This window comes from Amphiura filiformis, chromosome 3, assembly GCF_039555335.1.
Source record: "Amphiura filiformis chromosome 3, Afil_fr2py, whole genome shotgun sequence".
Lineage (NCBI taxonomy): Eukaryota > Metazoa > Echinodermata > Ophiuroidea > Amphilepidida > Amphiuridae > Amphiura > Amphiura filiformis.
Genome location: NC_092630.1, coordinates 22,912,367 through 23,056,545, shown reverse-complemented (window position 1 = coordinate 23,056,545; position 144,179 = coordinate 22,912,367). Strand labels below are relative to the sequence as shown.

General features: G+C 37.3%; 5 protein-coding genes across 5 annotated transcripts in view; 3 read left to right on the top strand and 2 right to left on the bottom strand.

Moving 5' to 3' along the window:
- LOC140148235 (uncharacterized) overlaps window positions 1–16,538 on the top strand; it is a 17,402-nt gene extending 864 nt beyond the window's left edge. Inside the window, exons 2-8 of the mRNA XM_072170106.1 lie at window positions 4,673–4,888; window positions 5,347–5,420; window positions 6,422–6,830; window positions 7,342–7,415; window positions 8,417–14,575; window positions 15,543–15,751; window positions 16,421–16,538. Of these exons, the coding sequence (XP_072026207.1) occupies window positions 4,696–4,888; window positions 5,347–5,420; window positions 6,422–6,830; window positions 7,342–7,415; window positions 8,417–14,575; window positions 15,543–15,751; window positions 16,421–16,526 (7,224 nt within the window). The 5' untranslated portion in view covers window positions 4,673–4,695 and the 3' untranslated portion in view covers window positions 16,527–16,538. The remainder of the gene's footprint in view (window positions 1–4,672; window positions 4,889–5,346; window positions 5,421–6,421; window positions 6,831–7,341; window positions 7,416–8,416; window positions 14,576–15,542; window positions 15,752–16,420) is intronic.
- Window positions 16,539–23,878: 7,340 nt separating this feature from the next.
- LOC140147122 (uncharacterized) lies at window positions 23,879–38,029 on the bottom strand. Its single transcript, XM_072168900.1, has 7 exons — window positions 37,837–38,029; window positions 36,577–36,647; window positions 35,754–36,180; window positions 33,655–33,728; window positions 28,201–32,340; window positions 25,872–26,074; window positions 23,879–24,072 (listed from the first exon to the last, which is right to left on the bottom strand). The coding sequence occupies exons 1-7, from the start codon at window positions 38,027–38,029 to the stop codon at window positions 23,964–23,966; spliced, it is 5,217 nt and encodes a 1,738-aa protein (XP_072025001.1). The 3' UTR covers window positions 23,879–23,963.
- Window positions 38,030–44,398: 6,369 nt separating this feature from the next.
- Window positions 44,399–64,374, top strand: LOC140147121 (protein mono-ADP-ribosyltransferase PARP14-like). The gene is made up of 22 exons (XM_072168899.1): window positions 44,399–45,017; window positions 45,447–45,708; window positions 46,384–46,670; window positions 46,986–47,234; window positions 48,072–48,308; window positions 49,378–51,045; window positions 51,366–51,833; window positions 52,508–52,716; window positions 53,003–53,248; window positions 53,845–54,066; window positions 54,581–54,707; window positions 55,456–55,644; window positions 55,846–55,917; window positions 56,566–56,739; window positions 57,442–57,644; window positions 57,757–57,951; window positions 59,372–59,452; window positions 60,047–60,199; window positions 60,553–60,760; window positions 61,490–61,632; window positions 62,078–62,249; window positions 62,926–64,374. The coding sequence occupies exons 1-22, from the start codon at window positions 44,399–44,401 to the stop codon at window positions 63,204–63,206; spliced, it is 6,465 nt and encodes a 2,154-aa protein (XP_072025000.1). The 3' UTR covers window positions 63,207–64,374.
- A 30,273-nt stretch (window positions 64,375–94,647) lies between these two features.
- Window positions 94,648–132,564, top strand: LOC140147656 (uncharacterized). The gene is made up of 4 exons (XM_072169427.1): window positions 94,648–94,807; window positions 122,459–122,555; window positions 124,167–124,261; window positions 132,341–132,564. The coding sequence occupies exons 2-4, from the start codon at window positions 122,479–122,481 to the stop codon at window positions 132,472–132,474; spliced, it is 306 nt and encodes a 101-aa protein (XP_072025528.1). The 5' UTR covers window positions 94,648–94,807; window positions 122,459–122,478; the 3' UTR covers window positions 132,475–132,564.
- A 6,235-nt stretch (window positions 132,565–138,799) lies between these two features.
- The window catches only part of LOC140147120 (uncharacterized), a 6,476-nt gene continuing 1,096 nt past the window's right edge, over window positions 138,800–144,179 (bottom strand). Inside the window, exons 3-9 of the mRNA XM_072168898.1 lie at window positions 143,477–143,632; window positions 143,175–143,258; window positions 141,535–141,713; window positions 141,298–141,407; window positions 140,539–140,701; window positions 139,912–140,048; window positions 138,800–139,295 (exon numbers count right to left, since the gene is read on the bottom strand). Of these exons, the coding sequence (XP_072024999.1) occupies window positions 138,800–139,295; window positions 139,912–140,048; window positions 140,539–140,701; window positions 141,298–141,407; window positions 141,535–141,713; window positions 143,175–143,258; window positions 143,477–143,632 (1,325 nt within the window). The remainder of the gene's footprint in view (window positions 139,296–139,911; window positions 140,049–140,538; window positions 140,702–141,297; window positions 141,408–141,534; window positions 141,714–143,174; window positions 143,259–143,476; window positions 143,633–144,179) is intronic.

The window sequence follows — 144,179 nt, the reverse complement described above, 5'->3', positions numbered from 1 at the left end:
TGGATTTTGGCGGCCATTTTGGAAAAAGCACTCACGGAAAAATTCTCAGGTTACGGGCTTTTTACCCAACAAATTCTTGTTCAGATAAATCATATGAGAACTTCTCGTTCTCCAAGTGGTACTTAGCTCAGTTTTAACCTGGTCTACCACCACCAACCCGTGAATCATCCTCGCTTGTATGACGTGTATAACCAGAAATGGAGGGTATCCAATGGACAACCTGAAATGATGTCATGTTTTTGGTTGTCTCTAAGATTTTTTTGGTTGCCCGCAATACTATAGGGTTTCTTTGAACTGCATTTATGAGATCATTTTAACATTTTGTTCTATTTTTTTTTGCATAAAATTGGCAATTATAAGATGAAATGTTCGAACTTTTTTTGCACTTTGTCCGCCGGACAAGCATTCTGTAATTTTAGGTCGTCCCCAATAAATGTTGAAAGTCCGGCTGCCAAACGCAATTTTGCCATAGAAGCTTTTTTTGGTGTCCATAATTTTGCTTTTGATGGATATTGCTTCCCCCGGGATTGCTTCTCAAGACTACCAACTTCAAAAGTAAGTTTACTGGACCTCTGTCAGCATTGAGCGTTTTGAGATATGGCAGATCAAAGTTCACACAGAGATCAAAATTAAAGTATATTTTTACATATCTGTGAAATACCCTTCTGGAGTTATAAGCAAAAAGGTCAAAGGTCGCGATTTGACCTACACAGGGGTCAAAGCCTGAAAATGCTCATATCTTCACCAAAATAGTCATGTTCATCATAGAAAAACCATGCAGAAAAAATAGTTGTATTGTGTATGGCGTATGTTGTTTCCTTACATGGGTAACCATGGCAACATAGCAAAAATGCCAGGTCTATATGTGATTCAATGGACATTGACCTTTGTGACCACGTTACCATGGTAACGAAACATCCTAGCTGGTTTTTTTTATAGAAGACGAACAATTTGAGTCAATTTTTATAAAAATCGGAGTATTTTTCAGGTTTCGACCCCTGCGGAGGTCAAATACTGACTTTTGACCATTTTGCTCATAACTCAAAGAAGGGAATGTCACAGATGGGCACAGTGTCATCGCCCCGATATCTTCATGGCAGAAATCGCCATGGTAGGTTGAATCCACCGCCACATATAGCCATTTTATATCGACCTGTTTAATTGTTTTGTGTCGCATCATGGGCCGAAGGACATCTGACTAAGGCTACTGACAATAGCCCCGATTAGCCCGGTTACTGTCCTCGCTGTGTGTTGGTCGAGTATGGTACACCATAGGTCATATGGTTTTAGACTACCTTCACGATTGGCATATACACTGCGCTATATAATTCGGCACATATAAATCAAACTTATTGTCAGTTTTGGACTCAAGACGCAAGCTAGTATCTCAAAGCGCAAACTAACGACTATCATATCTGTTAAAAATATATATTCAAGTGCAAGGAACCACATCTGGTTTCTTTATACGAAATCATTTACGGGAGGTATTGTGTATCGATCCCGTGTATTCATTTCAGTGTCTCTTGCTGTATAGTGTAATTATTAACCGGGCGATGTCGGTGTGTGGGTTATAAGTGTAATTTGGAGAACTTTTCAACAGCATTTGAGCAGTTTGAAATTTGACCTCTGTATGAACATTGACCTGCCATATACCCGGCCATATATCTCAAAATGCTCAATGCTGACAGATGTCCAGTAAACATATTTTTGAAGTTGGTGGTCTTGAGAAGCAATATCCACCAAACACAAAACTATGGACTCCAAAACAACGTCATACCCACTGACAGCCAGACTATCCAGGACAGTTAATAATGTCGAACGGTTGGTATTATCACATGAAATCAAGGCTTGATGATACAGACCACAGACTCACTTTTGATCATGGCTCTCTTTTTGTTATATCTGACTCAAGTTGAAAGCGCATTGGGCTATTCCAGTTCAAATCCACACTACCCCTGTGGAAGGCTTTGGAAATATCTTCCACAGGGGAGTATTTTTTTCAAATGGAATTGGAGTTAATAATTTTGAAACCCATACTCCCCCTGTATTATGGATTTACCTATATCTTCCACAACTGGGGTGAGTGTTTCAAATGGAAGTTACCTATTTGTTTATTCTATTCAAAACTTATACTCCCTATGTGGAAGACTAGCTAAATCTTCCACAGAGGTAGTGCTTGTTCGACATTCCGCTTGTCCGATACATACGCAATCAACACCAAAGACCAGATTACGTATACATGACTTTCAATGGAAAGATTGGGCTACAAAAACGATTCTCTTATAAACCATCTATGCACAGTTTCCACCTCGATACACCTGAGCACACAATTTCGCCCAAGCTAGCAGTGAATTGTCTCTACACAGTCTTTCATTACACTACACGGTTGGGTGCATAGCATCAAGGAGCTGTGTGAGATTCTAGTTGGAGAATAGGCCTCTGTGATTGGTTTTTCTCAAAACCTCAAGTGTTTCCTTTATCCAATCAGACATTGTTTTTATATCGAACGAAAGCTAACACTTCCCCCTAAAAATACTTTCTTTTTCATTAGGTCAACAGATAACGCAATTCAATGTTTATAGCAAGGCGAATGCGGTAAATCTGTTGAAAATAACCTATCAAAGTAGATTGTAAAAGTCAAAACCTCAAGTGTTCCTTACAATATTTTTCAAATTTTATGTCATTAAATGAAAGAGCACACTTATATTGTCCATATAGGCCTACTAGCGTTATTAGAATGAGCAATGGCCAATTGCAAATCTTGTGCAAAAAGTTCCTATTTTCGCCTGTTTTGTCATACGGTTGTAAATTCAATGAACTATGACTTTGCTAAAGACTGAGTGCTTATAAATTGATATGTTAGCGCTACTTAGGGCAGTAGGGCAGTTTACGGTGTCGGGCAAATGGAGTGTCGAGCTATCGGAGGGCGTCCGTTAACCATACTAGAATGTTCATCCAGACATTGTAACTTGTTTGAAAGCTTGGACGACACGCAATCAACACCAAAGACCATATTATTCAATAGGGTTAGCGCTACTTAGGGCGGTAGGGTTACCGGGTCGAACAAATGCAGTGTCGAGCTAACGGAGAGCGTCCGTTAAACGTACTAGAATGTTCATCCAGTCATTGTAATCTGTTTGGCAGTGTTTGAAATGAGCAATGAATACAAAGTCTAACAATATGATAACCTTTGGGGCCTATTTTTTGTTATTTTGACTCTGGGTTTGACTTAGTAAATCAATAAGCTATCAGTTAAAGGTTTATTTTTAGAAAATTGCATTTGACTACACAAGGTCCTGATAATATGATCACGTTTGTGCGGTTTTATTTTTTTTTAAATATCGGATGGTTACTACCATTCAAAATATTCTCCCTGTTCGATATGAAAGTCAAATGTGGTGGTTAAAGGGTCCTGGATGGTGCTTGCAAAGTTGCTGTACAGGCGCTTGGGTATTAGTTTGGTATCGGAAATTGGGCGGTTGGATCCCCATGTCAAGGGTGGGATAATGTGTAAACATGGAAGGAGGGAGGGGGGTTACGTAGAAGTAGAAAGGGGTCATTATATGAAGCATAATAAATAAGGTACCAGTTCATAAATCATGACCGTATATTTAAAGTGAGGGTCTAAATATCATGGTGACCATAGTGACTGCTAGGATGTTTTCCTTAACTTGAGATATCAATGACGGCAACTGATGCAGGATTAACCAAGTTATGAAACTAAAACCGATAGAATTCACATATTCAAAAGTTGCATACCTTCTGGTATTATACAAATGTGTATGCGTATCGTGCATGTCATGAGTGCACATGCCAATAACCTTATTTAGTCATGGTGAGTGCCGCGGACAATGACGGAAACTGAACATGATAAATTTTGAATTTGTACCTTTCATAGATTTTAGTTCCATAACTTGGTTATTTCTGCATCATTTGCCATCATTCATATCTCAAATTAAAGAAAACATCTTAGCGGACATTATGGTCACCTTGATTTTCGAAATCGACCTTCACTTTGGCTGTAAAGTCATGATTCAAGAACTGCTACTTTAATTTGTGCTAACTGTACGTACACTCCTAAAACATGCCCCTAGTATAATAAGCATAATTCTTAAACACTTGAGAATGTTCTTGAGATCTTATTGGTTCTTACCCGTGTGATATGACACGATATCACACACCTTAGCGCGTGTGTGTTGACGCGATACTCGTATGCGCTATTTGAACCAATCGGAATGTGCATAGCAACAACAGGACTGATCGATTTTAAGCCCTGGGTAATTCCTTGAAAAATGTAGGATTTAATTTGATAAAAATTTGGTATACTTATGATTAATATATTTATTTTCATTGAAATGTTTAAGAATGAGAATAAAGGTATTGTTTTTAGCCGCTGTCGTGCATCTATCGTCTCATATAACACGCGACATCATTATTTTTGGCGTAAAACAACTCGGCTTCGCCTCATTGTTTTACTTAAAATAATGATGTCGCCCGTGTTATATGAAACGATAGATGCACTCCAGCGGCTAAAAACAATACCTTTATTCTCTAAGTACACCCTACATGCCCTATAAAGTGCAAACCACGAAAGCCGGTTGAAGCTCCTAGCTGATTCCAGCTTTGCGGTGCAACAACCGCTCTAGTTTTGTTTTCTGTTCTTTTTTTGCAGGTCTATACTGAGTGCAGGAGAAAATGGCTTCAAGTATAGACAGAGCCATATTTGTTATAGATATACCATTCATAACAGAGGATGTTAGCCAACTGAAAGACAAGCTTGAATTGTATTTTGGAAAGGCCAAACATGGCGGAGGTGACATAGACACTGTTATTTGCCCTGTTGCAGGGAACTCAACGAAAGCAATAGTTGTTTTTGAATCAGCACAAGGTATGCACAAAAAAATGTATCATATCATTATAATAAAGATAATGAAGTTAATGTGATTGTTTATATTTTTAAAAACTTAAAAAAGAAAGAAAGAAAACACAAGCTTGATTTTAGCATTATTGTATAGCTATTTTGTTTACGTCGTACGTACGTGTCCTTTCATTGTCAGATATTTTAGGCAAGTTTTTGTCCCCATGGGATTCACTTCCCCCCGGACAGCGATTTGCTGGCTGTGCGTGTCTGCGAACGAAATTGTGTCATTGAGGTATTTTTGTCACTATATCATCTCCACCATGGCCGGCAAATAATTATTATCATAGCTTTATGATAATGATAATGGTATCTAATCACGCAAAAAGACAAATAACAATACATTTGACGCATTTCAATATTTTACTTACATTTGAAAAGTAAGCATAAATAATAATAATAATAGAAATGTTTTTATGTTTTTTCAGTTGCTCATGCAGTAGTACAATACGGAGCTCACACCTTTGAAGACGAAGATGTAGACGTGACCAAATTGCCCCCCGTGAGTATTAGTTCCACCTGAAATCAGCAAGCAGATTTTAAAGCCTTAACGTACAATCTTTTTTCAGAATATACTTTTTATTTTTTTCAAAACCGATTTTTGGCATATTTGTAATACTTACACATGTTCCAACTTACATCTATGAGCAAACGGGCTATTCCCACTTGGTCCAATCCCATTTGGTCCAATCCCACTTAGTCCAATCCCATTTGGTCCAAATCCCACTTTGTCCAGACCCAGTTAGTCCAATCTCACTTAGTCCATGTCCCACTTGGGCCATGTCCCACTTAGTCCATGTCCCACTTAGCCATGTCCCACTTAGGTCATTCCCACTAGGATTCGCCCTCTTTGTAGTAAAACGGGATGATTTTCTGTTGGTCCGACATTATAATCATAATTTTGCAGATTATGATAATATGTCGGAATGATCGCAAATCTTAGTCTCCTATGAAGCCAGTGTGGTTACGCTCTCTCCACACATGTAGAGGGAGCGTAACCAAACTGGCTGCGTAGGAGACTAACTCTGAGGCCACACTAGGCGTCCTAGGCGCGAGATATTTCGAGTGATAGAGGTGAAGTTTATGATGTTGTTTCTTTGCAAATTTCCAATGTTTTTCACGTCCAAATGTATTGGGAACTTTCATAATGATTGCATATTAACTATTTTATCATTTTGGAAGAAAAAAAGAAAAATCTAAAAATTTAAAAAGATCGTAAATTAAGACTCTACGACATAGTGTCGAATTATCCTAAATGCTTTTTGAATGGTATGGCTTTCCTACAATTGTTATTCATTCCAAAAATATAACTGGTGCTCTAGCTAACCTGGTATCGTTTGTAAATATTCTTTATATTCCTTAAAGTTAACAATATACCACTAAGGATAAAGTAACGTTTTATTAAACTAAAATATATGACGCAGAAATATGAGACGCAATAAAGAAAAACTACTAAGCAATATTTGACAATTTTACGGTTTGCACATTCTGACTCTTTTCCAGATATATTCGCTCGTTGAGGTAGACTTAGAGCAGTATTACTGGGATATTGTACCTCGGGAAAAGGCATCCGCCTTTATCAATTCCTTGGCAGAAGAACTTGACATCAAGAACGTTTCCCGCCACAAACTGAGAGGTAGTTACCATCAACTGGAAAGCATCAACAAAGACATACTAAAACTAGCTGGCATTGGAGTAACTCAAGGCGCATCTGCTGAACTAGAATCAACGGGAATTCTTGACAGAAGTGTGGAAGTGGCCAACATTCCTTTCCTGACGGACGATGTGGCGAAGCTGAAGGCACGACTTAAGGATGCTATCGAACAGGCTGGCAAAGTCAAAGTTGAGGGTGTTATCTCGCCTATCAAAGGGAATATGGCGCGAGCAATTGTTGTGTTTGAGTCGACTGAAGGTAAAAATCAAATCCTTTTTCAAACACCCAATTACACTAAATTATATGGTTACCTAATCAAATATCATTCCTAAGTCTCAACTATTAGCTCGTTGGCTGCAGTTTTAAAATTACCATTTTGTGTGTGTGTGGCAATGGGGACTTTGCCTTTAAAATTTAGGTTATATTGATCAAATTTCCCAATCATAGTGCATTGTAGGAATGCCTTTAAGCCTCCTCTGCTAATCGGGATTCATCGGCAAATTAAGTGTACTACACTTGACCCAAGAAACAAAAGGGTATAGATACTATGGTACCTCTCAAACGTACAACATTTGAAAATGAAAAGAAAGTTGGATACATTAAAAGTATATAGCACATCAGGTTTCGGTTCTTAATATTATTAAGTTATGTTTAAATTCCCTGACTTTGCAATCGAATTTACTGCAAATGAAATGGCTAAACATAGTCTGATAGTGAACTTGGTGAAGTTGATCTTAATATGTTTGGATTGTTGGCGTTTATTTTTTAGATCGCGATAACTACCACCAAGAAACTACTCACCAATTTGATGGAGAAGAATTGAAACTTCATATCCCACCAAAGGTACAGTAAATTACTATTCCCTTTTTGTCTCGCCTGAACTTTGTTCGCAAAGAAACTATGCAATCACTATATCTGCCCGTAGGTATGTGTGTATGTTTGTTTATGTTATCAATTTAAGTAAAGTTTCGTAAAATAGATTCGGAAGTACCATTACTAGGAAACTCAAACAATGATCATTGGGTGGGGAGGGACTTAGTTATAATACCCTGAAGGATGGCGAGGTCAAAGGTCATTTAGGGGTCAAATTTAAGGCAACTATGATTGGGATCAACGTTGGTGGATTTAAACCCAAAGAGGAGGAAACATGTTAAAAGCAAAGCAGAGATCACTTGGGGTCAAAGTTCATGTAGGGATCAAATTTCGAAATTGCTCCGATTAGACTCAATGTTGGTTAAATTGTCAATAATAAATTCAGGCGAGACTTCAGTAGCATAGCTGCTCTTGTTCAGTCATACGCGTGTAGGTGTATTTTGGCTTGTGCATGATTGAGGGTGGATGTGGTGTGTAGAGGTAGGTAGAAATAGGCCGGGGAAATAGGCAAACACTAACGACCTGGCATTCCAGCTGGAATGTAGATGTAAAGTTGAAAAATGGTATACCAGGCTGATTGTGCAGTCATCAGAAGTAGGCAAGACAATTTGACTATCGTTGGTGTTTGCCTATTGCTATTCATCTTCACACCTTCCAAAACATTTGAATTACTGACACAATGTAAAGGTGTTGACCGATAATTTTCATGTCGAAAAAGGGGGGCCCTGAAATTTTCGAGGGCAGTAAAGGGGGGCACCGAAAAATTTTCACGATAAAATTTTTTTGCATCAGGCCCCCCCCCCCCCTTACAAGTGTTTGTGAACGGTCCCTAAAGGTTCTTTTTATACGAAACATGTCAATGAATGTGTTTTTTGTATGATGGTGGCACATCGGGTTAGGAAACAGTTAACATCGAGTTAGGAAACAGTTAACATTCTAAGAGCTTTTGTATGTTTTCCTTGCCTTAATAGGTTTTTCAGATATCATCGATAAGCTTAGAGAAATTCTATACAGAACTGATTCCAAAAAGAAAAGTAGCATCAATTCATAAGCAACTCACAGGAAAATTTGGATCTGAAGTTTCATTTAACGGTACAGAAATCGAAGCACCATTCGATAATCTGTTAGACGTGGTTGGTGTTTGGATGGAGGCAGCAGGATTGCCACAACCAAAGAAATCTGCAGCAACGGATATAAGAGAGAAAGAAGATGAATCTGGACAACAAATCGAAGAGGAAGAGGAAAACAGGGCCCCCCAACGATCGTTATCTTCTGAACCCGAAGAAAGCTGGGTTAAAGTAAATGCAGATGGAACCGAAGATCAACCAGCCGATGATGAAGTTGGAAGACTAGCAGATGATATGCAAATGCTGGATATTTCAAGTAAACCCGAAGAAGTTAAGACAAAGAGGAAGGCTGAGGAAAGTGATGACTTACAACGCAGTGAAGACGAAAATGATGATGTTAAAGATGTAGAGTGCAACCGTCAAAAAGACTATCCATTAGCGCTTGAACCAAGTACCCCAGTGGACAAGCCGCCAAGAACGGATAACATTATGGGTGAAGGGGAAGAGGATTCGCAGTTGAAAGGCAAAGAGCATTTCCAGAAAAGAAAATTATCTGATACTGAAAATGATGATACAAAATATGGGCAACTTCCAGTAATGGTGCCACACGAAGTACTCGATGACAACGATGTTGTTGAAGTTGTGAATAGTGGTGGGAACGCTGACATAAAGAAGAATGGTGCCCATGAAGAAACGCGTCAAAGTGTTAACCACAGTGATTTACCCTCCGTCCAATCGGACAGAATTGGTTTCGATGCTTCAGGATACACCCCACCTCATCCGGATGCTACCACATCAACTCAAGAATCGGACCAACGAGACACAATTAATCAAGACAGCAAAACCGTTGATGCATATGACGACAACGATAAACCAAGTACTACTTCACAAGACGCTTTCTACAATGGAGCGGACGACAACGAAGAAAACTTGATGGGTGTTCTAGGCCCAAATGCAGACGAGTCTTCACGAGAAAGAATCGGTAATGAAAAGATCGGTGGTAGCGAAGAAAACTTGATGAGTTCTCCAAGCCAAAATGTAGAAACCAATAATAAAAATACCAGTGGCAACGAAGAAACCTTGATGGTAGATACAAACCAAAATGCAGTCGAGTCTTCAGGAATTGGAAGCGATAATAGAAAGACCGGTAGCACCGAAGAAAACTTGATGGGCATTTCAGGACAAAATGCAACAGACTCTTCGCAAGTACGAAGCGATGATAAAAAGCCCAGAAGTGTACGTGTACTTGCTCCTTCATTTAATGCGGTGGAATCAACGTCAGAACTTCCTGGTGGAAAAGATTTGGAAACGTCGGGGAAGACCTCACAGGCTAAAGGACCACGCAAGGATGAGTCCGAATCAAATGAAATTGAGAATGCTGAAACCCCAGGCCAACCTGAAGATAGAGAAATGCCAGGTTGTCATGACGATGCCACATTTTCAGTTGCACCCATAACAAATAAGGACACGGTAGAAGATTCTGATTCTTCTGTGCATAACAACAAAGCTGAGGAAATATTACCAGATGAAAAGTTCCAGTATAAGCCAAAAACTAGTGTGACAAATTTGATTAATTTCCAAACTAAACTTCAAAAATTACGTGGTAGTTCTGAGGCAACGGAGGAAGGTACAGAAGCTCCCATGTTAGACAACAGCGAATCACAAATAGCCACAAAAACTACCACAAGCCAAGGCTACGATGATGAGACTCCGAAGGACGAGAACTTGTCGGCTAACAAACAATTAAGGCCACAAGATAGACCACAAGGGAGTTTAACACCAGGCACTACCTCCGAAACCAACCCGGCATCCCACTCTTCTAAGTCAAGTGAAAGAGAGCCAGGCGCTTCTGTCCAATCAACAGGAAAAGATGCTGCCTCAGTAATAAGTCAAGACTATGATAGCACGCCTAATGAGAACGACGAAACACCTGAAGATGACGCTGATGTTCAGAAAAGTACTCACAAAGGCACCCAAGATAATGAGCAATTAGAACGACAGCAACAACGCTCACAAGGCGATGGAACACAAGCAAGAAGATATAAAGACGATGTTGCTAGCAAGTCTGTCAAAGATATAGAGAATCAAGAACCAGACATAGCAGCGAACAAAGTTTTAGCCACGAAACGAGGTGATCTACAACGTGAGCAATCTGTAAGAGGAAAAGAGAGCCATGAGAAAAACAGAGTTCCCGGCGCGGCCAAAGCTGAGCTGAGATCTAAAGATGATCATTCTGCCACAACTAAATTTCAACCAGGTGTTACGGTATTTGAAAAAGCTTCAACGACGTTGGATGAAAAGGAAATGCAAAAAGCTGAAAGCAGTAGCTCAAAAAGAAAACCTGATAAGGATGGTAGCACTTCAAAGCAAATAGATCACAAGCAGACAAAGCTTGGTTCGAAGAATACAAGTTCATCCAGTAAATATGAAACGTCGACTGAGCACCCACCAGGTGGATCACGTTTAGTCCGGCAGAATGACCTCCAGACACAGAGTGGTAGTAACAGTCTTACCGGCAGCAAATTATCCGCACCAGAGCCAAAAGAAGCACCGGATCTTTCAATTGAAGACTACGTATCTATCGACGCAATTACATACAAGTGTTTGCGTAAGACGTCTGATGACCAGCTGCAGAAAATCAGGACCAAATATAATGTGCTTACTGAAATTCAAACGCCAGATGTAAACAAACCAGCTGACCAAATAGCGGTTTTCAAACCGCAAAAGAAGGCGTCAAAAGAAGATCAAATGAATGCAAAAGAAGAATTCATAAAGCTTTACCAAGACTTATTTTTCGCCGTGAAACGTGTATCGTTGAAATGTGATGGCCTTCCACAAAATAAAGCAGCAGCAGCTCAACAAGAAACGGAACGCAGAGTGCAAAACGTGGTCATACAAAAGGATACCCAAGGGTTCCTATTTTGTGGAAAGGAAAATGATGTTCAAAAAGCAGTTTCCATTTTCAGAGAAGCAGCAGGTATTCAACCTAAACCTAGAAAACTTAAGCGGAAAACCTCGTCAGATTTCGACGCCGATGGTAGCGATGAGTATTATTTTTCTGCTAATCAAGAAACACGTGGACGAAGGGAAGGCAATGTACCTAGCAGCTTTCCATCCGCTTTCTGTTCAAAGGAGGGACTACAAATGATTATTTTACAAGATGATATAACAAAACAGAAGGTTGACATTATCGTGAATGCAGCCAATGGGCGTTTGGATCATGGCGGAGGTGTTGCAGGAGCCATTTCTCGGGCGGCGGGATATCAGCTTCAACAAGATTGTAACAATTTTATGTACAATCGTAAACCTTTGCAAATCGGACAATGTGTTGATACCAAAGGGTACAGATTACCATGTAGGTACATAATTCATGCAGTAGGACCTGTTTATCAAAGACAAAATAGTCCCGACCGTGCTAATGTGTTCTTTGACTCTCTGCTGACAACTTTCATGAACATTCTTGGACTGGCTGAAGCAAAAGGAGCCCAAACAATCGCCATTCCACTGATAAGTTCGGGTAACTTTGGCGGACCAAAGACAATCTGTGCAAATGCACTTGCCTCAGCGTTGTACAACTTCAGCAGCTCACCACAGAGAAGAAACCTGCAGCAAATATTCCTTGTGAATATAGATCAAGAAGCAACAACGACATTGCAGTCTAATTTTGGTGGGTTGTTTCTTTCGGCAGAAGACAAAGATGAGGCGCAAATTGAATCACAAAGCGTTTTGCAGCAGATCCCAAGCAAACCAGCAAAGTATACGACGAACGAAGGAATAGAAGTAGTTGTCGTACAGGGTGACATAACAAAGGGAAGTGTTGAAGTTATCGTGAATGCTGCAAATAGTAAGCTACTTCATGGAGGAGGAGTTGCTGGTGCAATAGCACATGCTGCAGGGAAACAAATTCAAGATGAGTGTGATCGCATCATATCCCAACGTGGACGTCCCTTAGATGTAGGTGAATGTGAAGTAACTGAAGGATACAATCTGAAGCGTAAAGTGATTCACGCAGTAGGGCCAATTTACGACAAACATCGTTCGGACAGGGAGTTCTTTGACAAGTTGAAGAAGACATTTATTGCAGCTATACAACACGCAAACCTACCCATCGAAGCCAAACAGGTCGCCCTTCCTCTCATCAGCTCCGGTATATTTGGTGGACCGAAACAACTTTGTGCTAGAGCACTTGCAGAAGCAGTGAAAGAATTTAGCAAGAATGAGAGAAATCTAGTCCTCAAACGAATTTACTTGGTTAATATCGACAGTGAGACAACTGACGCTGTTCGTCGAGCCTGTGGGACCTTCCTTGCTGGTGGCACCCCAACAGGAGACGATGCAACACGTGAGGACCACGAGAATTTGGTACCCGGTGTAGGAGCTGATAGCGCTAGTGGGTTTTGCCTCAGGTCTAATAAGGGCATTATGTTGTGTGTCTCGCGTGGTGATATTGTCAAACAACAAGTAGATGTCATTGTGAATCCGACTAGTCCAACTCTACGACACGACGGAGGAGTAGCAGCGGCGATCTCTGATGCAGCAGGAATCAAGCTACAAGTTAATTGCAACCACATATTCAAAGAAGTGCGAAAGAACCAACCCTTGGTCGTCGGCGAAACAGTCGTTACACAAAGCTTTAACCTTCAATGTAGCAACATCATCCACACCCTTGGACCAACCTTTGACAGAGAAAGGCCTAATGTGTTTTGCGAGACCTTGCAGCAAACCTACGGTGCTTGTTTGCAACTTGCCAACAGTACCATGAAAGTAAAGACTATTGCGTTTCCTCTGATAGCTTCTAGTACCGTCCCGAGAGAAACATGTGCTAAAGCCTTTGCTGATGCGATACATGAGCTAGACCAACCAGAAGTTGACATCAATTTGAAAAAGATCATCATGGTAACCAAGGACGACCATTCTTTCACAGCTGTGCAAAATATCCTGAGTGCGTATTTTTCGCCCCAGCCTACATCAAGTACAGGAGATGTTTCTACTCCCGTGGAATATTTCGAGGAGAGGTTTGCTGAATATGTATTTAAAACGGCAGAAAATATGGAGATCAGAGTTAGAACAGACGATGTAGCAAAGCAATCCACAGATGTTATATTCAACTACACTGATGAAAAAATGACAAATGCAGGAACAATTTCAAAACAACTATGTACCGTAGCAGGTCTTGATCTACAGAAAGAATGCAATGAAAGGCTAAAGAAAAGAAAAGTCTTCAGCAAGGGTAATTACTTGTCAACAAAAGGTTTCCAGTTGCCTTGTAAGCGCGTATTACATGTATCAATTCCAACTGAACATGGTGAATCAGATCAAGATTTCACTGCATGGTTAACAGGCGTCTACGTGGGCTGTTTCTTATTCGCTCATACAACACTGAAAGCAAAGACCATTACAGTTCCGTTGATCGATTCAGGTGGCTCTCCAGACATGTCGAATGTTTATGCAACAGCCCTTGCATCTGCCTTAAAGCAATTCAGCAAGCAGATACATTTAAGTAGAAGTTCTGTTACCATTTACGTGGTTAACATTGCACCTGCAACCACGGCAGTCGTCAGAAGAGTATTTTCAGATTCCTTTAATCTGGTAGACGATGCAAAACAAATGCAAGCACCGACTACTATCAGGAAGAGCAACGAACAAGGAAGAACCCCAGTAATAACCAATCAACCTGCAAGAAGTCAATTTCGGAGTCCTCATGATGAACCAAACAAACTGGACGCAGCATCCAACAACCAGGCGGTACCTACATATCCGAGAACATCGACTAAGGGTGGCACGTTGTTATCATTAACCAATACCATGAATAAGTGTGAAATATGCAACACTACGAAAGAAAAAGTACATAGTCTCGAAGGATGTCTGCATAAAGTCTGCTTATCATGCATACAAGCACATATAACACCGAACTCCACATGCCAGAAATGTGGATCATTGTATGGCTGGCTGACAGAACCAACCTGTGGTGGAACGATGAAGTACTACAAGACCAATAGATGGCGGATAGGAGGAAATGACTCCATCGTATTGGACTTCCACATCCCATCGGGTATCCAGAACGTAAGTTAAATGTTAAGTGTAGATATTTCCTTTGAAATTGAAAGTTTGAAATATTATGGTTTTCTGTTGGTAAAGTGAATTGGTTAATGCAATTTTCTACAATTTGTGCATAAATTAGGTGGATTAATACATGTAGAGTATAGTATAATAGAGCTCAACAATGAAGCAGTTATTAGGTGACTTAATACATACAGCAAAAGAATTAAGGTACCAAATATTTTCACCCATGTATCCTAAATACCGACAGATATGTCATAATTAGAACAAACAGGCAATAGCTGCATATTTTTAGCTCAGACTTAAGACCTTATTGTTGAAATCGATCAAGAAAATAATGTTACGGTGATCCAAAATCTCAATGAAGATGCAAATTCAAAAGTTGCAGATTGCGCCATTGGATGACATATTTGTCTTTTTGCAATGTTGTGTAGGGTATACAGGGATGAACAGAACTGGTACCTTATTATTATTTCTGTCTGTATGTAAAGCATTGTATATACTACATGTTGGAAAGCCTGAATGGAACTGATACCACGCTCTTTGTACGAGGAAACTGATGTTGTTTGGATTTATATTGTCATCACAAAATGATGAATTTATAGGAATCCCATTTATATATTGTAAAAACTCGACAGTTAGCATGTGCTTATTATCGAGCGCTTTTGAAAACATGACATTTGACCAAAGTTCGGCGCTTTACCAACTGATCTAATGGAGCTGAGACACACATTTGCAGGTTTACTTGTTCGTATATAACTATGTGTATCGATGATTTGCTCAAAACCCTTGACACTTTTGTGGATGGGGCTCTTCATGTTTGCATGTTTTAAAAGCGCTCGATAGTAAGCACATATGCTAACTATCGAGTTTTTACGGTACATCGATGAAAATAGATTGTTGTCATCAGAATAAAAAGAAAAACTGTAATAAAAGAACAGCAACCAAAAGATTTTTTTCTCCATAACAGAATACGCACCCTAACCCCGGAGGAAAATTTCTAGGAATGACGACAACTGCCTACTTGCCTGATACAGAAGAAGGACTTGAAGTACTTCCCCTGATTCGATGGGCGTTCCTGAATGATCATATGTTCCAAATATCAGCGACACCATCTGGAGAACGTGATCGTCTGGTGATAGGAGATATACCACTGAAGTACAGAACGCATGGAGGATTGTAAGTTTATACTGTCCTACATTTAAGTATTTGGTTTTTTTTTACTGGTTTTAATTTGATTTGCAAATTGTAGTTAATACTAGCGCCTAGAAACCTGCTTACGTTTATAGAACGTCTCAACATAATGTTGCCTTATTTACTGAAGAGAACGTTGATATGTTCGATCCTATAAACAAATACCTATGTTCATAATCATGATAATGGTTTCATGGAATAAATTCAGATGTATTTTAAGGGGTTAGCATGGTTATTAGCAGGGCTTGAAATAAGCAGGAGCAAGGGGCAAATTTATCCCTGCTAAAAGGCAAAATGCCCCTGGTTCTGAAACAGAACTGTGTGTATTTGTATAGACCAGGGACAATATTTACACAAAAACACCCAAAATTGCTCCTGGATCTGAAATCCTTATTTCAAGCCCTGGTTATTAGTACCCTAATCAATCAATAATCAAACCCTGATATTCATATACTGCTTAATTAAACAAACTAAACTATTCATGTCGATTATGCCTCATAATGTGGTTAATGAGACCAGGAAGACGGGCAGCGTTTCAGCAACTTGGCTATTTTTAAAATATCGTGCACCGTATTGAACTGGTAACTTTTGGTGTATTCTATATAAAATGGTTATTCATTTACTCCTATATATTTATATGTTCCTACTTTACAGCATCAACGCCGGATATCCAGACTCCAAATATCTCCCAATGGTTAAAAAGATAGTGAAGGAAAAACAGGAATCTTGTACGCAAGGTGACGGAAGTACAGAGGCTTGAACTAAGCTGACGTTCACTGCTTTTCTGGTTTGGTGATTAGTTTCAATAACAATGCATTTGATAACCGACTTCAAAGACCTGAAACTATACAATATATGTAATTCTTGATTCACTGAAAAAACACCTTACCGAAGCACTTTTCACTCTAATGTGGCAGCGACGTCAGAACGTTGAGACAGCTGTGCCGCGAGAGCATCTATGCGGCGTCTTTATGAGAGCACACCACAAAATCAGCGCGCCATTTGTGCAACCCTACTTGTTCCGGTAAAATACGAAAACCTCTTGAGGTATTGACTTATAAATCAGAGAGAGTAGCGAATTATAGCTTAGATAAAAGTGAAAAGCCTATATGCATGAATTTGAATCGCCAAAAAAGTCGCATTTTTATAATTATCGAGAAAAGAGGTCCGCGAATTTAAAAAGTGGGCAGAAACATGTTTGCAGTCTTTAGAGCATGTCAAAAGCAGCGAATGCACTGCTTACGGGCTCTTACCGGGAGAACGAAGTGGAAGACTATCCATACATTGGAACATACGTTAAACTTTCATCGATTTGTAATTGACTGGTTATGATGAAATATCTCAAAATACCGCGAAAAGGTTTCAAAACGATCAAAGAAGACAGGCATTTTTACAAGAATTTAATGGGGCAAGTATTTAGTGGCGTGCTCATTTTAAAATTACTTGTGTGCGCGCGCCACAGATCGATATAAACCTAGATACTAGTAGCTAAAGGACCACTCACAGGACGAGTTAGCTGGAGGAATGGAGGCTTTATGCAAATTATGAGATTCATCTTTATGTCTGTGACGTCATTTTTTGGCAAAATTATTTGTGCCGAAAAAATGACGAACATTTGCACTTTTCTTTCCATTACTGTTTATATTGCGAAGAACCATAGCCATTATGTTAGTCCAATATGTAAATATTTAAACCGACGACACTGTGTTTACAATAGCTAAATAAGCTGCATTTTCACTCGCAGGGGTGACAGTCACAGCCATTTCGCCTTTCACAAACGACTTGACCTTTTGAGGTCATTTAGTAGACTCTTTTACCAGTCGTTTTGTTTTCGCAACAACAGTTTGCCCTTTGAAACGTGAATTTCGACGTAATGTGGTAGTTTTATGGCATGTAAAACTGTAGTCATAAAGGTGAACACTGATGGCGCTATTGATCTTAAATCCTGTTTGCGTCCTTAGAAATTTTCAAAAAACTTTCAATCAAACAGCAGGCGAAACAGCCGACGTACGTGGTGGGTGCGAAACATTCTTGCAACCAGACGCCAAGCTTTTGATTCGGTGGTGTCTGCAAAACCGGAGTGATTATGACACGCGGCACTTAGACACTAGCTAACTCTAACTGCCTTGGTTCACGCCAATGTTTTGAACGAACGCTATTTGAAGCTGTGCCCCAATGAAATGCGCATTGACATCACTGGTACTGGATTGATGCTGTGATTTATCAAAAATATTTATATGTTGCAATGAAATCGGACAGCGCTAGATGGTAGATTGTATCAGCATTATCCTGTATAGTGTTTTATTATTTTGTTCGTTTCAAAAAGTCTACTTACAGATTTAAGCATATAATTTGGATGCAGGATTTTCAACTTTCTCCGTGCCATTAGGCCTATTTTAAGATAACCTGTACAGTAGAACTGATAAACCCGAATAAATATCGGTGTTTTTACTCAGATGTGTATTGAATACCAGTGTCACATACGAAGCATGTATATAGAAACTGGTGCAGAAAAAATGTCGCATTATTTAGTTTTGCTTTTGAGTTAAATACGTGATTTTTTTTTCATATTTCATGTTAATACAATTAGATGAACACGGTGTGATTTAAGTTGTTATCAGAGAAGCCTACACACATGAGATTGGATTTACTAGCAAAAAGCTTTTGGCGAACAAGAGACACCATAATCATGATATTACTTTATTAAATAAAGAATAAATGTGACCCGTTCTGACAAAATCAGGAACAAGTCGCATTTTTGACATTTCATGATTTGAATAAAAATGTAAGCACGGGACTTTTAAAATGATACCAAAATTATATATAGCATCAATACTTTTCAAGATATGGATAATTTTATAAATGATACCTTAATATCTTTAACTCAGGATTGAATAGGGATTATCATAGTTCAACTTATTATTGATTGAATAAACCTCCTTTTAAGGATTTGAAAGTCCACTTAGTCCCAAGGTCAAATACCATGAAATTTTGAATTCCAAAATTTGATATTTTTTTTTACTCAAAAGCATGCCTGGCGACTTGTTCCGGGTTTTGTTGGAGCTGGTCCCAAATGGTTTAATTTAAACGTGTATGTGAAAGCTTGTGAACTCCAAGCATGCCAAGTAGTTCGCAAGTAAATATCTCAAAAAAAGTAACTAACCCCCCTTAAATAATGACCATTATTATATTACAAATCTGTAAAATGCGTTGGAAGCTAAATTTATTTCTGCACATTTTGACACCTCATTTGTAGCAATTGACTAAATATTGACGTCACAGCGTGCATTTAAATCAATGTAAGCCAAGATTTGAAAGTTTGTTACTACTATTAATGTTAATCTGGACCTCACTACATTAAATTGACCGGTGTTTTATTGTTTTTTGGGCTATCGTATCAAATGAGGTGTCAAAATGCGCAGAAATAAATTCTACTTCCAACGCATTTTACAGATTTGTAATACAATAGCCCCTTTTTGAATAATGGCCGGGGGTTAGTTACTTTTAATATTTAAAGACTCTAAAGAAAGATTACTAATTGTGCGTGGGGTGGGAGCAGGGTTTCTTTAAGCATTTTGCTGTAGGGGTATTTATAATATTCAAAAGAAATTTACCCTTTCAATTGTGATTTTATCCTCTGAAAGGGTATAAAATATTGTCCAAAGGGTACTTTATTTTATTTAAAAATGTATGTCTTAATTTTGGCATTACCTTATATGTAAGCAATTTCACTGAATAAAGCTTATGAATCACATGATATCATTATCATAATAAAAGGGTAAATGTCTTTGTCTTTTTGACAACATTCATACAATTCAATGCTTATTATGTATAGACTCCCATTACCCCCAAATGAAAGTTGAAATTGTGAAATTATTGTCAAATCAAATAATGATTTATAATGCGATATTTGAACGCGTACGTTTTTATAAGTTTGTACGCGTTTATTAATATTTTGGATTTAAAAGGGCACACAAAGTGCGTGAAGGCTTAAATACGCGCGATTTTTGCGTTGATGAAAACCCTGAGTGGGGGTTATTTGTTTGAAAGTAGCCATCTACTAGTATTATGTGCCGCAGTTCGGCGATACCCCTCGTGTCCTTTTTTTGGTGGGCAGTAAACACGTGCATCCATGGGATATGTGTCGCATTTCGGATGCATATTCCTCAAAACTTAAAGCACTTAATTTGAACCAAATTTGGTGCTTTTTAAAAAGAAATACGTCGCAAGTTTTACTTGTTAATACGGGTAGAAAAAAATCAGAATTCCAGACTGTGTTGCACATCCCGTATTACTCCCAAAACGTGTAAATTGTGTACACAATTCTTTAGGGCCGTTTGTGGATGTGTTTTTTTCCTTTAGCATTTTCCGCAGGACTGATTGTTATATAATGTTAATACATAATATAGGCCTACATGGTTGTTTTAAATTAATGTTTATAAACAGAGTCAAGCTAGCTTTCAAGCTGACTGCAGTAACGTAAAAAATGTTCAATGCAAATCGAATGTGGACCTGCAGTAACTTGAACGAAATGTGTTTCAAAGGGGACCGTTCAATATTAGAATTGTCACTATTGATGAAATTTAAAAGAACTTCTAATATTGTCAAGCATTTCGTAAACTTTTATTAAATTTACTTGGCCGGACACTTTGCACTAGATCGCTATAGCCTTTGACACAACATGCATTATTTTGATCTTATAATATGTATTTGATCATGTATAAGAATACATCGTATACAAGCTGTAAGAATTATCATTATTATTAACTTCATTTTTTGTGAGAACAAAACAAAATAAATACAATTAACTAGAATGGAGTCAATTAGTGTTTTATTTCTATACTATTTCCAAATTACACCACCTTCATTAAACATTAAAAGCAGTATAGATCAATCAAATTATGAAATGACTGACCACTAATTACAACAGAATCCATTTCACGTGCTCCGGAAAATCTAATTAGTGGAACAGTGCCTAATTTGCATCAATCAAAAATGGCCGGTTATGCAGGGTTGAAATGTGAAAATCGGTCAAACCTGGTTAAAAACTAGACCAATGTATTTACCTGGTCATAAGGATTCAGAATTTTTAGACCTATCTCCGATGCACAGTTCTTGAGTTATAGGGGGAAGGTCGAATGTCAAAATTTGGGTTCTACAGGGAACAAAATTTGAAAAAAAATTCTTATTTTGATAAAAATGGTCTCAGATTGCTCCGCTTACAAAAACATGTCGGAGACATGTTAAACTACTATTATACTTTTCCTTATGAATTTTAACCAGAGTTGATCAACTTTGAAATTTCACACCTGCATGAGCGGCCATTCTGGATGTATGTGAATTAAACATTGTTTCATTACTTGGACTTTCTGGACTTTTGATGATATGTTCTTGACTGCTTTTCAGAAGTGAATATTGTTAGTAAATGGATTATTTTGCAATTAGTGGTGAGTTAAACCCTTATTTATCTTGATTTGACTGGGCTAGTACAGTATAGTTGTAACAAACTTCAATAAATTGGCAATGGAAAAAAAAATCGTTCGATCTTTCAATCGACCATCGTTGCTTGGCCGATCCTTATTATTTATGAGATAATCAATTTAGTAGTTGTGATGTATTGTGCTTGTATGTAATTATTGACTGATACAAATTTACCATTAATTGTGATTAATTAGTTGATAATTCATTAATTACAAGCATTGAAGCAGTATTGACGGCCGATCCCAAGATCGAACATATTTGGCTGTGGTATCAGTAATCAGTAATAGTACAGTAGGCATATATGGTCACATCAAATAAAGCTATAAGTTTGTCTCAGGAGACCGCACTTTAGCGTATTAGATTTTTCTCCATGTTTTGATCATTTTTGTTTACATCCAGAAAAAGGAATTAGCGGCCAAACAAAAGTAGCCCAGAAATACAATAAAAAAAAAGCACGTGGTGTTTTTCCATTTGCTAAAAAAGACAAAAAAAAATGTTATAGTTTCACTTCGGCAACAGGACAAATAATTGTGCAACTTCTACAGATGGCGTGTATTTTAACAAACAAAAGTAACAAGATAAATGTACACTCTTCATTCCATAAAAATGTAAAAAGTTATCTTACCAATTAATGTGGCCCGTTAATATCCAATTATAGTCCATAATCAAATATTGATTAAATGACTATACATTTAAACGTGGAAAAGGCACCTAACAGGTTATATACATAGTACAGATTTTAATGACATTTATTGTTATCAGAAGGTTTGAAAAATATTTTAAAAACGTTTCAAAAAATCAAATTAACTCGATATACTTAGAAACAAAATACTGTACTTAAAATCAAACATTTTATTGTTTTTGGAAAATATTTAACGAGTAATTTGTTACTAATCTCTTCCATGACTTGAGTCAAATACTTTGGTGGTGGTGGTTGGGGGTGGAAATGTTGGAACCTCCGACATCAAAATGTTTAGATCCCCCTAAAAAGGGTGAATTTTTTTGACCCCCCTTCAAATCCTAAAAAAGAAACCAAAAAAAAAAATCTTATTAACTCATTAGCTAAAAATGACCATTTGGAGTTATTACTCATTGGAGTTATAGTGTAAAGCAGTATGCAGACTTTTTATTAGACGTACAATATTGTATGTAACATATCTACGTTATTTAATCTATTGCCATTCTATTTCCAGTAATGTTTAAGTTCTAACGAATGTTTAATTATTATGTTTTTAATTATTTTTTTTATTATTTAGACCATGCACCAGATACAGCTTTTACAAGCATGAAAGTCTTGCCGTTTTAAAATATAAGGACGTTTTGTGCATAATTTTGACATTTTTACTAAAACGTCGATTTCTCAGAGTTCATTTTGACAATATTGTACGATTTTGTGACAAGATAACTCGAAAAATATGCAAGCAAAAAAAAAAAAAAAGAGCACATCAGAGTCTAGGGAAGGTTTTCTCATTTTTTTTAAATATTTGTTTTAAACAAAAATATACACCATTATGTGCATTTTTAGCTTAATAGAGTGACAAAATTGCCTTTTTTACATGTTTTTGGCAATATTTCGAAAAATAAGACGAATTTCAAAAAAATAAAAAAACCTTCCCTAAGTTCATGTCTCCTCTCCATGAAAAACTAACTGAAATGTTTTTACTCCGAACGGATTTTTTTAAAGTTGTCACAAAAAATTGGGATAAAAAGAGCATTTTGTGATTTTTAAAAACTCGAAATTTTGAACAAATCTGACGTCACCATGGGATTCCTTGACTCATTTCCTTTCCAAAAATGTATAGTTTTATATACTTTGGACATACAATTAAAAAAATAATCATGCTCGAAAAGGTCCGTGTTCTCTCCCATTACTCTGCCCTTAACAGCAAGCTCTGCAGGCCAATGGACACAGTTATTTATTATCAAATGGAACTTCTTATGTTCATTGATTAATTAGTGGAGCAGTTGCCAAACAGTTTGTACAATTTCAGTCTGGATGTATGGCTTTTAAATAGTCTTTGACCACTTCGTAATCCTCCTTTCAGTGTTAACTACAACAAATAATTTTGTCTTATTTGCACTACTTTTCAAGAACAGTAGTTTCACTTATAATTGATGAACTCTATTTGCAATGTTCTTATCATAAGTTTACAATAAAGCAGTATTCATAAGTACGTATGAAACTTTACCTCAGACACCAACATGTAATATAATACAGAGTTCTTGTCAACACAGTTCAGAGAAGACGTTTTCTCTTTGAGGAAATAGTTCCATGCATTAATCATGTTAGAAATAGCTTTGTTTACTATTGAAATCAATGTTATAGTACATTTATACATCAGTATCCAAGGTAGCTTTTTTTAACTTGCGTGTCACCCCATATGTATAATTGTCCATGCACGTGAAGAAATGTGCTGATTCAGAATCTGAACAAAAGCAGATTTAGAAACAGATTTTAAGCAATATCCTATATATAAAACATCTAAAACAACACATCCAAAGAAATTAATGAGGTGGCACGGTATCTTTATGACTATTTACAAAATATATTACGAAATCTATTCTTTCTCTTGAGTTGACAAAATGAGAAGAAGATCAAGAATAATAATATTGTTCTTCTTCTGGCTGGATCAAGTCGAGGAAAGGAATAATGATTGCGTCGCATGAAGTACACGCATCTTTTTGGACGTGGAATTTTCTCCTGCATTTGTTTACCTTATTTTGACTTAAAACTTTCATTAGATAAACTGCTTACTATTCCACATTTTCGTAATTCCTCCTTCACTCTCGTTAGGTAGCCAGGGTCAGGAAAGCCTTGATCAGCACTGAAACATTAAATTATTTAAAAAAAGCCTTGTCAAGTCAAATGAATAATAATGATTGTATCAGTATTATCATAGCGATGTTAACACAATGCTTAAACGTAGCAGATCCCGAGATAAGTTACTGATCCGGGGGAAATGATTTTCAGCATGTTCTCCTCAAAATTATTTCCACCAAGTTAATTTCAGTCAAATCCACAGGTGGTCAAATCTGAGCAATTTACAATTTGATCTCTAAATGACCTTTGACCGTGGTTGTTTTTGTGGCGCCCTCTACGGAGGCGCCACAATATATAGGCATGACTTTGTGAAACGCTTCTAATTTCACTCTTGCTAGATTGACTTCGCAATTGTTTTGCTAAAATTATGCCCAGCAGCCAGCTCATAAATAAAACCACAATTTGCTTGGATTTTATTTTATTATTGTTTTCTGATATGCACGGGATAAAATGGTGAGCGTATATTCTTTGTTTAAAATACAAAATTAGGATTTATAAAAACACCAAATAAATCCTGACCTTTGTATGCGTTCAACCAGTTTACCGTGTGCCTTAGAACCCGATAGACGGTGACATTTGACCATACACTAGGATCCACAACATGCTCATCTATCATGGGAACATTCCTTGAAAATTTGGGTACACAAACTCATACTCTGCAACTTGAGGTCAAATTTTGCACTATGATTATGTAATTGAGGTTATTGGACTATGCCATTGGGATGAGACTCTTGTGGTCCATAGTGATAAGATCAATTAACGAGGCCTCAATAAACTGATGGCTTTTGTTTGCTAATTACCATAGAATCTATATAGTGAAAGTTAGTTGCCATGGAGGTAGTACTAGCTACTACCTCCATGATTGGGTTAAGTAAATAACTAAAGCCTGTTATCTACCCAGCAATGTTTGCTTATCTCAATAATTGTAACAAATTGTAGTGTAATATAAAATGGTACAAGACCAATGAAGACAGAAAAGGCAAACAGACAGAAATTTAGAGTTTTAAATTAGAGAGTTGACAGGAAGTTGTAAGAGTTAAATTGTTATAGATATAATTGGTGTAAGCGCGAAAATGTTGAATGTCAGATCAAAGTCATCCGAGGTGAATTAAGTAATGTCAATCACAAATTGTTACAGGTCATTTGAGGTGGACTAAGTTTATATTTGGATTGTCAGAACACCTTCCCCAATCAAACACATTTCTCTTGCATTTGATCATCTTCTACTCTTCCCTAGAAAAATCATTATACCAAATCTACACACCATGGAATTCACCATATCACGTCCAAGTTCACATTGGGCGCCACATTCCTTTTTTTAAAGGCATTTTTATTAACATACCTCCCAAACTTTCATATCTATTCCCATCAAGTTTATTACTAGCAAGTCTCTCGAAGATCTGTCTAATCATGCAAACCGACTTCCTGTGGCTGCTTCATGTATATAATTTACAATGCTAAATTAGGTCTATATTTTTATGAATTTCAAATACCTGAAACAGAAATTAAGATCTGGTAACTATAGTTATGTCAAAATTTGTAGGGGACAAAGTCTCTAGCACAAGTTCATTCTTACACAAGAACTACTCCAAGGTCGAACTTGAAGTATTGGACGTGACAGCCAAGGAATAAATACAATTCTAGATCTGACTTACTAACTACTCCAAGGTCGAACTTGAACTTGAAGTATTGGACGTGTAGCCAAGGAATTTTAATTCCTTGTATTGTATAAAATACAATTATTCTAGATCTGCAATTTTAAAAGTCTTAGAAACCATAAAAACTTCAGCCATGTTGACTTACATGCCACCTCTAAGGCTGTTCTTGTGCGTAATCTGACCAGACCACATCACTTCCAACTTTGAGCTTTGTGAATAGTCTATCTTGAAGCTTTTTCCCGTGATGAAAGCGTTTCGCAGCATCCATACTACTTCTATCCCTTCCCCAGAGTTGGGTAGATAGGCTGTGAATGTGTTCCCTTTATACTGCATTTCACGTTTCTTCTCCTAAAAATTTAAAAAAGTACAAACAGTGTAGAGTCAGAAATATATATTTATACGTGACTTCATATATTAGTAAATCAAGGATACCAGTTTGCGACATCCATTCTTTAGAAAAGAGATGCCAGGGTAGGGTTGCATTTCATCTGTTTTTTAAACACATTAGTAATCACAACAAATTATTCAAAATTAGGTGATCTGTGTTCTTCAGACATTGAATTTAAAAAAACACTACCACGACGCTCTAAATATATACGTCCATGATATCTACAACCTGTGTGGCAATTTACCGGTAATTTACCGCCATCATATTTACCATGGTAAAATACGGTAAGATAAGTAAAATAGAAATAAGGAATTAATTTCTTAATGGTACTCCACAATAAATGCATTCAGTATTGCAATGTTTAATGCAACGTAAGAAAGAGAAGATGAAGATATTAATTATTTAAGAGACTGGCAATAAACCGATACAAGTACTGTCGCACCAATAATATCTATTACGATCAAAATACCGATCCCATGGTAACGTCAAACAATAGTGATATGGAGATTAGAGCCAAGCAAATATAGAGTGGTACAATACAACTACCATAATTAACAAGATATTATGTTGAATAGAAGATTCAATCAAAGAGGATACAACCAAAGAGCTTTTAAATAGAAATAGAGTCGCAATAGATTATATAATCTTTTGTTCGTTTGATGCCGATTAGAAGTTGCGACAGGCTATTCATAAAAGTGGTACCATTGTTTCGAATAAAGGGTTCCGCCATTAAATTGGTCACTGATCCGGCATCATATTAACGCTCTACACAACAGGCGAGTATCAATAAGTGACCACACTACAGTCATGTGTAAGGGCAGTCATGTGTAAAGTGGTACCATTGTACTCAATGTATCCCAAATGTGTGCTTGTGTGGGTCTGAAGACTATAAGGAGGCTTTAGCTGTCGATGCAATCATCTTTACCACCCACCTGACGATAGGTGTTTCATTTAAATAAATTGAATGCTCTTGGTGATCGATTACACATTAGAATGTATAAGGCTGCCATTTCCAGTCCATATATCTATATTACACTATAATGGTAATCGCTATACGTATACATGAAAGTATAAGTATAGGCCTATAAAGGTTGTTTTTAAGAAATTTCCATTTAATGTTATTTTAAGAAGGAGATTGGTATAGAAATAGTGGCGTACCCAAAGAGGGGAGGGGATTGGGGAGGGACAGATTCACCTCTGTGAGAAGTCTTGGGAGGGGGGGAAAGGGGAGGAGGGGATATGGAGAATGAGAGAGGGCTGGAGGAAGGGATAATAAAGGCAAGTAGATAAATAGAAATATAAGGAAAATGATGGGAATGAGAGAGGGAGGGTGAGAGGGGACAATGAGAGCGAGGGAGTGATAAAATGTAGGCCTAGGAAAAATAAGTACAGAGAAGGGGAAAGAAGTTAAAGGAATGATGAATACATTTAATTATTAGGCCTATATAATAACTAAACACATAACAGCACTGGGCAGCCATTCGACGATGTCAATGCCTTTATTCGTTACGTAATTAAAACGCCCAGTCAGATGTATTTCACACCTACCAAACACAACTCACCCAATTTCGCAAACTGGACGTTGAATGTACACTCTCATGAATATTGATTGGCAACATTTTCCAATATGTCAGCGCTCTAATCGGAAACAATAGAACAATAGACCCTGCAGAGCGTTGGGATACAACTAACTGTCAAATCCTTTTCAATTCTTTTTGAGAAAGACCACTGGGAACCTATTTAAATCATGATTTAGAAATTGGAGCTTGGCATCTTACCCATCCCAATTCGAATCGGGGTTTCAAACGACTGCGTATTGATATAAATTATAATTATGATGAGTTCAAACCGGTGACTTTATAAAAAGCTATTATAGTGTGATATTCAACTTATTTTACGTTATATAAATATGTATTAATGGGATTTCTTTACGTCTTGGTGTTTACACCAGACTATTCAAAATTTAGAAGGGAAACGTTAAAATATCATAGATACTGTCACATGAATGGCATTTTGGATCATCCTGTATCAAGGAGTAACACTTTCTGATTTTTTTAGTTATTGTTTTATTATTCAAGTTACTTACCATTAAAATGCCATCAGGAAAGTTGTAGTCGATGACAATCGCTCCATTTGTCGTTTCCCCAGAAAGTGCCAGGTTAGTCCGAACGTAATATGTCATCGTGCTCTTCCGAAGTCCAGACACAACACAGTACAGTACGCCGCAGGTAAAACATTTTGAGCTTGGAGCGACATACTCCATGATACATCTTTTGCAGAACGTGTGACAACAACTCTCTAGATGTTTAAGTCCTGTGACAACATAACACTTTCCACAAGTATGTTGTCCAGTTTCCATTTGACTCCGGGCTTGATCTAACTTCAATGGATTGTTTCCAGTTGAACCTTCGACAGTAGACGCTAACGCTTGCGTAGAAAGTGGACTGGATTGAGACTCTGAATTGGACCAAACTGAAGACACTGTGCTAGAAAACTTAGTTATCATAGGAGAAAGGTAAGTGTTATAAATGCCAGTCTGCTGAGTGTTTTCAACATCTTGTCTAGTGTGTGTGTCCTGTCTTGAGACTGTGATTGGTGAAGTATACTTTGGTATAGTACCTTGATTTGATGACGGATTTTGACGTTCTCCTGTTTTACTCGTATGTCTTGCACTCGTATCATTGTAATCTCGTCGTCTTTGCTCACCGGGCATTTGTCCATCTGGATTTGCGGCAGTGTCGTATTTTAGAGAAGCAGTTGCAGTGTCGGATTTGAGACCGGGCTTGCTGCGTAAGTTGCTTTCTGCACGACGAGTCTCGTCTTCAACAATACTTAAAGCACTTTCAATGGCTCTTACCGCGTCTGGATCAATGCTGACCAGGACTATGGTTTGCAGGTGAAGATATTCTTTCTTGTCACGGAATAGACTCATTGCAGTTGCGAGAGCATGGGCACATACTTCATTTGGACATCCACCTAATCCAGCTCCAATGAGGGGGAGAGCTATGGATTGAACACCTTCTTTACTACTCGCTAAGAATAAACATTTTTGATAAAGTTGTGATAGCGTTTCGTGGTACTTCTTCTTGTAGTCATTTCCGCCATAGTAAGGACTAGGCGTGTGCAGAATATACTTGCACTTGAGTCCAAACCCCTTCGTTTCAATAACGTCTCCCGAGGCAAGACGTGACCATTTCCGATGCTGCATGATAGATCCACATGCCTGTTGCAGTTCGTTTCCAGCAGCTCTAGATATAGCTTTCGAGATACCAAACGAATTTAGGAGACTTGAATCTGTTGGATTTACGATCACGTCTACATCTAATGGTGTTATGTCGCCTTCTTTAACGTACAGTTGAATCTCGTGTTTTGTTTTGAACTCTTGGTGAACTGATGGAGAGACAACTAGTTCGGAATTTAAGAGATCATGCACATCTACATTTATACGCTTGTTGAAAACGTCCACTAGTGCTTGAGTTGAAGGCTCGTCTAAATTGATCAGGTGTATTGTTTTGATTATATGACATGGATCATTGTCGAATTCTTCTATCGCATCCAACAGAGCCTTGGCACATATGGGTTTGGGACCGCCGTATATGCCAGAACTGATCAAAGGGATAGCAAGTGTCTTAGCTTCAACGGGGATATTAGCATGTCGGATAGCACACAGAAAGGTTTCCTTTAGTTTTTTGTAGAATTCGTTGTCAGAACTGCTCCTACCATAGATTGGTCCTGCAATGTGTAAAATTCTGCATGGAAGTTTATATCCGGAAGTGACAATGCACTCGCCATTACTCAGTGGTGGACGCGGTTTCATGATACGTCTACATTCGTCTTGCATGTCTTTCCCTGCTGCTCTAGATATCGCACCAGCGACGCCGCCTCCGTGTCGAAGATCTTTATTGGCAGCATTAACTATCGTGTCAACTTGTGCCTTTGTTATATCTCCAGATTCGATCTCGATATCTAATCCTTTTCTGGTCTTGTAACTTAATCTCGTTGCGGTTGCGGTTGTGGCTGGAATTGGACGTTCTTTTAGCTGTGGAGCTTGTCGGAATTTCTTCAAGCAGTTCTGCTTTAGGACGCGAGTTACATCTTCATCTTTGTTGACAAGAAAAACTTGCTTCAAATGTTCTCGGTGTTTCTGGCTGAATCGTGTCAGACTTGTTATTAGTGCTTCAGCACACACCTCCTTTGGACCCCCTAGGCCCCCTGAGCTGATCAGAGGAATTGCAACAGATTTTGCACAAAGTTGATTATCACTCCTCACAAGAGCGTTCAAAAATGTCCTCTCAAGAAGTCTGGGAAAGTTTCCTTTAGCATACTCCGGACCAACAGCATGAACGATACGTTTGCACCGCAAATCGAAGGAATTTGTATCTAGGCACTCTCCGACCTGAATGTACGTGCCTTTTAAAATATCATCGCATTCTCTTTGAAGACCAGGACCGGCTGCTGCAAAAATTGCCTTTGCCACACCTCCGTTATGCCTCAAATATGCATTGGCAGAATTTACAATAATATCGACCCTTTGTGTAGTTATATCACCTGTAATCACATGGATTTCTACTCCTTCTGTAGTAGCAAACCAAGATGGCGTTATGTTTGCTTCAAACCTTGGAGATGGAACAGTTTCAGGGCTTTCATCTGGTAATGAGTAGTTTGATGTTTGTCGGGAACGTTGTGTAAGTTGTTCTTTACTGTCAGAATCTGCTTTCTTCAGTTTTCTCTTGGAGACTAGTCCTGCGAGGCTTCTGAACTCTCGGACTATGTCATCTACAGTCTCCTCTACAGCACATATGATGATTTCCTCCGTGGGACTTGTCTTCATTATGATCACATCTGGAAACTTCTGTTTCGTATCTTTTATAGCCCTATCTAACGCTACTTTTGAGATTCCGCGGCACTTGACTGGGACACGTTTTAAGCTGAAAAAGGTTTGTTGGTACAAATTTATGAACGCTTCCTTTGCTTCATGCAAATCTTCAAGTTTACAACTTTTCTTCCATGCTTTTTTGCTTGGCTTAATGTGTGCCATTCGTTGGTTGGTATCGGAAGAGGCGTCATCTTGGAGCTCTATATCGATATTGTATTTCTTTTTGATAGTTTCTAAATGATCTGCTCTTACTGTACGTAAGTACTCAAACGTTATTTCGTCGACAGCCATGCTCTCATAGCAGGAGATTGTGTCGTTTAATTCCTGAGCCGCGGTCTCAACCGATGCCGTTTCCCCTAGAAGTATACAATCAGTGTCGTTTTTCCATGACATAACAATTTTAGGGAATTTCTTCTTAAACTTCGCTTGCATAGCGTCGTGTTTACGCGCGTCGACACCCTTACAGGAAACGGGAACTATCATCGTGCCTTTCTGAACTTCAGTTTGGAGGGCCAAAAATTCTTCTTGTGCCTTTGCTATATCTGATGTTTCTTTCTTGCTTTTCAATTCTACAACTATTTGGTCTGGTTCTTGCAACTTATGCGTATCGAACTTGATTTTGACATTGTTGTCTTTCTGAATACGCTCTAGCCTTTCTTTTAAGTTCAACTTCATGTACTGGTATATCATTTTGTCCACCGGTATGAACGAGGACGATACTCTGGTTTGCTGGTTTCCATCTGTTGTAGATGGGCACACGGAGGTTACAGGTGCTGTTTGACTTGCATGGTAATTTGAAGCACCATGTGGATGACTGAAGTAGTCTGTAACAACGGTAATCGATTGCTGTCCTTTTGAACCGGCGACTGTGCCATCGTTTGGCTCCATTTCAATGTCCATCGCCTCGTCCGTCTGTGCATCTTGTATGTCAACTTTCTGGGAGCGGGAGGCGTGTATATCTGACATGTTTAGATTATCATCTGTTTTCGCACTGGAGTTTGAACGACCGAAAGGTTTGGCGTCTTTGCCCGCTTGATCATTGCTGTTGGTAGGTACACTAGTTTCAGAAGTGACTTGCGTTTTGGAATCCTTCCTATTGATTGATGGTTTCTCCTTTTTGTCTTGTGATTGGTGGTCAGACATTTCCCCATCTTCGGGTAGCCCCAAGGCTGAATGGAAACGGAAAACAGCTTCCTGGATTTGCTGAACAGTTCCTATCAACTTTCTACCGTCAGAGGTAAAAGTGGCTCCAAAATCGGCTTTCATGGTAGACACGAGCGGTTTCAGCGTATTTCTTGGTATACATTTCATGTACATATTGTCAATCATCGCGACTGCTGTTTCAAATATCTGTAATAAATTTAAAATGATTTCATTATACATAATTACAACTAAATGTTAACTAGCAAGAAATTTTATACTCTTTTGAGAGAACATCATTTTCAAACAATCATATCAAAAATAATCCTAAAATCCCAAAGTCTACTTTTCACACAATCTTTACGAACTACTCATAAACATTATGATTAATTCTACTAAAATCCACAAGTTGTATCAAAATGATATGTAACCATCTGTTATAATAAGCCGTGCTTGAACTACTTCTTCCAACTACAACATTAGATCCTCCTTAAGGGATGGGGTATGAACGTTTGGACAGTATTTATTGTGGGACATTAGAGCACATCAGACATATCGAATTGCATTCTGAATACGAAGAATGTCCTTCTGATATCAAATAATTTCGATTTTTGAAATTCGCAATGTAATACACATTTTATGGCAAATGATTAAAATTGATATTTTTGATATTTAACAGTACTCGAAGTAAACTTTATAAATCTGATGATTTATATTCAAAGTGTATGTAGGTGGGATGAAAAGCCGACGATCAATTGAAAATTTTGACCTTTCGTATTGAAGATATGGATTTTTTTCCCAAAACACCAAAAAAATTAGGTCTTTTGGGAAAAAATCCATATCTTCAATATGAAAGGTCAAAATTTTCAATTGTCGTCTATTTTCCTCCCAGCTACATACACTTTAAGAATATATCATTAGATTTATAAAATTTACTTTGAGGACTGTTATATATCAAAAATGTTAAAAATATCAAATTTTAATAATTTGTAATAAAATTTGTACTATATCGTAAATTTCAAAAAATGAAAATTATTTGATATCAAAAAGACATTCTTCGTATTCAGAATACAATTCGATATGTCCCACAAAAAATACTGTCGAAACGCTCAAAACGCTCATTCCAGATCCCTTAAGTTGAATTACAAAAATTAATAATTTATGGATTATTTTATTGGATCTCATGATGCATTTTGACGTAGCTTTGTAGCAGTCAATTCAACGGTGTGTTCGGAGTTTTCAAAACAAACTAAACCGTCGGCCAACAATCATTTTTAATGTGGAATGAATATGTGTTAAATAAAGACCACATATTTATTTAATTCGAGATTCATGAAGGTAACCTACTCACGAAAAATCTTAACTATTAGGGAAAATACTACAATAAGGAATCTTTTGACATAATATGATTTCTTTCTTTAGTTAGAACTTCTCCATAAGTGTTTTTGTTTTCATTTCCGCCGAGCATCATCGATATCTGTATCTTGTTTCAAGATTATTCAATGTTTATTTGCTTTGACTCACCGGTGGTAGCTTCTCCACCTTCAGTATTTCATCGAAAAATTGCTGGTCTCCATGTGATAGGAATTTCTCTCGATCTAAAACAAAAAGGAACGATTAATTAATTATATTAGATCTAGGCCTACTATATATAGAAAGTGGTAAAATACCACATACCATTACACAATAAAAAATCCTTTAAAAAAGGAATGGGCGCCCAATGGGAGCTATGATGTGATATGTTGAAAATTACATATTAGTAAACAGTAATAAAATCAAAATCAAATCCAAGCAAGTAGTGTTTTTATTTCTAAGCTGGGCATACTTTTAAGCAAAACAGTTGCGAAGTAAATCTAGCAAGACCGAAATTAGAAGCTTTTTACAAAGTCATGCCAAATATAAGGGGCCCCGCCGTAGCGGGCGCCCCCAAAAGGCATCAGAGCAGGGAGATATACCGAATCAACAACTAGTTCTCCACTTTTTTTAAAAACAAGGCTAGTCCATCCATCTAAAATCCATCACATTAAGTTCACATCCCACTACAGTCTCCTATATCCACCCCATCCTACACCCCTCCCCAAATATCAAACACCCCACACTTTTTTGAGCATAATTATATTAGTATATAAACTTGAACTCAAAAGCGCTTCACTTCAAGCTCTGAGTAAAAGTTGAAACTTTCATCTGCACCAGGAGAACAAAATGGGATAGCAAAATTCGCATTTTTGAAAAGATACAAAAAAATAATTAATATCATTGAAAGCAGCATTATAATTAACATTTTAGTTAAGAGGCAAGTTCTACGCTTACTTTGGAAAGATATTTACTATTGTTAACAAAAAGTAGAAGGCCACGCGTTTTGAACTCGCCACCCAAAAATGGTGGTGTTGTTACGCTTTTCCAGTTATATCTCTGCTTAAACAAAAGGTATTGAAGAGTGTTTGGTGTCATTTTGTAGCTATATAAGTGCCCTAACAGACCTCCAAAGGAGAATTGTTTATCAGCTAAGATAGTGGAGTTAGCGTTGTTTGAGTTCAGAATGACCGAGGTGGTGGATGAGGCGGTGGCGGAAGAGGCGGTGGCGGTATGTGCAAAGTCTATGGGAAATAAAGATTTTGTGTGTGTGCGTTGAATCAACTGATCATATCTTTGCATCCATATGGGCTACAGACATGGTTAAGAGCTCTTTTGAAAGATTATTAATTCTGCTAATTGTTTTTAATCATTTTTAACTCTTTATGATTGGTCTATAAAATGCAAACTTTTATGTACAAAACTACCCGTTTTCATATTAAACACTGTAGTAAGCAATGCGGATGTCTTCAAAATCTAAAAGTTGCTGTAAATTTTAATTACTTATCCTATCATAGTCAAAGTTTACATTTTCTGAGAGGAAATTTGATGAGGAATCTAAATATGGACTAACTTTTTTTTTTATGGGTTAGGGGTAAAATGTTTCAGTTCAAAATATGTTGAATTGTAAAAAATTTTGAACATATTTTGGGACACCCTGTATTCCGAGATTACCAAACAGCTGTGATTTTTGTTCTTCCAGAGTCAGTAGGCTCCCCCTAACCTCTAACCAAATCAATGTTGTTTACTTTCAGTTTATAACTGCAAGTTAGTAATAAGCAATGCATTAAATGGCCCATTTTTTATTTGGATTTTTTTATTCTACCCTGTATAACTTCAAGGTCACCCTGTACAGTGAGTTGAAATGTGTATATTTAAATTGCTTTTGCCTTCAGCTTTCCAAAAGTGTATACTTTTGCTAGTTTAGGGTTGATAGTTGTGGAGATATTCTAATTTGAAACTTGATTGGTGTAAAAATTCATAATATTTGTGATGTAACGCTAAGGGTGGCGAGTTCAAAACACGTGGCCAGAAAACGTTTTATTTGGGTCATGCCCATGCCTCCTGAATAAATTTGTGTATAAAAATTGGCATTAGTACATCTAATAGTAACGATATACATATTATTTATCGTGTATACATAATAAACATGGTAAGTCAACAGTAAAAATGTTTATCATTGTTTATTATCAAAACCTCGAATACCCTAAATGCAAAATTCAGCATCTTCAATCCACCATGATAGTCCTAATATCTTTTCCAGAACTTACCTTTGACATTCTTGAAAACAGCTAGAGCTTTTTCCAAGCTCCCCTGAACCCCACATATCACTCGTTCAATTCCAGAGCCGATTTTTGATTCAACATGCGTCTTTATTGCTTCTTCAAGTTGTTCCTTTTCATCCGTCACATACGGGATATTCCCGATATACACACATCTTTCTGTGACCTCTGACATGTCTGATGTATTATTGGATACCGACCTTGCTTCTAAAAGCCCGACACCTTTCAGAACATAATTTCCAATTTCATTCATTTGGTCTGTTGTACAAGAAATCTCGTTGATTTTGTACTTTGAACCTTGAACCTTCGTATCTCCCAAAAGTTTTTGTACTTGTGCAACAAGTTTTTTCGATTTCTCTCTTGATAATATACTCCAGCAGAAGCCATCGAAGGTAGCTTTTAAATCGGCTATGACCTGTCGAAATTAAGTTCAAATAACCTTAATTAAATCCCTTTAAACCAAATAAGTATAACACTTGCCAAGTCAGTCTACTATTTAGCTACTTCCATCCATGTTAATTTTTTAGCATGTCCCCCAAAGACCATGAAGACTCCATTTTTGTTTTCAAACACACTGTCACCACCATGACCACGGGCCCTTATTTGTCAATTTGAACATTAATTGTCATTTGTTACAGATTTTGTTATTTATTTTGAAATAACAAAACCATTTCGAGTTGAGTGTTGAGCAGTTTTAAAAACTATTTTTGGAACACTTATAATGTACCATGTTACCATTTTGTTGATCTGTTTCACAAGAATTATTTCATTGGAAGGTAACTTTAAAATAAATAAGCAATAGCCTACTTACTGGAGGTAGTCGCTCTACTTCAACTTCTTGGTTCTCTATTACATGCTGCTTGCCAAGGACTGTATGCACAACTGAACAAAAAAGGAAAGTATAATTAATTATAATAATAATTATAATTATGGAAACTTTTGGGTCTTATATAACTGCTAAAAATATTGGTCTAAAGTATAAAAGTATACATATTTAGAATGGGAAATTTAGACTTGATGAATCCATGAGGTCAAATTTGGGCAAAATTGCTCATTTTTGGAGAAAATCACCCAAAACAACGCTCTTTGGCCCAATTTTTTTTTTCGGACCACGTAACAAAAATATTTCTTGGGTCAAAAATAATTTTTTATTATTTTTAAAAATTAGATAAAAATATCTAGGAATAAATTTTTTATTTTTGAATTTTGATCAACTTCACCAAAAATATTAGAAATTTGGGCGCAAATTAGGTTTTTAAAAATGATTTTGGGGCAAAATGTAGCATTTTTTATAACCATCGATTACCGGCTTTTCACATGGGAAGGGAGGGGGCAAATGTAGCTTTTAAAAGTCAAAACCTCAAGTGTTCCTAACAATATTTTTCAAATTTTATGTCATTAAGGGGGTACTACACCCCTGCCCAATTTTGTGCCTATTTTTGCATTTTTCTCAAAAATTATAACGCATTGGGGGCAAGTAAGATATGTGTATTATAGGGCAAGGACTACAACTACTCCACTGGAAATTTAATTTCAGCACATACAACAGTTGTGGAGTTACAGTCAAAAATGAGGGAAAACCAATATTTGATCAATAAATCAATAACTACGTGCCTTGAGTTGCTGAATTTTCAGTGCAGTAGTTGCAGTCCTTGCCCCTATAATATACATATCTTACTTACTCTTATCTATCCAATGCGCTATAATTTTTGAGAAAAATGCAAAAATAGACACAAAATTGGCCAGGGGTGTAGTACCCCCTTAAATGAAAGAGCACACTTATATTGGCCATATACTAGCTACATTAGAATGAGCAATGGCCAATTCTTTTAAAATTGCAAATCTTGTGCAAAATGTTTTCACCTGTTTTGTCATACGGTTGTAAATTCAATGAACTATGACTTTGCTAAAGAGTGCTTTAGCAAAGTCATAGTTCCCACCCGGAGGTGAGGCCCCACCCGGAGGTGGGGCCTCTACACACTGGGGTCCTTCCGGGGGAGTATACCCATATGGTCATCTGTGTTAAGTGCCTTCCCCGGGTTTCACATTAATTCAAAACCTTAATGCTTACCTTCATCTGACTCGAATACAACTAACGCCTCGCTTGAATCTCCACCAAGTGGGCAAACTATTAACTCTATATCACCACCTCCGTTTTTGCCCTTGCTAAAGTGGATGCTGAGTTTATCTTTCAAGTCATCTGTTACATTTGTAATGAACGGAATTCCCTTGACGAGTATAGTCCTCTCCAAAACGGATGCCATACTATATTACAGGACAGATTACGCAAGTTATTCAGGTTTATGTTGTTTTCTTCCACCAGGTCATCTGCAATATAACAATAATAACATAACTAGACCAAAACTGTGGTCATAAGCCACAAACCTAGCGAGGACGTGTTGGGGTTGTGGAGGTATCTGACCCTTGTAAAATGTTCCAAAATGTTCGCTTGGTCATGAGGTTGTCACCGAGTTTGAGCCTCGTACTCCTTACAGATTTCCTGAAAAGGCAATTCTAAGATTGGGCACATATGACCTTTGACCTGACCCCTGCAAAATTTTCCAAAACGTTCTCCTGGTCATGAGATTTTCTGTGACCTCTGATGCATTTGTTACCGACCTTGCTTCTAAAAGCCCGACACCTTCCAGAACATAATTTCTAATTTCATTCATTTGATCTGTTGTACAAGAAATCTCGTTGATTTTGTACTTTGAATCTTGAACGTTCGTATCTCCCAAAAAGTTTCTGTACTTGTTCAACACGTGTTTTTTGGCTTCTCTCCTAATATACTCCAGCAGAAGCCATCGAAGGTAGCTTTTATATCTGCTATGACATGTCGAAATTACGTTCAAATAACATTAATTAAACCCCCTTTAAAGCAAATAAGTATAACACTTTTCGAGTCAGTCTACTATTTAACCACTTCCATCTATGTTAATTTTTAGCACTGCTATCCCCCAAAGACCATGAAGACTCCATATCTTTTTCTCAAGCACATGCTCTGTCACCAAAGGCCCTTATTTTTTCAATTTGAACATTACCTATTCATTTCATGTTAAAGTACCTTCCCCGGGATCAAGAACACAAAATATTTTGATATATCCACTGTGCATGTAGAAACAATAGATGATCATCAGTCAGTCTACCAGTCAGCCAGTCTATCACTATTGAGAATTGATCTTTTCGGTAAAGCCCATAAGCCTTTGTTGTCACCGAGTTTGAGCACTACCTGACCTTTGACCTCGATTGACCTTTACTGTTTCATACTCCCCAAGTGTCAGTGATCATTTTCCGCAAGTTACAGCCCATTCGGAGCAACTTTAAATTTGTCCCGACCTTTAACCCCGGAAAACCCTTACGGTTTAATACTCCCTAAGTGTCTGGCATTATTATCCCCGATTCGGAGCAACTTTAAAATTGACCTGACCTTTGACCAGGATGACCAAGTTTTTAAACTTTAAATTTAATGCCCCTAGATGTCCTTTGACATCGGATGACCTCGATTTTATAGTGTTCATATATTCCACGCATATCAAGGATTCCACCCACCAAGTTTGAGGCCAATCGGACAAAGTTAAAATTTGAACCGGTTACTTTCCATGACCTTTGACCTCTGATGACCTTCAAACCTCCCCTTCAACAGCGCGCGCCGGTACTATTTATATCCGATATCGGATCGATATATCGTCGCGGTGAAACGAATAGCACCACCATACAAACTGATATTTCAGTATTAGATACAACAGTGCAGGCCTATATAATTTAAAATATAAAATGTACTTCATTTCATGTGATTTTTAAATATGTATGTTAAATGAGGACAAACATCATACCTAAAAACATAAGAAAATATCATGTCGTATAAATAATGGGTGGCTCCACACGACATCGACAGCGGGATCCGCATAGAAACGTTGTTATTTATATCGAGCGTTGCAGCGTTTACCTTTAGCGGCGCGCTATTTAATAATAATTGTAAGCGCAGACCTGTGTAAGCGCTAATTAGTGTTAATGCAAACTCTCGGCGCTGTAGGCTCTTCTCTGCTGTAACGTTAAGCCTCTCCGTACTTTATAGCCATACACACACACACTGCGCTATAAAAATAATAACATTCAGGTACGAACGAACGGCGAATACAAAAAATGATGTGGCACAAAGTGACAGGTATGAACGAAACATTATGCATACATCATAATTATTTATATGTCAGGTTTAGACTTACATGGTCAGTAATACTACATGTCTGTCTCACTGCGTTGCAACACTGTTCGTCGTCATATCCAAAGAACAATTCACAATAAACCAACCAGTACTTTGCCCCTCCGTATGCTTTGCCAGTACATGCGTGTAAAATTCAGAACTGAACAACTGTCTGCTAGAGGTCATGAGATTATCATAAACCTCACATCTGGCGACAAACAACAACAGCCCGCCAGCACGATAAGGGTACATTGTATTTCGCAATATTTCTCAGCACGGGGCATTCCCTATTCATGAAATGACCTTTGTGCACGCCACCAAGGACGACGGTGGTTGGTTAGATACGAGATTATTTTTTACCAGCGAATCAGATTTGCTGTTACTTTCCTTGCATGACCTGGGGAATTCCAGCTGATGATAAAAATAGATATACTGCTGCTGCCGCCGTATAGTAAGTATGTGCAAACTACAGACATTAGTCATCACTGGCGCATGAGGGAAATAACAAGCAGGTTTGTGTTCCAATATCTGTGGTTTTATACAATGAAATTTCGGTTTAGCAGTGCACTGCTGTAGGATCGGACGATTTTTGTTATCATGGTTGAACTTCGAAAAGCATGTCGAGTTTAGTACATTATCTCAGTGTAAGTACCGAATCATGGTAAATAGTAGCTACTGTATTTTATATTCAAAGGACTCGAGCTCTTCTGCAGGTACAAATTATGATACCATGATGTTCATTGGCATTCAGTGCATTGACACTGAAACTGCACACCCTATTCAATGATACGACTCTATGAGCGAAGGAGGGTCAAATGTGAAAACTATAAAACTAACATTGCTTGAATTTAATATATACATTGTATAAGGCAAATAACAATCCAAATTGATGCACAAATTCCTTGGGAATGTGTTGTAACGAGACGAGTCATGACTCTTGTGACGCGAGGTAAATGAGACGACTGACTCGAGTGATATTCAGCTGACTCGACCTGTTGACTTTGGTGACTCGTTTACGTCTACACAATACCGTGCGCATTAAAAAAAAATACCGCGTCAATTGGCATATGATAAACACGCATGTGATGGGTGCAGCTATAAATTATAGTGCAGGGCAATACATTCAAAAATTGTTTTCACCTGTCGCTATGGTAATTAATCCTGTGACACCACTTCTTCTACCAGGGCTTCTACAGCGAATTGTTAACCAAATAACAAATCATTCGAAATTAACTATAAAAGGGTCTTCCTGGCAGAATTTATTGTTAATATCTCAATTCATATTATTAAAGCTTATGAACGTCAAGAGGACATGGGAGTAACTATGGTAACGGTAGACAGAGCACCAGTGTTAATAGTGGTATAGGGAACCACTGTTTAAATTAGAAAGAATTTATAATAATAAAAATACGTTTAACTCTTTTAAATTCATCCCTTTTTTGATGTGTTCATGAATATCAATATACAGGTGAAAGATTAGACTATGCCATAGTCGAATTTTATTAAAATATGTTATTATTAGTCATGATGAACCCATTTCGTTGAACTCAAAATTATACTAATGTTTATTAAAATTATACTGATGTTTATTAAAATTAAAGTATTCAAGAGTAAAATGGTCATAAAGAGTTAAAAATATCAGATGATTAGTGACAATAAAAGTAATTGAATGCAACATTATCTTGCATAATTATAATGGCTCACTTTAATACTGAACAATTCTGATTTTGGAATCTACCAGTTTATTGATAGCGAACCCCGAAAATTTGACTTTGGACTTTGAATTTTAAGCAGAACTTTACCCCGGGACTTTGCTCTCTAAAAACACACTGTCAAGCATACTTGTTTATCAGTCCATTAACCACAAGTACTCAGCATGGTAAAGTAAAAGACGCGCTAGATGTTTGATGAGAGATTAACTTTCGCATCAACACAAAAGTGCCGCAAATACCACAGATAATTGTGTACGGTGTAGTTAATGGTAATGGCGCGGGCCCGGAAGATTTAAACCATAGCGAGATATGGGCGACCAATCTCAAGGCAGATCCATTTAAAGACGCATTACATCATGGCCAATTTTAGTTAGGCCAGAAATTGGCATAACTCTCCATAGAGTCCCGTGTTGCGATGCGTGTTTTTTTCTTTCCCAGTATTGGCCTATGTTGAATAAAGGAAATACAGAATATTTTGTCAAAATCAGGTAAACCACTTTCAAAATATTTTTTGTCTGAAAATAAATATTGTAGGAAGAAAAATCATAGTACTCCTATAAAAGGTAAAGGTCTAAGGATTCTTATTATACTAAGTATTTTGGACCAAATGGAAACTTTTGCTGCATGTGTTTGAATTTTGTATCACATTCATGCACTCGCTTTTTGCAGATTCAATTCATTTTGGAAAGCTTACTGTCATCAGATTCATAAAATTCTCTGAAAAGAGCGTATAAAATGAAAATTTTAACCGGAAGTTAAAAAAGTGAACCTGTATTAATGTTGGTCATATTGTGACAGTTGGGATTTCACGAATTGGGTAATAATCTGATAGGTAAATGCCCTACTGGGTGAACTTACGCGTGAAAAGGTAAATTATAATGTATTGCGTGATATACATTTGATGAGTATTACTCTTGTATATCACGCAATAATACATATAATCTACATTGTCTGTGATTTTAGGCTTTTTGGTTGAAAATCCTCTGGAAAACACAGACATTTAAGGAATGAACAATTTAGGGGTCTTTTAGAGCGGAAATATTCAAAATTAGGGATCTTTTAGCACTATTTGATCAAAATCAGGGGTCTTTCAAGTTTCGGAGGTGCGCGGCTCAGTATTAAAAAAATCAGCAATTAAAATTTATTGGAAAGCGTACATTATATGGCTTTAATGCACTTGAAAACAATATTGTCTTCAAAAGATTTATTATTAAATTAATAGCTTATCTATAATAGATATCTGACATGTCTGAAGTGAAAAAATTACAGAATGTTTTTACATAATATTGGTGGAAACAATCCTGGAAACAATCGCCATTATTTTCCATTTATAGATCATCCCAACATAACTATTCAAGGTCATGATATAAGTAAAAGACACAGTTTTATTTCTTAACCAAAGGGTGGCAACATGTTTGTGATCTTTCCCCATAGCATTGTTTTGATTTTGATTTTTCACGCATGTAAAGTCTCGTGACACCAAGTTTGAAAGGCCTTTATTTTACATTACATGTATGTTTGCGCAGACATCGTAAACAATTAGATCTGACACAGCGCTCATACCTGTTTTCAAAAACATTACCGAATCTTTGACACAACTAGTTTGTTATAGATTCACAATTGAAATATTATTTCAAATTATATGTGAACCGGGGCTGGCTGGCATTGGTCTTGTGTTTTTGAAATTGTGCCCAATTTGTAGCCGAGATCTGGGCATAGAATCTGATCACAAAACCGTACTGATGACGGGTACTATAAGTATTAGCTATCGAAATATTCAAAAATTGTAGTAATCATACAGGAACTAGCACGTTATAATTAGTCCTACCAAAACGGACACAACAATACAGACTCAAAAGATTTTGATCCTGTTCTCAACACTGCCAGGAATAATTGATCCCGAGATCTCATGCCCTAAATACATAGAACCTTATAAACATCTAAAATAAGAGCAACCAACCCATCTTAAATAATGACCATTATTCAAAAACGGGCGATTGTATTACAAATCTGTAGAATGCGTTGGAAGCAAGCAGAATTTATTTCTACACATTTTGACACCTCGTTTGTAGCAATTGACTAAATAATGACGTCACAGCGTACATTTAAATCAATGTAACCCAAGATTTGAAAGTTGCAGTATTGTATTGATTTTGTATTCAGTATAATGGAAGGGTATGTGCAACTGTCAAATCTGGACCTCACTACATTAAATTGACATGCGTAGAAATAAATTCTGCTTCCAACGCATCTTACAGATTTGTAATACAATAGCCCCTTTGAATAATGGCCATTATTTAAGGGGGGGGGGGAGGTAGTAGTTTTTTGAGATGTTTATATTAGGCCACGCTCTCCCTTTTCATGAATTTTACTCTCTTCTTGAACTTGAGATTCTAGATGTACGTAGATAATGATGTAGACATAATGTTGAGCCTCAATTGTTAACTGATTGTCAATTCGTTTCAAAATACACGGTTATGTACGAACAATAATTATGTTATATGTAAAATTCAATTTATTGTTTTCTTAATTTTGACGATGCAGGAAACAGAGGATTCACAGATGGTTACTTGTCCGGTGAATAACAATTGTAACACATTCCATTCTGATAGTCTCATATGAAATACCGTTTAAGTAAAAAGAGTGCGAGGAAAGTAAATCGCCAAGACACTCTGATCGTGCAAGGCTCAAGTTATAATCAAAACGATACCGGCAGGACCATGAATCGGGAAGTTGAATCTGAAAATCCACAGCGTGGACGTCGTGGACGTGGACGAAGTCGTAGAGGTCGCGGCAGACATGGTGGAGCCTTTGATCCACGTGAAAAGTACCATCATAACACTCGTGGAAAGCAAGGAGGTACTGACAAACAAATGCCTACTGACTCTAAGCGATGTAAACGTGATACAGATTATAAAAACGAAAGCGATCAAGAAGAGTTTTATGATGCTGACGAACACATTGACTTAAGTGCGAGGGAAAATAAACGCAGTCAGAACGACATGGACAGCACTGGAACACATAACATGCAAGATCATCCTGAAAAACGGTGTTTCCGTCGGCCACAAACAAATGATACGAGTCCGACAACACATACCAAACATAGTGAGTATGGACAAAGAACATCATATCATGAAACCAGCGTTATATCAGACTTGTCAGAAGAAAGTGAAAAAACATCAGGGATAATAGTAGTACAAGGTATTACTGAATCAATAGATGAAGATTTTCTTATGGTTTACTTCGAGAATGTAAAGAGATCTGGAGGAGGTGAAATAGAGAATGTAGAAATGAACCCGTCAAAGAACAGTGCTACGATAACATTCAAGAATCCATCAGGTAAGGTATAAGGCAATACACGATCTAATGTATATTTGCATTATAGTAAACATGTTGGTTATTCTGTCCAGCGAAACACGGCATTCCTTATGATGTAAACGGTCAACAGTTATTCATTTTATGGGACCATTTTTGTAATGATTCTAAACATAGATACCGGTCAAAATACATCATTGCATAATTTGTTATCTGCGTGGCTAATTATTCAGAATGAATTAAGTTTACACAGCGTGACAAACATCATACTAACTGGTTTTGATTCTGGTAATATTGGTCCAACCACAATATGACATTAACAAAATTCTGCCAGTTCAAAGTCATTTAAATATATTATCTTGTGGAAAGAATTCTGCCCCAAAACGATTGAAAACATGTATTATTACTTATTGCACGTGAAGTGGTTTTGTTTCATTTTTGTTTTCATGAAAGTGATTGACCGGGTGCTCAAAAGAAAACACTCTCTAGGTGGATGTACAATGACAGTCATGGAGGGCAAAATAAAGGAGCAGGAAGGGGCCAGCGCTGAAACGGAAGGACATGACTCTTCTGAAGTGGTCCTCGAGGTACACGGCTTTAAAGCAGGCACTACCGAGGATATGTTATCCATGTACTTCGAAAGCACCCGCAGATCAGGAGGAAGTCAAGTTGTCGAAGTGATTGTCAATGAAGCTAAAAACAAGGCGACTATTAAGTTTGTCGACGAATCAGGTACGATATAGGACCTACATGTAATTGTACGATTGTTAATGCGGTGGTTATCTGAAGCTGTGAACATAATGATAGCGTCGTTAGTCCAACACAACCTTTGACATTTCTTACCAAGGAGGAAATGTGATCCCGGCATTATTCAGCATCGAAGAGGTTACGTAATTCTCTTGGTTACCGGTTCACGCTATTTCGGTATGCCTTCGAGTGCCATATACTTTGTGTGATGATCGTTTCGATCGTGGTTCATTACTCAAGAGCGTGATCCCGTTGACATAGTAACATTAAGTAACTTCGATACTGAATTGGGAATCAGTAATCCAAGTATAAATAGTCTGTATTGAATTTTTAATTTAACTAAAGGGCGTCGATCGCTGCTCGCGCTCAGCGAATTGCCTAAGCACTTAACGTGGACGATTTATAGTGATCTATTATTTAGCACTTTCTGCAAAAATCACAACGGATTCCGGATTTCCTAACAGAAAATGTTTTTCTCAGCTTTAAAGTAAAAGAGCAGAGGTAATTAAATATCACCTTGATACAGGGATACACTTTTAAAAATCTACATACAATAATGACAGAATGAGTGAGGCTAGATACTTCTAAGTGTAAATTGGAACGAAAAATCTAAGTCCCTTAAATATTCTCACTCTTATTTTAGTAATCGACAGAGTTTTGACAAAACCCATAGGCTTGAAGGAGCAGTATTGGCCGTGTCAAAAAAGAAATTGGCCCCAGCAAGGAAGCAGGAAGTGGCCAGTACCGAAACGGAAGAACATATCTCTTCAGATGTGGTTCTGGATGTGTCGGGCTTTAAAGCAGGCACTACCGAGGATATGTTATCCATGTACTTCGAAAGCACCCGCAGATCAGGAGGAAGTCAAGTTGTCGAAGTGATGATCAATGAAGCTAAGAACAGAGCGACTATTAAGTTTGTCGACGAATCAGGTACTATAATAGTTGCACGATTGTAGATAATGTGGTATATGAACATAATGCGGCTAATGATAGCGTCGTAATAGTCCAACACCGCCCTTAACAGTTCTTGCTCAGGAGTGGATAATTATACCATGGAAGAAAGAGATCTCTTTCTCCCATGGTTATACAATACATATATCTTCCGGAATTCCAAACGGTTACATAAGCTCACCTGAGCTTTTGAAAAAAAAAGCAATAGAACTTAAATCGAGGAAGAATAGATACTTTTAGTTGTAGGAATAATCTTTAAGATAAGTCTTTAATTTATTGCCATTTCTATTTCAGTCATCGACAGAGTTTTGACAAAAAGCCATAAGCTTGAAGGATTAGCACTGACAGTTTCAAAGAAGATATTGCGCCCAGTACGACCAACAGACCTCCACAGGATCTTTCTCAGAGGACTCCCAGATGGCATTCAAGAAGAGATACTGATGCTTTTTCTTGAAAACAGAACAAATATACCGGACGAGCCTGAAATTGTGTATGGAGAGCGGCCTGGTACTGCGATGCTTTGCTATGAGGACGAACTCAAAGGTGAATGATATAAATAATTAAAATTACCAACCGACGTTGCACAAGATGTTATACAGTGTAAAACATTTGTATTTTGTCAATAAAAAGATTACAAAATTAAGGGTTGTAGCCGCATTTCACTCTAAATAACTAAGTTATTAATTAAGCGTGTATCATATTAGCGACAAACGTCACTTTTTTATTAATTTTTATTACGTGTTAGTTTTGGAAATAACATATTCCTTGTTATAAAGTCAGAAGTCATAATTATGTATTTTTAAAAAAACGTAATCATAACGGAAAGAAAAGGCTCGCCATATCCTTAGAAGTTCTTCAGTGGATCTTGTTTTCTACCAAAGGATTTCTATAATCGCAACATACGTATTTATCAATAAATGAACCTAAAAGTATTTAGCGGGTTCGCCGTCAGATAAGTTTAGGACTGTCAAGCTTGTTCACTGTTCACAAGGGCAGTCTTCAGTGAATTGCTCTTTTCAGAGCAATCAGTAGGCAAGGTGTGGCCTCCATGTATCATACTTAAGTACTTTGTCCTGAAGAAGTCATAGCTATTCCTGACAAAAGCTTGACAGTTCTAAACTTGTCCGACCGCGAACTCGGTAAAAACTTATTAATTGTTATAAACTGCCGTCGTAAACGCCTATCCAACAATTTAAATGTAACAAGTCAGTTTTTAATGGCTCACTCGATACTGCGTCTCTAAATTAATTGAACACAAAACCTTTATCGGTGCGTGCCAATTACACGTTAGCTCATGGAGTTATTGATTTCTTTACGAGTCTTGCATCGACGACCATTTCAACTGGCTGACACACGATTTCTTTGAATGTTGTTTTCCAGATCTTGACCGAATCATTCAACGATTTAGTGAAAAGAAACTAAATAATGTGGCAGTAAAAGCTGACACAGTCCAGGTAACCGATTGCATTCTAGTACAAGGACTAGAAACTAACATATCAGAAGACATGTTGGAGCTGTATTTTGAAAACGAACGTAAAAGTGGTGGTGGTCCTGTGACTGATGTTGAGTTTGATGAAGAAAGCAACATTGCGATTGTCTTCTTTGAGGATTATTCAAGTAAGATTGAGATTTGAAATTTGTTATTTTACATGTAGTATATAGGAATATGCTCTAAACAATGATACCGTATAATAGACGTAGACAGTGCCGGGTGATACTGTAGCCCTATACATCGCGAAGGTACTGTCACCCTACATTGATGACACGTGAGTACTTTGACATCCCATATCGAAATTGTTTTCCGATAGCAATTCGTGTAAATATCTTCTAAAAAGCAATTACCCCCTACAATAATGACTATTATTCCTAAACGTTTAATTGTATGCCACATTTGGGACATATGCCACATTCTGTGCATTATGACACCTCATTTGTTGCAGTGGTCCCAATATTGATATCGCATTTAAATGAAAGTAACCCAAGATTTGAAAGTTGCAGCAAAGTACTATAATTGAAGACCGAATTAAAAAGACTAGTTTGCGTCTGACGTCAGGGTAACGGCGCGACGTGATTGGTTGCTGACCTGCGCAGTACAGCATTTTTGGTCTGGTTGACAGGACGTCATACGCAAACTAGTCTTTTTAATTCAGTCTTCAATTATATTGCATTGTATGCAGTATCCATGGAAGGAAATGTTTTCGGCGCTCATTGGATTCTTCTTCTTGTTACGTGAATTTGGAGCAGAACATATTAAAACATTACAAGTTCAATGTTTTCTGTGACCAAGAAGGTCACATGAAGTGGAAGACAAAGGGTAACATCTGTTGTGAGCACCTCCCAATCATTAAATTTTAAATCTAACTGTACCACTGCAAGGGCAACTTGCAATTGTAGGTCATTTAGGACCTTGTTGGTCAGAAAAATATTGAAATCTTCATGTTTCAAATTGACATTACGTGAATAATGATCGCTGATGACAATTGTTATTGATTATCGCATGTTTTGATACCCTCCAAATGCAATAATTAAAAAAGAATAATGTAACAAGAGCTGAACAGATTTCCTTTAATAGATACTGAATACAAGGCAATAGGATTTTGTTGCAATTTTCAAATCTTGGGTTATTTTCATTAAAATGTACCCGGCAACTGTTTTAATTTTTGATTCTCATTTGTTTGCCAAATAGCTATTAGCAGAGTACTTTCCAGACATCACAAACTTGCGGGACATAGCCTTACCGTTACAGCTCACTATGAGTGTTTAGGAACATCCATCTCTACAGACGGCCCAGTTCCTGTAGTTCCAAATCCTATCATCCAAACAGTAGACCCTGTCATCATGGAATTCATCATGTCCAAGCACGCCTCTACTTTGGAAGGAGAAATGGGGAAGCACAACACAGAAGTCACATGGCCGGTCAATACCGACAAATCCAAAGTTACTTTGAAACCAGTAGCAACCGACAAGAATGACCCAGGCATATGGAAGAAATGGAAAGAAACAAGTAAAATGTGTTTACTTGGTTTTCTTCAGAGGTTTTCCAAAGATTCAGTTCAGGTTCCTGTATCAATATGGGGTGACCTGTCCGAAGCTTTCCCCACGATTGACGTCGGGAATGTTGATGTTGTACAGCAAGATGAGAGACGTACTGTTATCATTGTAGGAGGTTCATCTGATGTTGAAAAAGCCAAAGCAGACGTATTGAAAGCCGTAAGTGAACTGAAGATGAAAGCCGAGAGAGACGCTCAGACAATCGAAAGAAAACTAAAACTAGGACGGTTAAAGATGAAATTATGTTCAAAGTTTGGAATATGGACTGAACTACAGGAGATGTTTCCTGATGTCGATATCAGCGTTTTACCTGAGAGTAATGAGCTTGTCTTCAAGGGTATTCGTGGAGATATATCCGAAGCACAGGTCACTATGTACGGTGAATTTGAATCACTCGAAGAGGCCATTTTTAACACTAATCAGCACGTAGGTGAATTCGTAGATAGATTCTGTGATTTCATCAATGAAATGTTGTCCAAAACAGGTCTGAAGTCATTATGTGATGTTGAAGAAGGAAAAATAACTATTTACAGTAAGACGACCCCAAATGTACAAAATGCAATGGACTTCCTGAACGCAGAAGTAATATCAAATCAGATGCCGATTGATCAGGAACAAACAATGAAGGTTCTTCAGTCAAAGAAAGGAAGTGATCAAATAAACAGCATCAATGATGAACAGATTGTCATTATGCGTCTGGACCTGACAAACAGAGCGGTTAGAGTAACTGGCACAAAAGACACAATTGACGCTGCCGTTGCCGATCTAGGAAAATTCTTGGAGGAAAACGTTGTCATAGAAAAGATAATAAAAGTTTCAAAGCTACATACTGAATATATCAGACAATACCTCGGCAAGGAACTCTCGGATATACAGCGCCAGAATCCTGGTGTAAACATCGAGTCCAGTAAGGTCGGCTTCGTCGTTAGAGGAAACGACCAGTGGTCTAATGAAGTCGCTCTCAAAATCGAAAAACTGAAGTCTAAAATAGTCGAACGCAAGCACTCCGTTGAAAAACCTGGGATCCCCGATCTTTTACGCGCCCCAAAAGGACAACGGTTTTTGAAAAACATAGCCCACAATTGCGAGTGTGTGATATGCAGCGATTTTAATGATGAAGTGGATAGTGAGGTGGCTACCACCAGGAGCTCATCAGAAATCCTATGTCATGTGACTGTGAAAGGATGCCGGCTACTTGTCTGTAAGGGAGATCTGACAAAAGAAAATGTGGATGCCATTGTAAACGCTGCCAATCAAGACTTGGAACATGTTGGTGGATTAGCCAAGGCCATTGTCCAGGCTGGTAAGTGTCACATTATTAATTTCATACATCTAAATGTTGAATTATATGAACAGAACTTTTGTCATACAGGTGTTAACGTTGATTGCCTGCTGATGGAACCATCAATTTGATGAAACTGGCCCAAATAAAACCAGGGTCGTAGCCACCTTCTCCTAATGAAATAATGTCCCCTTTCAACTTCTATGCAAACTTGGGTGGTCATCCGCGTAGGGGACCAAGGTGGTCAAACAAAACTTAAACCTCACCACTAACTTCAATATATTGTGCTTCTCCTTGTATTATACAGTAGGTATATAATTGCCCAATGTATTCCATTAAAGGTGGAGAAACGATACAACAAGAATCGAGTCGCAAAAGGGCGCAACTCGGACGGAAAGTCAAAACTGGAGAAGTGATTTGCACAGGTGCTGGACGTCTTCCTTGTCAACATGTTCTCCATGTTCCTGGACCAATGTGGCCTAAATACCGACGTCATGACCCATCCACGGTTTCCAATGAAGAAAATCTCTTGTATGACGCTGTGACCAATTGCCTTAAAGAAGCTAACAAACTAAAGCTGACATCGATAGCGATTCCTGCCATTAGTTCAGGGGTTTACGGCTTTCCGTTAGACTTGTGTGCAAAGACCATTGTTCAAGCTGGTGTGGAATATACTGCTCAAAACCAATCTACGCTCCGAGAAATCAGATTCACCAATGTGACTGTTCAGCACAGCGTTGCTTTCCAAAAGGCACTTGTGGACACCCGTAGAACTGATGTAATAGAAGGGGCTCCCGCTGCCTTTAAAGGTAAGGAAGTATCAAGTGCAGTCCCTTCCCATTTTAAACGTTTGTGACAAGACCAAAGTAGCGACAATTACTATTATGGTATTACACGTATTTGGTGTTTTATGGAGAAATTTTACATAGCAATCCAATAATTTAGATGTAATTACATGCTGCGAACATGTAAACTTCGTGGTGTGGCTAATGTCATGAATGTACTTCGACCCCGGGGGCACTCAACACAAATGACCATACGGGTATGCTCCCCGGAAAGACCCCCTTTTGGGTTTCGCAGCTCGAAAGACCCCTATATTTGACCAAAATAAAGCTCCAAAAGACTCTTGATTTTGATCATTTCAGCTCTAAAAGACCCAAAAATTGCTCATTCTTCATATTTCTTGTTTTTTCAGGCGATTTTCAACCAAAAAGCCAAGAAAGACCCTCCTTGACATTTCGCAGCTCCAAAAGACCCCATTTTACTTGTTCACAGCCCGGTTCGCAGCTCCGAAAGACCCCTTTTACCGGTACGCCGTCAGCTCCCAAAGACCCACCACCTCAAAATTCCGGGGGAGCATACCAACCAGATTTTTTGATGTGCCCCCGGGACTTCGACATGGTTAAAACAAAACACTCGCATAAATCGTTAAGAAACATAATATAATACACATTTATACGTTCATGTACAAACCTGTCTCTAGGTGACATCACAGATGGGATTCCAAAGACTTCAGGTACGAGGGCTGCGCCTGGTCCAACTCCCGGGGGTGCTACTACTGGCGCCACTGGTGGTGGTGCAACGGCGGCGTCAACCTCTACGACCATATTTAGCAAAAAGGGTGCTGATACCATCGCAACTAAGGCAGGAATCACAATCGTCCTGAAAAGGGGAACCATAGCTTCTGAGAAGGTAAACTGTTGTGGATATACAATATGCTAAGAAAAGTTGACAGTGAATTAAATTCCACTCTGTTACTGTTATAATATTAGAGGCTTTTACATTGTAAAAGGAAATATTAAGTCATTCAGACTTGAATGTGTTTATTATTTTAGTTTCTTGGCTATATATCATGTTTATCCAGCTTTCGGTCAAATTGGTGACCAGCAAAATAACATTCAGTTTAAGCTACGCTCCTGACTAGTACATCTACTTCTAGGTAAAACTCGTAATCTCTTAAATATTTTAATATTTTCAGGCTGATGTGATCGTGAACACGGCAGCAGCAGACATGGTTTTGTCTAGAGGCAACGTTTCTATAGCTTTGCTACAAGCCGCTGGGGCAAACCTTCAGACAGAATGTGACGCACAAGTCACACAAGCAGATGGCACACGCAAAGATGTTGCACCTGGTGCATTTATAGAAACTGGACCTGGTAATCTCGCATGTAAGAAGGTCTTCCATATAAACTGCCCAAGATACGGTCAGAAGGATTCTCTGCAGGTATGAAGAAATCATCAAAATAGTTCTATACTCCTGTTTATATATTTATATGTTTATATATTTATTATAATATGTTCTCCAAACATACCATCTATTCTAACATGCAGAATACCGTATATAGAGAAATAAAACATCTAGCTAACTGTGCAGACTTGATGTTATGGAGCCGTAAGAGGAACTTGTTAAAAGACAATAAGTAGCAGCAAACTACAAAGAAGTCAAGAGACCATTACAAACAATCAAATAGCATTGAAACATAATGGAGACAACATCTGACGGGCGTAATTAACCAGGAGATTTTTGTCAAGTCAGTGCATTTTCATTCTCAATGACCAACCATTTGGTCCATTGGACCGGGTGGTATCAGACAAAAACAAAGCACTAGGTGACTAGTAAGTAGCAAGTCTGTCATTGAACTATTTGATGTCATATGCTCTGGAAGATATTAAATATGTTGCCCATGCCCATGGCCACCAAATAAAATTTGGGGCACCTGCCCCCGGTTCCGGAGCCACCGGGTGTACTTCATACCAGATGCACTTTTGAGTTACATGGTATAAATTATGTAATTATATTGTTTAAAACATGTTCTACAGATACTCCAAACTGCAGTCAAGAAGATCTTAAAAACAGCAGGAAAGTACGGCGTAGCATCGGTCGCATTGCCAGCAATAGGTACAGGCAATCTTGGATTTCCCCGTGACGTCACAGCACGTGCTATGTATGAAGCTGTTGCTGAGTTCAGTAGAGAAAATGCATCCAGTTCTGTAAAGGACATTCGCTTCTGGGTGTACGACAAAGATCAGCCTACTATCCAGGTATGGTAATCTGGTTATCTTTATCAGCAAACTGGTCCTACATTGCTGGATTTAGTTGTTGCAATACCTATAGAAAGCTTGCATTTCCGTGTTTCCACGTGCCGCTCTTTTTGATGGTAGGCCCAAACCATTTCCTATATACAACCGTCCCCTTTCTCAGTTATCAATGTTGCCATGTAGGGTACAAAAAGTCGCATGTGCAACATTTCATAGTTCAATATTGATCGGAGAATAGCGTGGGCTATAATTTGTTTATCCTACTCAAAGTGTCCCATCACCTGATCACTTTTGTCTAGGGCACAACTGCGCAGATCTACTCGAGCAGATCATTCTCGTATTGTTTTTAGTTTCTTTATTCCGATCGTCAGTCGTTTTTAATCTTTTAAAAACGACTGCACTGTGAGCACACTTAAATCTGCTGTAAACATGTTATATTTTTTATTATTTATTTATTTATTTATTTATTTATTTATTTTTTTTCATTTATTTATTTATTTAATTCTTTATTTGACAGGCATTTGAAACGGAAATAAAAAGATTGACAACAGCTACATCACCAGCTTCGTCAGATGCAACAAAAGAAAGAAGATCTAAGCGAAAAATGAAGAAAAGTCCGTCCTTGTTTTCTCTTTCTACGGATGGTGAGTCTGATTCTGTTCTAGAGTAATATATAATATGGATTATAGTCAATTGGTTTTGGTAGGCTAAGACACTACGGTATGCCAATATCGACAAAAATGACGTTGCCTCTGGTGAACAAAACCTTGAACTGGAGTGTAATGAAACAGGAAAATAACTGAGAGCACAGATAGCCTTTTCATTGCACAGGAACTCTCCAATTGAAACAAGAGTAGGGTAGTGCCATCTGGCTATAAATATTAAAGCCTTCTTAAGTGTTGACTAAGTATTGTTGGTCTAAGCAGCCACAAAGATTGAGTTTGATTGTGTTATTGAAAAATAACACCTTGATGTTTTGCAGAAGTTCAGTCTACAAATCATATACTTTGAAAACTTGATTGATTGATTTATATTGTTGTTAATGACTTATGCACGTTTTACAAAGGTGACGAGGTTCATCCCTATTTACAACATAACTCGATTTACAACATGACATACAAAAGTATATCTGTGATATTTGAATCCTTCTGCACCCTCGCTATGAAATGATCAATGCAATTTTTTCCAAAGCTTACTACCATTCGCAGTTAAAACAGTTAAAAATAGTTACTAACCTTAAAAATGCGGCGATAAAGACTTGTGGAATTGAACATGGGCAAACTCAATAATTGAATTGTTACACTTATGTAACTGCGATAAGAGTAGAATCTTTGTGATCGATGTTTGTGAGTACCTATTTTAAGACACATTTATTTTGGTCTTAACTTTAAGAACCTGAACCTGTATCTGCCGCCAGTGCAGCATCTGAGGATACTCCTTCTGCGGGTGTGTTTAGCGCATCTGGTGGCTCGTCACAAACCAAGTTTGGTTCCGTTACTGTACAATTACAACAAGGTGACTTAGTACAGGAAGCAACAGACGCAATAGTGAACACAGTGGGGAAAGATCTGTCTTTGAACGGTAATTTTTAAACTCACTTTGATATACGTTTGCAATTAATTCCGTTTCTTTTTTCCCCTTTATTTCTTTTAAATGTACTGTGTTTTTGTTAATAATAAACTTGTTATAGAGAAAATTTAGAGTTCGCATTCTTGCATTCTTATTATTATGTTCGTTGTTACACGAAGTTATTGATGACAAAACATTTGTTCCTCAATGCAGGAGTTGTTTCCAGAGCCTTGATTCGAGCTGGAGGTAGTATCATCGCAGAAGAGTGTAAAAAAATCAGAAATAGTGAGTACAATAAGATAAATCTCATTATCATGATTATTTATTAAAGACCCATTTGGTGATTCCAGTGAAAGTGTTAGAAAATTAAAATTCCTTATTCATTTCCTGTAAAGAATGAGTCATTCAAATTGTCACCAGGTTTTTTAAATAAAAAAACGAGGAAAACAGCAGTATTGATAAAGTTGCAGGCCCATTCAAATGCATGCAACTAATTTCTCTACTTCAGTATAGAGAAATTACAGATTCGTGTAAAATTTCTTGTTTTGTTTTTAATACCGGTCGTTCGGCTTGATCACTAGCAGGCTTTGTTAGTGCATCTATGACATTAACAAATATGTAAAAATTGAATTTGGATAATTTTTAAGATCTTCCGGAGGAGGAATCAACTGAATAGGTCTTTAAGTTGTGAGGGTAAACGTCTATTGCTATTCTCATAACAAAATGATAGAAACAAAATATCCTGAAAAATATTCTTGGAAAAAATATATTTTTCATGATTATATTGGGAGTGACGACCTGCAGGTGGAGTAAATTGATACTTAGTATTCAAAATGCTTACTGTTGCCTGCATAGAACCACACTTCTTAGAGCCAAACGGACTTGTATATTATATCTAAATTGCAAGTGTTTTGATCTTTGGTGTTTTTTCAGCTTCCAATCCTGTTCCACTTATAGCCATGACTCCTTCTGGCACACTTCGCAGTAAAAACATCATACACGTGACCCTAAGTGGTCCTGACAAAGTGAAGAACATGACAAAAGAAATACTTCGACTAGCAGAGAAATCGAAGATGCAATCAGTTGCAATTCCTGCACTTGGAACAGGTATGGGCGTTTAAATTTCTTTTATGTCATCGTATTAATACACAACCCTGCAAAAACAAGACGTTTACAGAACACGTCTAAATGTCGGGTTATATAAATGGCCAGTTAAAAATGTTTGAATAACATTCAAACACATTTTTGAAAACTTCCTGCAAAACATTAAACATAGTGTTATTTAAGTGAAGAACTGAAACTCTGGCGACCTGGAACTACAATAAAGGAGACAAAAAATCAGAACTGTTCGGATTCGAACGAGCGCATACCCACGATTTATGTCGATGAGTTCAAAACCACATGCCAGATCAGCTCATGGCGGATCTGCCGGCGAATGAATGATTTAATTCTATCGTAAATATCCCATAGCCAAGTAAATTAATTATAAAGAAAGTGCTGGCCTATCTGCTAAGTTCTAACCGGTCATCAGTCATTAAATGATGTCCTACTGGGGTCTTTTATTCTTTCTAAGCAGGGTACTTACTCCACGACACCTTCAGCAACTTAATCCTGCAATGGACACAACACGCACAGACTCCTGTAAGCTTTACCCCGGGAGGCTTACCAACCATTTAACACGAGCTCTATGCATTTACGAATCAAACAATGCATTTACGAACCTGTCTGAATAATTCCATTGTTTCCAAGAGACTTGTTTTACTCTCCCTTTAGATTTCATGATGTGATGTTTGGTAAACATTTTTCCAGGAAACCTTGGTGGGTCACCTGATCGAGTTGCACCAGACCTGATTGATGCCATTGCTGAATTTGCTACTAAAGACAAACCAAAGAATCTGCAACTCGTGAAATTAGTTATCTTTCAGCAAGACATGGTTCCGGTTTTTGAAGAAACTTTGAAAGCTATGGCTGGAAAGTCTTTCAAAAAGCCCGAAGGTCTATTCAAACGCGGAGTTAGTAAGTAAACTATTCATTGAATACGAAATATTTACTCGGTGCGTTATATTTATTTGGTTTGCTCACAAGTAAATGATACCATTGCTTTTTATCTCATATCCTTTACAGAAGCAGCATGGGGATATGCAGCTGGAGGAAGATCTGAAGTCCCAAAAAACTTCCGAGACAAAAAGAACCACCAATCCGTCTCCTGAGGAAAGGAAAGATTCCATTGTATTATTCATTGTTGCCGATAATAAACGCAAACTTGATGAAGCCGTGACAAAGATTGAAGAATACATTACAGAAGAATTCCACTCAGAGGTATCCATCTGTCAATTATCGGTAGCTTGTTCAATAAATCAATAAGACCAAGCAATTTATTATTTGGGCAATTCTCAACAAATAAATATCTCACCAATATATATGTCAAAGCAATATTGTAACATTTGCGGGAGAGGGTGACCTCAATGTGTTTCAAAATTCGGATTTGTACATGATTTTAATGTACAGCCTGTCTCAAAAAAATTGTGCAAGTGAAAAGCGCCCTCCATGCCGTTTGTTCTGTTCAATTTGCTTGTTTTAATCTCGAGATATGTTTAGTTAACCACGATAGGGTAAAATCACAATTGTGCCACTTTTACTAGGGAAGAGGGCTGCACAAGTAGGCCCTAGATCAATGATGATAGCTGATGTTGATGTGTCTAATGCACTTCCCCTTCGGGGCTCGTGCATGACGCATCAACCTCAGCGCGCATGCATTATTTTGTCTAATTTCTCTCCCAACAAATAATACGCGTTCATTAACCTATAAGTTTGCAATATTTGTTTGTCTTTTAACATGTCTTGAGTGACAAAGAAAACAGTATTAACCATGATAAAATCATTGACATGTACATGTTTTTACTTTTACAGCAGAATGTGAAATATCTATTTCTCTTTTAACCTGTTTTAAGTGGAAAAAGAGAATCATACATGTATCATGATGAAACAGTAAAAACTATTTTTATTGTTGCATAATTAATACGTTCTTTTGATTTCACGAAGGAACTCTTGATAAACTTGATGCTATCATTGATTTACATGTACAGTCCTCTTGATCTTCCCTAGTAAAAGCGGCACAATTGTGATTTTACCCTTTCGTTGTTAACTAAACATATCTCGAGATTAAAACAAGTAAATTGAACAGAACAAACGGCATTTGAAGCTAAGACTACGCCCTTGACGTTGATATAAGCATCATGTGATAACGGTATTTTCTAATTGCCATAGAGGGCGCTTTTCATTTGCACAATTTTTTTGAGACAGGCTGTACTTTAATAAACTAACATGCCCTGCAAAATTCAAGGCTTTAGATGCTCAATTTGTTAGAAAATATGAGATCTTTAATAAAACGACGTGTCCTGTTGTTTTATTTATACGATCGAAATATTACTAGTGTCGAACGCGCACTACACAGGATAATCATAACACATCAAAAAGACCGACCTCAGTCATTACCGACAGCGCTTGAATTAAAGTAGCGATTTTCTTCGTTTTGCCTCATTTCTTGGTCTCAATTTTTTGTAAAGTAATAAAAAAATTATGAAAAGAAAATATAAATCTATTTTCTGATGGAAATGTTAGAAAATTGCTTTAAGTGTGTTTAATGGAACAACACTAATGTGGCATTCCGTTATTGTCAAGTTTATTTCTTGATAAGGTTATTAATGCAACCTTTGCATTGTTCTTATGTAACAAACAGGAATTAGCACCTGATGATGAGGTCATGGCATTTACGGATAAAATTCTACAAGCCATAATACAACTGGGTCGAAATCACGGGGTGAGTGGTACTTTGTGATAATTCATCCATGATATAATTATACAGAATCAGTAAAGATAGGCGCCCGATTTACAGCTTCATTCCCTCCCCCACTTTACTCCATCGAAATGCAGATTGTGGTATCATGATAAAGCTTGGCCCAACTTAAGAATTTTGTATATACCACGCCCTCTTGATTATATTAGGAACGGTGCATACTTACGGAATGAATGCAGCAAAACAAAATCACGGGTCATATACATCCACCGTCATCAAGATGAGAATATTAGGATAACGAACATATACGACCTGTGATTTTGGGTTTTTCACAGGTCTCCCTGTGTTGATTTGATAAGCCACTGTCCACGTAATGTAGAATCCAAACCGCTGTATTAATTTTACTCATATTGTGGAATAAAAATGTTTTGGTGATGGGCCTCAAAATTGATGTAGAAAACATGTTATAATTGGAACAATATTGTAATTGTTTCCCACATTTGATATTGTTAATATATGGTTGCTCTTACTTTTTGCACCACCTGACGGGAGTGTTTTAACGATGGTATTTGTTTATTATGTTTATTATAGCATGATTTTGTATTTTTACATTAAAAGGTAAGAGTTGTTAGAAAACCAGGCAGCAAAGCAATAGTCTTGGAAGGAGCAAAAGTGCCGGTTATGAGCACAAAAGCGGATATACACACGCTCTTTGCTAAGATACAAGGAGAAGAGAAAAGGAAAACTGAGGACCTGTTATTGAGTAAAGAGGTAAGAATCAAGGAGGTTATATAAATATGGAGTAGTAATATATTACGTTTGTATGAATACAAACACCTAAGTCGCCTAATTGTACAACTATAGGTATCGATCGCACCACTTCATGACTATTGATTTGCAACTTTTTTCAATATGTCAGCGCTCAAAGTGGACACAATAGATAAATAAATGTTTCAGTCCGTTGGTATCATATTTTACGTCTCCCAAGCAAGCAAGCAAGCAAGCAAGTAAGCTAACAAATGGTTGAATTTATAACTTGAAATAGCAAGAATTGGAACATATTGTTAGAAGTTGACTAATACCATATGATACTATATGATTTGTTTTATATTGTCTGTTAAAAGGTACAATGGCGCTACAAGACCGAGACAGGAATTTATGATGATTATGATCAGGATATCAATAGTCTAATAGAAAGAGCTTACAGAGAAAAGAAACCCCATGTTGACCTGGATATGGAAGATGGAAAGATACGAATTGATATTACTAATATGATTGAGATAGGTCCTAGTGGAAGTACTATGACGCTACATCGTGCAGATCTCAAAGCAGGTGGGTGTTGGAGTCACTGTTACTATTTTTGTATTGAAGTACTACGATAGGTAGTATTTGATTTGATAGAGTATGTACAATGCACATGCTGGTTCCACATCCACCTAAATTGAATTCAGCTATAAACTGTATTTTTTAAAGGAGCAGAGTGATAACGTATATAGTTATTATTTTACAAGGCCAAGGGGGAAATACAGGTTTCCCATATCCGGCCATTGGTACAGAAATAAGGCTGCAAAAAAGAATGATAGCACAAGGGATCAGGGAGCACCTCCTAAGGAATGACTATCAACATTAAGGAAAAAATGGCGCGTGGGAGAAAGCAAAAGGCGAAAATAGAAACACTTGCTCCTAAGCAATCACTCTCTACATCCCTGGATATAACTAAAATTTTAACCTGACACCGCATTGTTAGAAGTATTGAAATTGAAGAGCTTGTTTCCAAACCATGTCTCATTTACTAGTGTGATACAATCACAATTCCACAACAATACTGCAGACTATTGTTCTCGTTTGGGAACCAAAGGTCTCACACAGTATTGTTACTGTGCATCCATCCACTGTTTGCTTTGTAATGGTGCCTCCAACTGAAAATACTATACCTATAGCATCACAATCCATTGCAATATCGCACAGGTAAATCAGAAACGTGTTTTTGTGGCCTTAACATGGTTTGGAACCAATCTCTTCATATACTGAAGTACATAATAAACTAATCTCTATCAACAGAAGGCAACCCCGGAGTTCTTCCCAGTAACTGGATACCTATGACTGACAATCTCAAAGTTGTACCTCTTGTGCAAATAGGTGCTGAATACAAACAGGTGGAACAAACCTTCAGAGCTGGCTACCAACCTGGCACAATAGTGAAGGTAATTATGTACTCACAACTGGATGTTTGGTGGTGGTGGTTTTTGTTGGGGGAGGGGTAACTGGGTGTGTGGGTGGACGCATTGGTGTTTGTTGATGGATAGTGGTTATTAGGGTTTTTGTCTTTACTAGCTTTAAGGTGGTACTACACCCCTTGATAAATTTGTGACTATTTTTGCATTTTTCTCAAAAATAATAACACACTGGTAACAAAAGTTATGTATAGTATAGGGGCAAGGAATCCAGTTACTACAATGGAATTTCAGTGACTCAAGACAAGCGGTACGTTATTTATGATAAGAAAAGAGGTACCGCTAGCGCTAGAATGCACCTCATTTCTTAACATATATAATGAACCACTTGTCTTGAATCACTGAAATTTCTGTGACGTATTTGGATTCCTTGCCCCTATAATATACCCATAAATATATTCCCATGTTCCTGCAGATCGAGAGAATTCAAAACAAAGAGCTCTACACTCAGTATACTGCCAGGAAGGAGAGTATGAAAACGAGACTTGGTAGGGACACAGAGAAGACTATGTACCATGGCACATCAAAAGACACAGTGGCTAAGATCAATATGAGGGGATTCAATCGAAGCTTTTGTGGCAAAAACGGTGAGAATCATTTTCTGGATAATGACTTTGTTTTTCATTATCAAAACACGAGAAAAGTTTGGAAACGACGATGATGAGTTTTTGTGATGCGCCAAATTTCTGTATGCTGAAGAAGACAACTCGTATAAATAAAGCTATAATCTAACAAATAAGTCACTAAAACAAAAGAGTTGCGGTGTATAACGTGTAAGAAATAAGTGTTGTAACATTTCATATGTATACTGGTATGTCGGTAAACTGCATTGAACATTTGTAGATGAAGTAAGTGGACATTAAGGGTTGACTAAGTATTTTTGGTCTAGGCAGCCAAAAAGCCAAAAAATTATCGAAATCAATATATTATTGAAAAATAACACCTTGATGTTTTACAAAAGTTCATTCTACAAATCATATACTTTGAAAACTTGCTTGATTTATTGGTGTTGATGAGTTATGTACGTTTTACAAAGGTGATGTTGTTTCAACCCTCTTTACAACATACCTAATGAACCACAATACCTACAAATGTATGTATATCTGTGATATTTGAATTCTTCTACACGCTCGCTATAAAATGATCAATGCAATTTTTTGCCAAAGCTCATTACCATTCGCAGGATGCTGTGAACTACCAAATCGCAGCAATTTAAAATAGTTAACCTTAATTTATTGATTTATAATGTTCATTATATTTCAGCTGTGGCTTTTGGACAAGGAACCTATTTCGCTCGAGATGCTAAATACTCGGCACAGGACAGATACTCAAACCGCGACGCCAATAATCAGAAGTATATGTACATGTGTAAAGTACTTGTTGGCGATTGTCAGGTGGGAGATAGTTCAATAATTGTTCCTCACCAGAAACCTAATTCTCTTGATGTCTATGATAGCACTGTGGACAACGTGAGGTATCCGTCTGTCGTTGTCATCTATCATGATGCACAAGCGTATCCAGAATACCTTATAACATTCACCTAGTGCCTCGGTCTTTCGTGAACTACCGCCACACTTGCATTACATTGATGTAAAAACAATAATAGTTTGCAAAACATTTAATATATATAGGTGGCCCTGATCAACCAAGCTTTTGTTGATTTTTAATTGAATTTTATTACTTATTTAACCTGGGTGAATAATTCAATACCAGCATTGGGTGAACAGAGAGCCAGACGTTACTTCGATCGGAACTGGCTGCAAGTTCTTTGTCATCCACTGCATCTGCCCAACAATTCATATGTGATATGATCTGGTCCATGGGGGCCAAAGGCGGCAAATTTGAAATTGAGATAAAGGCAAAAGTATGGAGTAAAAAACAATAAAATACATAAGAAAGTAGACCTCACAAAACGTCAGAACTTTAGAATAAAAGTATGCAAGATCTTTGGTGTTTTCAGTATATGATATCGTAATGTTTGTGTAAGGTAGGTAATAATGATTGTAACTTAATGATCAAAAATGCCTCCTTTGGCCCCCATGGAGCAGATCGTATCACATATGCAGTAATTAGAGGGTAATTTTTTCAAGAACATATCAAAATAAGATTTAAATCGAGTAATGTGGTTACACACCGTGTGATTGATTGTAATGGTCATTGTCCAAATTTGACGAATGCAGCCTCTCGTGTTATACAATAGCCATAATAATGAGCTGATCAACAGTCGTAGATATTTGTGATGTCCAATTGTCTAAGTTACCAAAATTCATGCGGTGGGCTACATTTTTAAGAATTGCATCAAACACAAACAATCTAGAGAACACTTTGCAAATAATTACATTACATCTTCAAATGTACGATCAATACGTGGTACGAAAAAAAAATTGTTGTCATTTTTAAGCCTCCTAAAATATCTTTATAACTACGTGTATTGTTGTATCTAATGTAATATAATTCTATGACATCCACATCTCTTAAGTAACCATGTTTAAAGGAGTATTTCGTGATCCTAGCATCCTCTTTTTATGACATTTTTCAGTACATATCCACGAAAAAAAGCATATTCCCAAAATTTCAGTTGATTCCGATTTCGCGTTTGCGAGTTATGCATGATTATGTGTATTACACTGCTCCATAGACAATACGTTGTAATTTCGTTCTGGTGCACCAGAACGAAATTCAAATTTCGCGATATCTTTGCTAAACGAATTAATCTGCAAGAAATATTTTGTACATAAACAGTATGTAGCCAGAGTATTCCAGCGATATAAAAATCTCAACCTCTTTTTTGATAAAAGTGGGGGGATGAGGCTGTGATCACGAAATGCCCCTTTAAGTTGTCATTGTATCATGTTTATATTATTTCTTTATTTACCATTTATTATAAACATGTGCATTGTAAGAGATGATTTGATATCAATCAGATTCAGAAAGCGTCATGAGGACCAAGCACATGGATCCAAATGTCTTAATTCTGTATAGAGATATGGATGTAAGATTCTGAAAACATAATATTATATTTAAGGAATATAATGTACGAGTTATAAAAACAACCTATATGAAAGGAGTGCGGGTCAGTGTTAGGGTTAATGGAGGGCAAAATGGTATTTATGATGTAGCTTCAATCAAGTGTAGTTTACTATTCGCGCAATTAAGATTTATGGTCATCACATTTTTCTTTATGAAACAATATATTAGAAATCGCTGTATAAGAAGACGAGGGTATAGCAATCAGTCTTTATATTAGCTGTAAATGGCTGTAATTACACTACATAGTCCTCATCTTCATTGAAAATTGAATGTATGCGATTGACCCAGCCTACATCCAGACATGCGTTTGAAAGTGAATGCAGGGGGGGGCTAGTCATCATTTTGGTCGGGATGTTCCCCTCGAATAGTGGATGGTGTGTCTTTGGGAACTGACAACGTATCGGTAAAAGGGGTATTTCGGAGCTACGAAAACGGTTAAAAGTTTTCAATGCGGTATTTATGTCATGGAAGAGACAAGAGCAGGAGTGCAACCCAAACTAGCTCTAGTACATTTTGTACCAATCTTTCAGAAATGGCCAGATATTTTCATGATAAACTACGATGTGTGTAAATCAATCGAATCAAATATATTACTACAGGATGTCGTTAAAAAGGCTTCAGAAAACCAGAAAAGTGAGATAATTGGACCTTTTTGGTAAATCTCATAAGCCTTTGCGAGTGCACCTGAGAACTCGTCATTTGACATCACGCCGATCTGCACCGATGCGTACATCGTTTATCGGTAATCGTCACTGCGCATTTCAAGTCGGCGTGACATCAAATGACGAGTTCTCAGGTGTACTCCCAAAGGCTTATGGGATTTACCAAAAAGGTCAATTAGATTAAAATAAATATCGTGCATGCAACCATACTTACAGAAATACTCAGATGAATTGTAAGCATTGTGTAGAAAATGAGATTAATTGTGATAATAAATTGGGTTTATGCCAGATCAGTGTTATATTTAATGTTGTATGATATTTTGAATGCCAAAAACTTGACAAAATCTTCTTTGAGGTCAAATTTTGGCAAAAATGCTCAGTTTTTGAGAAAATTACAAAACACCCGTTTTTCGAGCAACATAAATTTTTGTTTTTGATTAACTTTTAAAAACTAGATACAAATATCTATAGGATCACAGCTATAGCACGCCATACGTCAAGCTGCCCCTGTACTCGCACCCACATGCTCGCGTAAGCACCCTACACACGCATCCCACCCCACACCTTTCATTTCCCTCATTTACACATTATTATGTTTTGATGAATCCAAGTGTGTGAAAATATTGGATGCAACACATAATAATGATAAAATTGGATGCTTTACGACAATGAGTTTTAAAATATTGGACTACGTCTCGTCCATATGTTAAAAAACGCATAGCTCGATGAGTAAATATGGACTAAAGCGATCCAATTTTATATCACACAATGCCAACCGACGCCCTAACTAAAAAACTACCACAATACATACTTGATAGGCTTATTTGCTGCTTATTATCCGTTTATTTGCTGCTACCGTCGAATCCGTTCTAACCTATGGATGTGAAGAACAGTATACAACATCAATTGGAAGCAGCACATCACGAACAAAGAACTGCATGGTGACCTACCGAAACTTTCACAGAAGATTAGAGAGAGGAAGACACGTTTCGCTGGGCACGCGTACAGAAGCAAAAATGAGCCTGTAGCTAAGCTGATCCATTGGACACCAAAACATGGAAACAGAAAACCTGATAGACCCCCTCTAACATAAATTATGTGGATGTATTGAAACAGGACACTGGACTGAATGTTATGGATTTGGGAACGGCCATGCAGGACAGAAGGACTTGGCGTGCTGTTGTAGTTCGAGGACACCACTCATCTTAAGCAAGCAAGTAAGCAAGGCTTAGATAATGTAGGGAATTTCACCATACTTTGCAAGATCAGAGAAGGCGTCATTACAATTACAATTCCCATTACATATAACATGGTACAATAACAGCATCATTTTATGAGTTATGCAATAATACTATTGAATGTGCATTAGTCGAATTAATAACTGAAAAAAAATTGTTAGAGGTACATAACTCAAATTAACACACAGCCTTTAGTTTCTTAAGGTCAAGTAGACAATAGCCTCAGTAATAAACGAGTAAAAATCATTTCAAATATTGCTGTTTGGAAGTATGTAATTACTTTCTAGTACCGTGATTACACGCAGGCGAAGACGGCATGTGTTTTTACAAGAGTAATGAGGTCGAAGAAACGAAAAAAAAAATTATTATTAAATAATATTGAGATATTGTGAAAATCGTTTTCAATATTATCAATAAATTCTATCATACTCATATTCGGATCCAAAACCGGATATTAATGTTTTCGATTCGTAGTTTTTCTGGTACACTTATACTAAAAATAGGCAATTATATAATAGTGTATTTGTACTATACGCTATTTACCGCTTAATATTAAGTTTAATTTAATACAAATTCGCTTACCAACACACTACAGTCAGTCCTGCATTAGTAGATATAGGTTGAGGTACTTGTGCCTTCTTTAATGGACTACACGAAAAATATCTGACTTTATGTATTTTCGTTTTGAATATGTGCTACCGTATTTTCACCAAAGCTTACGAAGGGTTGCTAAAGGCCAGAGAACTATTGATTTTACAATAAATTCAGTTACAGGTATGAAATTGTAAAATTGTGAGGAAAATATTATCGTCGCTAAAATCAATGTGCCGTTTGTACTACTTCCATTTCAAGATTTGTTATTAATATAGGACACAATTTTGTTGAAATGGATTTCAAAGACACAAACTCGTCAAACACAACCCCATCAAACTCATTCAATCCCCCATCAACGCCAATTTTTATTCTTCGCGCCACTTTTGTTCTGTTAACCGGCACCGCCGGTGTCGTCTGCAACCTTCTAAGCTTACGAGTTTTACCGCTAACAACCAGTCTACCGGAAAACAAAAGGATTCTGCTGATGTCACTAGCAACCGCTGATCTTGGCATTGGCGTTATGACTTTTGTTTTAGGCATTCCTACTGCAATATCTGGGAAGTGGTTGTTTGGAGCCGACGGGTGTAAAATCGCTTACGTGATAACATCGATATGTTTCTCCACCTCGATAGTGACGTTGATTTGTCTGAACTTGGATCAATACATTGCAATAACACGGCCGTTGCATTACCCCATGTGGGTCACTCGTAAGAGATTGTTGATCGTTCTTGCACTCATCTGGCTTTCACAACTAGTTTCTCCCACTTATCTTTACTACTTTCATCCGCCCATCTATTATTATCCACATAGACTTTTCTGTGTGCCAGAATGGACCAATCCAGCTTATTTAGTAATGTTAATAGGGCTTGCAACATCTTTTACGATACTCATCCCAGTTCCTATTATGAGTTTCACATACGGAAGACTAATTTGCATTACACGAGCACAACTAAAAGCAATACGTAAACTAACAGTTGGGATTGGAGTATCTAAACAAGATCAAGATAAATCTAGCAAACTGAAAGGAGAACTTAAAGCCGTACTGAGTTTTATAGCAGTGACAATTTCCTACTTGGCATCTTGGATTCCGTTCATGGTTTCGATGGTGTATTACAATATCACTCAGGATGACATACCAGTTTGGCTTCAGTTCACTAGTACATGGACTGCTCTATCCAGTAGCTGGTGGGACGTATTGACATTGATTGCAACGAATCGTGGGTTTAGGCAGAGTACAAAGATGTATCTAGAAACATATTTGCCGCAACGATGGCGGAAGAGACGAATTAATACTGATGTTCCGCTTTCGATTCGTACAGTTAGCTCCCGCGTACCTTAAAATTTAGAGTCGAATTAACGATATTACACTGAAGGAAAAAAATATTGCTTTATATTTGACCGAGAAAATTAATTTCAAAGCAAAAAGGTGCATTTCTGAATTATGCTTATTTTAACATGTATCGATCGACTTTTTGCGCGACTATGCATAACAAAAGAAGCTGTGACAAGCGTGTGTGTACATGTCGGCAATGTGTTTGGAACTTTGATGATGGTTCGTTGTGATTCCTTCTCATTTACTATTTCCATGTTTGATGTGATCATTTATTAATTTTTCTAACAAAATATTATTATAATGTTCAATTCTAGACCTGAATAATACCAAACGCTATCACACTAATAAACTGTATACGCACATACATGTATATTTTGTAGCAAATTTTAACATAGATATTCGTTTCTATATCAAATTATTCATCCTTTTCTGCTTTTTTTGTGGTAATTTTATATATATTCTATAAACTTTATATTTGAGTGCAAATTGAGGGCGCTATTTACATATATTTTAAATTTAAATTAGCCAACATATGATAAAAAGGTTTTTGAAAATTCCCTTGTCATTTGTTAGTCTGTTTGCTGATGTTCTAATGCCATTTTACAAGAGTCTACCCCTTGTAAAGATGCAAACAAGATTTTAGCGCCAGATAAATAGCGCCATCATTGCTCAACTTTTTTTACAAAATAACTCAGTTTTATATGCCATCAAACAACCGGGAGTGCGGACGATTTAGTCAAAATTGTATTCATCTATTGCTATGGTAGTTAATCCTATTTACTACGTCACTTCGCCAGCGTATACGCTCTAGAAGTGACGTCATAATCGGATTAACTACCATAGCAATAGATGAATACAATATTAGAATATACTGCGCTGCACTGCAGCAGGTTGCACTCATCACCTGTCTTCAATCAAATAATAGATTGAATACAATACCGCTCTTTTCAAAGAGACTAATCTTACAGGTGCAAGTGATTAGCATTTCTTTGAAATCTATGGTTCAATGCATCGATGCTGGGCGATATTGCCAAAATACTAAGATATTACGATTGACTAAATGCCATCTCAGTATTAAAATGTCATGATTGACTTATGCCAACAAATGATCTCATCTTAAAAGATGTTACAATCGACTAAATGCCAACAAATACCATTAATCTCCGTAATATGTCACGATAGGCCAAATTGAGATACAATGCATGGTAGTCTCTTTTTTTTAAATCAAATAATATCTTTTAATCAAAATGTGTTTTACAATGCAAAATAATCATCAAAATATTCCTATATTTTCTAAAGTTATGCCAAATTGTGCTAAATTTGTATAATTTTTCGAGGATAATGTCTGTGTTGCGTTGCACTACTAAAAATTCTCCCATCCCTGATTTTAAGCTTCTTTTCTCAAGAACCGCTGTGTCTTAGTCGGCATGCTCTGAATGACCACTGGTGATCCACTTTTCTCGCGGGATTGACCGCTGCTTCCGGCGATTTTCGCATCCTTCGGTTGCTGAGTTCTTATGAGTGGATCGTATACATGATCAAGAGAGTAACTACCGATGTCCCGGTTGACTGTTTTATCCCCCCACCTCCTGATCCAAATTGCTTCTCTGATGAGTCTAGTTTGCTGGTTTCCATCTTTCTCGAGAAGTTTAGGCTCTTCCCAGTTGATGACATGATTTTCTATGGCAATGTGGTCGGTTATCGCCGATTTGTTAAGTTCGGTTGTTGACACAGTTCTATTTTTTCTTGTGTATTTCCTATCAGCAACTTTTTCAGCGTCTTTCTGATGTTCTTTGAGTCTCACTCCAAAGTACGACCCGTCTCGCCAATGTAGGACTTGTCACATCCTTTACACCCAATTTCGTATACTACTCCACTGGTCTTGGTGGTATCAACTTTATCCTTTGGGTGTACAAGTAACCTTTTCAACGTGTTGTGCGGCTTCATGGCGACCGAGATCTTATGTTTTCGGAAGATCCTCTGGAGTTTCTCTGCCTTCTACCACGGTTGTGGGCCTCACTGTAATAACATAAAGATCAGTCTAATCAGTGTGATATTATTTCAAGAGGTCACTTCCCGATTAACATGATTAAGCTAAACAGCCTATGAGCGTGTTTATAGTGAGGCCGATTATCCGGTATTTAGAGTATAAGTACATCTTATACGGTATTGGTCGCCACTATAAACAGACCAATAGCGCTATTTGCCGCACATATTATACGGAACTGATATCCTTCGATATCGATGGATATTGCAGTATATTCATTCCGTATACGGCCACTATAAACAGACAGGGATTAACGATACCGTTATTCAAGGAAGTGGAACAGGGTTGTATAACTCTCCCAGCTCAAATTTATCACTGTAATAACACATCACCTACAAATATGGTACAGTACTGTAGCAATAATGTTAAAAAATAGGCCGGTATCGTTCCGACGGCAAACTATTTGAAACTGTGAAAATATTTGTACCTCCCACATTGCATTGCGGTGACCTCGAACACGCAGAGTTCAACCACCTCGGATTCAAAATAGCGCTATTGGTTGCCACTATAAACAGCCGAGATAACGGATAAGTCACATTCCATCCTAATCCCATATGCGTATAAGGATACCGTATAAATACCGTACACCACTATAAACACGCTCTATGTGGAGGAATTTTATGCATGAGCAACCACATCAATGATGTAGTAATGAATACCCTCTATTGTTATCGGATTAATTTTTACGACCTTCGATTACATGGGAGTAGCGCCGAGGACACGATGTTTGATTTCACTCACGTAATAGATCAATATGACCTTCATCCAGCAAGGATCAGCCAAGCACGAAAGGTTTCTTGTTATCTCTTCAAGTATTTTTACCTTAGGTCTATAATCATAATGCAGGCCTAAATCCCGGGCCTAAATTAAGTGTACTGTTCGAGTAGGAGGATTTGTTTGATATTATTCTTGATTTTGATTAATATTATAGTACTTGTTTGTTTCCTTAGCATAAATCGGTTATTAAAATTAAAATTCACCACATACACATTCCAGTTTGCAAGAGGTTTATAATGAATAAACGAATAGGTGTTATTATTTTGAATTCACATAATGGTGTTTGATACAGGCTCGCATTTGTGATACTTACGTCGGGGAGTAACATAATATTCTGTGTGCGTGGCCTAAAAAGGTCTCTAGTACAAAGCTGTCTTTTTATCTAGTATTTGGACAATGTTTACTCAACCATTGCTATCAAAAGGCTGTGGATTCTGGATTCTAATCCGAGTATCTTAATGGCATTGTATCATGATATGCCTACTGCGGATGAAGTTACATACCATAATTCTCCACTGACGCAGAGAACATCATTCACAAACTTTCACACTTCTCGGACCTAAAGAAGGGATTAAACACTTGAATGATGTTGCATTCATACTTTGTAAAGCAGCAAGTCATACATGGTTTGGTAATGGTGAGGATGTTGCCATTTTTGACGACTTCTAACTTTTGGTAAGCCCAAAATGAATCAATAAAATCGTGTATAAGATATTTGCGGGGATATTTGGGCGCGATTACAAAAATTTAGATAAATGGGCACTTCTGGGTTGGGTATCTATAGATTCTATAGAATTTAAGTATGATATATTTTCGATGGTAATATATTTTCACTTTCAAAGTTTGTAGTTTTCATAATTGCAATTTCTGAATATTATATAAAAAGCACGAATAAGTCTATAAATGTAAGAGTATCGGATCATTTTGAATGTTAATAAATGCGAAACGCCGGTGGTAGACACCAGCAATATCAGGGATTGCCGCGATTCTTGCAGTAGTTTTTATGAATAGACTACAATAGCGGACATAATAGAACTCTATTACGGGCAAATAAACCTCGTCGCGTTGCTAAATTTCACTTCTTCTTTTTCATTAACTAACCGTTATTTCATTAACTAACCGTTATTTTTTAAACTTGGCAAAACCTCGACCGAGGTTTTTAATTTAAAATCTGGGGTGGGCGGTTTTCAGAAAAAAAGACAATAATGCCAACAGCGGTTCTCGGAAAAGGGAAATTTAAAATCTGGGATGATGGGGCGGATTTTACCTTTACTTTACAGATGTTTATTCTCTATCTATTTGTACGCGGATTTTTTCAAATGTCGAAATGAAATGCGCGCAAATTGAAGTGGAGTGAATTATAAAATATCCAGTAAGTTTGACATATTGGGATTAAAAAAACTGGAGTTGGAGTCGAGTGAGGTATGAAGGACTTAAAGTAATGTTAGAAAGTTTGTTTGAACAGAAAAAAAGAAATTAAAATAACGCAAAAATCAACCTTATTTAAGTTAAAGTCAGTTTCAGAGCTGGTGCCTTTATCGTGCATTGTGTGCTCTCATTCAAAATACATGGTACCTCGTGGACAAATAATGAAATTGGGTATCGTAGCAAAAGGACTCATAAACATTAAACGGTAGATATGATTGACTTCATTTTTTCACAACAGGTGACTATTGAGTGTGGCATTTATAGAAACTTTCAATAATTGGAGAGTTCAACGTGGTTCTTACATAAATATCGATTCTTTGCTCTATTGCACTTTTTTTGACTCACCCTGTATAAGCATATTATTTTCCAAAATAGGTAGTCTATATTATGTTGGTTGACAGATAGACATGACTTTCAATAAAGAAAGTTTTAAGAAGGAATTAGCAACGGTCTGACAAGCAATTTCTTTCGAGGTTGTCGCTACTTCCTCAATTTAGCTTCTTTCCCTAGACATTTTTAATTGAAAGATGACAAAGAGTGTTCAAGACGACCGCTCTTCGGGTATTATCGCCAATATATTTTTATTTATTACATTTAAACACTGAATATTTATCAAGCTTTTAATGAAATTATGATAAGATGAGATAATGTACAAGGCCGGATTACATGTCTTTAAGAGCACTTACCTTCAAAAATGCAAATAAAACGAACATTTAAATCTTGATAAAAACAACTCTATGTAAGAAATTAAGCTTATTTTTTATATCATTATAAATGAGTTTCAAATTTTCATCAAAACACTCAAGACTTTTGAATGTCCAAAATTGTTGAAATTACTCAATGCAGAAAAATGGATTTTAATAGACGAAATTCGATCTAATAGGCCCAATCGAGTGCAAAATTAAATTAAATTGCCCACCCAATTATCCTCATTTACCTCCGGGTGAAGCAGCTGTTTGATTTGATTTGATTTGATTTTATTCGCTATCTCCACATTGCACATACAACAATACAAGGTAAATAGATATAAAATACATTAAAATAAATAACATATAATACACATAAAAACAAAGCAACGAGATATCACAGGGTAGCCCTTTAAACCCAAAGGCTTATTTCCGAAGGGGTCCTTTATACATAGAAGGGCAAAAGGCATAAATAGAAACAAAAACATATAAATAAATATATACACCAGGCACAAAAAGAAACTCGTCAGTTATATTCATCCTTGCTGTTCAATAACTTACCAGAGTTTCAAACGTGCACCAATATAGTACCAGAAACAGCGCGCAAAATGTTCGTGTTCCCAAATCCACTACCATCACTTCTGGCTCTTTTTATTATAATGCCATTCGGGATTGGGCTAACTTACCAAGTGTAATCAAATCAATTTCTGATAAACCAAGTTTAAAAAAGTCTGTAAAAACTCATCTTTTTAACCAAATTCACTTTCTAATGATTTTAATCATGTTTAAATACTTTTTTACTCTTGATATTCACTTGTATACACAGTAAGCCAAATAATTAAGGTACCAGTTATGTTCACCCCTTGTATATCCTACACAAAGACAGATATGTCATAATTGGAACCACAAGCCAATAGTTGCATCTTTTAGCTAGAATTTAAGACCTCATTTGTTGAAAATTTTCAAGAAATAAAGACACGCCGATCCAAAAGACCCAAATTTAAAAGTTGCAGTTTGCTCCATTGCGTGCCTCATTGATTTGCACACAATGCGTTCACGAACAAGAGAACCAGCGCCGTGCTTCCATTGATTAACACGTTAAAATAAACGTCTTGCTTTCATTGATTAGAACACAAAAGTGCAACTTTTGATTTCGTTTCTTTATTAAGTTTTAGACCACCGTTTCTTTAATTCTCAACCAATTTCAACAAATGAGGTCTTAAATCAGAGCTAAAGAGTACAGGTATTACCGGCTTCTTTTAATTTTGACATATTTTTCTTTATTGAGGATATACAGGGGTGAACACAACTGGTACCTTAATTTTTTGGCTTACTGTATATACATGTATATATATACAAGTGAATATCAAGAGTAAAAAAGTATTTAAACATGATTAAAATCATTAGAAAGTGAATTTGGTTAAAAAGATGAGTTTTTACAGACTTTTGAAACTTGGTTTATCAGAAATTGATTTGATTACACTTGGTAAGTTAGCTCAATCTTGAATGGCATTATAATAAAAAGAGCCAGAAGTGATGGTAGTGGATTTGGGAACACGAAAATTTTGCGCGCTGTTTCTGGTACTATATTGGTGCACGTAAATTTTGAACTATAAGATATTCTGGGCGAACTTCATTAAAAATATCAAAAACATGGTTTAACCTGAGTTGTTTTGCCCTATTTTGTATGTTAAGGAAATTAAGATCTTTAAAATCATCTTCCGTAATATGATACAGGCAATTCTTATTTAAAATGAATCTAATAACTTTGTTTTAAGCAATTTGAAGGCTTTTACTCATCTGCTTATGTGTACAGAAGAAATAGAATAATCAAACAAAGTACAAGAGCAGAGCATAAAATTTTCTTGATATTTTGATCAAGAAACTTTGCCTGTCTGTAAAGAAATGTGAGTCTAGAATTTACTTTTTTATGGCACCAAGACCCAATTCTTCACCATTCAAGCACTGGTCAATAGTAAGACCTAAGTATTTGACTGAAGGGGTAGCATGAATTGTTTGGCCTTCACACTCGATGGTATAATTTTGCCTATTCACTCAGCAACCTGGACAACCGATTCTTTTGTTATGCAAGGCTCACTCAGTCATTTAATGAGGCAATACAAACGATCGAATTTGGTGTTGAAATGAGCTAAATTTTGAGTTACACCTTTTCAATGTAAAATTAATTTTCTCGGCCAAATGAAAAGTAATCCTTTCCATTTTTTCAGTAAATGTCAGGAAAAATTGTAGTGCTTGATACTGTTTTTTTTTTTTCAAATGTGCGTTAGAAAGTTGGGAAAAATCCTTCATTCGTGAACTATTTTCGATTTTGATAGGCTTAAACTCGCGGGCAGAGTTTAAGCCTATCAAAATCGAAAATCTTACACGAAATGACTGAATTTCACGCCTAAGTTTAACACTAGGATTTGAAAAAAAATACAGTATCAAGCGCTACAATTTGACCTGACATGTACTGAAAAAATGAAAATGATTGCTTTTTATTTGGCCGAGAAAATTAATTTTACATTGAAAAGGTGTAACTCAAAATTTAGCTCATTTCAACACCAAATTCGATCGTTTGTATTGCCTCATTAAATGACTGAGTGAGCCTTGCAGAACAAAAAGAATCCGTTGTCCAGGTTGCTAACTGTAAAAGCCATTTGTGGATATGTTGTATAAGTTATTGCTTTAACATGTGAATGTCCTGCTCTCGACCTTTGATGTCCTTTCTATTGATCGGATTATCGGCCCTTCAAATCAGAAAACACATTCCAGCGCTCAACCGTGATCAAGGACTTGAGCTCCCTTCATTATAATGCCCTAATCCGATCAATAGAAAGGACATCAAAGGTCGAGAGCAGGACATTCAACTCCATCAGTTCATCATTGGAGCCCTGCTGATGAGGATGTGTGTTGTACCATGGAAATAGTAGATGAGAAGGAATCACAACGAAATCGATCGCCTGTGACTAATCCCGCTTATCTATTCTTCATTACAAAGGAAGAGGACTCAACAAATTCTCTTTTGAGGACACTCATATTGCCGCCATCAGCGTGATTTGGTAGCATAACTGCAAATTCATAGCGATAAATCTTTGCGCACAAACAAAATTTGAACCGGTTGTTGTGACCTTAGTTGATAAAGCGCACTTTTAACGTTCATTTAGACTGGATTTTATAAACATTTGCAACAGATTTCTGCATTTTCAGATGCAGAGAAGTCAAAACAATACAAATATTAGAAAATTTAATCAAAATACGTTGTATTTTCGACTAAAGACACTTTTAAACAAGTTTTACATTTTGTAAGGATAATCGTATTTTCGCTGACCCCAAATTTAATTAAAATGTAAAGGTATAAAACAAGTTGTTCCGATTGTTTCCGAAAAATGGGAACATATTCTATCATAAGACAACCGGAAAATCAATTCTATCAAATTGCCTTCACATGTGCCCCAGACCGCGCACATAGGTAAATCGGCCCCTAAATGTTTCAAATATATGACTTTCTACTTCCTATTTTGGTAATACATCCTTCCCACAAGGCATTATTTTGGCTATGTTATCCCATCTGTCCCATAATGCATTCATATTTCCCGCCCTTTCCTGCTCACAAGGCCGCATTTAGTCCATAAGCATTGGTCGCTTGACTGCAGCTTTAGAATTGAAAATGTCACGTCATAGAAATGTTATGTCACCGATGACCATCGTGTTGGGATATAATCTCGAGGATTATGATATAACTATAGCGGTTGACGTGTATAGAAACGTCAATGTACATGTCGGCAATGTGTTTGGAACTTTGATGATGGTTAGTTGTGATTCCTTCTCATCTACTATTTCCATGGTTGTACACATCGAAATATTGAGGTAACTATCTCAATAATATGTTGTGTTGAATGACAGTTTAAATCTACTTTGCTTGATTATCTACCAACACGTATGAGCATACACTGTGATACTTATAACTTGTTTTATTTAAAATCTCAGAACATTAACTTTGGTATCAAATTAGAGAGTACATTCTAGGCTTTATAATGAATGCAAATTTGATAGCATTGAAAATGATTAAAGGTGCTTACTTTTTAGTAAAATATGAAACAACACCACCCTATTGAGTACACCATGCAGCAGGACACGTGGCCAGAAGCGAAAAGGTGGACTTGTTTATCCATACACAGGGAGGGTTGGACAATTTTGCATTTTAAGCCATTTGGTATATCATTCATGTAATTTTTACACTTCTTTCAGGGTCTGTAAAATAGAGAATTGATTATTTATGTTCACCCAGACATGTGACACACATAATGGCACACATTCATGGGGCATCTTGTAAGATAAACGCTCTAAAAGGCTTAGGAAAACTTTAATTCTCGCAATTATATATCTGGACCAGTTTAGGTTTGCAAATTGGGATCCCACAAATTTGGCATGTTTAGGTGGGGGCAAAGGCTTTTTGGCAGGCCGGGGGTGTGCAAGAGATTTTTGGTGGGCCGAAAGGGCGGGGTGTAGCAATTTTTGGCAGGCCGTTTGGAAATTTTACCCCCAGCACCTTTAATTGTTCCATAACCATTAAGGTATGGGACGTTTTTGTTTTTGCTATAGCCCCGAATGAAATGTATTTAATTATGTTTGTACTCACTCAGGTAGCATTGTGTGTGAATTTTACATCCGAACTAAGTGCTATTCTTTTTTATGGGCATTTTAGTGTCTAAAATGGCCCAAAATTAGGGTTTTTCAATATTGCCGTCCATTTCTAATCGTCGCCCCATAGACTTTAACATGTAAAATAAAAGGCTCATAAAAATTAATAACACCTAGTTCGGATGTAAACTTCACACAAAATGCTTTTTGAGTGATTACAAAGATAATTAAGGGGCACGGTGGCTCAGTGGTACACTGGTTACGGCCTTGGACTCATAATCTGAGAGCTTGCTTGATGTGCATGGGTTCGAGTCCCCGTCCCACCGTGTTGCGCCCTTGGGCAAGGCGCTTTGCCTCGCTTGCCTCACCCCACCCAGGTGCAATGGGAAGCTGTTAGGGGTTGTCACAGTCGTTGTACTGATGAACCCTGCGCCAATTGAAGGCTGCAAACGTGGTTCCGACATAATCTAATGACGGCGGAATAAATGTAAAGCGCTTTGAGGCTGTTTACGGCATAAAGCGCTATATAAATATCTTTAAAAAAATTTAATTAAATATTTTCATTCGGGGGCTATGTATTCCTTGTACAATGACACTTCACAATAAAAATGTCCATTGGAAACAAAGGTGCCCGGCTCATAATTATTGCACAGTCCCTAACTTGTTCGTTGGGTATTGGTCTTTAGTAGTCCCCCCCTCCAATAACACATATAAGAAATTATTCAAGAGAGAGGAAACCGAAAGATACGGGATAAAGCACAAGCCATCGTGTTTGATAAGCCTGGAGGAGGGTAGCAATTTTAGTTCTAGTAAATTAAATACGAACACTAATTGAAGGTTTAAACATTCTGTTAGAGCAGGGGAGTAATCCGGGGGGTCACTCCCATTGTGGCCTGTACACCATCCGCGATAATCAACTTTTGAAAAGTACCCTAAACAAGGATTTAACCCTTGGCTAAAACGATACCCTAAACAGGGATTTTATTCCTCGCATCAAATTTCATACCCTAAATTTCACTTCCGCGTATTAGCAATTGCAATTTTGCTACCATTTTTTCCAATTTTTCATGTTTTTGACACCCTAAACACGATACGCGCGTATCGTGCCTACCCACGAAAAACTACCCTTTTACGCGTTTTCATTATCGCGGATGGCGTACTGGCCACAATGGGAGTGACCCCCGGGGAGTAATACTTTCATAACTTGTTTACTTGATGTTTCTGGAATATAATTGCAGCAATATAGTAATTTAGATCAAGTGATGCCCCATTATCATACTTATCATATTAAACAATGTTCACTTAATAAAATAGCCATTTGCCATGCCGTCCCTTTGTCATAATTTAGAACGCCTTGTCTTCTCCTGAAATTTAGAACAAGTGATGCTCCCATTATCATACTTTCGTAACCATGTTCACTTGATATTTCTGGAATATTAACATAATTGCAATGCAGCTATAAAGCCATTTGCCATGCCGTCCCTTTGTCATGTTAGAACGCGTTGTCTTCTGCTGTAATGTAGATCAAGTGGTGCTCTCATTATCGCGTTGGGTCTATCATAGTTACAATCCCGGCATACTTTCATAACTTGTTCACTTGATATTTCCAGAATAATTATGATAATGCAGCTATAAAATAGCCATTTGCAAGGCAGACTCTTTTGTCACAGAAAAGTAAAAACTAAAGTCAAATAGATATTAATAAATTAAAAACTGAGCAAAAGTAAAAAAAAGTACAAAAAACTTATAATATAACTTTTCTCTAATAAAAGTCAGTCTGCAGAGCTGACAATACAAAGCTTATTCACACTGCACAGATGACGAATGTAAGGAAAATATTTGCATTAATTTGGTTCATTGAGACAACCTGTTGGCTATCCTCAAAATTGCCTTCGCAGTAAATGAGGATCAGACGAAGAAAAAATTAAACCAATTGTTCTATAAAGCTAAACTTACATAGCCTGCAAGTGTGTCCCTCCCCCTGTCATATGGAAATTCGAATGCTAACTTTAAGGGGTTATCGAGGTAATAAAAAAAAAATAAATGTAGATATTTATATAGCGCTTTATGCCGTAAAAGGCCTCAAAGCACTTTACATTTATTCCGCCGTCATTAGAAGATGTCGGAACCACGTTTGCAGCCTACAAATGGGACCGGGTTCATCAATACAACGACTGTGACTACCCTAGCAGCTTCCCATTGCACCTGGGTGGGGTGAGGCAAGCGAGGCAAAGCGCCTTGCCCAAGGGCACAACACGGTGGCGGGACGGGATTCGAACCCACGCACGTCGAGCAAGCTCTCGGATTATGAGTCCAAGGCCGTATCCACTGAACCACCGTGCCCATGAGGTGGGCTCATGCAAGTATTTTAGTTCACAAACCTTACTCCTAAGTAAGAAGAAACTTTTCTACATTCGTGGGCCCATGTATCCCAATGAATGTACGAATGATTATTATGGATCGTATCATGGAAGTACTAGTACTTCCATGATCGTATTTATGCCAGAAGGGGGAGTGCATGGGACTTTTGACCAAACAAAAAACAAACAAAAAAAAAACGACAATAAATTTTGCGTTCTTCCACCTCACCACTCGCGTCTATTCAAAATGTTCGGATTCCCCCTTGTTTTCTTCTTTTTTTACATTTAAAATCTCAAGGTTCAAGTAAAAATTCATATCCCGCCCCGAAGGCACCTAAAATTTCAGATTCCTCCTTAAAACTATGTAGGCCTATATTGAACGGTCCTGGGGTCAGAGTCAGCTCTATTGACAACTTTATGCTGTCAACTTTATGTTGTTCCCTGATGCCAAGAAAGTATTAATCTCGAGGCCCTTGTAAAATTCATGTTATTACACATCGGAGTCGAACCCTACATAGAAAATGGCCCAAAATAGGCCTACTAAATAAACTAGGGCCCTGTGAGTGGGACCTAATGTTATTTTCATCATATTTTTTTTATGTGGTTGAGAGCTATAAAGATGTCAGCGAAAGGATTGTAATCCTTTACCATATTTACAGGCGACTTTAATGGGGGAAAAGCACATGGGTCACGTAGGCCAAGATAGGAAGGGGCCTTGCCAGTAACTGCTGACTTGACACTGTTATTTTGAGCCAGGATGCAACTTGTACCCTGCTCTCTTCCCAAAGCATTCCGTAAAGTAAATGCAGCGAGAAGCGGATTCGGCGTGGCCGTGAAATTTTGACTAAACCAGAGGCGGTTGTACGGATTTTCGGTTGAATAAAAAAGGAAAACTACCAAATATCATTTGCATAGGATTTGTCATGATCTTACTTCGTGGACTGAAGAGCTTCATTTCCTGGTCGTTTATGCATATTAAACATATAAAATAAGATTGCAGATTGAGCCATAACTTGCATGTTTAAACAGATCTTCTGGTTTTAGGAACCTCAACGCAGCGGATTTTGACTTGAAATTTTGAAAGTTCAAGTGCAGCTACAGGCAAATAATAATGTTATTTTGCTTCGTTTTTATTGACTAATTTGTGGTGCAAAACAAGCCATTTAGAATTTTGATTGGTACACAGTTACCAGGAAGGCAGTTACAAACTCGTGTCGCGATAAAAGCTTGGACCAGTGAATATTAATTATATCAAACATTGTGTTAAAATCTTATATTTTCCTGTTAGTGAAAATAAGAATATTAATTTGAGTTATTTTTAGTATCTATGGTTAGTGCGAGGATATAAGAGTTATCTCTCGAAGCATGCTAAGATTTTAAAAGCTTTTAAAGCTAGGCCTTGGTCTATATAATGTAAATTTATTAATGTTAACATTCATGCCTTATCAACTGACCCCTAGGGCTACCCCGTATAGGTCCTACTTTTTAATGTGAATTATCAAAAATGTATACTACTCTTGTTTCACACATCCTACATGAAGGCCTATTCATAATTTTGATATGACCATAATCATGAACATACAGGGTGTCTCAATAAAAATAGGCCCTATGGAAATTGAGGCATAACTTAAGAAATAAAAGGAAACGCCAAGTGTTACTGAGTATGGGTTCAAAATCAATATCAATCAATCTCCCAAAGAATGTTCTTCACACGTTTCTCTTTGGGTTAAGGGCTCGGATAGCAACGTTTGCGCAGTAATTTTTGTGGGACCTGAGAGCACATCACAAATATCGAATTTTTGTATTTTTTTGAAATTCGCGATACTTAACCATCCTCGAAGTAAACTTCATAAATCTAATGATATGTACACCTTTCATATTAACTTGAAAGATATCGAGTTTCCCCAAAAAGACCTATTTTTTGTGTGTTTTGTGTTTTTGGGGAAAAATCTTTATCTTCAATATGAAGAGTCAAAATTACCATATGATAGACGGCTTTTTGTCCCAGTTACATACACTTTAAGTATACGTACATATCATAAAATTTATACAATTTACTTCGAGGACTGTTAAATTAAAAAAATAAAATGGCATTAAATCGCGAATTTAAAAAGAAATTGATATCAGAAGGATATCTCTTGTTTTCGTTTTTGAAATGCAATTCGATATGTCTGATATGCTATAAGGTCACACAAAAAATACGTGAAAATGACGCTGTACATATATATATTAACCATACAGTAGGGCTGAACTTTACATTGAAGTGGCTGAAATATTTGATTCAAAAAGAAATTGGTTCCCTCAAAATGAAATGTCCAAGTGATAGTATTGATGGTGAAATAAACACAAATTGATAAGCAACACCAATAACAGAAAAGAGGCATAGTTGCTGATCAGGCAAGTTATCTCCTACATAGCAACACTGCATGGGAGTTACGGTTTTACACTATTTCAAACTATTGTGATTTGGTAGTTCACATCATATTGCGAATGGTAGTGAGCTTTAGCAAAAATTGCATTGATATTACAGATATACTTTTATAGGTACTGTGGTTCTCAAGTTATGTTGTAAATAGGGGTGAAACCACATCACTTTTGTAAAACGTACATAACTCATTAACAGTCTATAATATCGAATTGATTAATTCGAATTAAACAATTCATCGAGTGGCCATGGGCAGCGCCATTAGACATTTTACAAGACTACCAAGTGACAGGTGATGGACCGTACCCACACAATGGAATAGGCACTTTTTTGATAATTTTCATCAAGGTTACTAAAAACTTACCTAGCTAATTTATTATACATCAAGGGTCTCTGCCTTTTTAATATGTTATGAAAAACTTAATTTTAAAAATATCTACCGACGGAAATAAAAATCCATCGACGGATAGTCTTGTTATGCTCTCACAAACTTAGAAAAAATCTGAAAAATCCAAAATTTTGGTCTAAAACATGCCCAAGGTTACTGCTGTCCCATTCAAAAGTACAGGAAGACCACCTACAGCGTTGAGGTCAACTTTCTAGACTTCCTGTCTACTGGCAGTAATGGCTACTACCCAGTGCTAACGTCAATGAATTGTTTAATTCGAATTAATCAATTCGATATTATAGACTGATTAACAACAATAAATCAAGCAAGTTTTCAAAGTATGAAGTTTTGCAAGACATCAAGGTGGTTTTTTTTTTCAGTAATATATTGCTTAATATAATGAAAAGCGATCTTTTTGACTGTTTCGACCAACAATACTTAGTCAACCCTTAAGGTTACACGAAGAAACGTATAAAAAACGTATAAAAGACGTATAAAGTTGTTCTCTAAAACCGCGTTTTCTCAGCAATCAAATATCGCAGTGAGTCAAATGTTGGTGCATGGATGTATCTTAACATTATTTTTGTGTGTTTATACAAATTTTTAGAATCCGTTTGAAAATCCTTCGTTTAAATCATTTGTACGCACCATGTTCACAAGATCAAAAACACGTTCCATGCAGTTTTTTTCAAATATTCGCTCCGTATAAAACCACGCCGAGTTGTTGTTTTCTCCTTTTTTGTATTGTACTACAAATCGACCAAAGAAATAATGTTGCCATGGGGAAGAACCAAATACAGTACCGATTAAATTTTATTGGCCCGTTTTTGGGAACAATTTTCGAGAATCTTGTACCACAAAACACTGTTATGTTACATTATCGATATCTGGATTGTGGAACGTTAATTTTGATTTCTAACTGCCTACATTATTTCTCAAAAGTATGTCGATTCCTTTACCATTTAAATTTCACTCCAAATTTAAGCTACTTTTGCAAAAATCGAGGTTTTTCGCCATCGATACCTCCGACATTTACAGCGGTGATGAGATTGTTTATCATAAGAGCCTGGTATGCACTATTCGATAATAGTCAGTTTGAGATCAATCGATTTCACAGGTCACTCAGTAGCTCAATCGGTTAGCGCGCCAGACTCACGTTCGACTATATAATACTATAGTTTTGAGCTGGAAAACTTTGGTACGTGTTCGAGTCCCTATGTGGTCCATTCCATCTATTTTTATTTTATTTTTCTCTCACTTTTTTCTTTTTTCTTGTTCGTTTCTTTCTTTCTGACTGCAGCGATTGATTGTTTTTGCCCGTTTTTTTTTCATTATATAATTCAGGAATTTTTAGGCTATACTAGTCTAATAATAGGCGCGGCCTATGAATATATTTTTACAAATTAGATTAACAAAATATTGGTTGTTGGTTTTGTTACTGTTGTTGTAGTTATTGTTGTAGGCCTATATATTGCATAATCAGGGTATAAATAGGCATACTAGGTCTATTATAGCCTATACAAGCATTGATTTACTTCACGACAGATATCATCCAGGATAATTTTAAAAATTGAAAATTTAGAAAATCCAAAGGAAAATTGCCGAAAACGGCTGCCCATAATCATCCCCCATCAGCCCATATGGGAGTATCATGGTCGCCCCTTCCCTATCCCTACAACATAGGATGACTCACGAGCCGCGGTTTGTCCGTGGCCCTAGTTCAGATTGATACACTATAATTGTACGCGTGGGTTCATTCTTTTCTGCATGGCTGTTTCCATTATTAACTTACGCCCCTCTGCAATCAAGCCTTGAAAATCAATTGTATTTAACCTTAACTGCATTAATTTCTTCAATTCTAAACTACAATGCAGCACATTCTTGTTAATGTGTATTGTCCCATTGGAAAGGTCCAACAATGAGTCTATTTGTAGTTTCCCAATTATCTCAGTGACGCGTGAACGGATTTTGATCCTTTATGCACCAATCTATAGAAGACACTTCAATAATTTTGAATCTGCAAGAAACTTTTATTTTTACGGCGGATATTTTAAGTTACATTCTCCGATCCACAGGGCCTATTTTTATTGAGACACCCTGTAGAACACTTACTGACATATTCATTCATTCATTTCCAAAAATACAAAAAAATAGGTCTTTGTGGGGACAAATGTGTATCCAAAATATGATAGGCCAAATTTCCAATTGATCGTCAGCTTTTCAGCCGAGCTACATACACTTTAAGTACATATCATTAGATTTATAAAGTTTACTTCGAGGACCGTATCAAAAATATATCAAATTTTAATAATTTGTCATAAAATTTGTATTATCGCGATTTTTTTACTTGATATCAGAAGGACATTCTTTGTATTCCGAATGCAATTCGATATGTCTGATGTGCTCTCATCCCCCTGCATGTCCCACAAAAATACTGTCCAAACGCTCATCGTACAAGGATATTAGATAAATCACTAAATGTAATTAAGAAAATCTTTCACTTTGGTTTTGAAATGCTTAATCGTCTTTATAGTCTTTATAAGATTTTGAACCTTTGACAATGTTCACATTCATCCCCTGCATATCTCATCATAAATGTTTTCATAACACAACCTACATTATGAGAAAGTCTCAAAAATGAAGTTTTTAAAGTATGAATTATACACAGATTTAGAACTGTAATTATGAACACTGCTGATATCATACTTATTATTGTAAAATCTTTTGCTGGAAGATCTTTCTCATTTTCTCTATGTATTTTAGGCTGCCTTCCCAGCAAACACAAAAATGTTTGTAAAACTTTTTAAACTTGTTATGCTTTAGGTTTTGGTTTAGATAAAAACGTTTTAATAACAAAAATGTCGGGTTATATAAGGTCATGGTATGGAAACGTTTTAAAAGTTTGGCATGAAAACACACTACAACAATATTTTGAAAATGTTTTGAAAATGTTATTATTTGTCAAATATTTTTTGCAAAACATTTTTTTACCAAAATTCGTCAACACTTAAATTACATTATGTCAGAATATTTGTAGTAGGTTATCAGCAAATGTTATTGAATGTTATCATGGTTGTGAAAACATTTTATACCCCTTAGTCCGGCTGCAAACACCATATTTTGGGGGTTAGATGGTTTTGCCAGTTAAAGTTTGTTTTTTTGCTGGTTATTGATCTTTGAGTGGTGTAGAAAAAGATTCCGTGGGATGTAAAATCGTCACCCTTGGGCAATCCGAGATATTCAAGATGGCCGCCACGTATCTCTGAAACAACATTCAAATGGTGTTTTAGTGACAAAAGGTATCATACCGAATGATTGTGTGATTACACTGCTCCATAGACAATGTGTTGTAATTTCGTGCTGGTATACCAGAATGAAATTCAAATTTCACGATATCTTTTGTGAAAAGTGTGGGGATGATGCTGTGGATCACGAAATACCCTTTTAAATTGGCCGATTGAAATAGGTCAATCTTTCAACGACTGATGATAGGAATCAATCTAAATAGATTGAAAAATAGATTAAAATGTTGTGGGTTTTTTTTCACTACTCTCTTTGAAGACTGATTTCACTATCTAATCAACTGTTACTCCTAATGTATACTGCCAAATGACATGTGTTGCATATGTTTGGAATGAGATTTCAAACTGTTTTAGAGTGAACATTTTCAATTTTTTTTTTCAACTGGAAAGACTCTTAATTTGGGACGGCAAACGATTGAAAAGCAATGAAAATCAATCCTTTCTACTGAAAATTCAATCGAAAAAGATTTGCCCCTAACTTTAATCGCTAAAAGATAGTTAGTAAACATGGTAAAAGATTGAGAATCATTCCTTTCGATTGAATTTTTGTTGTTGAAAAATTCAAATCGCCCGACTGAATATACAGTCGAAAACGATTTGTCCCTAATTCGGGACGGCAAGATTGATAATTCAATCTTTTTGATTGAATATTCAATCGGGTAAGAGAGAACGTACATACATTTGTAAATCGAATTTGGGAATCGAATATTCATGTACAAGACTTAGCAGGGCCTATTTCAAACATAGATTCAAATTTCTGAAATAGGCCTGCTCTACAATGAAAAACAACTTGATCAGAGAGGAGAAAGAAAGAAAGAAAGAAAGAAAGAATAGTAGCTTCAATTTGGAGTGAAATTGAAGTGGGATATCGACTGGCAGAAAGTGGAGAAATAATGTAGATATATCAAGATATCGATAATATAACAGTTTTTGGTGTGTTTTTGTCATGCAAGATTCCCCAAAAAAAAAAAAAAAACGGGCTTAAAATTTAATCGGTACAGCATTTGGTTCTGATAAATGGGGACATTATTTATTTGATCATGCTGATCGGTTTGTCATATTTGTAGCATAATACAAAAAAGGAAAAAGCAATCACTCGGTGTGGTTTTTGGGGGCACTCATTTGAAAAAAAAAGACCATTAGACCATGGAGGTATATTAATACCTCCATGATTAGATTTCATGGTATACGCGTTTTGAACCGTTTGTGATATACTTAGGCTCAATATTTTTTTTATGGATCACATATTTTTTCCATGTTTAAAATTACGTAATTCATTCATTGCACTAAAATTTTTTATTCCAAAACGTCTTTGATTTCTTTGATTTCTTTTTTATTATGATAAATTGAATCCTTCCGCGCCCTTCTACACTACGCAAAAACATTAGTAGGCCTACCCCGCTTAAGGTTGGTCATGATGCAGTCATGTCTACAGTAGAATTCAATTCGACCTTTGAAGGACTTAAACCCCATTAAAAGCTATTAAACCAAGATAACACTCATTGAAAAAAGCTCAACTGATTAAATCATATCTTCTCTGGTTAAATACACACACCATATGTGTCTGCTTTCACATATAATGGAGCAATGCGCTGGAATTATACTTTCAGTTGGGTGAACGATTATAAAGCGAGCGCTAGAGAACAATTGTGTGTGGTCTTTGTTTACGAAATGAGACAATACATGCTTATTGTTAACCAGCGTTCTTGAAAATGAGAAACATGGTGGTTTGCAGACTTAACACGGGTTGGAAATAATTTCTTCATATTTTTTGGTGTTATCTGTCGTTTACATATCCTTCCTAAAACACCAAAGTACGAGTATTTCCAAACATCTAAATTAGCTAAAAATTTAAGACATGTTACAAAACTATATTGTCTAGAATTTTAGGAGAGTAGGGGAGACCGGGGATGGACGTTACAAAATTCACATTTTGCCCCATATAAATCCAATGAAAGAACTCAAACACTCCATCTTGGGTCTGTGGTTAGCCCATTATGTTTACTAAAACTTGGGGCATACAAAACATGAAAACATCAAACAACTAATTAACTACTAATTAATTAATGAAGGTAATTTTTTTTTTTTACTTACCCCGCATACCGGGTAAGTTGTTACACCATGCTGGGTAAGTTGTTACAATGTTACAAAATTTTATGGACCTTTTATAGGCCTTTAGAAGCATTTAGATCATTTTTATTCTATAATAAGTTCATTTATATTAAACAATGATGCTCTTATATTATGGTCAGCCGCTGCAACTCGCAAAGAATCACCATATTCCAACACACGTTGGGCAGCAGCTTCCAAGTTACATTAAGAGGTGTTTTCCCTCTCCATCTACCTTTTTCAGGTTCTTGGCATCATTACAGGAGAACAATTACAGCTCTAGGTAAAGCAAAATACATAGTAAACATATCGAAACATTTAAACCTGAAAATTGAACCAAAATTTAGTTCAACACATGTAAAATGTAATTGGGGTAGGTTGTTACATGGGGTAGGTTGATATAGTGTAACAACTCTCCCCATTGGGAGTTTTGCACACATAAGCCACTATAACATATATAACACAACCCTGAGGCAGAATTACAGGTCATGACTCTGGGATATATTAGTGACCTACACATACTATATTTACCATAACAAGCTAGCATAACGCACCTCCAGTTGTTGAAGCTATTACAATATTACAGTTTTGTCAGAAAGTTACTAGGGAAGGACAAAAAAAGTTTTTTTGACTTAACATTTTAGTAGAACAATGGAGAAAGCTCGCGATTGGCAGTATACCCAAGTGATGTGTAGGCAACATATGGATGTCAGTTAGCCTGCCCTCTCTTATTCCAGCTTGGCACACTGAGAGGTGTAACAACTTCCCCGTGTAACTTCCATCCCCGGTCTCCCCTACTTTTAATATTGGCCGGTTATTTTTCACACAGCGACGTTAACTAGGCAATGTACTATTACCTATAACATTAACTAAAACACCAAAGTACGAGTATTTCCAAACATCTAAATTAGCTAAAAATTTAGGATATGTTAAAAACTATATTTTCTAGAACTTTAGAAGAGTACTTTTAATATTGGCCGGTTATTTTTCACACAGCGACGTTAACTAGTCATATCCCCATACTTTTAACGTAGGGCTATTTGTAGGGGTCACGCGTCAATGGGAAAGAGCACTGTGTATTGTGTATAGGAAAACGGACAGTAACTGCAGTATGTGTAAGGAAAGTATACATTATTCAGAATGGCAAAGACTTGACAAATCCATCTGTGAGGTCAAGTTTGGGCAAAAATGCCGCTCACCAAAAATTGTTGTAATTTGGGGCAATTGTCAGGCTTTTTATGATTTTGTGTGCAAAATTAAGGTTAAAATTTTGGTCAAAATTCATACTTTGCCCGAAAAAAAAACATGTTTTGAGGGGATTTTCTATGATACTGGGTATTTTTGCCCAAACAGATTAATCAAGTCTTCGCCTTATTATGTATTTATATGATTCCAAGCGATAGTGCTCAACCATTTGGGAGCATATGATTATAATAATTATAAACAAGGAACAAAATTACATTGCAGTTTTACAGAACTGTTTGTGAGGTCTAATTGAAACAAGACCTCTTCAGAAACCAAATGTATAATATTTATAATATAGTCTTACAGTTACAGCACTGTTTTTTTTATCAATGTTTCACACTTATGCCAATTGACTCATTTTTCACTGATGTTTGCCAATGTGTTTACCTAAAGGTTTCATAAACATGTTTTCTTATTATTATTATTGCTATAATTTGCTTGGATTAGATGTGAGAAGTAGGGCACAGCATCGGCCAGAATCTATATACTATAGCTTTTGGTATACCGAGGAGCTATTTAAAAACTCTGTATTTTGTGATCTTGGCCGCTACATGTAGCCTACTATGATAATGCCTTTTGTAATTTTTGTGTAATATTTTAGTTAAACACTGAGCATTCTATGTCATTCTATGATGACTCCGATACGAGAAACAAATTGCAGGGAATATGATACTATTATTATTTTCTCAAGTTTCGGTCAATTTTAGCTCTCTTTTTGTCATATTTTATATTGCTCAAGAAACTAAGCAAAACTCAAACTTTGTCAGACCATCATGCTAGTAATAAAATGCAAAATATCACCATTTTTTGTTTAGTTCGATATTCTGCTAGGCCTATTAATTTGTTCAAAGTTAATTGTTAATTGTTATCAGTATTTTATTCTTTCATTGTCCTTAGAGTAAGACGGCTAGACGGGTATTGGCACAAATTACTTTCGTATGATATATTTTTGCACAACATAAATGTATGAAGAAAGGAAAGAAAGAAAGTGGGAACTTCGATAGAAAGAAAGAAAGAAAGAAAGAAAGAAAGAAAGAAAGAAAGAAAGAAAGAAAGAAAGAAAGAAAGAAAGAAAGAAAGAAAGAAAGAAAGAAAGAAAGAAAGAAAGAAAGAAAGAAAGAAAGAAAGAAAGAAAAAAGAAAAAAGAAAGAAAAAAAAAAAAAAAAAAGGAAAAAAAAAGAAAAAAAAAAAAAAAGAAAAAAGAAAGAAAGAAAGAAAGGAAGGAAGGAAGGAAGGAAGAAAGAAAGAGACCAAGAACAATAATTTATTGTAAAGTTGAATTTAAGAGACATGCTAAAAACGGCCTTTCCTTGGCAGACCTCAAGGAAATTCTCTCTGCGCCAGTGATGAAATGCACATAGGCATATATAATTTCACAGGAAGAGAAATTCCAGTTTGAAAGATGTAAGAAAGTCATACTATACAATCAAAGTTATGCAATATGTAATACAAGCCAGAGATTTGTGGTTAAAGTAAGGACAAATGAATGGTCAAAACAAATAAAGTGTTTCTTACTATTGTCCTCTATAGTAATGTTGCTATAGTGTAAAAGCATGGATTTGGATAGTAGTATAGTTTGAAATTTCCCCTCTTTGGCTCTTTGATAAATTGAAACAGAAATATAATATCATTAATATTTGCATGATGGAGATTTTATTGAGGAAGGTGCATACTTTAATACTGGCAAAAAAACTAACTATAAAATGTAGTTCTCACAGTTTTTATATCATATCACAATGGAGTAGGTATAACATGATGCAGTCATGTCTACAGTAGAATTCAATTCGACCTTTGAAGGACTTAAACCCCATTAAAAGCTATTAAACCAAGATAACACTCATTGAAAAAAGCTCAACTGATTAAATCATATCTTCTCTGGTTAAATACACACACCATATGTGTCTGCTTTCACATATAATGGAGCAATGCGCTGGAATTATACTTTCAATTGGGTGAACGATTATAAAGCGAGCGCTAGAGAACAATTGTGTGTGGTCTTTGTTTACGAAATGAGACAATACATGCTTATTGTTAACCAGCGTTCTTGAAAATGAGAAACATGGTGGTTTGCAGACTTAACACGGGTTGGAAATAATTTCTTCATATTTTTTGGTGTTATCTGTCGTTTACATATCCTTCCTAAAACACCAAAGTACGAGTATTTCCAAACATCTAAATTAGCTAAAAATTTAAGACATGTTACAAAACTATATTGTCTAGAATTTTAGGAGAGTACTTTTAATATTGGCCGGTTATTTTTCACACAGCGACGTTAACTAGGCAATGTACTATTACCTATAACATTAACTAAAACACCAAAGTACGAGTATTTCCAAACATCTAAATTAGCTAAAAATTTAGGACATGTTAAAAAACTATATTTTCTAGAACTTTAGAAGAGTACTTTTAATATTGGCCGGTTATTTTTCACACAGCGACGTTAACTAGTCATATCCCCATACTTTTAACGTAGGGCTATTTGTAGGGTCACGCGTCAATGGGAAAGAGCACTGTGTATTGTGTATAGGAAAACGGACAGTAACTGCAGTATGATACTATTTATATCATCAGCTATGTCAGAAAATATTCAAAGAACCTTTTTTACTGGAATTTACATGGTACATTTTATTTTTAGGCCTGCAAATTAACCAACACGACAAAAATATTTTTGGAATTGTCAAGTTGTGTGTAGGCTGTATACATGTTGCATGAATGATAGATTTGTGCAGAATTATTACAAAGTGCAAACTGCATGTAGCATTGTGATAAATAATTATAATAATCCATAGAAGTAAATCCATGGATAAATGCATCAAGTATTTCATTCGTGGTTTATCATGAATGAATAGGGAAGTTACCAACACTGATAAGTAAACATTCCTTGAACAAATAATAACCTGAATAGATGTATTATGATATCACATCCATAGCTGCTCTGTGCCTGCATGAATGAACTCATACACAAAATGTACCGGTACGGTACAGTATATTATAAATTGATAATGGCAGCTTTTGAGCCTCAAGGCAGACTTCTCATTGGCCATTGTTGGTCGATCAGTAAGTTTAAGGCTACATGCTCTTTTTGGTTGAAATTTTTGGCGGGAAATAATCCCGCCAAAACATTAAAGTAATCTTTTCCCACAACTAAATATCATAGTCAGGAAATTAATGATGCATCTGGTAGCTTAGATCATAACTTTCATTGCACTTAGTTGCAATTATCCCAGAAAATTCTTGATTTGTTTTTACAGAGTCTTGAATTGTCGATGTTTTTGATCAAAAACATCACTCGGTGTATTTTGAAACTCGAGGCATTAACTCTTCTCAAATTAGCCCCAAATCATAATTTATTATATGCATGTGTAGCAAACACCAATGGGAATAATTGGACGTTGTTTGCGGAGCCTAAATTTGGTTTGATTTTATTTCACAATAATTCTAAGGTGAGAATTTTGACCTGACATTTACTTTTTGGATTTCAAATCTAAATTTATTGATATACATATTTTGAATAAATAAAGAGTACGCTTACCTTTCTGCAACACTTCCCGGTATCATTAAGCATCTGCTGATAACCAACATTTTAGCTGAAAACAGTCCCTTCCTATCATTTTTGAACAAAATATGGTTCAAAAGTCCGTACGCTGCGTGTATAAATTAGCACAGCGAGATAACGAACAGAGCTATTTACGGTGGGGTATCTATTGTAAGCTATTAGGGTAGGCCTATAGTATATCTTCCCGCAAGTGACAAGATGTGTCAAGCAGGGCGGTATATTCAAACGCTATTGTCTGGATCATTGAGTATCGATTGAGCACATATACATGCAGCACGGATGTGTGTGGTCCTCCCCAGGTTTTGACATAAATTACAAATGACGTCGTGAATGACCCAGCGTTTTCATTTTATTATTACTAAATTAATCGTCGTTTATCACGAGTGCTAAGAGTTGTACCAGTTCAATTCATCAAAATTAATTTGTATTAAATGAAAAACAAACAGACAAGTAGAGTCATATGTCTTTCTATGACCGTATTCCTACCAAAATCAAAATCAAAATGATTTTCAATACACTAGAAACGTGTTGATATGTATATCTTTGAAAAGCGCCGAATGTTAACCACAGTCACCGTGGCACAGCATAGGCATCTTTAGCATTCAGTGAAATTGGCAGTGGTTCGAACCCCGGTGAAAATTTTAGTATTTTTTATTCTTTTTACTAATGCGCTGTGCCGTTTTACAAACACGCCCCTGAATGAAACTCATGGGCATGTACCCTTAATAGGAGTGGCTTAGCTTGGTTTGCTGAATCCACACACGCCCATTTTGGAAATGGCATATAATGTGACTGTTATGACGTGTTGACCTTCATCTATTGTATTTGTTCATCTGTGTATGGAGAGGAGAAACGCCATTAAAACTCCATCAGTATTAGGGCGTAGTTCAGTGAATTCACCGGATTGTTATTCCAAGTACTTTGATAATACAGATAAGGGTCGAGGCGATTGCATTGAAAAACCTAATAAATTATTCATAACAGTTACGTAATCAATCGATAGTGCGGACACTTTTCATTTGCAAACCACCAACATTCGTGATCTTTTAGCGTTGGAAAAGAAACCGCGTGAATAGAGTGCCCTCTCAAGAATATCAACTCTCTGATAATTGTCCCGCTTTTCGGATTGGCTCGTATCATTTATAATAAACCCCTGCTCCCTTGCCCGGTCGTCACTGATTCGGGCAGTCTTCAGCAGTATACGTTAATTTTAACCATCTCATTACTGGACACAGAACCATCAACACCATCGTCAACAGCTCCAATAGAGGACACTGAAGAGAATTATCTAATATTCGCCAGTACTAAAGTTCCAGCCAGTGTGAGTTGAATGCATTAATTATATTGTTCTTCAGGTGAAACAACATCGTTTGATTCATGGTTTTGGTGTAAATTATAGTAAAATGATTGATTATTTGATCACTATTTAGTCTAGCCGAGCGGCGGCTAGACTCCTGTTTCCCAGTAGTTTCTTTAGTCTAGCCGAGCGGCGGCTAGACTCTTGAATCCCAGTAGTTACCTAGCTGGGGGGGTTTACACCCCCAGCTAGGTACTGTAATGCTATCCATTCTTTCTTCTGGCAACAAATTGCACATTTTTTGCTCTAGCTCAGACATGCTTTGACCGATTTTGACCTAACTTGATCACAACCATCATTGACCACGACCATACACGTCACCTGACTTTTAGTAGGTTAAAGGTTACAAAGGGGTCAAATAGGCTACAAATGTGATTTCAGCTAAAAATTCTTCTTCTCCTACATGTAACATTCTACAGTGACGTCACTTGACCATAAGCATCGGCTATACCCAGTGCCCATAGTGTGTAAACAGAATTGGGTTCAAAGGTCATTAAGGGGGCATTACAGGTATATAACCAAATACCTTCAAAATGCTTCTTCTACCACAAATTACATAGCACAATGACGTCACTTGCACATATGCATCGACTATACCCAGTGCCTATAACTTGTACACAGAATTGGGGTCAAAGGTCATTAAAGGGGTAAAATCTTACAATTGCATTATCTGGATATATGTAAATGGATATGTGGCTCAAACTCATTGAAAACAAATCTCATGACCAGGGGAAATTTTACAGGGGTCGGGTCATAGGTCATGCAGAGGTCAAATCTTAGAAATGCATTTTCTGGAAATCTAAGGGGTATGGGGCTCAAACTTGGTGACAACCAACTTCATGACCTGGGGAAAATTTTGATACATTTGCAGGGGTCAGGTCAAAGGTCATCTTAGGTCAAATCTTAGAATTTCATTATCTGGTCATCTGTAAGCGGTTCAAAGGGGAACAATTTGAAGGGGTCAGGTCAAAGGTCATCTGGGGCTAAATCTTAGAGTTGCGTTATCTGGACATCTGTAAGAGGTATAGGGCTCACTCTCGGTGACAGCAAACCTCATGACCAGTGGAACATTATTGAACATCTTGCAGGGGTCATGTCGAAGGTCATCTGGGGTCAAATCTTAGAATTGCGTGACAACAAACTTGATGACCAGGGGAAAAATTTTTGGAACATTTTGCAGGGGTCAGGTCAAAGGTCATCTGGGGTCAAATCTTAGAATTGCATTTTCTGGACATCTGTAAGGAGCACGGGACTCAAACTCGGTGACAACAAACCTCATGACCAGGGAAATATTCTTAGAACATTTTGCAGGGGTCAGATACCTCCACAACACCAACAAGCCCCAGCTAGGTTTGTGGTCTATGACCACCATTTGCCACTAGTTTCTTTCTTCTTCTTCTTCTTCTTACACAGCCGTGACGTTAGTCACGGCTGTGTCTTTTTTCTTACAGGTTCTTTCTTCTTTCTTTCTTTCTTTCTTTACACAGCCGTGACGTTAGTCACGGCTGTGTCTTTTTTCTTATAGGTTCTTTACACAGCCGTGACGTTAGTCACGGCTGTGTATTTTTTCTTACAGGTTCTTTCTTCTTTCTTTCTTCTTTACACAGCCGTGACGTTAGTCACGGCTGTGTCTTTTTTCTTACAGGTTCTTTCTTCTTTCTTTCTTCTGCCGACCACTTCATTTGCTCTAGCACTTACATGCTTGTACCGATTTTGACCTAACTTGGTCACAATCATCATTGACCATGCCCCTATATGTCATATGAAACTCGTGGGGTCAAAGGTCAAGCAGGGGTCATAGGGGTCAAAAACGTGATTTCAACTCAAAATGCTTCTTCTCTCACAGATTACGTAGGAGAGTGACACCACTTGCACACATGCATTGTTATTATCCAGTGTCTATGGGGTCCTCACAGATTTGGGGTCAAAGGTCTATAAGGGGTCACTTCCGGTATAAAACGAAAAACCTTCAAAAAATTTTATTTGCTAAGAAAAACATAGGACAGTAACGGTATATTTACAAATAAATTGTAGTTACTCTGTGCATATGTGGTATTTTTTTATTTAGGGTCAAAGGTCATTAAGGGGCTACTTCCGGTATAAAACGAAATTCCTTTAAAATGCTTCTTCTCCCACAAATTACGTATGACAGTGACGCTACTTGCACACATGCATTGTTATTACCCAGTGTCTATATGGTCCTCACAAATTTGGAATCAAAGGTCATTAAGGGGTCACTTCCGGTATAAAACGAAAAACCTTCAAAATTTGTTATTTGCTAAGAAAAACATTGGATAGTGATGGTATATTCACACGTGAATTGTGTTTACTTATTGTACATGTGGTATTTTTTCATTTGGGGTCAAAGGTCATTAAGGGGTCACTTCCGGTCTGAGACGTAAAACCTTCAAAATGCCCCTTTCTGCCACAAATAACATAGCAAAGTGGTGCCACGTGCACCCATGCATTGACATTAGCCAATGTCTATGGGCGTTTTCATATATTCTGGGGTCAAAGGTCATTAAGGGGTCACCACAACACGGCTGTGTTCGTGGTCTTAGACCACAGCTAATTCTTTCTTCTTTCTTCTGCCGACCACTACATTTGCTCTAGCACTTACATGCTTGTACCGATTTTGACCTAACTTGGTCACAACCATCATTGACCATGCTCCTATATGTCATATGAAACTCGTGGGGTCAAAGGTCAAGCAGGGGTCATAGGGGTCAAAAACGTGATTTCAACTCAAAATGCTTCTTCTCTCACAGATTACGTAGGAGAGTGACACCACTTGCACACATGCATTCTTATTATCCAGTGTCTATGGGGTCCTCACAGATTTGGGGTCAAAGGTCAATAAGGGGTCACTTCCGGTATAAAACGAAAAACCTTCAAAAAATTTTATTTGCTAAGAAAAACATAGGACAGTAACGGTATATTTACAAATAAATTGTAGTTACTCTGTGCATATGTGGTATTTTTTTATTTAGGGTCAAAGGTCATTAAGGGCTACTTCCGGTATAAAACGAAATTCCTTTAAAATGCTTCTTCTCCCACAAATTACGTATGACAGTGACGCTACTTGCACACATGCATTGTTATTACCCAGTGTCTATGGGGTCCTCACAAATTTGGAATCAAAGGTCATTAAGGGGTCACTTCCGGTATAAAACGAAAAACCTTCAAAATTTGTTATTTGCTAAGAAAAACATTGAGAGTGATGGTATATTCACACGTGAATTGTGTTTACTTATTGTACATGTGGTATTTTTTCATTTGGGGTCAAAGGTCATTAAGGGATCACTTCCGATCTGAGACGAAAAACCTTCAAAATGCCCCTTTCTGCCACAAATAACATAGCAAAGTGGTGCCACGTGCACCCATGCATTGACATTAGCCAATGTCTATGGGCGTTTTCATATATTCTGGGGTCAAAGGTCATTAAGGGGTCACCACAACACGGCTGTGTTCGTGGTCTTAGACCACAGCTAAGTCTAGTTTCTTCTTTCTTCTTCTGCCGACCATTACATTTGCTCTAGCACTCACATGCGTACACCGATTTTGAACTAACTTGGTCACAACCATCATTGCACATGCCCCTACATGTCACATGAAACTCGTGGGGTCAAAGGTCACGTAGGGGTCATAAGGGTCAAAAACGTGATTTAAAACTCAAAATGCTTCTTCTCCCACAGATTACGTAGGACAGTGACGCCACTCGCACACATACATTGTTATTACCCAGTGTCTATGGGGTCTTCCCAGATTTGGGGTCAAAGGTCATTAAGGGGTCACTTCCGGTATAAAACGAAAAACCTTCAAAAATTGTTATTTGCTAAGAAAAACATAGGACAGTAACGGTATGTTCACACATAAATTGTGGTTACCCTGTGTATATGTGGTATTTTTTTATTTAGGGTCAAAGGTCATTAAGGGGCCACTTTCGGTATAAAACTAAATACCTTTAAAATGCTTCTTCTCCCACAAATTACGTAGGACAGTGACACCACTTGCACACATGCATTGTTATTACCCAGTGTCTATGGGGTCCTCACAGATGTGGGGTCAAAGGTCATTAAGGGGTCACTTCCGGTATAAAACGAAAAACCTTCAAAAATTTTTATTTGCTAAGAAAAACATAGGACAGTAACGGTATGTTCACACATAAATTGTGGTTACCCTGTGTATATGTGGTATTTTTTTATTTAGGGTCAAAGGACATTAAGGGGTCACTTCCGGTATAAAATGAAAAACCGTCAAAAATTTTTATTTGCTAAGAAAAACATAGGACAGTAACGTATTTTATGTTCACACATGAATTGTGGGTACCCAATTCATACGTGGTATTTTTTTATTTGGGGTCAAATGTTATTAAGGGGTCACTTCCGGTCTGAGACGAAACACCTTCAAAATGCCCCTTCTGCCACAAGTAACATAGCAAAGTGGTGCCACATGCACCCATGCATTGACATTAGCCAATGTCTATGGCCGTTTAGATATATTTTGGGGTCAAAGGTCATTAGGGGTAACAACACGGCTGTGTTCGTGGGTTAGACCACAGCTTAGTCTAGTTCTTACCTAGCCGGGACACCGGCTAGGTCTTGTGATGCTATCGGATCTTTCTTCTTCTTCTTCTTCTTTCTTCTGGCAACACATTTCAAAATGCTTCTTCTCCTACATGTTACATCCTACAATGACGTCACTTGCACATATGCATCGGCTATATCCAGTGTCTATAGGATATTCACAAATTTGGGGTCAAAGGTCATTAAGGGGTCATTTCCGGTATAAAACCAAATATCTTCAAAATGCTTCTTCTCCTACATGTTACATCCTACAATGACGTCACTTACACATATGCATCGGCTATATCCAGTGCCAATAAATTATTCACAGAATTTGGGTCAAAGGTCATTAAGGGGGTCATTTCCGGTCTGAAAGCTAAAAATATTCAAAAAATCACTGTTTTTACAAATTACATAGCAGAGTGCTGTCATTAGCACACATTTAGTGTTACCAACCAGGGTCTTTGGGGTATCTACAGTTTTTGGGTCAAAGGTCATTAAGGGGTCTCTTCCGGTCAAAAACCAAAAATCATCAAATATGTTCTTTTTTTTTTATCTCAAAACGTAACCAGACCAGAGTTGCATAAACTTCATATATGCATTAGTGTTACCCGATGTGTGCATGGTATTTTTATTTTTGGGTCAAAGGTCATTTAGACGTCATTTCCGGTTTTAAGCTAAATAACTTCAAGAATTTTATCTCCATAATTAAGCATAGCAGATTTTTTAAATTTAAACTGTAACAATGCATTTTCGTGGTGTATGTGAGGTTTTTTTTGTATTGGGGTCAAAGGTCTTTAAGGAGGTCAAAACGTCAAATTTGCAAAAAAAATGTTTAAAATTACGAAAAAGTAGCTATATCTCAGCCTATGGAAGACGGATAAAGCCCCTACATGCTACAGTGATGCACCATTATTGGTATGAGATGTCCATCAACTTTACGACTGGCATTTCCGGCTCCGGCTAGGTCCAGATCTGTAACCAGATCTAGTTACCTAGCCGGGACACCGGCTAGGTCTTGTGATGCTATCGGATCTTTCTTCTTCTTTCTTTCTTTCTTTCTTCTGGCAACAAATTTCAAAATGCTTCTTCTCCTACATGTTACATCCTACAATGACGTCACTTGCACATATGCATCGGCTATATCCAGTGTCTATAGGATATTCACAAATTTGGGGTCAAAGGTCATTAAGGGGTCATTTCCGGTATAAAACCAAATATCTTCAAAATGCTTCTTCTCCTACATGTTACATCCTACAATGACGTCACTTACACATATGTATCGGCTATATCCAGTGCCTATAAATTATTCACAGAATTAGGGTCAAAGGTCATTAAGGGGGTCATTTCCGGTTTGAAAGCTACAAATATTCAAAAAATCACTGTTTTTACAAATTACATAGCAGAGTGTTGTCATTAGCACACATGCATTGCTACCAACTAGGGTCTTTGGGGTGTCTACAGTTTTGGGGTCAAAGGTCATTAAGGGGTCGCTTCCGGTCAAAAACCAAAAATCATCAAATATGTTCATTTTTTTATATCTCAAAACGTAACCAGACCAGAGTTGCATAAACTTCATATATGCATTAGTGTTACCCGATGTGTGCACGGTATTTTAATTTTTTTGGTCAAAGGTCATTTAGACGTCATTTCCGGTTTTAAGCTAAATAACTTCAAGAATTTTTATCTCCATAACTAAGCATAGTAGATTTTTTTAATTTAAACTGTAACAATGCATTTTCGTGGTGTATATGTGGTTTTTTTTGTATTGGGGTCTAAGGTCATTAAGGAGGTCAAAACGTCAAATTTGCAAAAAAAATGTTTAAAATTGCGGAAAAGTAGCTATATCTCAGCCTATGGAAGACGGATAAAGCCCCTACATGCAACAGTGATGCACCATTAATGGTGTGAGATGTCCATAAACTTTAAGACTGGCATTTCCGGCTCCGGCTAGGTCCAGATCTGTAACCAGATCTAGTTACCTAGCCGGGACACCGGCTAGGTCTTGTGATGCTATCGGATCTTTCTTCTTCTTTCTTCTTCTGGCAACAAATTTCAAAATGCTTCTTCTCTTACATGTTACATCCTACAATGACGTCACTTGCACATATGCATCGGCTATATCCAGTGTCTATAAGATGTTCACAAATTTAGGGTCAAAGGTCATTAAGGGGTCATTTCCGGTATAAAACCAAATATCTTCAAAATGCTTCTTCTGCCACAAATTACATAGTACGATGATGTCACTTACACATATGCATCAGCTATTACAGGTACACAAAAGTTATTCTCCGATTTTGGGTCAAAGGTCATTAAGGGGGTCATTTCCGGTCTGAAAGCTAAAAATATTCAAAAAATCACTGTTTTTACAAAATACATAGCAGAGTGTTGTCATTAGCACATATGCATTGCTACTAACCAGGGTCTTTGGGGTGTCTACAATTTTGGGGTCAAAGGTCATTAAGGGGTCACTTCCGGTCAAAACCCAAAAATCGTCAAATATGTTCATTTTTTTATCTCAAAACGTAACCAGACCAGAGTGACATAAACTTCATATATGCATTAGTGTTACTCGATGTATGCACGGTATTTTTATTATTTTGGTCAAAGGTCATTTAGACGTCATTTCCGGTTTGAAGCTAAATAACTTCAAGAATTTTTATCTCCATAACTAAGCATAGTAGATTTTTTAAATTTAAACTGTAACAATGCATTTTCTCGGTGTATATGAGGGTTTTTTTATATTGGGGTCAAAGGTCATTAAGAAGGTCAAAACATCAAATTTGCAAAAAATGTTTAAAATTACGGAAAAGTAGCTGTATCTCAGCCTATGGAAGACGGATAAAGCCCCTACATGCTACAGTGATGCACCATTAATGGTGTGAGATGTCCATAATAGCCGGTCAAAGGTCAAACTTTAAGACGGGCATTTCCGGCCCCGGCTAGGTCCAGATCTGTAGCCAGATCTAGTTCTTCTTCTTCTTCTTCTTTCTTCTGGCAACAAATTTCAAAATGCTTCTTCTCCTACATGTTACATCCTACAATGACGTCACTTGCACATATGCATCGGCTATATCCAGTGTCTATAAAATGTTCACAAATTTGGGGTCAAAGGTCATTAAGGGGTCATTTCCGGTATAAAACCAAATATCTTCAAAATGCTTCTTCTCCTACATGTTACATCATATAATGACGTCACTTTCACATATGCATCGGCTATATCCAGTGCCTATAAATTATTCACAGAATTTGGGTCCAAGGTCATTAAGGGGGTTATTTCCGGTCTGAAAGCTAAAAATATTCAAAAAATCACTGTCTTTACAAATTACATAGCAGAGTGTTGTCATTAGCACACATGCATTGCTACCAACCAGGGTCTTTGGGGTGTCTACAGTTTTGGGGTCAAAGGTCATTAAGGGGTCGCTTCCGGTCAAAACCAAAATCATCAAATATGTTCATTTTTTATATCTCAAAACGTAACCAGACCAGAGTGACATAAATTTCATATATGTATTAGTGATACCTGATGTATGCACGGTATTTTTATTTTTTTGGTCAAAGGTCATTTAGACGTCATTTCCGGTTTTAAGCTAAATAACTTCAAGAATTTTTATCTCCATAACTAAGCATAGTAGATTTTTTAATTTAAACTGTAACAATGCATTTTCTCGGTGTATATGAGGTTTTTTTATATTGGGGTCAAAGGTCATTAAGGAGGTCAAAACGTCAAATTTGCAAAAAAAATGTTTAAAATTACGGAAAAGTAGCTGTATCTCAGCCTATGGAAAACGGATAAAGCCCCTACATGCTACAGTGATGCACCATTAATGGTGTGAGATGTCCATAATAGCCGGTCAAAGGTCAAACTTTAAGTTAAGACTGGCATTTCCGGCCCAGCTAGGTCCAGATCTGTAACCAGATCTAGTTCTTCTTTCTGCCGACCACTACATTTGCTCTAGCACTCACATGCTTACACCGATTTGGACCTAACTTGGTCACAATCATCATTGACCATGCCCCTACATGTCACATGAAATTCGTGGGGTCAAAGGTCACGCTGGGGTCATAGGGGTCAAAAACGTGATTTCAACTAAAAATGCTTCTTCTCCTACAGATTACGTATGACGGTAAACCCACTTGCACACATGCATTACTATTACCCAGTGTCTATGGGGTCCTCACAGATTTGGGGTCAAAGGTCATTAAGGGGTCACTTCCGGTATAAAACGAAAAACCTTCAAAAATTTTTATTTGCTAAGAAAAACATAGGACAGTAACGGTATGTTCACACATAAATTGTAATTACCCTGTGTATATGCGGTATTTTCTTATTTAGGGTCAAAGGTCATTAAGGGGCCACTCCGGTACAAAACGAAATACCTTTAAAATGCTTCTTCTCCCACAAATTACGTCGGACAGTAACACCACTTGCATACATGCATTGTTATTATCCAGTGTCTATGGGGTCCTCACAGATTTGGGGTCAAAGGTCATTAAGGGTCACTTCCGGTATAAAACGAAAAACCGTCAAAATTTGTATTTGCTAAGAAAACATAGGACAGTAACGGTATGTTCACACATGAATTGTGGGTACCCAATTCATATGTGGTATTTTTTATTTGGGGTCAAATGTCATTAAGGGGTCACTTCCGGTCTGAGACGAAAAACCTTCAAAATGCCCTTCTGTCACAAGTAACATAGCAAAGTGGTGCCACATGCACCCATGCATTGACATAATTTAGCCAATGTCTATGGCCGTTTTCATATATTTTGGGGTCAAAGGTCATTAGGGGTAACAACACGGCTGTGTTCGTGGGTTAGACCACAGCTTAGTCTAGTTCTTTCTTCTTCTTCTTCTATTTCTTTCTGCCGACCACTACATTTGCTCTAGCACTTACATGCTTACACCGATTTTGACCTAACTTGATCACAACCATCATTGAACATGCCCCTACATGTCATATGAAACTCGTGGGGTCAAAGGTCACGCAGGGGTCATAGGGGTCAAAAACGTGATTTCAACTCAAAATGCTTCTTCTCTCACAGATTACGTAGGACAGTGCCACCACTTGCACAAATGTATTGTTATTATCCAGTGTCTATGGGGTCCTCACAGATTTGGGGTCAAAGGTCATTAAGGGGTCACTTCCGGTATAAAACGAAAAACCTTCAAATTTTTTTATTTGCTAAGAAAAACATAGGACAGTCACGGTATGTTCACACATAAATTGTAGTTACCCTGTGTATATGTAGTATTTTTTTATTTAGGGTCAAAGGTCATTAAGGGGCCACTTCCGGTATAAAACGAAATACCTTTAAAATGCTTCTTCTCCCACAAATTACGTAGGACAGTGACACCACTTGCACACATGAATGGTTATTACCCAGTGTCTATGGGGTCCTCACATATTTGGGGTCAAAGGTCATTAAGGGGTCACTTCCGGTATAAAACGAAAAACCTTTAAAATTTTTTATTTGCTAAGAAAAACACAGGACAGTAACGGTATGTTCACAGATGAATTGTGGTTACCCAATTCATATGTGGTATTATTTTATTTGGAGTCAAAGGTCATTAAGGGGTCACTTCCGGTCTGAGACGAAAAACCTTCAAAATACCCCTTCTGCCACAAATAACATAGCAAAGTTGTGCCACGTGCACCCATGCATTGACATTAGCCAATGTCTATGGGCGTTTTCATATATTTTGAGTTAAAGGTCATTAGGGGTCACAAAACGGCTGTGTTCGTGGTCTTAGACCACAGCTAATTCTTAGTCTAGCCGAGCGGCGGCTAGACTCCTGTTTCTGGGCGATTTCTTTCTTCTTCTTCTTCTTCTTCTTCTTACCTAGCCGGGACACCGGCTAGGTCTTGTGATGCTATCGGATCTTTCTTCTTTCTTCTTTCTTCTGGCAACAAATTTCAAAATGCTTCTTCTCCTACATGTTACATCCTACAATGACGTCACTTGCACATATGCATCGGCTATATCCAGTGTCTATAGGATATTCACAAATTTGGGGTCAAAGGTCATTAAGGTGTCATTTCCGGTATAAAACCAAATATCTTCAAAATGCTTCTTCTGCCACAAATTACATAGTACGATGATGTCACTTACACATATGCATCGGCTATATCCAGTGCCTATAAATTATTCACAGAAATTGGGTCAAAGGTCATTAAGGGGTCATTTCCGGTCTGAAAGCTAAAAATATTCAAAAAATCACTGTTTTTACAAATTACATAGCAGAGTGTTGTCATTAGCACACATGCATTGCTACTATCCAGGGTCTTTGGGGTGTCTACAGTTTTGGGGTCAAAGGTCATTAAGGGGTCGCTTCCGGTCAAAAACCAAAAATCATCAAATATGTTCATTTTTTAAAATCTCAAAACGTAACCAGACCAGAGGGGCATAAACTTCATATATGCATAAGTGTTACCCGATGTATGCACGGTATTTTTATTTTTTGGTCAAAGGTCATTTAGACGTCATTTCCGGTTTTAAGCTAAATAACTTCAAGAATTTTTATCTCCATAACTAAGCATAGTAGATTTTTTTAGTTTCAACTGTAACAATGCATTTTTGCGGTGTGTATGAGGTTTTTTTATATTGGGGTCAAAGGTCATTAAGGCGGACAAAACGTCAAATTTGAAAAAAAAAGTTTAACAATACGGAAAAGTAGCTGTATCTCAGCCTATGGAAGACGGATAAAGCCCTACATGCAACAGTGATGCACCATTAATGCTGTGAGATGTCCATAATAGCCGGTCAAAGGTCAAACTTTAAGTTAAGACTGGCATTTCCGGCCCCGGCTAGGTCCAGATCTGTAACCAGATCTAGTTCTTCTTCTTCTTCTTCTTCTTCTGTCAACATTTAACATAATTTGCTCTAGCTCCTTTATTATTTGACCGATTATGACCAAACTTGGGCACAAGCTCCACTACCCCAGCCTTTACATTTGACATGACCCATTTGGGGGTCAAACGTCATGCATGAGTAATTTTGGGTAAAAATGTGATTTTTACCAAAAATGCTTCTTCTCCTACAGATTACATGGTACAGTAATGAGATTTATACATTGACCTTGGCTATAGCCGGGGCCTATGGGGTCCTCACAGATTTGGGGTCAAAGGTCATTAAGGGGTATTTCCGGCACATAACCAAATACCTTCAAAATGCTTCTTTTCCTACAGATTCTATGGTACAGAGATGCGACTGACACATATGCATTGACATTATTTGGTGTCTATGGGGTCCTCACAGATTTTGAGTTCAAGGTCAAACAGGGGACAAAAATGGTTGATTACTGAAAATCACTTTAAAATTCAATATTTTCTGCATATTACGTGCTGTGATCATCAGAATAATGCCAAAAGGGCTCTAGCATTATGTTCATATACGATTGTAATCAGATTTGGCTTAAACATGGAGGAGGGTCTGTTTTGGGGTCAAAAGGGTAAAATTCTAAAGTTTGTCCAATTTAAATGAAAATTAGTATATATGATCTTGATATGATTCAAAATATATTGGAGGTCATTTCAAGGTCACCAGAGGTCAACGAAAGGTCAAAAGGGGTCAAATTCTAATATTTGTCCAATTTAGATGACAATTAGTATATGTGATCTTGATATGATTCAAAATATATTGGAGGTCATTTCAAGGTCACCAGAAGTCAACTAAAGGTCAAAAGGGGTCAAATTACAAAGTTTATTCAATTTGAATGAAAATTAGTATATGTTATGTGGATATGATGCAAAATGTGGTGAAGGTCATTTCAAGGTCATCAGATGTCATTTCAAGGTCACGGCTAGACTTCGCAGCCTTACTAAGGATGCAATATATCTAGTTCTTCTTCTTCTTTCTGTCAACATTTAACATAATTTGCTCTAGCTCCTTTATTATTTGACCGATTATGACCAAACTTGGGCACAAGCTCCACTACCCCAGCCTTTACATTTGATATGACCCATTTGGGGTCAAACGTCATGCATGAGTAATTTTGGCTAAAAATGTGATTTTTACCAAAAATGCTTCTTCTCCTACAGATTACATGGTACAGTAATGAGATTTATACATTGACCTTGGCTATAGCCGGGGCCTATGGGGTCCTCACAGATTTGGGGTCAAAGGTCATTAAGGTGGTATTTCCGGCACATAACCAAATACCTTCAAAATGCTTCTTTTCCTACAGATTCTATGGTACAGAGATGCGACTGACACATATGCATTGACATTAGTTGGTGTCTATGGGGTCCTCACAGATTTTGAGTTCAAGGTCATACAGGGGACAAAAATGGTTGATTACTGAAAATCACTTTAAAATTCAATATTTTCTGCATATTACGTGCTGTGATCATCCGAATAATGCCAAAAGGGCTCTAGCATTATGTTCATATACGATTGTAATCAGATTTGGCTTAAACATGGAGGAGGGGTCTGTTTTGGGGTCAAAAGGGGTAAAATTCTAAAGTTTGTCCGATTGAAATGAAAATTAGTATATGTGATCTTGATATGATTCAAAATATATTGGAGGTCATGTCAAGGTCAGCAGAGGTGAACCAAAGGTCAAAAGGGGTCAAGTTCTAAAGTTTGTCCAATTTAAATGAAAATTAGTGTATGTGATCTTGATATGATTCAAAATATAATGGATGTCATTTCAAGGTCACCAGAGGTCAACCAAAGGTCAAAAGGGGTCAAATTGCAAAGTTTGTTCAATTTGCATGGAAATTAGTATAGGTTATGTGGATATGATGCAAAATATGTGGTGAAGGTCATTTCCAGGTCATCAGAGGTCATTTCAAGGTCACGGCTAGACTTCGCAGCCTTACTAAGGATGCAATATATCTAGTTAGTCTAGCCGAGCGGCGGCTAGACTCTTGAATCCCAGTAGTTTCTTTCTTCTTCTTCTTCTTCTTCTTTCTGTCAACATTTGATATAATTTGCTATAGCTCCTTCATTATTTGACCGATTATGACCAAACTTGCGCACAAGCTCAACTACCCCAGCCTTTACATATGACATGACCCATTTGGGGTCAAACGTCACGCATGAGTAATTTTGGCTAAAATGTGATTTTTACCAAAAATGCTTCTTCTCCTACAGATTACATGGTAGAGTATCGAGATTTGGACATTTACCTTGGCTATAGCCGGGGCCTATGGGGTCCTCACAGATTTGGGGTCAAAGGTCATTAAGGGGTATTTCCGGCACATAACCAAATACCTTCAAAATGCTTCTTTTCCTACAGATTCTATGGTACAGAGATGCGACTGACACATATGCATTGACATTAGTTGGTGTCTATGGGGTCCTCACAGATTTTGAGTTCAAGGTCAAACAGGGACAAAAATGGTTGATTACTGAAAATCACTTTAAAATTCAATATTTTCTGCATATTACGTGCTGTGATCATCAGAATAATGCAAAAAGGGCTCTAGCATTATGTTCATGTACGATTGTAATCAGATTTGGCTTAAACATGGAGGAGGGTCTGTTTTGGGGTCAAAAGGGGTAACATTCTAAAGTTTGTCCAATTTAAATGAAAATTAGTATATGTGATCTTGATATGATTCAAAATATATTGGAGGTCATTTCAAGGTCACCAGAGGTCAACGAAAGGTCAAAAGGGGTCAAATTCTAATATTTGTCCAATTTAGATGAAAATTAGTATATGTGATCTTGATATGATTCAAAATATATTGGAGGTCATTTCAAGGTCACCAGAGGTCAACTAAAGGTCAAAAGGGGTCAAATTACAAAGTTTATTCAATTTGAATGAAAATTAGTATATGTTATGTGGATATGATGCAAAATGTGGTGAAGGTCATTTCAAGGTCATCAGATGTCATTTCAAGGTCATCAGATGTCATTTCAAGGTCACGGCTAGACTTCGCAGCCTTACTAAGGATGCAATATATCTAGTTCTTTCTTTCTTTCTTTCTTTCTTTCTTTCTGTCAACATTTGACATAATTGGCTCTAGCTCCCTAATTATTTGACCGATTATAACCAAACTTGGGCAAAGGCTCCACTACCCCAGCCTTTACATTTGACATGACCCATTTGGGGTCAAATGTCACGCATGAGTAATTTTGGCTAAAAATGCGAATTTTACCAAAAATGCTTCTTCTTTTACAGATTACATGGTAGCGCAATGAAACTTGGTCATCGGCATCGACTATAGTTGGAGTCTATGGGGTAAACACAGATTTGGGGTCAAAGGTCATTAAGGGATTTTTTCTGCACATAACCAAATACTTTCAAAATGCTTCCTTTCCTACAGATTACATAGTACAGAGATGAGATTGACACATATGCACTGACATTAGCTGATGTCTATAGGGTAAACACGGATTTTGAGTTCAAGGTCATGAAGGGGTAAAATAGGGTTGATTACTGAAAATCACCTTAAAGTTCACTTTTTCCTGCATATTAAGTGCTGTGATCATCAGAATAATGCCAAAATGACTATAGCATTGGGTGCATATAGGGTTATAATCAGATTTGGCTTGGACATGGGGAGGGGTCCCTTTTGGGGTCAAAAGGGGTAAAATTTTGAAATTTGCCCAATTCAATTGAAAATTAGTATATGTAATCACGGTAGGATTCAAAATATGATGGAGGTCATTTCAAGGTCACCAGAGGTCAACCAAAGGTCAAAAGGGGTAAAATTGAACATTTTATCCAATTTAAATGATTTTAAAATGAAAATTGCAATTTCGCAAACCAAACACTTTCTAACGGTGATTGTAAAACAATTTGCCTAACTTAACAGCCAATATAACAGAGTTAGGCACTAATGCAGGCTACTCTACACACCGTTAAAAATCATAAGATGTATATAAGATGTATAGTTAGGCAAAAATTTGAGAGCATACCGCACTAAACTACAGACTAGATCACAAGTTATTGATACAGTTACATTATCATCTTGTAGACTGCTATTCACAGAAGATAATCTATGAATGTAGATTGTCCCGCTTTGGTTCTATTTACTCTTGGTCAGTCATGTATGTCAATAATACTAAAGAAATTGACTTGAGGTGTTTCATTCCCATTTTTGATTCCCATATAGAGTGCTTGCACGGAAGGTCATTAGTTCAATCCTACAGACACGCTCCAACAGAGATGCAAATGCATGGAGTACAAAATATTTACTTTGATCAATACCAGTATAAACAGGTGATTGGTATTGTACTGCGTGCATTTGTATGTCTTCTGGAGCGTGTCTGAGGATGATTTGAACTAATGACCTTCCGTCAAAAACCCTATGGCACTGATCGATTACCATCACTTTAATAATTTTCTAAAGTCGGACGCCATATCACATTTTTTTATTGCAACACATTGCTATATGCTATGAGCTCTCGTATAATAAGGTATGTACATTTTTGCTGTGTTCTTTTTATACCGTCTTTCAAGGAAAACAACAAGACGATTACGCCTTATATTAATGTTGGAGATATGTACGTTATAAAAATCACAATAATAAACTTCATATGACTAAAATTAGCGTATATGGGATCGAAGGCACCATTTTCAAACACTGTCAGATAACTGTGCAGTCACTTAAAGGTCACGGCTGGACTTCGCAGCCTTACAGGGATGCAATATATCTAGTTCTTCTTCTTCTTTCTGTCAACATTTGATATAATTTGCTCTAGCTCCTTCATTATTTGACCGATTATGACCAAACTTGCGCACAAGCTCAACTACCCCAGCCTTTACATATGACATGACCCATTTGGGGTCAAACGTCACGCATGAGTAATTTTGGCTAAAAATGTGATTTTTACCAAAATGCTTCTTCTCCTACAGATTACATGGTAGAGTATCGAGATTTGGACATTTACCTTGGCTATAGCCGCGGCCTATGGGGTCCTCACAGATTTGGGGTCAAAGGTCATTAAGGGGGTATTTCCGGCACATAACCAAATACCTTCAAAATGCTTCTTTTTCCTACAGATTCTATGGTACAGAGATGCGACTGACACATATGCATTGAAATTAGTTGGTGTCTATGGGGTCCTCACAGATTTTGAGTTCAAGGTCAAACAGGGGACAAAAATGGTTGATTACTGAAAATCACTTTAAAATTCAATATTTTCTGCATATTACGTCCTGTGATCATCAGAATAATGCCAAAAGGGCTCTAGCATTATGTTCATGTACGATTGTAATCAGATTTGGCTTAAACATGGAGGAGGGGTCTGTTTTGGGGTCAAAAGGGGTAAAATTCTAAAGTTTGTCCAATTTAAATGAAAATTAGTATATGTGATCTTGATATGATTCAAAATATATTGGAGGTCATTTCAAGGTCACCAGAGGTCAACGAAAGGTCAAAAGGGTCAAATTCTAATATTTGTCCAATTTAGATGAAAATTAGTATATGTGATCTTGATATGATTCAAAATATATTGGAGGTCATTTCAAGGTCACCAGAGGTCAACTAAAAGGTCAAAAGGGTCAAATTACAAAGTTTATTCAATTTGAATGAAAATTAGTATATGTTATGTGCATATGATGCAAAATGTGGTGAAGGTCATTTCAAGGTCATCAGATGTCATTTCAAGGTCACGGCTAGACTTCGCAGCCTTACTAAGGATGCAATATATCTAGTTCTTCTTCTTCTTTCTGTCAACATTTAACATAATTTGCTCTAGCTCCTTTATTATTTGACCGATTATGACCAAACTTGGGCACAAGCTCCACTACCCCAGCCTTTACATTTGACATGACCCATTTGGGGTCAAACGTCATGCATGAGTAATTTTGGCTAAAAATGTGATTTTTACCAAAAATGCTTCTTCTCCTACAGATTACATGGTACAGTAATGAGATTTATACATTGACCTTGGCTATAGCCGGGGCCTATGGGGTCCTCACAGATTTGGGGTCAAAGGTCATTAAGGGGGTATTTCCGGCACATAACCAAATACCTTCAAAATGCTTCTTTTCCTACAGATTCTATGGTACAGAGATGCGACTGACACATATGCATTGACATTAGTTGGTGTCTATGGGGTCCTCACAGATTTTGAGTTCAAGGTCAAACAGGGGACAAAATGGTTGATTACTGAAAATCACTTTAAAATTCAATATTTTCTGCATATTACGTGCTGTGATCATCAGAATAATGCCAAAAGGGCTCTAGCATTATGTTCATATACGATTGTAATCAGATTTGGCTTAAACATGGAGGAGGGTCTGTTTTGGGGTCAAAAGGGTAAAATTCTAAAGTTTGTCCAATTTAAATGAAAATTAGTATATGTGATCTTGATATGATTCAAAATATATTGGAGGTCATTTCAAGGTCACCAGAGGTCAATGAAAGGTCAAAAGGGGTCAAATTCTAATATTTGTCCAATTTAGATGAAAATTAGTATATGTGATCTTGATATGATTCAAAATATATTGGAGGTCATTTCAAAGTCACCAGAAGTCAACTAAAGGTCAAAAGGGGTCAAATTACAAAGTTTATTCAATTTGAATGAAAATTAGTATATGTTATGTGGATATGATACAAAATGTGGTGAAGGTCATTTCAAGGTCATCAGATGTCATTTCAAGGTCACGGCTAGACTTCGCAGCCTTACTAAGGATGCAATATATCTAGTTTCTTCTTTCTTCTTTCTGCCGACCACTACATTTGCTCTAGCACTTACATGCTTACACCGATTTTGACCTAACTTGGTCACAACTATCGTTGATGATGCCCCTATATGTCATATGAAACTCGTGGGGTCAAAGGTCACGCAGGGGTCATAGGGGTCAAAAACGTGATTTCAACTCAAAATGCTTCTTCTCTCACAGATTACGTAGGACAGTGACACCACTTGCACACAATAATTGTTATTATCAAGTGTCTATGGGGTCCTCACAGATTTGGGATCAAAGGTCATTAAGGGTCACTTCCGGTATAAAACGAAAAACCTTCAAACATTTTTATTTGCTAAGAAAAACATAGGACAGTAACGGTATGTTCACACATAAATTGCAGTTACCCTGTGTATATGTGGTATTTTTTTTATTTAGGGTCAAAGGTCATTAAGGGGCCACTTCCGGTATAAAACGAAATGCCTTTAAAATGCTTCTTCTCCCACAAATTACGTAGGACAGTGACACCACTTGCACACATGCATTGTTATCACCCAGTATCTATGGGGTCCTCACAGATTTGGGGTCAAAGGTCATTAAGGGGTCACTTCCGGTATAATACGAAAAACCTTCATAATTTTTTATTTGCTAAGAAAAACATAGGATAGTAACAGTACGTACACACATGAATTGCGGTTACCCAATTCATATGTGGTATTTTTTTATTTGGGGTCAAAGGTCATTAAGGGGTCACTTCCGGTCTGAGACGAAAAACCTTCAAAATGCCCCTTCTGCCACAAATAACATAACAAAGTGGTGCCACGTGCACCCATGCATTGACATTAGCCAATGTCTATGGACGTTTTCATATATTTTGGGGTCAAAGGTCATTAGGGGTCACAACACGGCTGTGTTTGTGGTCTTAGACCACAGCTAAGTCTAGTTGCACAGCCGCCATCGGCGCTGTGCATTGTTTTTACCGCGTTCTTCTTTCTGTCAACATTTTGCAGACCCCCCCTCTTGAAATTTACAAATTGCTCTAGCTCCGACATACTTTCATGGATTTCAACCAAACTTAGACACACTCATCACTGGCACTTGCTACAAATGTCACATGATCAATTTCCGGTCAAAGATCATCCACTTCCGGTCAATGATCAAAAACGTGATTTTTACTAAAAATGCTTCTTCTTCCACATATTACATAGCATCGTGACGTCACTTGCACACATACATCACCTATAGCCAGTGTCTAAAAGTCCTTCACAGAATTGGGATCAAAGGTCATTAAGGGGTCACTTCCGGTAAAAGTCTGAAAAATTTGTAAAAAATATTCAAAAAATCACTGTCTTTACATATTACATAGCAGAGAGTCGCCATTAGCACACATGCATCGCTACTAGCTAGGGTCTTTAGGATGCCTACAGTTTTGGGGTCAAAGGTCATTAAGGGGTTACTTCCGGTCAAAAATCAAAATTATCAAAAAAGTTTTAAAAATTTTTATCTCAAAATGTAAACAGACCAGAGTAATATAATCATCATACATGAATTAGTGTTACCTGGTGTATGCATGGTATTTTTATTTTGGGGGTCAAAGGTCAATAAGGGGTCACTTCCTGTTTTTAGCTAAATAACTTTAAGAATTTTTATCTCGACAACTAAACTTAGTAGAATTTTTTAATTAACATTGGAAAAATACATTTTGTCGGTGTACATAAGGTTTTTTTTTTCATTGAGGTCAAACGTCATTAAGGGGGTCAAAAGGTCAATCATAAATTTAAAAAAAATCAAAATCCATTTACAAGTTCCGATTAAGCTGAAATTCACCAGGAATATTCCTTATGACATCCTAAGCACTATGTAATATTTTTGTGGGGTCAAAGGTAATTAAGGGATCACTTCCGGTTCTCACAGATTCGGGGTCATAACTCATTTGTCACTGCTGGCTGTGCATGCTCGCGGTCGCAGGCGAACGCAATCAGATCTCGTTACACAGCCGTGACGTTAGTCACGGCTGTGTCTTTTTTCTTACAGGTTCTTTACACAGCCGTGACGTTAGTCACGGCTGTGTCTTTTTTCTTACAGGTTCTTTCTTCTTTCTTTCTTCTTTCTTTACACAGCCGTGACGTTAGTCACGGCTGTGTCTTTTTTCTTACAGGTTCTTTCTTCTTTCTTCTTTCTTTCTTCTTTCTGCCGACCACTACATTTGCTCTAGCACTTACATGCTTGTACCGATTTTGACCTAACTTGGTCACAACCATCATTGACCATGCCCCTACATGTCATATGAAACTCGTGGGGTCAAAGGTCAAGCAAGGGTCAAAGGGGTCAAAACGTGATTTCAACTCAAAATGCTTCTTCTCTCACAGATTACGTAGGAGAGTGACACCACTTGCACACATGCATTGTTATTATCTAGTGTCTATGGGGTCCTCACAGATTTGGGGTCAAAGGTCATTAAGGGGTCACTTCCGGTATAAAACGAAAAACCTTCAAAAATTTTTATTTGCTAAGAAAAACATAGGACAGTAACGGTATGTTTACAAATAAATTGTAGTTACTCTGTGCATATGTGGTATTTTTTTATTTAGGGTCAAATGTCAATAAGGGGCTACTTCCGGTATAAAACGAAATTCCTTTAAAATGCTTCTTCTCCCACAAATAACGTATGACAGTGACGCCACTTGCACACATGCATTGTTATTACCCAGTGTCTATGGGGTCCTCACAAATTTGGAATCAAAGGTCATTAAGGGGTCACTTCCGGTATAAAACGAAAAACCTTCAAAATTTTGTATTTGCTAAGAAAAACATTGGAGGGTGATGGTATATTCACACGTGAATTGTGTTTACCTATTGTACATGTGGTATTTTTTCATTTGGGGTCAAAGGTCATTAAGGGGTCACTTCCGGTCTGAGACGAAAAACCTTCAAAATGCCCCTTTCTGCCACAAATAACATAGCAAAGTGGTGCCACTTGGACCCATACATTGACATTAGCCAATGTCTATGGGCGTTTTATGTATTTTGAGGTCAAAGGTCATTAAGGCGTCAAAACACGGCTGTGTTCGTGGTCTTAGACCACAGCTAAGTCTAGTTCTTCTTCTTTCTGCCGACCACTTCATTTGCTCTAGCACTTACATGCTTACACCGATTTTGACCTTACTTGGTCACAACCATCATTGACCATGCCCCTACATGTCATATGAAACTCGTGGGGTCAAAGGTCACGCAGAGGTCATAGGGGTCAAAAACGTGATTTCAACTAAAAATGCTTCTTCTCTCACAGATTACGTAGGACAGTGACACCACTTGCACACATGCATTGTTATTATCCAGTGTCTATAGGGTCCTCACAGATTTGGTGTCCAAGGTCATTAAGGGGTCACTTCCGGTATAAAACGAAAAACTTTCAAATTTTTTTATTTGCTAAGACAAACATAGGACAGTAACGGTATGTTCACACATAAATTGTAGTTATCCTGTGTATATGTGGTATTTTTATATTTAGGGTCAAAGGTCATTAAGGGCCACTTCCGGTATAATACGAAATACGTTTAAAATGCTTCTTCTCCCACAAATTACGTAGGACAGTGACACCACTTGCACACATGCATTGTTATTACCCAGTGTCTATGGGGTCCTCACAGATTTGGGATCAAAGGTCATTAAGGGGTCACTTCCGGTATAAAACGAAAAACCTTCAAATTTTTTTATTTGCTAAGAAAAACATAGGACAGTAACGAGTATGTTCACACATGAATTGTGGGTACCCAATTCATATGTGGTATTTTTTATTTGGGGTCAAATGTCATTAAGGGGTCACTTCCGGTATAAAACGAAAAACCGTCAAATTTTTTTATTTGCTAAGAAAAACATAGGACAGTAACGGTATGTTCACACATAAATTGTAGTAACCCTGTGTATATGTGGTATTTTTTATTTAGGGTCAAATGTCATTAAGGGGTCACTTCCGGTCTGAGACGAAAAACCTTCAAAATGCCCCCTTCTGCCACAAGTAACATAGCAAAGTGGTGCCACATGCACCCATGCATTGACATTAGCCAATGTCTATGGCCGTTTTCATATATTTTGGGGTCAAAGGTCATTAGGGGTAACAACACGGCTGTGTTCGTGGGTTAGACCACAGCTTAGTCTAGTTCTTCTTTCTTTCTTCTTTACACAGCCGTGACTAACGTCACGGCTGTGTCTTTTTTCTTACAGGTTCTTCTTCTTCTTCTTCTGCCGACCATTACATTTGCTCTAGCACTCACATGCGTGCACCGATTTTGACCTAACTTGGTCACAACCATCAATGACCATGCCCCTACATGTCATATGAAACTTGTGCGGTCAAAGGTCACGCAGGGGTCATAGAGGTCAAAAACGTGATTTCAACTCAAAATGCTTCTTCTCTCACAGATTACGTAGGACAGTGACGCCACTTGCACACATGCATTGTTATTACCCAGTGTCTATGGGGTCCTCACAGATGTGGGGTCAAAGGTCATTAAGGGGTCACTTCCGGTATAAAACGAAAAACCTTCACAAATTTTTATTTGCTAACAAAAACATAGGACAGTACCGGTATGTTCACACATAAATTGTAGTTACCCTGTGCATATGTGGTATTTTTTTATTTAGGGTCAAAGGTCATTAAGGGGCCACTTCCGGTATAAAACGAAATACCTTTAAAATGCTTCTTCTCCCACAAATTACGTAGGACAGTGACACCACTTGCACACATGCATTGCTATTACCCAGTGTCTATGGGGTCCTCACAGATTTGGGGTCAAAGGGCATTAATGGGTTACTTCCGGTATAAAACGAAAAACCTTCAACATTTTTTATTTGCTAAGAAAAACATAGGACAGTAACGGTATGTTCACACATGAATTGTGGTTACCCAATTCATATGTGGTATTTTTTATTTGGGGTCAAAGGTCATTAAGGGCTACTTCCGGTATAAAACGAAAAACCGTCAAAATTTTTTATTTGCTAAGAAAAACATAGGACAGTAACGGTATGTTCACACATGAATTGTGGGTACCCAATTCATATGTGGTATTTTTTTATTTGGGGTCAAATGTCATTAAGGGGTCACTTCCGGTCTGAGACGAAAAACCTTCAAAATGCCCCTTCTGCCACAAGTAACATAGCAAAGTGGTGCCACATGCACCCATGCATTGACTTTAGCCAATGTCTATGGCCGTTTTCATATATTTTGGGGTCAAAGGTCATTAGGGGTAACAACACGGCTGTGTTCATGGGTTAGACCACAGCTTAGTCTAGTTCTTTCTTACACAGCCGTGACGTTAGTCACGGCTGTGTCTTTTTTCTTACAGGTTCTTTCTTCTTTCTTTCTTCTTTCTTTCTTCTTCTTTCTGCCGACCACTACATTTGCTCTAGCACTTACATGCTTACACCGATTTTGACCTAGCTTGGTCACAACCATCATTGACCATGCCCCTACATGTCATATGAAACTCGTGGGGTCAAAGGTCACGCAGGGGTCATAGGGGTCAAAAACGTGATTTCAACTCAAAATGCTTCTTCTCTCACAGATTACGTAGGACAGTGACACCACTTGCACACATGCATTGTAATTATCCAGTGTCTATGGGGTCCTCACAGATTTGGGGTCAAAGGTCATTAAGGGGTCACTTCCGGTATAAAACGAAAAAATTTCAATTTTTTTATTTGCTAAGAAAAACATAGGACAGTAACGGTATGTTCACACATAAATTGTAGTTACCCTGTGTATATGTGGTATTTTTTATTTAGGGTCAAAGGTCATTAAGGGGCCACTTCCGGTACAAAACGAAATACCTTTAAAATGCTTCTTCTCCCACAAATTACGTCGGACAGTAACACCACTTGCATACATGCATTGTTATTATCCAGTGTCTATGGGGTCCTCACAGATTTGGGGTCAAAGGTCATTAAGGGGTCACTTCCGGTATAAAACGAAAAACCGTCAAAATTTTTTATTTTCTAAGAAAAACATAGGACAGTAACGGTATGTTCACACATGAATTGTGGGTACCCAATTCATATGTGGTATTTTTTTATTTGGGGTAAAATGTCATTAAGGGGTCACTTCCGGTCTGAGACGAAAAACCTTCAAAATGCCCCTTCTGCCACAAGTAACATAGCAAAGTGGTGCCACATGCACCCATGCATTGACATTAGCCAATGTCTATGGCCGTTTTCATATATTTTGCGGTCAAAGGTCATTAGGGGTAACAACACGGCTGTGTTCGTGGGTTAGACCACAGCTTAGTCTAGTTGTGTTTTGATTTAAACGTAATAAAAATCCCTTTAAAAAGGGATGGACCTGGACAGTATTTATTCCATGTGAAGTATGAGTATATGCTTTTGATATATTCTTTTCTTTGATACGGTACTATTTTGATGGCAAGAGATGGTCTGAAATTAAATTTGGGACATAAATATATGGATGTACGTGTAATTGACGTTAAATTAAGGGATGGGGCATGAACGTTTGGACATTATTGTGGGACATTAGCGCACATCAGACATATCTAATTGCATTCTGAATACGAAGAATGTCCTTCTGATATCAAATAATTTGATTTTTTGAAATTCGCAATGTAATACACATTTTGTGACAAATGATTAAAAATTGATATTTTTGATATTTAACAGTACTCGAAGTAAACTTTATAAATCTGATGGTTTATACTTAAAGTGTATGTAGGTGGGATGAAAAGCCGACGATCAATTGAAAATTTTGACCTTTCGTATTGAAGATATGGAATTTTTTCCTAAAACACCAGGTGTTTTGGAAAAAAATCCATATCTTCAATATGAAAGGTCAAAACTTTCAATTGATCGGCGGCTTTTCCTCCCAGCTACATAATTATGGACAGGTACTATCGGTACTGGTGGTGCGACGCATACCATACTTCATTTTTTTCATGCAAGTGAATTTTTGTTGGGAGAAGGTCCACATTTTGGAATTCCGCACCATCTTCCTCCTCGCAAATAATCCAGCCTATCACGCCTCACGTGCCTCTTGCGATGGGATGCGATACTGCATCGCGATATCGCAATAAAGTTAAACACATTTTAACTTGGAATTTCCAAGTTAAGCCCGATCCTGACTCCACTTCGCAGCGCGATGCGATGCTGCGATGCTTTTCAAACATCGCGCGATGAAATTAAAATGTACATTTTAATTTCATCGCACGATGTTGCGATGTTTTAAAAGCATGTGGGGTCTGCATCTCCTTTTAAGGTCATCCTACCGACCTTGATTTTCCAGCAGCCAATCAGAAGCGTGCACGGCTGCGATATCGCAGCGCGATGCGAAAAAGTTGAACATTGTTCAACTTTTTCGCAGACCAAAATTTCCACCGCGCGATGAGAATTTTCACCGCTGAGCTCGTAAAAACCTGGCTCAGATTACAGTTTTTATAGCATCGCAGCATCGCATCGCGCTGCGATGTGGAGTCAGGATCGGGCTTTACGTTGAGTTGCGGCAAAAAATAATCGATATATCGGCAACGCACCGCATCGCAAAGCAAATGCGGCGTAGTATGAACGGACCTTTAGTCTACATTTAATAATTATATCCGACACTCCGGCGAATTTTTTTTTGGGGGGGCAATTAAAGGGTTAAGAAGTAATATTTTGGAAAGCGAGGATCGAAAATTGGAATTGCTAGTTTTGCCGTTTGTCGCCTCATTTTTTTTTGTGTGTTAAATTCATGAGCATTCCACCAAATAAGTAACTCTCAGGGTTTTCATTTTTGATATCATCGTATCTTGTAAAGCTGAATCATACTCCATTGCTGAGCGCGCTAAGGGAGCACGTTTTCCCAATCCAACAGAAAGCGTTCTACATATAAATTGGCCAAAAACCAACTTTGCTCAGCGATGTAGTATAAATTCAGTCCGATCCTGCACCGCGATGCGATACTGCGATGCTTTTCAAACATCGCAGCATCGCGCGATGAAATTAAAATGTACATTTTAATTTCATCGCGCGATGGTGCGATGTTTGAAAAGCATGTGGGGTCTGCATCTCCTTTTAAGGTTATTCTACCGACCTTGATTTTCCAGCAGCCAATCACAAGCGTAATCTTTACACCTTGGGTTTTAAAGTCTGTTTCTGTGGGTTATTTCTTCAGTCATAATGTTTGTTTGCTTCTGTTCTGAAAATTATTTTACTATTTTTCCTTACTGTAAATAAAAGCTACATGTATTTTTTAATTGCAAAAGTAAATTCAAGATCTCTTTGAAATTCGAAAATTGTTTGAAATTGTCCAACAACCATTAATTTGCTCGATAAGTGAACTTAGAAATTTCGGGGTAAGGACGAAAAAACATCCCCGGTTGTTGACCCGGTATTATCGGCGGAACATAAACATTATACCGGGGTTTGTTTTTCAGATAAGTGTTCGGGCTTCTAAAAATGGTTGAAGTTGGGACAATGTGCGCGTGTAGCGCGATGTTGTTAGTACACTATTTTAGTGGAAAACGGAGCTCCTTACCGGCCCTTTTCTTTTTCTTTGCCTTCTCGATTTTCTTTTTCATTTTTTTCGGGGGCACTTTTCTCTTTCAGTTTTTACCCCTGTAACCCCACCCCACCCCACCCACCCCCATTTGTTTATTGGCTATGCTACTGCACTCTGGCTTCTTTGCTGCCCAAACCTGACAACCTAATTATTATGGGGTATTAAAATTGTACATCATGTCGTTATGAATTCGGCAGACGGCCGAATCCGGATTCGGCTTTTTGTAAATTCATTTTAGTCACGCATTACTTTTGAATTAGAGAACAAGGGATCAATGCTTTACCTATAGAGGGCAGCATGTCGATTTTTAACGGTTATCGTCTTTGACCGTACTGCGAGTCACCGTTAGCTAACCCAGTATGCCGCCCTCTTTTGAATACTTACTATGCTGTTATCATCTGATCTCCGTTAAGAAATTGATATGCAGCCTTCTATTGTGTACAGCATTGATCCCTTATTCTCAAATTCAAAAGTAATGCATGCGTAAAATGAATTGACCAAAAGCCGAATCCGGATTTGGCCGTCTGCCGAATTCATGACGATTGTATTTTATTCATGTTAATAGGGTCTTTTGATTGAGTGATGTTGCTTTTTAATACTTATTGTTAGAAGTGATACTTTATTTATTTTGTATAATGTTATATTATTGTGTTTTCTAACCATGTTAATTGCTATTGTACAGCACAGTGGTACCGGTAATATTTTGAATAGCGCTCAATAAATGCTGTGATATATATATTATTCCGTCTTTGCATGGTTGGTTGTCGTCGGTAGATTTTACATGAAACTATACTACCCGACCGACTCGAATTGTGTCAAATCAAGGGCCAGCGTTTTGTGAAGAGTATTAGGCTTATGTTTTAGTAAATAATTTAGTTTGAATAACATCAATGCTTGCTTTTAATTCTGTTTTATAGGAGACCCCGCTATTGAAATCATGAAGGTCTTGGCAGCTATTTTGATTTGCGGCATGGTATTCTCCATGGTTGAAGGAAAGATACGAGGGCATAGCTGGTAAGTAGCCTGCAAGTAGGGCTGGAAACATTCGGTCGTAGCATTATATTATGCAGTATATAACTCGGCAGTTTTCCGACTGCCAGGGGAATCCCCCTCGCGCACCCCCAGTCTGGCACCACACATTTTTTTTCAAGTTTCAGCCCCCCCCCCCATGTTGAAAATCTTCCTAAGCCTATGATAGTTTTATTTTATACTTTTATTAATTGTAGGGTTATCGCCTGATGAATGGCGTTGCATATGATTAACATTGGAATACGTTTGTATTTGTGATCATAAATAGAACATAAACATTACATGTGATATCACCGATATCAACATGTAAAAAGTGTTGCAAATTCATAACACAAAGTGTTATGCTGTAACCAGTTACATGTAACTCTATTAATTTATTGTTTTACAAATAAATAGAGAGGTGTTGTGATGTGTTTTGTATTTTGCGATTCTTTTTCTCGCGTAGGCCTCCAAATACCATATCAAAACTATTAATGTTTATAATATCAATCAAATGAAAACAATTATTATTATTATTATTATCATTATTATTATTATTATTATTATTATTATTATTATTATTATTATTATTATTATTATTATTATTAATGGGCCGCCTATTTGCCATAGGCCTACATGGAGCATTACATTTATGCACTAAAATTATCCGTGTTTTTGTTTTGTTTTTGTTTTTTAAAATTAGTAATTGAAGTTTACTGTCCAGTTAAAATATGCAAGAAAACATCAAAATATGCATGATCATTGCGTGCAAGAACACTCACTAAAGTTACCACTCTTAGAAATTGGGCAACTCCTTATGAATTAAGCAACACCATAAACATACTTTTTATTCGACGTGAATACTTTTTGACGTCACGAAACTTGAAGTATTAGACATCAAATATTCTACGAACAACGGAGTCTGTAGCTTCCTTAAGGGCACGGATAGCAACGTTTGCACAGTATTTTTGTTGGACGTACATGAGAGCACATCAGACATATCGAATTGTAAATTCTGAATACGAGGAATTCGTTCTGATTTAAAATAATTTTGATTTTTTGAAATTGGCGATATAATACAAATTTTATGGCAAATTATTAAAAATTGATGTTTTTTAAAATTTCATATTTAACAGTCCTCGAAGTAAATTTATAAATCTAATGATATGTATTTAAAGTGTATGTAGCTGGGAGGAAAAGCCGACGATCATTTTTTCCCCAAAAGACCTAAATTTTGTAGGTGTTTTGGGGAAAGTGCGTTTTATTAATAGCCATATATACGCATCACCTCTGGTGCACCTCGGTGAATGTTTTTTGTTTTTGTTTTGTGAACAATGATTGGCTGGAGCAATTTATCAACTCTTTGGATTAATGAGATTTTAAATATTCAATTTATTTGTGGACACTAAATACAAAAATGTCATGGAAAAAATGAAGTATAGGCCTATATTAATGTTGCGTGTCAATGAATTTCTCAAAAAAGAAAAAAATGAAAAAAGAAATGCGAATTGCTTAAAAAACCAAATGCGCGCGGTCTTCAGGAAACCAACTTGCTTTTTTTTGTATTGCCTACAAATTAGGGTTTTTTTTATCACTCTTTTTTCTATCCTACTACAGGAGCGGTTATAACGTTATTTGCAAATATGAAGCGCAAACTGCTTATTTTGAAGCAATTTGCGGCACCCGGCGTAAACGAGAAATCGACGAAACAGGTAAGATATATAAACATCGTTATACACTAAACAAAAGGTATATGGCACAAACCAGAGGCATAAGGTAAGATATACATCGTTATACACTAATCATCAAATAGTATATGGCGCAAACGAGAGGTACATAGCAAGATATACATCGTATACACTAAACAACAAAAGGTATATGGCACAAACCAGAGGCATAAGGTAAGATATACATCGTTATACACTAATCATCAAATAGTATATGGCGCAAACGAGAGGTACAAGGTAAGATATACATCGTTATACACTGATCATCTAATAGTATATGGCACAAACGAGAGGCACAAGGTAAGATATACATCGTTATACACTAATCATCAAATAGTATATGGCACAAACCAGAGGCACAAGGTAAGATATACATCGTTATACACTAATCATCAAATAGTATATGGCACAAACCAGAGGCACAAGGTAAGATATACATCGTTATACACTAATCATCAAATAGTATATGGCACAAACCAGAGGCACAAGGTAAGATATACATCGTTATACACTAATCATCAAATAGTATATGGCACAAACCAGAGGCACAAGGTAAGATATACATCGTTATACACTAGTCATCAAATAGTATATGGCACAAACCAGAGGCACAAGGTAAGATATACATCGTTATACACTAATCATCAAATGGTATATGGCGCAAACGAGAGGTACATAGCAAGATATACATCGTTATACACTAATCATCAAATAGTATATGGCACAAACCAGAGGCACAAGATGATATACATCGTTATACACTAATCATCAAATAGTATATGGCGCAAACGAGAGGCACAAGGTAAGATATACATCGTTATACACTAGTCATCAAATAGTATATGGCACAAACCAGAGGCACAAGGTAAGATATACATCGTTATACACTAATCATCAAATAGTATATGGCGCAAACGAGAGGTACATAGCAAGATATACATCGTTATACACTAATCATCAAATAGTATATGGCGCAAACGAGAGGTACAAGGTAAGATACATCGTATACACTAATCATCAAATAGTATATGGCACAAACCAGAGGCACAAGGTAAGATATACATCGTTATACACTAATCATCAAATAGTATATGGCGCAAACGAGAGGTACAAGGTAAGATATACATCGTTATACACTAATCATCAAATAGTATATGGCAAAAACCAGAGGCACAAGGTAAGATATACATCGTTATACACTAATCATCAAATAGTATATGGCGCAAACGAGAGGTACAAGGTAAGATACATCGGTATTCACTAATCACCAAATTAGTATAATGGCAGAAACGAGAAGCACAAGGTAAGAATATACTTAGTTACATAGTTTTGGACAAAGGTGCCAGCCGGGTTAATATTAATTGTTACAGTCTCCTCTATCCCGGTTGGCATTTATGAAAAGTGGCGTAAACTGATATTTTGGTTAAAAATGTGTTGTTTTTTGTGTGACTTTTTTCTAATTTTTACCCAAGAATGTCAAATATTAAAGTAGCTATAAAGGAAATTGACTGCAACCTTATTTTTTGCTCTAAGTATTAGAGGGGGATGAATATTTTATATCTGTGAATAAAAATATTCCATCATACCATATTGAGGCGACATGTGGGTTAAAACATTCTTTTTTCATGATTTTTATCATATTTTAAAACAAAAATGCCCATTTTTTGTGGAGTGAAAATTTATTTTTGACAAGAAATGTATATCAATGTATTGAGCTGCATGTTTGAATTGAAAAAGTTCACAATGACTTATTTCTCACTATGACAGAAAACCATACACTCTAAATTAGAAAGACTTAAAATTTAAATCTTAGTTGAGACTTGTAAATTTTGAAGTCTAAGATTTATGTGAACATTATCTTCAATCGCCGAGGTAGTAGTCTGTGCTTCTGCTGTATAAGCTTACCTATATACGCATAATATAATTTATAAATGGGAAAGCTTATTTCCATGAAAGATCACACTCGGCCACTGCAGTGACACTGGAATTATCACTGGCACTGCAGACTATTGCTTGAACTTTATGAAAGAAGTACTCCTGACTTGGTATTAATGCCGTGAATAGATGTATTGCTTGATAAGAAGTCACACAGACTTGTATTTAATATTGATATTTAAATCCCCATAAAGATTTATATTTAGAAATAAATCCCAGATATGCTTAAAAGTAAATCTTAAAGGACTTGAATATTAAATACAATGGACTTGCATTTTTAATTTTTTAAGGATTTGAAAATTTTAAGTCTAAGGATATTCTTATTTTTTTAATCTAAAGGTTTTGTCAGTAATTACAGTCCGCCTTGGATTTAACAATTAAATCTTTTAGACTTGAAAATAAGTCTTTGGAATTACGAGAGATACCGTAAAACCCCGTCTACAAGCATATATAGTGTTTTTTATAAAAGCTTAATTAATTCGAAGCAAGCGTTAATATACCAATACAATAGATCGGTCTTAAAATAATACTTGTTTGTATATGCTTGGATCCGTAATTTATTTGCTCAAATTCCATAATGGCGACTGGATTAATGTAGCTTTCATCAGAAGCGCACTATATGCTTGTAGACGGGGTTTTACGGTAGGTCATTTCAGCATGAAATACATATTATTTTGATTTTTAAAACTTTTATACATGTCAGATTTAGAGATATATATAACTGAAGGCTTGTTTTTGGCTAAAAATGACCACAATTTCAGCATAGTTGCAGGGGAGACACTGTCTGTTCCAGGCGGGGCCGGCCAAGATTGGCTCAATTTTGACGTTGTCATTGGTTTTACACGTAAACACAAAAATGTCTCAAATTATTCCAAAACTGTACGTATGTTATTAAGCACTATTTTATCAGTCTAAATCCGTTGAGGTTCGCCAGTGAACCTCATTGTAAGTACTGTTTTTTTGAGTTTTTTTTGTATGAATAACGCACGATATGTTACGATATATACTGAACATTTCCCCTATGTTTGTCAATGAGAATACGTAGTGTAGTGGTTAATTAGCTCGCCTCCCACGCATAAGGTCCCGAGATCGATTCTCCTCCCCGGCGGTGATTAATAATTTTTCTTCTTCTTTTTTCTTTGAATTTAAAATTATTTATTTTCATGTGAAAATGTATATATTGCACTGGGAAATATATTTTGTGCTTTTTTTTTCTGTAATGGGGCCACCCGGCCAATAGAGCTAAAAACGGATCTTGGCTCCGGGAAAAATAATTGCGTCCATCGTGCAGGCAGTGTTGCCGTCATATTGTCTGTTTTGTTTACGCTTTTGGCTGTTGCCACATTGAATAATGTAGTCCACCATCGTCTGGTCTGTTCAAGGAAATGGGAGTCAGTATACATAAACGCACAATAAGCCCAATCGGCATTGGAAGTTTGCAATGCATTGTGGGACACTTTTTGCAGGTTTGGGACACTTTGCCCTCTGACCTTTTGGGAAAATTTAGAAAAATTGTTTTTTATGCTTACAAAATATAATCTAAAATGTTTTACAAGAATGAAAACAAACCCAAAAAATATTATTATTGAATAAATTAATTGTTTAAATATTTTTAATGATATCATTATGACAATAATAAATAAATTAATAATAATTACAGCAATTTTCCTGATATGTCAGAGGTCAAAGTGTCCCAAAACTGCAAAAAACCGGAAGTTATAATGGCTATTGGGCTTATTCCCTTTTGATGGAATCAAAATTGCAATTTTACGGTCAGCCCAAATTGAATTACAATATGTGACGCGAGCAAAATCAGTCGGAACTCGGAAATATTGATTTTGAGATGTAGCAAACAAAGGAACTATTTCCTTTTGTTTCCTGTTGTTTTGGAAACTCTTTAATTGCTCATCATATCTTTGGAACTGATTGTTCAATTTCAATCGGGCTTTCTGCAAAATCCAGCTCTATAAATGCTTTTTACTTATCTTATAAGAAACTGAAAATTTAATATTTTCGAGTTCCCACTGATTTTGCTTGATCGCATCACATATTAAATGTGAGGCTAATTGCAAATTTTTGGAGTCAAAACTTTTTTGACCCCCCTCCAGAGAACCTGAAACTTGTTTGACCCCATCTTTAGACATACAAAACTTTTGACCCCCCCCCCTTTCCAAGAGGTTAAAAAACAGTCGGGGGGGGGCTACTCCATTTGTGCAGTTACAAAGTTGAAGGTGTTTTTCACATGTGACTTGTATGAAGTTTAATTTCAATTTATGTATTCTAATTTTTGTTTCATTCTTATAACCAATAATTAAATAAATAAAAGTAACAAAAAAAAAGAAGAAAAAAAAAGGAAATTGACAGTGGCGTAGCTAGGGCTTGTGGCGCCTAGGGCGCTAAGGATAGGTATTGCCCCTGATTCTTGAAATAATTATGGCGCGTGGAGCACGCGATAATTTGCACAAATAGGGCCTACTACTAATTAATTTTTGTTATAATGAAGTTGAATATCGGTCTTAAATTGATCTTTCAAATGATTCTGTGCTGAAATGGTCAATTCGGCAACCCCCCCCCCTTAAGAGTGGAGCCCAGGGCACATGCCGCACCTGGAAATTGAGAGCAACATCTGGGCACATACTCAAGATTTTAAAGACTTGTATATTAGGGGCGTAGCCAGCTTTCTTGGTCAAGGGGCAAAATATATATTGCTGGTTGCATGACTTGCATTATTTTGACCCGGTATTATCATTGGGATACATACATATAGACGAATCCAATTCCACGCATTCCTACACCTTAATGGCTGCCAAGTTGGGTCCCCGACGCGACGGCTCCATCTGACCTAAAATGTGAAATGATGCGGCCTTGGAGGGTATTTAAAACTGCATTCTATCACCTGTGTTACACGTAGACAAAAGAATAATGACAGTGTACAACACAAAATAATCTAATATCGAATTTTAAGCGGTTTTAATCCACCCAATTGGGCAGTCACTACACCAGTTTGGTGCATGCGGGGACCCGTCACGGCCGACCAAATCCTGACCATGACTTGGCTCGTTGGATTCGTCTATAAGTCTACACCTTATAATTTGCATTTTAATGCAAATATTTAAAAATATTTGCATTAACTTGTTTCACAAGAGTCTGCAAACATGTGTGCATTATTGTACAATACATGTCATGTAAAGTTTTTGAGCTTCCAAAAAGGCTTTAATGGGATACCGGTAATGAACGCGCGTAGCGAGTCAATTAATGTATTTTATACTATTTTTGGCCATAAGTGGGGTAAAAAAGGGCTAGATTGGTACAATATGCGAGTGTAGCGCGCAAATATTTTGTATGCTCTTGTTCTTTTGGTATTTTCTTGTTCAAAACTTTTGACCCCCCCCCCTCTTTTAGTAACCAAAACTTTTTGATCCCCCTTTGTGCAACTCAAAACCTTTTGTGTCCCCCCACGTTTTGCCCAGCCCCCCAACCAAAGTATTTATGAACGGTCCCTTAGAGACATACGTTGTATGTGAATCAGAGTTAAGCACTCATCTAAGATAACACCAAGAAATTTAGCTCCCTTCCGACTAGCCTTAAACTAAAAAAAAAAAACCCATTGAAATGGACTGTTCCAGTATAATCAAATAGAGTTACCTATTCAGGTTCAAACCCAGTTGAGAAAATTAAGCTTATCTTCCATAAACATAATAAGGGGTGGATGAATCCCGGGGGGCATCTCAAAAAAAATTTTGGTAGGGTGTGCCACCGCCAGTTTCGAACTCGAGGTCTAAGGAACTGATCGGCCGGCCAAAAAGGGGGGTCTAGGGAACTGATCGGCCGGTCAAAAAGGGGGTCTTGGGAGCTAATTAACCGGCCAAAAAGGGGGGGTCTTGGGAACTGATCAGCCGCCAAAATCTGAAAATGGGGGGGACTCTCGGGAACTAAACCATGCAGGCCAAACCAGGGTTCAGTTTTGTTGCGTTTTTGCCGCAATCGATTTCACTTTGAATTGTGCATTAAATTTAATATTAAATTATGAAATCCATTCATGCAAAATTGGTCTGGGGTTGCGTACGATGGAAATCTCAGCAAGTTACCTACCTATAGCCTACTGATAATTATAACAGCAGCCAGCAGCATTACATAAAAGCCCACCATAAAAACAAACCCATAAAAATATTTTTTTTCAGTGCCGAAAAACATTTAGGCTACATTGAATTGCCATGCATACATGTCACAATGATCGAGTGAGTGAAGTATGCAGAATTTGACAGCTAAACCAGTAGATCGTAAATTACCTTCTAATTCCCTGTTATGTTCAGCTGCAAGGACGTGTACATAATTATTTGAGGTACTTTTCCTCATATTTGGCAATTTTATTCCCAAAAGAGATCTCAAAATCATTCAAAATGTTCATCAGCTGAAGGCCTCGGCACTCGGTACTCACAATCACAAACCACTGTTTATAAACAGCCAACCAGTGTTGCCACTACTAAAAGGAGCCCAAAATCCCGCCCAAAATTCACCTTATCCCTTTACAATGTGTTTCAATGGGGAAGAAATTGATGAAAAATTCCCTTTGAAGCTTTTGGGCTCGCAAAAGTAGCTCAGTTGGGCTTCAAGTAGTAGGACAGAAAACACGCCAACCAGGATGTCAATATGAGAGTGGAGATTGATGATCTGAGAGTCTATGGAACGGCGGCTAGAAAAAAATTTTGGGCTTCAAATGTTCAAGAGCGGCCATCAATGAAATCAGAGGGTCTAAGGAACGGCTAGCGGCTCTGAAAAAGGGGGTCGTCGCCGCGGCACATACCCGTATAGCTGGTCAATGGGAGTGCCCTCCCCGGGGGATGAATGTTAACTGGACTAACCCATTTTGGAGCAGAATAGTTTTCCCAAATTTTTGTTTAAAAAATCTCGTATGCTCATTGTTTTTTGTTTGTTTGTTTTTGTTTTTTATTTGTGCTTCAGATACAGTACAGTAAGCCAAATAATTAAGGTACCAGTTACGTTCACCCCCTATATATCCTAAACAAAGGCAGATATGTCATAATTGGAACCAACCGCAGCCAATAGCTGCATCTTTTAGCTCGAATTTAAGACCTCATTCGTTGAAATTGTTAAGAAATAAAGACACGACGATCCAAAAACACAAGGAAGATGCCAATTTAAAAGTTGCAGTTTGCCACATTGCATGCCCTATTGATTTGTACACAAAGCGTTGGCGAACAGGAGAACTAGCGCCGTGCTTGCATAATTTGATTAGCACGAAAAACTAGCGTCGTGCTTAGAACCCGGGGGGGGGGGGCACTTCAATATGAAATGGATATAGGGGTAGGGCTGGCACTTTCGCACTAAGGGGCATTCGGTGAGAGCAAAATGTAAAAAATATGGGGTCATTGGGTGAGAGCATGATTTTTGGCATTCGGTGAGAGCAAAATGTAAAAAATATGGGGTCATTGGGTGAGAACATGACTTTTTTTAAATGGAATCTTTGGGTGAGAGCCGAAACAGCGCCACAAAAAACCCGAAAGTCGAATTTCTAGTTCTAAATGGCTTCAAATTTCATTGTTTTTTTCAAAATAAGTAACAAAATCAGTGAAAAATGGAAGTTGCTGTTCAAATTGAACTTGTAAGGGTCTTTGGGTGACAGATCAATGGAAAAATAGGGTGTCTTCGGGTGACAGAGCATGTGTTCGTAAAAAATATGGGGTCTTTGGGTGAGAGCGATGCTGAAAAAGGGGGTCTTAACAGCCCTACATATGCGTCACCTCCAAAATTGGAGTGCCCCCCGGGCTTAGAACACAAAAGTGCAACTTTTTATTTCGTATCTTCCGCGGTTTTGGATCATCGTTTGTTTAATTCTCAACCAATTTCAACAAATAGGTCTTAAATCAGAGCTAAAGAGTACAGGCATCGGCTGCTTGTTTTAATTTTGACACATTTGACTTTATTTAGGATATACAAGGGTGAACACAACTGCTACCTTAATGCTTTTGATTACTGTATACTCGGATGGCGGCAACATATTTTTTTTTTGAAAAGCCTGATAGTATTTCGGGAGCCTGATACAATATTAATCATCAATGTATTTCATAAACTCATTTATACTTTTTTTTTATTCATTTTTCATTGTAGATGCTCTCGGCTTCCTGAAAAGGACATTGGAAGGTATGGAAAAGCGAAGGGACTGGCGATCGTATATGGAGGAAGAATGCTGTCACGAAGGCTCGGGGTGCACGGTAGAAGAAGTTGCCGAGTTAGATTGTTGACTTCAGGTTACTTAATATTTTAGGATGGCTTCGCCTCTTAAAAAGTATATATTGTTACTTTACACGTAACAAAACAAACCTACTACTAAAAACCATGTGGAAATAATAAAATAAATCTAGTACTAGAAGAAAATTAAACAAAATGTCTTCTTTACTCCACATTCCAGAAAAATACAGCACAAATTTTTTTGGGATTAAAATTTTTTTATCAAGTTCTGCCAAATGAAACATAGCTCAATCCTAATCATTCATTTAGTCCTAACTGGAGATTTCCTTAAAAAGAGCCAAAAACATGCCTTTTCGGCATGTTTTCTGACAATCGAGTCACAAAAATCACAGACTTGGAACAAGTCTAAGTATTCAAAATCTTGAGTATATGCCTAATTTTGCTCTAATTTTCACTTTTTTGTGTGTTACTTTAATATATATATGGTTGGTTATAAGAATGAAACATGTCTTTTCCAAAAATTAGAATGCGTAAACTGAAATTAGTCTTAGTACAAGTCTTTGGGCTTGATTGTCACAGCATACGAAAAACCGTATTTCCAAAAATTGGCTAAATGTTAAAATTGGACTTTTATCGCTAGTTAAGACTAACTAATGGATTAGGATTTGGCTGTATTTCATGTGGCAAAACAAGATAATATTTTTTTATTCAAAAAATTAGTTCTGTATTTTTCTGGAATAGAGAGTAGGCCCTAGTCTATTTTGTCACCTGTTGTCAAGGACCCGGATCTCGCTTCGATTCACAGACCATTCGCTACTTGCACGGTTCCGCCATTATGCACTATGTGCGGGAGAGCCTCGAACTGGCAGCATACATGAATGGGAATTGAACTAGTCATAACGTTCTGTGTAAGGTTACATAATTCTTCCTTTCATGTATGCTGCCAGTTCGAGGCTCTCCCGCACATAGTGCATAATGGCGGAACCGTGCAAGTAGCGAATAGAGAGCTATCGATGTCACATAGCCTCGCTTTTTTTTTTATATTTTTTTTAATTCAATTCAAATTCAATTAACTTGCCACTAAACGTATACGCTGGCGAAGTTACATAATTAATCGGATTAATTACCATAGCAATAGGTGAAAACAATTTTGAACATATCGCGCTGCACTACAAGCAGGTTACACTCATCACCTGTGTATGTCTGCAATCATAGATTGAATACAATACTGGTCTTTTCAAAGATACTAATCTTACAGGTGCAAGTGATCAGCAGGATATGGTTCAATGCATGCAGAGTTACCGCGTGAACGTATCAGTACAGCGCGGTATATTCAAATATTGTTTTCACCTATTGCTATGGTAGTTAAAGCCATATTATAACATTTGCTGAGGAAGACGCCCTCACTGAATTTTTAAAATTCCTTTTTTTACACGATTAAATTGTACTTTATTAAACCAATATAGCCTGCAAAACTCAAGATTCTAGGTGCGGTAGGAACCGGCGCTTTATTATTACGATGGAATTATTAGTCGAACGCATACACGATGTTCATAACACACAGTACGTACACAGCGTGCGTTACGGTGATATACACAACAAAGGGTCGTACCACAACATGACCGAAGGTGTGGTACGTATTGGCGACATGTGTGCTGGTAGTAAATTCCAATTTTCTTCGCTTTGCCGTAGTTGTAAAAAAAAAAAATAAAAGGGGATATATCTGACAGTAAAAGCTAACATTTTATGGCAAAGAAATGCTAATCTATTTTGTTTGAAAATGTTATAATATGGCTTTAATCCGATTATTACGTAACTTCGCCAGCGTATAGAGGCCTTGCATGTGACGGGTCTTTTTATCTTTTCAGTTTCCGTAAGATACGAAAACGCAGGGGATTCAGTAAGTTTACTGTAATCTTACTTCATTGTTAACTTTGAAGTACCAATCAGGTTATTTCAATAGAGGGGATGCCTATGTCAATAAAAGCGGGAGAGACAAGGTTATGAAACCGGTGTTAACACCGGTGTTTTTAATGGTCTAGCGCCCTCTCGTCTGCATGCCAATCCGAATAACAAAGTCCACGTTTTTCTATAAAAACGTTGAAAATAAGCCCTTAAATCACAAAAGGTCCGATTATGAGCCTGTCGCACCCAATGCACGTGTGCAGGGCCAAAGTGTCGCCCTTCCCTCGTATCAATGTCCATCTCCCTATTGTGCTTCCCCTGCCCCCTCCCCCCATGATCAGTCTCCCCACTCCCTCCCCGGTCCCTACTCTCTCCTCTTTACGTCTCTCCCTCTCCTCTCTTTCTTCCTCACCCCCTCCCACTCTCACTTGTTCAGTCTCAAGTATTTCCCGCCCTGCCTCCCTCCCCCCCTCCCTTGCGAAATTTATCAGTATGATCCATGACTGAAAATAAGCTATGCAAAAATAACATTTAAAATAAACCCGAGTCTTGCATATAGGCCCAACCAATTATCAGATTAGCTTGCCATTGGTACGAATGAATAGAATACATTATCTTTGCTCCAATGCAATTCTTTTGTATTGCATTTCAATATAAAACATGATTACCAAATCACCACTTGTACGCGCCTCATTGGGAGATATTCGACTATTTTAGACGCTCGTTTCATCGCCAATATGAAAGATTTTTGCTTATAACTTAGCAACATGGTTAGTATATATTTCAATGCAAGACTATTTTTACGAGCTACTTACGTCTAGGCGTAAGTGCATATACACCAAACACAAGTCAATTGAAGCCGTACAATTTACCGCGAATTTAGGACCGTAAAATTTGGGAGACTACCACTTCAGAATAACAATGACTTACAAAAACGTATACGGATACGGAAACAGAAACTGAAAAGATAAAACGACGGGACGTATCATCCCGTAAATATGGCGGACTACTCAAATGCATTCAACAAAAGCATGATTGCAATCTACCGTGACAGTTTGTCTCACACACATTACCCTGCACTACGATCAAATAGGTTGATGACAACATTTGATTGAATGGACTGCACTCCGCCATAACTACAGTGAAGGACACCGGTTCAAATCCTTTGTTTGGAACCAATCGATAAAGCCTCTATATAGATTCAATTCCAATAAGACCTGGGCGCAAGAAGTCCACTTGACCCCTAAACATGTATACACTTAAGTTAACGTATAGTTTCTTAGGGTTTTATAATGTTTAATACACGTTCCAGGGTGAAAACATCATTAAAGGTTATGAAAGATTTGTTTTGGCCCCTGAACATGTATAAAACATTACCAAACTATACGAAATTATACGCAACTTAAGTGTATACATGCTGAGGGGCCAAGTGGACTTACGGTCTTCTTGCGCTCAGGTCTTCAATTTTATTCCAATTTGATTCTCCACTTCATATTTTGTGTTCCCGGAAGCTGTTCCGTGTCAGTGCATTTTACTGTTGTGGCAGTTGGACAACTGCTTGGTTACGGACATGTGTTTAGAGGAGTATTGAAGTAATCCTGTGTCTAATTTTTGTTCATGTACAGGCGAATAATTGGAACCCAGCAATATAAATCTGCTGGGCTGTGAATTTGGTCCAGGAAGGTGTTCCATGTCGGTGCATATTGCTGTTGTGTCAGTTGGACAACTGTTTGGTTACTGACCAGTGTTTAGAGTAGAGTATTGAAGTAATCCTGTGTGCAATTTTTGTTCATTTTGATGGAGAGGATTTTAAGATATGACCTTGTAAAAAATTATAAGGCCAGTTTATTTTGATTCGATTTACGCAGCATTTCAATTCAAGCCCAATTCTAATTCGGTGTTTATTTTTAATTGACAGTGGCAGCGGAAGCATTTAAATTAAGGGGGGGGGGGCGGGGCTGAACATAGTTTTGTTCTGTCTTACGGACAGTGCGTGAACAAATTTTCAATTTCAGACTATTTGGGCAACAATTAAGGCGGGTGATGGGCCAGTGCATTTTCGCAATGTTACCCTATTTTGGTACCCCTTGTTATGATATAAGAAGGAACGCGCCCCTCCCCTCCATGTTAATTGATATGAAATCTAATGCAGTGGACACTGGATGGTTGCATCTGAGAAATGCTACTGATTCAGTCAATAAATAAAAACATAATTGAACATTCCATCTTAAAGGTTCTTTATCAGCACGGACAAAAGTTTATTGTAAGTAAAGTGAAGTTAATCGCCAAAGAAAACTTATTGTGTGTTTACAACATTCAAAGTTATTCTAAAGACAAATTTATGAAGAATATCAATATGTTAACTTCAATACCTCTTACTCAGCCTATGTCAATAATTCGAAGACAATTAATCGGCCATTGTGATTCAATTCCAAATCAATTCTTGATCAACTAAAATATTTCAATTCAATTCCAATTCAATGATCGAAATGCAAAAATGACCAAAGTTATATAAGAAACTGAAATGAAAACCTAATCTCTTTGATACAAATGTTAAGTTTTTAACAAAAGGTAGAAACAAAGGTATCAATATCTTGTGAGTCAAGAGGTTAGGCAGGATAATAGGAAACCACGTGACAAAACCAAAACTAAAACTCAATATTTGAAATGAGGCATTGTGTGCTTTAGGCCTGTGGTGCTTGCGTGCAATATATGTACAACGATGCGTTCCCATTGAAAATCGCATTGCGTTTTGTTACCTGGAGAGATTTGACCATGTCTCGCCTACTTTTTCAACCAAATCGACGGTAATAGCTCTTGGAGTGAGGGATCAACATTTAGCAACAAATTGCCTCAGGCAAAACTCACTTCCTGGGAACTAAAATATACACACGGTCATTTTTATGTAACTCATTGAACGATTTGTTTTATATACTGCCTCTAGCTATAATGACATCCTTGTGGTCTGGTCAACTCATTGACATTATACGAACCTCAGGGGGAATTCAATTTTTGATCAATTCTCTCCATGGTTTCTTTTGTGCCTGGAGTAGATTGTTCCAAGGCAAGTCCACACGTTTATGCGCTATAGGCCCATTTAGGTTCAGCGGAGCATAATGTAGCCAGCCGATGGGAAGTGAGGATCAGGGACTTCCCCCTAAATTTTCAGGTAGGGGTCAGGCCCTCCTAAAATTATAATAGACGAAGAAAACGGGGGGGGGGGGGGGCAGTTCAATATGAAATGGATATAGACTGTGGTATTATAAGGGGTATTTGGTGAGAGCAAAATGACAAATATGGGGTCATTGGGTAATATAAGAGCATTATTTTTGGCATTAAGTGAGAGCAAAATGTACAAAATATGGGGTCATTGTTTGAGACTAGACTGACCATTTGGATCTAAATTAGGGGGCATTGGGTGACAATATGGGATCTTTAGGCGAGAGCCAAAGGAGGCCTCAAAAATGAATGCTAAATGGCTTTGTTATTTCAAAAGAATTAACAAAATTAGTGATAGATTTGCTGTTTAAATGGAAAATACGGGCTGGGAGCAGATGCGAAAGAAAAAATAAGGGTCTTTGGGTGACAGATCGAAAAGAAAAATAGGGTCTTTGGGTGAGAGATTGAAAGGAAAAATAAGGGTCCTTTGGTGAGAGAGTATGGCACTACATTGGATGACAGCAATGATGAAAAGGGGGTCTTAATGGCCCTACATACCCGTCAGCTCCAAAATGGGAGTTTTTCCCAGAAAAAATAAAGCAATAATTAAATGCCTTCTGCATCTTCCTTTCTTTCTTTTTTTGGTCTAAATAGCATGAATAGTATCGCCCATGAAATTCGCCGTAGAAGTGACGTAATTAATCGGATTAACTACCATAGCAATACTCACTATTACTCACTATGTGTCAAGAAATGTATTCCGTCCACCTTTCTCTTCCGTGTGTGCGAATGTTATGTTCCCAGTAGGGTCAACCGTGGTTGAGCTACTGCGTTTAACTTATCAGTTGTGACCTTCTGTATAATCTTTAGCTCATCATCAACATAACGTTGCCATAGTCTTGGTAAACATTGCATAGGCGTTGCTGCTATGGCCTGTTTTTCCAACCATTCCATTAATAGATTGGATATGATCGCAATCACGGGAAAAAACCGTGGAACAGATCATTTTATTGTGATCACGCTTCCATCAAAGGACACTAAAGCTAAAGATGTGAGTAAAAATTGTATTTCCTAATAATTTTACAACATAGTATTTCGACCAACCTATCAAATACAAATTTCATAAAATTTCATTAATGTTGTTTTATATTCGTATGATTCCACGAGTCGCGGGCCAATGTCTCGAGACGATACCCCGACTGATTTTCCGACCTACAGCCAAAGTAGGGCGAAATTAACAAAACACTTCAAATTCATCCCAAAGGTAATGGGAATGGCCTCCTTTTGCACACGCCACCGATTTGTTAACGCAGTTCACATTTGTGTGGATTGTAATGGATTTAAGTATGCGTCATCTCCACACTCGCGCTTCCGATTCGACACAAGAGGGGTATGCATACTAGTACTACGAAATTCACTCATTGGAAAGCCGGAATCCTCATTTCTTTTTGGTGTCGGTGGCGGGCTTGCGCTAGGGGTGACATCTTCGGACCATTGGTTGATATCAGAAACTTCTTCTATACCAGTCGTGCTCGTGTTTGTTGATCCAGTCCGCGAAGCAGTTAACTTTGGATGATCATTCGGTTGTTCCATCTCTGCGCATGCGTCAAGATCCAGATAGTAATGGTCGCTGCCATCACATTCTCCTGCGTAAAATAATGGCGGACATTCGTACAAAGGATCCGATTTGCTGACCGGTGTTGGTGGCCGGGGCAGTAAGCTGAACATCGGTTCGATAAATTTGACTACGTCCTGAAAGGTACAACGTGACCTCGGATTTTCCATCCAACACCTTGTCATAAGCTTATAGCTGGAAAAGATTGTTAAACCGTCAAAATGAGAGCTACTTTAAACCCCATCTAATGTGGATGAATTGACACACGGGTGTTTCGAAAAAACAATTAAAACATTCCATACTTTGTGCAAACGTCAAACTGTTTAAACGTAAATTTTTAAGCTCAGAAATCTCAAACCACGTTCACATTGAATCATCACGACATTTGGAAGAATTGGACTACGTCAAGATCTTGGACAGAGACCACAGTGGTTTGAACGAGACATCAAGGAAGCGGTGTACATCAAGTTAATTAGACATCACTCAAAAAGGACGGGGCAGATTAAAACTTCCAGGAGTCTATGAGTCTCTGATCAAGGTCACCGTTTCACTCTTGCTAATGAAAGATGAAGTATCATCCGTAAATTAGGAGGTAGGAATATACATTTTTTGTGTTTGGATCGGAAGTTGAACTGCAATTATTAGAGAGATTGCGATTTGCAAACGTACGTATCGAACGTACGTGGAATCTATTCAAAATCACTCTCCTGTGACGGGATTTTGAATAGGATCCACGTACGTTCGATGCTACGTTTGGAAATCGCAATCTCTCTATTGTAATTTTATCACTACTACTATGAATACGACTTACATTGTATCTGGACAGTTATTTGGACACCCCATCCGATTGCCTTTTTTGATATAGTAGAACACATCATGGTTTGGAATGCCGGGATAAGGAGTGTCACCATAAGAGAAAACCTCCCACAAAAGTACTCCAAACGCCCACTGAAAATGAATATGTATTTTAGTAACTAAAGCGATATTGAATATTGTGTTATCTGCGTGGGGGTGTGTTTAGGTCAATTAATGTTTTTCAATTTTGGATATAGGTGTACCTCATAAGATATCAGACTTCATAATTAGCCGTTTGATCGATTTGCTTTAGGGACGAAATCAAAACTCGACCGGCGGTTGACCGCAGGTTCCGTACGGTTGCTATTGTTCTAAACAATGATATAGCCGGACGGAACCATCGGTCAACCGCCGGTCGAGTTTTGATTTCATCCCTTAATATATATGGTGTTTGACCAAATGCCAAATTAGCTAGTTTAGAAAATAAAGGACAAATTTTACATTTTACAAGCTATACCTATTAATCAAAGACGAACTATTTCTCATCGAATAGGGGGTGGGTGTGGGGGTATAATGAAATCAATAGACAAATTCGATGTTGACTTTATGACAAGATACTGGAAGAGTAAGTTCAGCTACATACCACATCTGACATAGAAGTAAACACCCTTTGTTCTATACATTCTGGTGCCATCCATTTGATGGGTAACTTGGCTCTTAAATCACCACACATGTAGTAATCAGATTCTACAAGGTCACGCGATAACCCGAAATCGGCGATCTTCACTTGGAGTTTGTCATCGACCCTGTGATCCGAATTGATAAAAACTAGATTAGTTAATTTTATAATTGGCGTGTCCGTACGATCAGAATTGAATGGAACTAAATTATTTTATTAATCCTGTTAACTATTGATTACATTGTGTTTGTTATTGGAACGTGAACAACGATATCTCAATTTATGGCGCTATATAGTGGAACATGCAAATTTAAAAATCGGAATTAACGATATCGTTAACATGTAATGTTTTACTCCAGAAGGCATAACAACCAGCATCATTGGTTTATTACCATGCAATACTACTATTATTTGCACATTTTGGGAAAAGTTTGAAAATCTCCAAACCAAACCAAGCATACTTTAATTACTGTTGACAAGTTGATGAGTACTTGTGTTCAAATAATATTGCACACAATGCCCAGTTATAACGATATTTTATACGTCTTTGTAGATTTTGCCCACGTATGTTCGCACAATCTGTCATTTTCTAGTGTTTTTATAATCGCCTAACCTGATGAACCAGGATATACTCAACAACTTGCATCATTCGATGCATAACATATTTCTAAAGGATGGGCTAAAGACATAATCATTCTGTCGGTATTTAATATAATAACTTACATGCAGTTTCTTGCAGCCACATCGCGATGGACAAACTTCTTACTCGCCAAGTACTCCATGCCCAACGATGCATCAAGAGCAAACGATAACATTTGACGCTCTCGAATCTCCTGCGAAAAAATGATACGAAAATACGACCACGTCACTTCCGGTAAAAAAACCGTTTTGCATTTAAATTTTGTTGTTCTAACTTTGGTTTGGAGAGAAAATTCGTTTTGAGCAGATTGTTCAACTTACGGCATGCTTCCTCAAGAAAGACTTCAGGTCACCGTTAGCCATAAGAGGTAAAACTACCTGAGGACTTCCTTGTGGGTCAAAGGTCAATCCAATTAAACCTAAGACATTTGCATGGGAGAATCGCTTCATCATGAGACCTTCTTCAACGAATTTGATTGTAGTTGCTGGATCCGATTTACCTAAACAGCGAAAGACAACAGGAACGTTACAACTGAAATGATAACAGATATTTGATTTGATTTTATTTTATTCGGTACTCAGAAATTACAATATTTACATATAAATAGAGAATTAACAACAATCAAAGATGCAGGTTTGGATTTGACTAAGCGTTATACAACGCATTCCAAGTCTCAAATCCTTCGACTGGATTTTTATCCTTATAAAAAAGGGATGTAACATTACCATAGCAATAGATGAATACAATTTTTGAATGTTTTGCCCTGCACTACAAAATAGGCTGCACACATAACCTGTCATGTCTGTGTATGTGTGCATCATAGATCAAACACAATACCGCTCTTTTCAAAGACACTAATCGTACAAGTGTGAGTGATGTCAGCATAATTTGAAATTTCTATAGAATTACGATTCAGGGCTTTATACCTACTTTTTGATAATAAATGGTGCGATGCAAGGTTACATCGTACGTCTAGTGTAGGGCAATACATTCAACAATTGTATACCCTATCGCTATGGTAATTAATCTTTTTACATCACTACTTCTATGGCGAATAAAACCCCATGTCTAACACGTGAAGCGATTTGTCGAGCGCGTGTAGCGATTAAGGGATCTGGAATGAGCGTTTCGACAGTATTTTTTATGGAACATGAGAGCACCTTAGACGTATCGAATTGCATTCTGAATACGAAGCATGTCTTTCTGATATCAAATAATTTTCATTTTTTGAAAATCACGATATAATACAAATTTTATGACAAATCATAAAAATTTGATATTTTTCAAATTTTTGATACATAATAGTCCTCGAAGTAAATTTTATAAATCTAATGATACATTCTTAAAGTGTATGTAGCTGGGAGGAAAAGCCGACGATCAATTGAAAATTTTGACCTTTCATATTGAAGATATCGATTTTTTTCCTCAAAAGACCTAATTTTTTTTGGTGTTTTGGGAAAAAAATCCATAACTTCAATGCAAAAGGTCAAAATTTTCAATTGATCGTCGGCTTTTCATCCCACTTACATACACGTTAAGTATAAATCATCAGATTTATAAAGTTTACTTCGAGTACTATTAAATATCAAAAATATCAAATTATTTGATATCAGAATGACATTCTTCGTATTCAGAATGCAATTCGATATGTCTGATGTGCTCTAATATCCCACAATAAATACTGTCCAAACGTTCATACCCCTTCTTGTTTTATTATGTCAACTGAAATCCACTCCAGATCGGCAGCTCTATGAAGGCGTCACTCGTTGTTTCTGCCTTTCTCGGGTGACGCACCGATCATACTCGCAAATATTTTGTGTGCATCTATCTTACACTTATCCCAATTTGACACATTTGACCGATGTTCGTATTTATTATCCATATTCTCTTGCAACAAAGTTTCAATAGTATATGTATGGTGCACCTCGGTTTCATCGAAACATATTTTTAAAATATTTACCTTGTATAGTTTTAACGGCTACAAGTTGAGGTGGTATTTTGTCGGATCCGTGCAAAATCGCCTCATATACTTCACCAAATGCACCTGGTAAGGTAAAACACAATAGCCAGTATTAATAATATTGATTGATATCAAACTTTCTCAAGAGCCGAATTTTCTAAAAATCATAAATTTTAGTCTGAGTGAAATCTTTTTTAGTGGCCGATGGTAGATTGTTTATTATTCTGTTCGATAACCTTTTTTTAATTATGTAAAAGATAAAATTAATGTGTTTCAAATAATAATATCAAAAATTGAGTTACCATGTCCAAGTTGCTTGGTTATACACAGATTTTCGTAGTTGACTCTTACATCGGCCTGCTTGACTCGTAACTGATGTGAAAGTTCTATGCTATTTGAGCTACAACAAGCGTCATCCTCACAGCGATGAAGAGGTTCCAGTGTGCATTCGGATATTTCTGTGTAAAATAAAGAACTTATAAGCATCGACGAAGTATGCTTGTTTTGACGAGGATGTGTTGCTGCTTATTTGATGGTCTGATTGTCACTTTTTGTATCATTATATGAATCTCTCTCCTTTCTCTCCATCTCTATTTTACAGCGACCTTTTACCGAGGGTTTTACAAAAATCGAATTCTTGGTAATAGAACTAAAACCTAGCGTTATTAAATTATGAATCTTCAGCCGAGAAATTATATAAATACTGACATATAATATTGTTGTCTGATGTTATCAAAACAAGCGCGAGGAAAGAACAACGACGAGCGCGGAAACTTTCATAGTATTAGACATGCTTGTGTAAAGCCCCGCAGTGCTAGTAAGGCCAAATGACTCATAAAAAGCTTAAACGGATGGATGAGAACTTCATTGGTATTTTCTGATAAAAAAGTATTAAATGTTCATATATCCACCTTGATTGATGGAAATAATGCTTCAGTACCTTCACGCGGCCCCTCGCGATCCTCCTACGAATATGCCAATTGTAAATGGGGTGTATGGGCGTGT

Bases quoted from the DNA above. Each gene is read 5' to 3' on its own strand.
- LOC140147121 (XM_072168899.1), top strand. From the start codon at position 44,399: ATGAATCGGGAAGTTGAATCTGAAAATCCACAGCGTGGACGTCGTGGA. The intron at 55,918-56,565 runs GTGAGTACAATA...GTGTTTTTTCAG, and splicing joins GTGTAAAAAAATCAGAAATA to CTTCCAATCCTGTTCCACTT. The intron at 57,645-57,756 runs GTTAGTAAGTAA...TATCCTTTACAG, and splicing joins AAGGTCTATTCAAACGCGGA to AAGCAGCATGGGGATATGCA.
- LOC140147656 (XM_072169427.1), top strand. From the start codon at position 122,479: ATGAAGGTCTTGGCAGCTATTTTGATTTGCGGCATGGTATTCTCCATG. The intron at 122,556-124,166 runs GTAAGTAGCCTG...ATCCTACTACAG, and splicing joins AAGATACGAGGGCATAGCTG to GAGCGGTTATAACGTTATTT. The intron at 124,262-132,340 runs GTAAGATATATA...TTTTCATTGTAG, and splicing joins ACGAGAAATCGACGAAACAG to ATGCTCTCGGCTTCCTGAAA.
- LOC140147122 (XM_072168900.1), bottom strand. From the start codon at position 38,029: ATGGCATCCGTTTTGGAGAGGACTATACTCGTCAAGGGAATTCCGTTC. The intron at 36,181-36,576 runs GTAAGTAGGCTA...TAATTTCGACAG, and splicing joins AAGTAGAGCGACTACCTCCA to GTCATAGCCGATTTAAAAGC. The intron at 32,341-33,654 runs GTGAGTCAAAGC...AATTTATTACAG, and splicing joins AGGTGGAGAAGCTACCACCG to ATATTTGAAACAGCAGTCGC.